The sequence below is a fragment of the Quercus robur genome, chromosome 9 (genome assembly GCF_932294415.1).
Source record: "Quercus robur chromosome 9, dhQueRobu3.1, whole genome shotgun sequence".
NCBI classification, from domain to species: Eukaryota; Viridiplantae; Streptophyta; class Magnoliopsida; order Fagales; family Fagaceae; genus Quercus; species Quercus robur.
Genome location: NC_065542.1, coordinates 41,245,949 through 41,390,127, shown reverse-complemented (window position 1 = coordinate 41,390,127; position 144,179 = coordinate 41,245,949). Strand labels below are relative to the sequence as shown.

The 144,179-nt window shown below is 37.5% G+C and overlaps 10 protein-coding genes across 12 annotated transcripts in view; 4 read left to right on the top strand and 6 right to left on the bottom strand.

Moving 5' to 3' along the window:
- Positions 1 to 2,350, top strand: part of LOC126698407 (uncharacterized) — a 7,150-nt gene extending 4,800 nt beyond the window's left edge. Inside the window, exons 1-4 of one of the 2 annotated variants that reach the window (XM_050395606.1) lie at positions 1 to 382; positions 481 to 822; positions 923 to 1,547; positions 1,636 to 2,350. The exon at positions 1 to 382 is cut by the window's left edge and continues 4,800 nt beyond it. In XM_050395606.1, the coding sequence (XP_050251563.1) occupies positions 933 to 1,547; positions 1,636 to 1,950 (930 nt within the window). In that variant the 5' untranslated portion in view covers positions 1 to 382; positions 481 to 822; positions 923 to 932 and the 3' untranslated portion in view covers positions 1,951 to 2,350. The other variant, XM_050395605.1, reaches the window with a different exon arrangement.
- Positions 2,351 to 42,365: 40,015 nt separating this feature from the next.
- LOC126701050 (uncharacterized) lies at positions 42,366 to 44,393 on the bottom strand. The gene is made up of 2 exons (XM_050399193.1): positions 43,618 to 44,393; positions 42,366 to 43,266 (listed from the first exon to the last, which is right to left on the bottom strand). Exons 1-2 carry the CDS (start codon positions 44,391 to 44,393, stop codon positions 42,366 to 42,368), a joined length of 1,677 nt encoding a protein of 558 aa, XP_050255150.1.
- Positions 44,394 to 46,564: 2,171 nt separating this feature from the next.
- LOC126701049 (disease resistance protein At4g27190-like) lies at positions 46,565 to 47,767 on the bottom strand. Its single transcript, XM_050399192.1, has one exon. The coding sequence runs from the start codon at positions 47,765 to 47,767 to the stop codon at positions 46,565 to 46,567; it is 1,203 nt and encodes a 400-aa protein (XP_050255149.1).
- Positions 47,768 to 74,906: 27,139 nt separating this feature from the next.
- Positions 74,907 to 75,317, top strand: LOC126701048 (uncharacterized). Its single transcript, XM_050399191.1, has one exon. It carries the CDS (start codon positions 74,907 to 74,909, stop codon positions 75,315 to 75,317), a length of 411 nt encoding a protein of 136 aa, XP_050255148.1.
- Positions 75,318 to 88,136: 12,819 nt separating this feature from the next.
- LOC126698403 (protein KINESIN LIGHT CHAIN-RELATED 1) lies at positions 88,137 to 92,221 on the top strand. Its single transcript, XM_050395590.1, has 2 exons — positions 88,137 to 89,883; positions 91,722 to 92,221. The coding sequence occupies exons 1-2, from the start codon at positions 88,190 to 88,192 to the stop codon at positions 91,960 to 91,962; spliced, it is 1,935 nt and encodes a 644-aa protein (XP_050251547.1). The 5' UTR covers positions 88,137 to 88,189; the 3' UTR covers positions 91,963 to 92,221.
- A 1,661-nt stretch (positions 92,222 to 93,882) lies between these two features.
- On the bottom strand, positions 93,883 to 95,178 carry LOC126698402 (RING-H2 finger protein ATL16-like). Its single transcript, XM_050395589.1, has one exon. It carries the CDS (start codon positions 95,015 to 95,017, stop codon positions 93,917 to 93,919), a length of 1,101 nt encoding a protein of 366 aa, XP_050251546.1. The 5' UTR covers positions 95,018 to 95,178; the 3' UTR covers positions 93,883 to 93,916.
- Positions 95,179 to 102,565: 7,387 nt separating this feature from the next.
- LOC126701047 (uncharacterized) lies at positions 102,566 to 104,651 on the top strand. Its single transcript, XM_050399190.1, has 3 exons — positions 102,566 to 103,378; positions 103,471 to 104,163; positions 104,532 to 104,651. The coding sequence occupies exons 1-3, from the start codon at positions 102,566 to 102,568 to the stop codon at positions 104,649 to 104,651; spliced, it is 1,626 nt and encodes a 541-aa protein (XP_050255147.1).
- Positions 104,652 to 105,537: 886 nt separating this feature from the next.
- LOC126698401 (uncharacterized) lies at positions 105,538 to 106,436 on the bottom strand. Its single transcript, XM_050395588.1, has 2 exons — positions 106,305 to 106,436; positions 105,538 to 106,195 (listed from the first exon to the last, which is right to left on the bottom strand). The coding sequence occupies exon 2, from the start codon at positions 106,175 to 106,177 to the stop codon at positions 105,650 to 105,652; it is 528 nt and encodes a 175-aa protein (XP_050251545.1). The 5' UTR covers positions 106,178 to 106,195; positions 106,305 to 106,436; the 3' UTR covers positions 105,538 to 105,649.
- Positions 106,437 to 108,732: 2,296 nt separating this feature from the next.
- Positions 108,733 to 120,760, bottom strand: LOC126698400 (autophagy-related protein 9). 2 transcript variants are annotated; one of them, XM_050395586.1, is made up of 11 exons: positions 120,430 to 120,760; positions 119,904 to 119,975; positions 116,876 to 117,552; positions 116,411 to 116,731; positions 115,833 to 116,055; positions 114,023 to 114,205; positions 113,696 to 113,902; positions 110,780 to 110,857; positions 110,624 to 110,694; positions 110,387 to 110,497; positions 108,733 to 109,847 (listed from the first exon to the last, which is right to left on the bottom strand). In XM_050395586.1, the coding sequence occupies exons 3-11, from the start codon at positions 117,454 to 117,456 to the stop codon at positions 109,037 to 109,039; spliced, it is 2,586 nt and encodes an 861-aa protein (XP_050251543.1). In that variant the 5' UTR covers positions 117,457 to 117,552; positions 119,904 to 119,975; positions 120,430 to 120,760; the 3' UTR covers positions 108,733 to 109,036. The 2 variants fall into 2 exon arrangements, with proteins under 2 accessions (XP_050251543.1, XP_050251544.1); XM_050395587.1 differs by lacking the exon at positions 119,904 to 119,975.
- An 18,137-nt stretch (positions 120,761 to 138,897) lies between these two features.
- LOC126698399 (eukaryotic translation initiation factor 2 subunit alpha homolog) lies at positions 138,898 to 143,101 on the bottom strand. Its single transcript, XM_050395585.1, has 7 exons — positions 142,511 to 143,101; positions 140,348 to 140,404; positions 140,182 to 140,268; positions 139,957 to 140,103; positions 139,728 to 139,832; positions 139,386 to 139,484; positions 138,898 to 139,258 (listed from the first exon to the last, which is right to left on the bottom strand). The coding sequence occupies exons 1-7, from the start codon at positions 142,892 to 142,894 to the stop codon at positions 139,109 to 139,111; spliced, it is 1,029 nt and encodes a 342-aa protein (XP_050251542.1). The 5' UTR covers positions 142,895 to 143,101; the 3' UTR covers positions 138,898 to 139,108.
- Positions 143,102 to 144,179: the final 1,078 nt, after the last annotated feature.

Below are 144,179 nucleotides of genomic sequence, written 5' to 3'. Positions count from 1 at the left end.
GTGCAGAACTAAGGAGATCTAGTCCTGGTAGTACAGTTCTGATGTAGACTCACACTTATAATGAGGGAGACTTGGCAGCTGAAATGGATTTACAGATAGGAGTGCCATACTTTGAGAGATTGTACATTTGCTGGGCTGGGTATAAGAAGGGATTCTTGGCAGGCTGCAGGCCAATAATTGAATTGGATGTTTGCCATTTAAAACCAAGGTGGGGGGGCAGTTGATTATTGCAATTCCAAGGGACCCTATTGAAGAACATTTCCCTTTGGTTGTGGCAGTAGTGGAAGCTAAAACCAAGGACTCATGGACTTAGTTTATAAACCTATTGCTAGCTGACATTGGTAATAGCAAGAGGTGGACATTCATATCAGACCAACAGAAGGTATTTCCATATTTTATGTTTGTTTATAACATGAGAAATATGAACAACAATTGTATGTGATGTATATATACTTACTTCTTGTTGTTTGCATTTGGCAGGGATTAGTGCAGTCATTTGCAGATAATTGGCCTCTTTATGAACATAGGTGCGGTTGTAGACATTTGTACAACAATTTGAGGAAGCAACATCCTGGTTTCCTAATTAGAGAATTGTTTTGGAGAGCAGCAAAAGCAACTTATGCACAGGAATTTGAGAGGGCAATGAATGAGATGAAAGATATTGATGAGGGTGCATACTTTTGGCTGAAAGGACACACCACAACAATATGGGCTAAACACATGTTCAGGGGTGATGGGCTAAGTGATACTATCCTTAACAATATGTGTGAAAGCTTCAACAGTAAGATCATAAAATTCAGAGGGAAGCCCATTATTAGCATGGTATGCAAATTTCCTATACTTTATGTATGTTGGTCTGAGTTATATTTTTTAGCATGCACTAATACATGGGTTGTTTATGTATGCAACTTGGAGACATTAGGTTGTATTTGATGAATAGATCCCAACAAAATAGACTGAGTATTTTGAAGATAGAGACTGAGTTGTGCCCTAAAGTATGTAAAAGATTGCATACGAAGAAGATGAGTAGTAGTAAATGGTTGGCTTGTTGGTCTTCTGACACAAAATTTGAGATTAAGAATGCGCTACAAAGTTTCATTGTGGACTTGGAAAAGAGGACATGTACTTGTAGGAAATGGGACATCACTAGTATTCCATGCTGCCATGCAATTTCATGCATATTCTTCAACAGGGAGGCAATTGAGAAATACACCAATGACTGCTACAAAGTCAGCACATACAAGGCATGCTATGAGCCCATCATTGATCCCATTAATGGTCAGAATATGTGGACTCCAACTGGACTCCCACTTGTGCAGCCTCCAATAAAGAGAAGGCCACCTGACAGGCCTAAGAAGAAGAGAGCAAGGGAACCCAATGAGCCAAGAAGGGGTCATAGCAAGGGGTTGGGTATTGCCAAGAGGTGCAAGTCATGTGAGAAGATAGGTCACAATAAAAGAAGTTGCAAATGTGAGGTTGGAGGGAATTCTTCATTGCCTACAGTTGCTGGTGGTGGTCCAAACAACAGGAGTTCTAGGAAAAAACAGGTATAATACTTGTTTGTGCAGTAATTTTTTTTTGTTTGCACTTGTTTCAATTTTTTAATGTTAACTTGAGTGTATGTGTTGTTTGTAGACAACTAATGGGGCTCATACTGGTGGAGTTGGTGGAGCAAGTGGAGGAGTGGCCATCAATGAGCCAAATCCACCAAGGGTACCACCTACCACACAAGTTGGAAGCAGTGCAGCAACTACCAGACAAGCTATAAGCAATGCACCCCCCAATAGTACAACATCCAATCCAAGCAAGAACACACATGGAAATCCAAAGAAGAGAAAGAAGGGGAGTGTCGCAAGTGAGACTTTGAATGCATCAAGAAATGCATCTAGGTACAAAGAAGCATTGAGGTTTGCTAAAAGCCAGTCATCTGTGCTTGGGCCAATGGGATAAGCTGCTGGAGACTGAGCAATATCCATTTCTTTGTTTTTTGTATCTTTGAACTTTTTTGTGGTAGTCAATGTGAAAGGTTGTAATTATGGCTGAATTATGTACATTTTGGTAGTGTTAAACTATGGTAGCTAAGTACTGCACAATGGCCTTGTGAAAGTTTGTCAGTGGTAGGAAAAGTCCTTTTTGTTGGTTGTAATTATGGCTAAATTATGTACATTTTGGTAGTGTTGAACTATGGCAGCTAAGTACTGCACAATGGCCTTTTTGTTTTTTGTTGCCTAAATAATGGCTAAATTATGCAAAAGAAGTTTTTGTGTATGGCAGTTAAGGTTTTTGTGTATTGTGATTTGTGTATAGTAGCTAAGGTTTTTGGGTATTGTGATTTGTGTAATATGGAAGGGATTGCTTGGGTTTTGTCAATGAATTGTGTATTGTGATCTGTGTATTATGGTAGGGGATTGCTTATATGGTTTGTGTATTGTGATTTGTGTAATATGGCAGGGAATTATCTATATGGTTTTGTGTATTATGATTTGTATATTTTGGATAGATTCATGTCTGTCATGTATATAGTGCAGTCTGGTTTGTGTATTGTGTTTGCACACAATGGTGCAGTCTGTTTGCACACAATGGTGCAGTCTGTGCACACAATTACCAATTCCTTGTGCATGTGAAACTAGTAACATCATGGTTGCAGGAAGCATGACTATGCATCATTATCATGCTTTCAACATGATGTTACTAGTAATGAATCCTTCAAATTGGTAACTTCAATTCAGTATTTTCCAGATAAGTATCAAGTATTTTCCAGATAACTTTAGTTCAAAGGTGCAGCTCATGCTAGATTAGTGCAGTCATTTTCTAGTGGGCAGTTTGCACACAATGATTGAATTGGTAACTTCAGTTCAGTAAGTTACACATAGTGACCATTAAGTTCATTCATTCATTACAAAACCAGATAACATTGAACAAAATTACATTTTATTTCATTGAACCAGATAACATTGAACAAAACCATGATAATTTCATTTCATTCAAATAGAAATTACAAAGGTAATTGGGATATAGTTTTCCACAAAATTCTTCACAAAATGCTCCACAAAATGCTTCATCAGTAATGCCACAATCAGCACAACTAAAATCACCATCTAACCCACTCATCTAAACCACCAAAACTAAAATTACACAAAGTTAGATCCCACACCTTAGCAATGCCACAAACAGCACAACTAAAATCACCATCTAACCCACCTATCTAAACCACCAAAACTAAAATTACACAAAGGCAGATCCCACACATCAGCAATGCCAAAATCAGAGACACTGTCAAACACTTCTCCCTCTTTTTGCAAGTTGAAACTTCAGCCTGGAGTCCGAGAATGGTCTGCCTCTGTTCTGGGACAAGGACCTTACCATGCAGACAAATCTCATCATCAACCCATTGAAAATATTTGCATTTTCGTCCAACCTAAAATTCAAACCAAATCAATCAACCCATTAAAAAAACAAACTAAAGAAAAAAAATTGAAATTACTCAGACCTTACCAAATAATTAGGACACCCATAGAACCTTCTTCCTGGATTGTTCTTTGTCTAGGAAACCATTAGAACTGGTTTACTAGGGCTAGGGCAATAACACGTGCGTGATGCTCTCCTCTTCAGTCTTGTCGAGGATGATGAGCTTGATTCCATCTCTTCAATGTGGTTTTGATGAGTGGGTGATGCAGAGTTTTTGTCTGTGAGTGATTTAGGGTTCTTCGTGTGTGTGGTTTTGATGAGTGGGTGAGGCAGAGTTTTTGTCTGTGAGTGATTTAGGGTTCGTGTGTGTTTGTGAGTGATTTTCTCAGGGAATGTTACGGTTTTGGTCTGTGAGTGATCTACCCAGTTTTTGTCTGTGAGTGATTTAGATTTTTTCTCAGGGGAATGTTACGGTTTTAGGGAAATGGCTGAAGAACATGAGGATGAAATGTTACTATTTCAAGTTCCAAGGAAATGGTTTTCTCAGGGGATGCTATGGTTTTCAAGTTGGATTTTGGGGAAGAACACGAGGATGAAGACGATTTGGGATTGTTAGGGTTTCGTTTTCAGGTGAAGGTGAAATTTAGGGATTTTCGGTGAAGGAGTGAAGAGTGAAGATTGAAGGTAGTTTATGAGTTCAATCACGAGAGGGTTATGTGTGGGCTAAGTGGGTGGGAAAATGACGTGGCAGGAACACGTGAGGGTCATGTAAGGGGTAAATCCGCGGGAGATGGGTGGCAGTGTCACATGAGGGGTCACATGGGTGTAAGTGGGACACGCTGGCTTTTTAATTATTATTTTAATAAATGAATTTGACAACTAGGACCTCCGTTTGCCACCTCAGCATTTTCTATCACTGAGTTGATAGTAGAGACTATTTTAAAAACGATTTTTGAAAATCAGGGACTGACCTAGGAGCTAAATCAATTTTAGGGACCAAATTGAGAATAGGCCCAAAATGTAGGGACCAAAAGTGCATTTTCGCCTTATTATTTTGAGCCATTTACTTTCTATAATTAATAAAAGAGTATTTAATAAGCATATTATTATATAACGCCATTGAATAAAAGTTGTAAAGATTATAAATAATTGAATGGCTAATTGTATCATGAATATATACTAAGTATGTACAAAACTATATTAAGTGATTGAGACGTTGTTTGGTTTATACCTCACCCATATCTCATAATTCATATCTTAATTCTCAAAACTCACAACTCACAATTCATAACTCATTCTCATAACTCATAATTCCTCATTTTTCTTAACTCAATTCCAAGTCCTATTGGGCACCTGATATCTCATTAGTTTTTGGTTTGTAAAAAGAAAAAAATAACTTAGTTGGTGGGGCCCTTGGTACAGTACCCATCCTCTCTAGTACTCCAAATAATTTTGTCTTTGGTTCTTTTCATTTGGGTTTTTATAGGAATTTATATTAGATCAATACCCATATGCACAATCATCATGTTGGTCTACGATAAGGACGGAGAGGGGGCGGGGGGGCGAGGGAGGGCAGGTGCCCCCCTTGAACTTTCAAAATTTTTTACATATAATATGGAGTGGATGAAGTGGTAGTCTAGTAGAGGAGAAAAGTAAAAAGAAAAGTCAAAAGTGAAGATAGAGATCAGAGAGAAGGGAAATAATGTGTGTGGAGGAGAAAAAAAAGAGGAAAAAATAATAAAGAAATGTGTGGATGAAGAAAAAAGAGATAAGGGAAAAATAAAATAAAGAATAAGAAATTAAAATTAAGAAATGCTACCACAATATTTTCACAATACTTTTACAATAAATCTTAAGTATAGGGTTGTTACTAGCTAATACTAGTGAAAAAAAAAAAATTAAGTGGTGTGTTCAAATTAAAATCAATAACAACTTACCACACATGATTTGTTGTGAAAGTATTGTACAAATGTTGGGAATGTGGCACTTCATATTAACATTAGATGATTCTACAAGTCATTATATTATTGCCACAAGTGTTCCACTAGATTTATTAAAAAAATATCATTGGAAAATTAAAACTATTACTGTTAGGTTTTGTTATTTTTATTCCTAAATTTAATACGTGAAAACTAAACTCACATTATTTTTAAAAATTTTATAAATATGTTTAATTTGAATATTCTTAGTTAAAAAAACTTAAAATGTATTTTTTTTTAATTTTTATTATTTTAAAAAAATAATTATATTATTAATGATTTCATCAGTTTGACCACCGGTCCGACCAAAAAACTTGTAACCAATCTCTTTTCCGGTTCTTTTACCGTACCGATTTTTAAAACCATGATTTTATGTTAGATTCTATATGGTAATTACATTAGCATATGGTTGTTTATTTATTTTGTTATTAATATTGATAAATTTTTTTAGATTCATTTTTTTACTTTTAATCTCACCCCCTGATCTAAATTCCTAGCTCCACCACTGGTCTACGATTTCCTTTGAATTTGAAGTTGTTCCCTTCGCCTTGAAAATGAAAAGTACTTAAGTCAAAGGTGATCAAGTGCAAAGAGGGCTCCAATTTTTACGGACCAAGAAAACTGGAGGTGTAACCATAAAATAAAACAAAAAAACTGGAGGTGTCAACATTGATCAAGTGCAACCACGAAAAAAAAAACTGAAGGTATTCAATGTTGACAGACCCAAAGATGAAGGACCAAGAGGGGAGAGAGATGTAAACATAAAACCCAAACAACTTCACATCAAGAACCTAGCAACAAAGAGGTTTGAATCAAAAAAATAAAAGGAAGAAAGGTTCAACTGATAATCACCTGAGATGGAGGCAAATCCGGTGAAGATCAAGAGGAATGAGATTGTGTTTTTGCTTTTACTGTTAAGTTGTTTAGTAAATGAGGCTTAAAAAGGAGCAAATAGTCATTTGGGCAATAAATGCCGTTTGACTTGAGTTAGACAATTCATCACATGTGGGTCCCATTTAGTGTGTGTTATTACGGTATTGCCACTTAACTCAATTTCCTGAAATTCGAAAACTCTCAAGACTTGTTTTAATAACTCATCACTTATTCTCACTTTTTTGAGTAATGGGTGATGAGAATTAAAAACAAAAATTAAGCCAAACAAGAGAACCACTGGTGGGGCCCACAAATTTTGAGTGATGAAAATTGATAAACCAAACATGGCCTAAGTTATTAGATACATAGTTGTTGGTGTTTAATTAAGTATTTAAGGTAAGAGCATTTTAGTAACTTCCTACACACATGACAAATAGAATCAAGATACTTGGGCCAACCATATGTGGACATTTGTCCTCCTTGCCATGTATGTGAGACATGTGACAAGCCACTAAGTCAAAAAGCAAGTCTCCTAGCCGGCCAAACAATCAAAAACTTCCACCACTTTTACTCTCATTTTCTCTTAGGGTGTGTTTGTTTGGAGGTGAAATAGGGTGGATAGAAAACTTTAGAAAGAAAATGAAAATGAGGAAGGAAGACTTTTTAGAGAGTGTTTGGTTGAAAGGGGGAGAGGTGAAAATGATGGTGGGGCCAACTTGAGCCCACCAAAAAGTTTTCTCTCCAAAATGGAAAAAAAACTTGGTAGGAGAAAATCTTATAGGTGAAGGACAAAAATGCCCATGTACAAGTTACACATGGGCTTCTTCAATACCCTTTTTTTTTTTTTTTTTTAATAAGTTGTTAAGTGTTTCTTTTGTTCAGTGTCTCATTCCAATTTTTTTTAGACGTGATTTAAAAAAAAAAAAATTTGTGTGATTGTATTTTTTTTTGTCACTTTTTTGTTTTAATTAGGCATCATTTTTTAATAAGGGTATATGAGTGAATTTATATAAACTCAGTTTTTTCATCCCTACACTTTTTCACCCCCAACCAAACAAAAATGAAGGAAATTAAAATCTTTTTTATTCTCCCACTTTTCCATCCTCCCACCATTTTCTATCTACCCACTTTTCCACTCCTCCAACCAAACGGACCCTAAGGAAAAAGCTAGAAACACAAAACTCTTTTAAGCTCTCTACCTCTTATACTTTTGGGTCCAGCAACTAGAAACGAAAATTATTTCATTTCCTTACAGGGTTTCAACCACTATTTCATGCAAGAGTGATTCTATTTCTACTTCCCTTCAAGAACCAAAAGCTAGGTAAAGGTTCTAGCTATCTCACCTTAGATTCCATGATTTCTTCATGGAATTTTTAGTAATGGTATTTGTCGTTTGTAAAATTAGGAAACCGTGAACTTGTAAGTCTCTCTCTCTCTCTCTCTCTCTCTCTCTCTCTCTCTCTCTCTATATATATATATATATATATATATATATAGTGTTTTAAGAAGCTTTGAAACTATGTTGGTGATTTGTTGATGCTAGATTACGATTTTCTCTAATTAATGATTGTATATGATTAAGAAAGTAATAAAAATTTAGGGTGAGTACAAATTGATGTTACTATTGGGATTTTTGTTGTATTTCATTTTTCTATAAATGGTTAAATGACTGCATACAAGTGTTTTCTAACATGTCTAATGAGTGTATAAAAATCCTCATATGATAATAAGACCATTTGCAATCATTTTATGATTTTACAAGAAAATGTTGCAAAGTTGTCACTTTGACAGATTCTATGGTCAAACATGATAAATTATGCAATAAATTGTATACTATGAATTTGGATGCTAGGGATATTTCCTATGAATGCTAAGATACTTGTGGTTGTTATTGAATTGGTCTCACAACAATTGGATCAATACAAAAATAATAGTGCAATTTGTTATTTAATTTAAATTCTAATATGACAGATTTGAGTATGTTGCCTTGTATAATTTTTAGTAAATCATGATTTGATTTTTGGTTCTAAAAATAATATGAAATCTACTAGACATCCATAGTAGTGGCTTTATAAATTGGCCTGGAAATTGGATGTGAATTGATAGCCCATTTATATTTTATATGTGAAGTATATGTTAATGGAATAAATAGTGAACAATAAGTGACATACCTAATTTTGAGGATTTAATTCTAAAGTTAGGGTGAATGACTTGAGCTGTAAATTAATATGCTCATCATTTGGTATGTTTGGATCAAAGATAAATTTATTATGCCTTGGTTCAAGATTTAATACTCAAAGGAGGGGTTCTAAACCATTCTACTGCTTTTTCATATTGCTATTTTGTTTAATGTGTTGTATGTTGCCATATGGGTGTATACGATTATATGACTATGCTTAAAGGATTTTATGTTTATGCATGCATTATTGCCCTAATCTCAAGCATATTTTGAAATGAAGTTGGCTCCTCTGGAGATATGATATAAATATGAGAATGATGGTTTCTCTATGGTTTGCTACATCATGTTGTTTGATGAATGTATCTTGTGTTTGGGGAACCTAGTTGAGGTGGGATTAGGATTTCCTTGATTTTAAGAGATAGACTTTGAGATGAATGTGTAAGTTTTTGCTAGGGTATAATTGATAGTAATAAGCTTTGATATTTGGTTTAGGTGTTACTAGCACCCAAGTTTGAGCTCCTTTGACTGTAAGCTCTCGATTCCTCTGCTTTTAGGTAAGGGATAAGTTATATGGGCATTTGGTAAGTCATGAGGTTATTTTAACGTGTATTATGCATTAAAAGATTTTTTATTAGAGATACATCATATAATCATGTTTTAGACAAAGACATGTTTGTGAGTTTTCGAAACCTTATGTACATGATTTAGGCATATTGATGCTGTTACTAATTCCACGAACATGATGTTTAAAGAAAATAATGGAAATGCTATTATTATGAAATGTTATGCAAATTATGAATTTCAGTATGATGTGTAAGTATGAAATTATTTCGGGTTATGTTCTCTGGTAATTTGAACTTGGCCAGTAGGGGTTAAATTACTGTCTTTCCATGGAAAATGTTATCTGATTGGTCATTAAACATCAGAAAAAATGTGGGTGCCCGTAACTCTAATGTCCTAGAGCGGACAATATCTAAAAGTTAGAGGAAATGGGGGTGCTCGTAACTCTGATCTTTGTGACATCCTTGTGAGAGACCGCATTTATAATTGGGGTACTCTCAAAAAAGAGATTCGGGTGCTTGTAAGGGCAACTCTCTTCTTGGGTAAGTGGTGTGGAGTCACCACTTATTTTTTTATACAAAAAAATAAGAAAAAATAATTCAAAACATGTGATCAAAATACTTCATTGTCATTGATTGAATAAAGACAAGTACTTTTGGTAAATTAAACCTTACATGGCTTTGAGTCCTAGTTACAATCTATGCAAGAGAATACAAAGCTTTTGATCCTAGTTACAATCTACCAAAAATTAAAAAGACAAAACACTAATCTACCTATCCAAAAATCCTAAACTCGAGGGCTAGGTTATGGAATGGGAAGGTGTTAAGCACCCATTCCGCCTAGACAAAGTCTAGTCTTCTAGACTCTAATGACCAATATATCATTTTTTTCATGATATGAATAATATGTTGAACATACATGACAGACACTTGACCAAAATTACTTCAAATAAATTTGCCTTATGGATGTGTCCACTTTTTTAAGAAAATTCAGATCTATTTTTTGTGAATAAAAAAATTGATTTTGTAAAGAAAAATCAGACCTGTTTTTGTGTAAAAGAAAGAGTAATATTTTGTTAAAAAGTATTAGATTTGTTTTTGTGTGTAAAGTTAAAAAAAGGTGATTTTATCAAGAAAATCAGATCTGTTTTTTTATGAATATAAAATAGGAAAAAGGCTTTTTTGAAAGAGGATCCACATTCATAAGATGAATTCATTATGCATGCATCACATATAAAAAAACTACAACCTAACTTTCAATCCCTTCTTTTAAATTTCAAAATCTGCAATTTTGTAATAAAGAAATTTTTTTCTAAAAAAATCAAATCTGTATTTAATGAAAATACAAATCAGTTTTTATTTTTAGAAAATCAGATTTGAAAAATTCAGATACACACTCCTCAGCGAGTTATTCTCCCTAGTGGATTTTACACCAAAGACTTCCTCATTAGTCAAAAATACCAAGGCCACTTGTGCACATATCCTGAGGGAATTGAATATGCAGGCACAAACCCTATACAAGTTAGAAAAGAAGAATATAGAACTTATGCACATATCCCAAGGGAATTGAATATGCAGGCATAAGCCCTATACAAATCAAAATAGAAGAGATAGAGATAGAGATAAAGACAAAAGTCACTCAAGAGGCAAGAGCCTCACCAAAATAGAAGATATAGAGATGGAGACAGAAGACAAGTATTACCCAAAGGCGCAAGCCACTTGGAGAAGTTTAAGGCAAGAGTCCCAAATGGACACCACAGATATATATATCCTTTTGAGCTCGTAAGAGCACCTTATTTGTTTGGTTGATGGTCGAGGTTGTTGGCCACGTTTTTTTTTTTTTTTTTTTATAACTTTTTTAATGACTCTAAGATAATGAGTCACTCGCCTTTTGCTTGCAATTGGCAAAACAAGTTATGGGATAGTAAACCTGTCGTTGCTCATTTCCCTAGTAACAAAGGTGGGCCATCAAACATATGAATCCCACCCAACTCTACAAAGTTGCACCTTGCCCCACGTATGCGTGTTGTTTGCAATGTGCGTAGGTTGGGCTTGAGCTGTATGTCAAAACAAAATGTTTTGTTTCTTATTTTTTTAGATTCTATTAGCAAAGCTCATGAATCAAAAGAGGTGCATTTGTAGATAAATTTTGTACCTCTTACGACTCGGGCCCCCATTCCCCAATGATGTAGGAATTCTAAAGTCCAAGGTTGGTTTAGGGCTCAATTAGATTGAAATTGACTTGAGGAAAGTGTTTTAGAAAATATAACTGTTTTATGAATCAAATAAGCCATTTTGGAAAAACGAAAGGCCACAGAAACCCTAGGACATGTGTACGCATACATGCGTATGTGCACGTATGCTTAAGCTTTACGTGTGCATGCTTCATGCATGCGTATGCATACACAGGCATGCGTGCGCATGCTAGCGCATGCTAGGGTTTTAGAAACTTTGAAAGACAAGTTTTTGCATTTAGAACTTGGTTTGGAATGAATCCAACATTGTCTGAAAGCCATTCCAAACCCCTATTTTCTAACTATAAAAAGCCATACATAGTTCCTTTTCAAAAGACACATAAAATCCAAAGGAAAAACACAAGATTCACAAGAAATAGTGAATCAAAGAGAGAGTTTTCACAAAACATTCTCAAATCAATATTTTTTTGATTGAGACCCTTTCTAGTCTTGATCTTCGAGTTTCAAACTTTACTAATCGCTTTTTGTTTGATTGTGACTAGACTGACGAAAAGGAATTGTCAAAGTCAAGCTAAGAAGCCTTTGTTTTGGAGGTAAAGGTTCTAGCTTTTCTTGCCTCATTTTCTTGTTTTAATTCTGTTTTTCTTTTGTTTCTATTTATTTTTATGAGTTATAATATGTCTGCTTAGTTTAGGTTTACATAGCTTTTCTATATATATATATATATATATATTAATGTAAGTATGTTAGGTTGTTAGTTTTAAGTTTTTGTTTTGCTGTGTTATTCTTTTCTGGATTAGGGTTTAAGGCATGTATGCGTATGCATGCTTACTGCATGCACACGCATACTCGAAGTATGCGTATGCTTACAACATGGTTGCGTACGCAAGCCCTATGTATGTGCATGCATACATGTGCCCAAAAACCCTAATCCAAACTTTTTGCTTTCTACTTCTTTATTTTATTTTAGTATGCCTCTTCTCTATCCTAGTTTTTATATGCATATGTCTATGCCTCCATGTTTTTTTTGTTGTTTGTTCTTTACATGCTAGATTAGGGTTTATCTTTAACTCTTTCTTTGATATGCCATCAACACGTATATGATATGACCATGCATTGATGCATAGGTGTTGTGGTGTAGTGAGTTAAGTGAGGTAAATCATGCATTCATATGAACATGCATTTGTTTGGAATATGCTTTTATTGATGAGTATGAACATGCTTGGTTGGATAATGTGCCTTATGCCCATGCATGCTATGCTCAAAAAGAAAAAAATATGCAAAAAAAAAAAAAAAAAAAAAAAAGCAAAAAGAATCAAAATGCTTTTAAATATGGTTGCAAGCTTTATAGGAGATATGGAAGTTATAAGGTGATAGTCCCCATCAAGCAGTTATGATTGTGTTAGAGTGCATTTGATTTTCTCAAATCTCAAATCGTCCTAATATGAGACACTTATGCACTCTTGCTATGTTTTCACACACAACACGGAAATTCTTTGCTACTTTTGATACATGTGCAGGTACAATGTGATTTAGCCATCACAAGAAATACATGTGTTAATATATGCTCACTAAGCTATCTTAACTTGTTTTTAAAATATAAAATTGGTTAGAGTTGTTTAGTGTGTGTGTGTTTTGGATCTATGAATGCTCTGCATATTTATTGAGAGATCTTTTGAGAGCTTAATGTGTTGATTAGATCTATGTTTGAGTAGCTTGCTTGTTGCATTCATCTCTATGTGTTTTTCCCATCTTTGAAAAACTCCTTCTCTTCAAGCATGACAACTTCTCGATAGATCCTCAACAGATTCCCTTCTATCGAAGATCCTCTTCAAGGTTTCAGTTCTTCTTCTTCTTCTGATCCTATCCCCCCTTTTCACGTTTGGTTTCGTGATGAGAAGGCCCGAAAGGACTTCTTGGAGAACTTTTAGAAACATGGCGTTCATTCGTAGCGTCACATCATTCTGTCAGATTTTGTCGACACTCCTCTCCTTGAAGTCATTCGGACTCAGGGTTGGGCATCTCCACTTGAGAGACCCGTGAGGTGTCCCATCGTGTATATATAGCAGTTTTGCTCCAATATACACGGTATCAATACCTTTGTACCTTAGTTTGCCACGACATTCCGAGGTATAGTATCGTAGTTACCTCGGATTTTATATCCGAGGTACTACATGTTCCACAGGTAGCACATCCTAACTACCCCGGCTGTGAGCATCTTAGGATTGTGTCCAGAGACGAGCTTCTGTCTCACTTTTGTGAGACACCTTCCATATGGGGTGGTAAGCGAAACACCTCATTCTCTGGTTTTGTAAAAGGTCCGAGGTTCCTTTATGTGGTGATGACATTTACTCTTACTCCACTATCTCACTATAACTCTATCACTGAGCCTCATGCTCGCTTTCTTTTGTCTCTTCTTGAGGATCTCTCTATTGACTTCCCCTCTTACTTCATCATTTCTATCCTTGACGTCTATCAGGATATGGTGACCCATGATAAGCTCATCTTTCCTTTGGCTATCACGCGAATCCTACGCCACTTCTCCATTTCTATTCTTATTCTCCTTACTTCACCACTATCGGTGCCACTGATGCTAGTTCTGTTTGGCAGAGCGAAGCCCAGCTTTGATTGAAACGGCCAAGGATGGAGAAGGTTGATCCTGTTACTTCCGCTGTTCCTCCCACTTCTTTAGCTCCTTCCACCTCTACTTCTTCTTCTTTGGCAGCTGTTGTGACCTTGGAGGCCATCATAAAGCAACTTCAGTTCATGGATGCTCGCCTTAACTCTTTCACTAATGAGTTGTGTCAGGTGAACACCCATGTCGGTCATATAGCATGACAACAGGCTCACCTTGGTGGTTTCACTGCTTGTCCATCTCCTTTTCCAGAGGCGTCGGCAGATGAGGATGGTGATGATATGGACGATGCTAGCTCTTCCAGTGATGATGAGATGACAACCACTCAGTGACTTACCCTTTGTCATTTGTGACAAAAAGGGGAAGTAGTTTTGGGATGAGAGTAGTCTTGTACTTAGGGGGAGAGTTAGTATAGGACATTTTTGTTAGGGGGAGTATTAACAGATCTTGAGGGATGTTGTGAGATTCTTATGTATTTTCTTTTCTTTCTTTTACTTTAGCCTCATGTATACTAGTCTTGTGACCATTTGTTGACATACATTATACTTATCTTTTCATTTATATATTGATGATGATGTATGTTTCTTCACCTATCTCTACATGTGTTGTTTCTTTTCTATCTTTATACACATATTTCTTTATGTATGTAATCTTTATTTCTGTTTCACACATGTTGTCTTGATGAGTTTTGTTTAAAGTGTTTTAGAAAGACAAGTTGTTAAAGTCTACCATGCCATGAACTCTCTTCTTGCAAAGTTTTTCAAGAGTTTATGTTAGGGTTAGATTTATTTTGTAATTCAACAAGTGGTTATGAGTTTAGTGATTTATGTCTTCTCTCATGATTCTTTTGTTTTATTGTGGTTTTGTCACGGATTGCCAAAGGGGGATATTGTTAGGGACATATTGATGTAATTGGCTAATCCTTTGACAAAATGCACTTTACTTGTAATTGAGTAGTTCTAGGATGAGCTTAGTACTTCAAGAAACAAGTGTTCAAGTTTAGTATTGAAGTCATGCAAATCTGACCAAGAAACAAGTGAAGAAGTGTTGTTCATTAAAGCTCCACAGCAATCTCAACAGAAAGACATCTATCGAGATTTAATGTTAAAGCTCAACAGAAGCTCGACACAAGCTGTATCTGTCGAGAATTATGAAATCAAGTTTTTCAGAATTGATTACACGCATATCCTTGAGTATTTGTGTAGGGTTTCTTTTCTCACAACCCTAAACATATATAAGGATTATTTTAAGAGCCGTCATAAGGTGGTTGCCATTGCTGTTACATACATTGTATGACTGGAGACAGAAATTGCCCTAGTTCATCTTTCTCTCTTAAGAAGTTACTGTGCTTATACGTCAAGGGTTTTATGACCAAGGAGCTCCCCGATCCTCATGTTGATGAACTGAAGAACTTTGTAGCCAACATCTTCCTCCAGTTGGAGTGTTAGTCATGTACTGAGATCCGTGCATCACTAGTTCGTCACGTATTGGGATTTATGCATTGAATGAAGAGATTGCCACTACAATACAAGTCCAATTAGATATTGGGGTAAGGGTTCAACTGTAGGTTGGTATAAGATATAGAGATTCCTTTTACTTGTAACCGCTTGTTTGTGCTACCACGCTATTGCATGTTAAATTGACTTAATTAATTAACATGGGTAATTAATTAATTAATTTGCCAAAGGGGTCAAATCCATTTTTGCCCTATCACTTCTATCCCCTACATTGATGCTAATGCCTTTCCGGAGGCAACTTTCCATAGTTTCAAGCTAGTCTCCATGATTTCCAGAGTTTCGAAACTCGAGTAAGCTTGGCCCTTTGCTACTTTATTGGCTGCCAAGGAGATGCTCAAATTTGGCTATCAGCTAGACCAAGGCCTCGGTGCCGTAGGACAAGGGTATGCTTCTCTAATTGAACTCCCAAACAACAAAGGAGGTTTCGGTCTAGGGTACAACCCCTCCGATAAAGAACTTTTCCAGGCTTCCAGAGGGAAGAAAAGGAAGTGCATTGGCCAAGGTATGTCCATTCCCCACATCAGGGTCACCTTTCCTGCTCTGGGTGAGGCCATCAGATCAAAAATGGCACAGAAATCATGCGAGGAATCAGATCTAGCTTGTCTCATCCATCTTTGCCTCGAAGAATTCTCAGTGAATGCCATCATATCCCCCGGGATGATCTGACTTCTACTATCCGGCCCTATGTTCCAGGTGAGACAGTAGGCCATTGGATCATCAAGCCTTGCTTTGTAGTTGCACTAACTGAGTAAGGAGTATTCCATCATCGTGTGGTTGGGTCCTCCAATTGCTTGAAAGGGTTGGAATATAATATCTAGTTTGTTTTACATGTTTATTTCCAATTTTCTGTATTCCTTGTTTGCATTTCCCTAGTTTATTTCCAAAAAAAAAAAAGAAAAAAAATTCCTTTTAATCGTTATCAGGCATGAACTTTGTTCTCCCTTACATATAATCCATTAATGAAACCATGCAGTGTACTATTCAGAAAATCCTTGCATTTATCTCTTTATTTTCTTTCCTATGAATATGTGTGTGCAAATTGTCTTATGTTTCCTTGTATATATTCCGTTCTATAAGATCTATTCTAATTCCCAAGCGGGTACATCTTCCTGTTGCCATAACGAGGATATTGATGACGTGAATGAGACAATAGAGTTGGATCATGATATTGAAGGATTAGAGGAAATTCTGAGTTTGCCTCATGATATTTTGGAAGCTCTAAACAAAGAGAGCTAAGGGTCCAAGCCCAACATAGAAGAGACAGAAGTGGTTATCCTTGCCAACGAAGGCAAGAATGAAAAACCTATCAAGATTGGGGTGAACTTTCCTAAAGACATGAAGCCTGGGCTTATAGCACTACTCAAAGAGTTCAGAGAGATATTTGCTTGGTCCTACCAAGATATGCCAGGGTTAGATACTGAGATTGTTGTGCATAGAATTCCAGTTAAGCCAAAATTCCCTCTAGTGCAGCAAGTCCTTTGAAGGATGAAATCTAAGATCATTTTGAAGATTAAAGAAGAAGTAGAAAAACAGTTGAAAGCTGGTTTCCTTATTGCGATAGCCTATTCAGATTGGGTCACCAACATTGTTCCCGTGCCTAAGAAAGACTGGAAAGTACACATGTGCATTGATTACAGAGATTTGAACCAGGCCAGCCCCAAGGATAATTTCCTATTGCCGCATATTGATACACTGATCGATAATACTGCTACCAACATATTCTTCCCCTTTATGGATGGGTTCTCGAGTTAAAATAAGATCAAGATGGACGAGGTAGACAAAGTTAAGACAGCATTCACCACTCATTGGGAAACCTATGCATATGATGTCATGTCGTTCGGCTTAAAGAACGCCAGTGCTACTTATCAACGAGCCATGGTAACCTTGTTCCATGATATGATGCATAAAGAGATTGAAGTCTATGTAGATGATGTGATTGCCAAATCCCGCACTTACAGGGATCATTTGATAAATTTGAGAAAGTTGTTCAAGCGCCTTATCAAGTACAAATTGAGACTAAACCCTAACAAAGGCGTCTTCTGAGCTAGTTCTGGGAAATTGCTTAGCAAAAGTCCAAGCCATCTGAGACATGCCGACACCGCAAAGCGAGAAACAGATTCACAGCTTCTTAGGAAAGGTTAATTACATAGCTCACTTCATAGCGCAGTTGACCACCACATGTGATCCACTGTTCAAGCTCTTGAAGAAAGACACAAACATAGAATGGACAAAGGAGTGCCAAGCGGCCTTTGACAAGATCAAGCAGTATTTGTTGAACCCTCCTGTTTTGGTTCCCCTGACGCCGGGATATCCTTTGATCCTCTACCTAGCGGTACAAGAAACCTCCATGGGCTGCATGTTAGGCCAATTGGCTGAGCCCGACCAAAAAGAAAGGGTGATTTACTACTTAAGCAAGAAGTTCACCCGTTGTGAGATCAACTACATCGCCATTGAAAAGATGTGTTATGCCCTAGCATGGGCATCACGCAAGTTGCGGCAGCATATGCTCTACTACACCACGCGGCTCATTTCCCGCATGGATCCCATTAGGTACATCTTTGAAAATCTAGCTCTTACAGGGAAGATCTCTCATTGGCAAATGTTGCTCTCCGAGTTCGACATTGTGTTTGCAATGACTAAAGCTATCAAGGGCTAGGCCATAGCCGACCACCTAGCGGACCAACCGCTGAATGATCCAGAACTTTCAAATTCCCTGTTCTCTGATAAGTATGTCATGGTGCTAGGGCCAGAACTAGATAATGTGGAACTATGGCATTGGAAGATTTATTTTGATGGAGCCACCAATTCTACCGAAAATTAAGTGGGAGCAGTCTTAGTTTCCCCCAAGGGCCAACAAATCCTTGTTTCAGTCAAGCTGAATTTTGATTGCACCAACAGCATCATAGAATATGATGCGTGACAAAAGAGAGATCACTAAGTCAGGGGATATGCTGGATACCCTTGAACTACCACATGGCCATGCCCGGAAAGTACCCTGTGCATCCCCAGATGCCTAGCAGGGGAATGCCAAGTAAACTGACACAATGAGTCCGCCCTTGCCATCTAGTGATACCCCATTTAACTCTCGAGGTCCAGTCAGTGGGACTCAGGCTGCACAAGTATCTCAAACAACCCACAGTATCCCTAGAAAAAGGAAGATCGAGAACTACAGTAGCCTGAAATCTACTCCTAATGGCAAAACCCTCAGGCTGATCCCTGATAATAACACTCAGGTGGCTACAAAACCACAGCTGTAGCAAATGAACACAGCAACCTAGCCTACCTCTACCAGTCTCCCGACACAAAGATAAGGACCTAATGATCTTAGAAAGTAGAGCAAGAATGAAATAGATACCATGAGGTAAGGCTCTCACCAAAGGGAGAATTGCAAAGTTGACATCTCCTGACGATGAAGAAAATAGCACCGTACCAAAGAAGGTCTCCAGGAAGGCCTGAAGCCGGTAGGATGTCCATTGCTCCTCTAAGTCCACGAAGTCGTCTCGATAACCAACAGGACACTCCAATGAGTGGAACCGATCATACAAGAAATTAAAGGACATGTTTCCCCCTTTCCCATTGTCATACCAAGTCAGCGCCTCCACAATAGGCCTCTTGAAGCCCAACAGATCAGTGAGTCTCTTGCAGTAGCATGGCCGCACTGGTGGAACAAAAATAGTACTCAGAGGGGTAGAAATAGAAAGAAAATGATTATACTCCTCCAAGATGAGCACCAGATCAACATCTCCAATGGTGACACATCTCAAGATGAGGTCTCAACAAGAGGTAATGACCTCTAACAAATGCCAATCTAGTGTGGTGTGAAGAAGAACAGTAGCATCTCCAAGCAGTCACCAGATTAATGCCCGATCACCAAGAGAAAAAGAGCTCAACCACCTCCTAAGCTTCTTCTCATAGTGAGGCTCCCTCTCAAGCTCGACCAAAGTGTCGTAGGAATGGGCACCAAGAGCATCCATGAACAGATCCTACTGAATCTAATGATCTAATGAGAATCTACGAGAAAAATGATGAAAAGTAGTGTTTTCTACATGTTTTGGGAGAAGAAAAGGGTAGAAGAAGACCCTAGAAAGTCGTTGACCAAAATGAGTTGAAACTGGGCTGAACCTAGCTTTTTATGCACCAAACCCCCATGTATTTTGAGCACTACCCTCCTATTTCGAATGTTTTTGACTACGTTGAAGCAAAGATTCCCTCGTTTTAGCACCTGCCGTAGTGCGCGGTCAACTTGGTAGTGAACTAGATCGTTAGGACTTCTCTCGTGCATCTGAGACTGCACAAATCCTACACTGGGCAGTTTATCTTTCTGCATCTCGTTCAGCACTTCCAGACGTCTTGAACCTCATTTTTCTAAGCCCAGTTCACCCAGTTCTGGGGTCAATTCAGCCCCAGTAATCCGGGCTCACAGCAGAAGGACACTAGAACTTGTTCTCAGCCATCCTGTAGCTTTTTTAGCTTATTTAGAGGACAGAGGGAGTCGTTTCTCATGATGTTGCCCAAGAAGCATGTATTTGAATCATTAAGCCCGCCCGGGCAATAACAGGAGAAATCAGTGCATGCCGCCTCATGGCGTGTTTGAGGAGATTTTGTTTAGAATGTCCACATTCATTACCAGCATTTGGTATGGACTATGAAGCCGAGGCCATTTATAGCCAGTCTGCAGGCTTGGAACCCCGCAAAACCATAAACTGGGGCAATTTATTTTGCACGGTTCCCTCCACCTTGTCCAATATACAAGAATGGGTCCGTCCCGCTGAGGATGTGTCCTTCATGTCAAGAATTTCATGAAACCCTAAACTGGGGCGGTTTATTTCACGCGATCTCTCCATTCTCTCTCCCCCTAGTGGGACGATCATTGTCAAAATCCACTAATAAACCAGTGAAACTACGGTGCAACACAAATGAGTGTGACCCAAGCTAGTTCAAAACCACCATCTATGATGAAAATGCGATAATGCATACATACAGCCGTAGCCCTTTAAAATGCAACTTCCAGAATTATACATGTAAGTCCTACCTAGAGGCATTGTTTCTTGCACACATCAGCAGTACTTTTAAAGGTGATTTACAGAAAGATACATGTAAGTCCTACCTAGAGGCATTGTTTCTCACACACGTCGGCAGCCCTCTCAAAGGCAATTTTTCTACAGTTGTACGTATAAGTCCTAATCAGAGGCATTATCTTTCATTTACATCAGCAGCCCTCTCAAAGGTGATTTCCTAGAACTATACATATAAGTCCTAATTAGAGGCACTGTTTTTCACATATATCGACAGCCCTCTCAAAGACACTTTCCCTAAAGTCATACATTAGCCCTCTCAAGGGCAGTTTCTAGAATCATACATGTAAGTCCTAACAATAGGCATTGTTTCATACATACACCATGAAGCTACAAAGAGATAATATCATACATCAAGGCCATTGTGGGGCAATATAATACACACATGTCCAGTCCTATCAAGAGACGATACATAATATACATACATAATTGACCCACCAGGGGGCAATGTCTACAAGATACATGAAGAATACATACACGCCCACGCAGGAGCTACATCATGCTACAACAAAAGGCTAACCCTACTGAGAATCATCATCCCTAAAAAACTGGTTGGCATCATCGTCGTCATCATCATCATCATCGCCATCGCCTGCAAGAGAATTGGTGGAAGGACTTGCTCCACCTGAAGTGCCTGGAGTGTACCCTGGGTCTTGAGGAGGCCATGGAGCCTAAACAAAAGAACCGCAACCGCCTAGCTGACCTGGTGGAGTTGGCATGTACTCTGTCTTGCTTGGTGGAATAATGGGCCCTCAGCCCAGCATGTGAGGTGAAGGTAGAACATAGGCCTAAAGTGCCCGTAGTTCCCCTATCAAGACCCTGGCATAACCATGAAGCTTGGCCAGCTCACTTTGAAGCTGGCTCCGCTCTCTGCGATAGTAGCACGAGCCTCTCTATCCCTCTGCCAAAGCTCCCTCTCCTGAGCTAATGCCCGAGCAGTCTCCTCCTGCATGTGCACCTCCCTAACGGCAGCAGTAGTCCCAAGCTCTATCACCCTGTCCTGTAAAGACTCTACACACAATCTCCACTCAGCTCCGGAGGCCACCTGAGCATGAAGAATGCCTCCCATCACCTTACCTCTACTCATAGGAACATATCCAATGATAGGCCCCGTGGAGGACTCTACAAACCAAGTGGCGTAATCCTTGCTAGTATCCATGTAGGCATCAAAAGAACCCATCGCGTAAGCTGGGTTATCCATGACAATGGACTCGAATGACAAGCATATAGGAGGTGGATCCCTAGATACCCCAAAAACCAGCATGACCTGATGAAAGGTCCTCTTAACCAAGAAAAACTCCTAACTCAACAGGGCCTAGAACCAATGTCGTATCCTCGACTGGCCCATGGCAACAGTAAGCTCCGACCTCCCTAGCAATGAGCCATCATAAGGACGAACCACTATCTCACCCCAGGTGACACAATCTAAGGCCACAGAGATAGTAACCGGCTACACCAGGACAACCCTGGTGATCATGCAAAGAGACCAAGCATATGCTCGAGGATACATTGTTGTTAACAAACAAGAGAACCGTGGTCGCAAGGCTGGGATGTACTTATATGCCCACCATGTCAAAATCTGCCAACACCCTTCCAAACTCTTGAAATCTTGATGTGAAGCTCGCCTCATGAAAGAGATGAAGAACCTGTATGTGACGAACCCCTAGCTATATCTCCCGACGTCGGAAACTACTCTCATGACCCATAATAGCTGGCAGGATAATATCGATCGGTTGTTGCCAAAGAAGCAACTACTGAGAAAATACATGAAGAAACATCGAAGATGAATGTCAGTAGGCACCACACCCCAAGGGATGCTACCCTGCAACCACTCAGTGTGGATCTAATGCGACACTGTAGGCCTGAAATATCCTCTCGTGTCCGTAGTCAATGGGAGAGGGATACCCAAGAGCTCACAGGCCATCTTAAAGCTCATATTATTAATCAAAATTGCTTATCCACCGAATCTAATACCCAGGATGGCTGTCTAGTCAGGAGGGAGAATCACATACCCCTCACAACTTAAGTGAAAGGTGCCTGTCTCGGCATGAAACCACCGCACCAAAGCTTCCCCAATCCCATGCCTCATGGTATATAGAGGGATCCTCAGAAAATCCTCGAATCTCTACTCTCTCAAGAAATTCGAATAGCGCCAGTGGGTCCCAAGATCAGACAGTAGCCGAGGAAAGGTGGACCAAGCACCTCGATAACGCCATCTACCGCTCCAGTATAAGCATCGGTCTCAGCCTGACGTGGCGAGAATCTCAACCTTAAACCACGCCTCCGGGCAACTGAATAGTTCTCCTCCTCCCCAGACAAATCAGCCTCTATATCAAAAAGGAGATCCTCAGCTGGCGTCTCTCCTCCAGAGGTCCCTCTCCTTGTAGTCGGCACACGCCGTGAGGAAACCCCACTAGAAATAGTGTGAGACTCAAAGGAGGCACTAACTGTCGCGGCTGAACGCCACCTCCTGGATCAAGTCTCCATAAGGATCCCGCCGGTGGGCCTGATGTAATCACCCATGTGGTCAACATAGCTATGCAGAACTCAAGCTGCCTGCTCACCAACAAAAATAGTCTCATCATTAGAAGAAAAGTCCCAATGAGATGTAGCATAAATGGGGGCCTTCCCCCGGTTTCCTTTGGAACTCGCCCTCCGAGACATAATCTACAAAACAACTAGAAATTCAGACACAAGTGGTAAGCCCATGAAACAAATGGCAATACAGATGAACTAACACTCTTTCTTTAAAATGTTATGCAGGTTCAAGTCAAGCATATGTTCTCATAAGAAAGCAGATTCTTACAAGAGTCCTACAGTGGGTGATAGCGGCCGTGCCATATGCTCACACTCTACAGTGGGTGATAACGACTATGCCGTATGCTCACATTCTATAATGGGTGATAGTCGTTGTGTTGTATGCTCACGTCCCATTTTAAGGTTATAGTGAATGTGTCGTACGCCTCGCCATCACAGTTATCAACTTCTTGAAGAACTTTCGAGTTCCTGATCAACAGTGGGTGATAGCGGTTGTATCGTATGCTTACATTCCATCTTGAGGTTATAGTGACCGTGTCATATGCCTTGCCATCATAGTTATCAAGTTCCTAAATAAGTTCCGAGTTCCTGATCTACAATGGGTGATAGCAGTCGTGCCGTATGCTCACATCCCATTTTGAGGTTATAGTGACCGTGTCATATACCTCGCCATCACAATTATCAAGTTCCTAAAGAAGTTTCGAGTTCCTGATCTAGAGTGGGTGATAGTGGCCGGGCTGTATGCTCACATCCCATCTTGAGGTTATAGCAACCGTGTCCTATGCCTCGCCATCACAGTCATCAAGTTCCTAAAGAAGTTCTGAGTTCCTGATCCGTATGCTCACATCCCATCTTGAGGTTATAGCGACCGTGTCGTACGCCTCGCCATCACAGTCATCAAGTTCCCTAAAGAAGTTCCGAGTTCCCGATCTACAGTGGGTGATAGCGGCCTTGCCTTATGCTCACATCCCATCTTGAGGTTATAGCGACCATGTCGTATGCCTCGCACCATCATAGTCATCATGTTCCTGAAGAAGTTCCAAGTTCCTAATCTATAGTGTGTGATAGCGCCTGTAACGTTTGCTCACATCCTATCTCAAGGTTATAGCAACTGTGTCGTACGCCTTGTGCCATTACAGTTATCAAGTTCCTAAAGAAGTTTTGAGTTCCTGATCTATAGTGGGTTATAGCGGCCATGCTGTATGCTCATATCCCATCTTGAGCTTATAGCAACCGTGTTGTACGCCTCGCCATCACACAATTATCATGTTCTTAAAGAAGTTTCGAGTTCTTGATCTATAGTGGGTGATAGCGGCCATGCCGTATGCTCACATCCCATCTTGAGGTTAATTAGCGGCCGTGTCATATGCCTCGCCACCACACAGCTATCAAGTTCCCAAAAAAGTTTTCAAGTTCCTGATCTACAATGGGTTATAGCAGTCATACCGTGTGCTCACATCCTATTACCAGGTAAGTGCCCTTACCTATATCCCGCATTTTATTTTCAGCATTTAAATTCCCGCATATTTGCACACTCATATAAACTAGACAAAAAGCAAAAAAATATTTGCATTTTTCTAGGATAGAATGGCATAAATCATGGCAAAAAATAATATGCTTATGAAAATTCCAAAAATAAAATAAGCACTAGCATGCATCCCTAGTAGCATTGCTACTAACATTTTACAGAAAAAAAAAGGACCTACTAAGTTCGTAGTTGCTCTAGAGAATTTTTCAGAGGTGAGAAGTCAAAGGAAAGAGTGAAATGAGGTCAAAATGAGCCAAAAGGGGGCTTATATAGGCTTAGGACGGCTTGGCTACCTAGCACACCCTAGAGGGCCTCCAGTCAGCATTGACCAAGACAACATTGACCAGTTAACCCAGTCAAACTTCTAAAAAAAAAAAAAAAAACCTTTTCCTCTCCCAGAGCTCAGAGGCAGGTCTAGGAAATATTTTAGAAGCAGTTGTGGCAGATCGGTCCAGTCAGGTAAAATCTGGTCTTGATTCGTGAATAGTCTCCGCACGCAATTTAGGGGCGACAAAATTCGAAATCACGTTTTGTATTCGACACCTCTCATTGCACTCGAGATGTCAGATAAAGAAGGGGGCAGCTATTGATACCGTATTTTGTCCACCCTCGATTTGCGTGCCAAACCATAAAAAATCCAAAAATATTATTTTCTCTCCATGGGGCCGCGAGAACATCCAGAATGATGTGGTGCAACTTGTTTGGACACTGGAGCACCCAAAGTGCTTTCTCAGCCAAAATGACCAAAATGCCCTTAGTCAACCCTAGGTTGACCGAAGGTCAAACAAGGTCATAATCCCTTCAAAATATCACTTTTCACAGTTTTACATCAAATCCGAGCTTCTCTGAGATTTTTGGCCATTTTGACCAAGTTTGGCCTGGAGTTGACTCTAAGTGGGCCCTAGAAACCCTAATTTTGATCCGACCGCCAGAGCGGATTGAAACCAATGCTACTGCAAATATTATCAAATCCTTAATCCAATGACTATTCATGAGTCAAAATTGGAGTTTGAACGGCCGAAATATCATGAAAATCGAGATAACGCACCGATCAATCCACCGCTAACCTCCAGGAGCCAATACTTTTGATCCAACTATTGGATTTTCAATTTCCATACCTTTTTAGAAATAAGAAGTCGATATCTTTCCAGGGGTGTCAAGATTAACCCAATCCGAGACAATTTGAAGATGGCCGTCGCCTCGAAAAGCATGTCGGGGCTATAAAAGGCCCCAGGCACCTTCAAACCAAAAGATGAGACCACTTTTCTAGGTTTTTCTCTTTGCCTAGACATTTTCTACACATTTTCCCTCTCTTCCAAACACAAAAAACACATCAAAGCCTCTTGATTCATCCTTCTTCACCAAAAATACAAGGTATTGTTCTTATATCCAATCTACCTTTCCTTGGTTCTACACCTTGGATTTGGGGTTTTGGGGTGTAGATGTAGCTTTTTAGCTACTATCCACACCCCTAATCTTCTAAATCTTTTTTTTTCTATTTTTGCTTTAATAACATGATTTGTTGCTTTCCTTAGCATGTTTCTTGCTTTATCTTGCTCTTAGCATGTTCTTAGTTTAGATCCATGTTCTTCCATGCTTGTTTATATGTTATTCGTCTTGATCTACATGCTTCATGCTTTATGCCATGCTTTCTATATTTAGATCTTCTCTTTCCAATGTTTTTGATGTCAGATCCACATGCTTCCATGTCTCATACCAGTGTTTGCGCCTAGATCTATCTTTTTCGTGTGTTCTTTGTCTAGATCCACATGTTTCTATGCTTGTTTACATGTCTATTTTTCTTTCCTACATGCTTTATGCCTTATACCATGTTTAGATCCTTCTTTCTTCGGTGTTGATTGTTAGGACATATGTGATTCACTTGTTAGAAACATATGTCACTATTTTATGTAATTGGCTAATCCTTTGATAAAACACACTTTACTTTTATTTGGGTAGACCTAAGATGTGTTTAATACTTCAAGAAACTTTGTTTCAAGATCAAGTGTTAAAGCCACGCAAGTCTGTCCAAGATTCAAGCCAAGAAAGTGCCTGTCATTAAAGCTCGATAGCTAGCCATCTGTCGAGGTTTAAGGAGCTATTCAGCCCCATGGCTCGACAGCAGCTTGATAGATAGGTATTTGTCAAGGTTTAAGAATTTCAGAATTTTAGATATGATTTTCTTGTAATCCATGATTATATGTTTGGGCTTTTTTTTTTCTCACAATCCTAGACATCTAAAAGGATTATTTTAAGGGCCGTCAAAGGTGGGAGCAAGTTGCATAAGTGTTGAGTAAAGTTTGTTCAAGAAAATTGTGACTGGAGATAGAATTTGCCCTAGTCCATCATTCTTTTAAAGAAGTTGCTGTGTTTGTGCACCGTAGGATTTTGTAACCAAGCATCTTCTGGATCTTCATCGTGTGGATGAATTGAAGAACTTTACAACCAACAACTCTCTCTAGTTGGTGATTGAAGTCGCGTACTGGGATCCGCGCAATTGGTTAGTCACGTACTGGGAGCCGCGCAGTACAATGAGAGATTGTCACTACAGAACAAGTCCAATTAGGTATTGGGGTAAAGGTTCAACTGTAGGTTGGTATATGATACTGGGATTCCTTTATTTGTAACCGCTTGTTGTGATAATAGTGGATTCTCGGGAGTGGTGACCTAAAATCACTCGATGGGGTTTTTACCGTGTAGGTTCTTTCTCATTCATAAACAAATCACCGTGTCAATTTATTTTCCGCTGCATACTTTAGTTATTGGTGATTTGTTTGTGCTACCACGTGTTTTGCATGTTAATTTGATTAATTAATAAACTTGGCTAATTAATCGATTAATCCATCACAAGGGGTCAATACATTTTTAGCCTATCAAGTGGTATCAGAGTAGGCACACTTTGATTAGGTTTAATCTTTGTTGTGTTGATCCATTGACCCCTGTTTGTCATGGATAGAGGACAGTCTTTGATTATACCTCCTTTATTTGATGGCACTAACTATGCATACTGGAAAGTACGCATGAGAGCTTTCTTACAATCTTTAGATGAGAAAGTGTGGCAAGCTATTGAGATAGGTTGAACCAAGCCGAAGGAAGCGTCATCTGATTAGGATGATGCCAAGATCAAGGCGGAAAACTTCAACAGCAGGGCATTGAATGCTTTATTCAGTGTGGTCAATGAGGAGTTCAAGAAAACATCCTCTATAGAAACTGTTACGGAGGCATGGACCATTCTCCAGACAACCTATGAGGGAACCAAGGCTGTCAAAGATTTTCAAAGTTTCAGAGGCTCACTACAAGCTTTGAAGAAATCAAGATGGAGAAGGATGAGTCGTTTGATAAGTTCTATGCCAAGCTCAAGGACATAGTGAACTCAGTTTTGAATCTTGGGGAAACCATTCCTGAACCCAAGATTGTGAGAAAGGTGCTCAATTCTCTACCCGAGAGATTCCATACAAAGATTACTGCTATTGGGGAATCAAACGAAATTGACAAGATTCCTCTAACAAAGCTAGTTGGTAATCTACAGACCTATGAGTTAGGTTTAACAAGAATTGGCAAGTCGGGTAAGGGCAAAAGCATGGCATTGAAGGCCAAGAGTAGTGATATTAATGACTCTTCAAATGATGAGGATTCTAAGATGAAGTCCTACATTATGAGGCAATTCAAGAAGTTTATGAAGAATGCTGATGGGAAGGTTTCGACAAGGACTGTAGGCAATCTAGTTCTTCTCAATCCAAGAGCCAAGACAAAGGGAAGAAGGATGCTAAAGATGGCGGTTAGTATACTGTTCCTTCCGGACCAAAGTGCTTTGGGTGTCAGGGCTTCGGTCATATGAAACAAGAGTGCCCTACATATCTCAAGACCATTGGGAATAGCAAGGCACTTGCTGCTACATTGAGCGACACTGAGCCTGAAGATGATTCTAACAATAAGGATGACGGAATCTTAAATGCCTTTACTACCACTATCAATCCCACTGAGGAGATTGTTGAAGATGTGGATGAAGAAAAGGAATTGGTGGAGTCCAAGTTTGAGAAGATGGACGAACAAGATGACATCCATACAGCCTATGCAAAGTTATACAAGCTCTCAGAAAACCACGAGAAACTATATAGGTTGACCACCAAGAAGCTTGGTGATGTGGAGCTTGAGCGTGAAGAGCTTTCCACAAATTTTGATGAGTCCAATCAGACTATTGGAGCACTGAGGTTTGAAAATAACTTCTTGGTAAAGAAGATCAAGAAGCTTGAGGCAGAATTGTTCCAAGTCAGAGCTCAACTGGAAAGGACTTCAAGCGCTAAGCTAGATGAAATGCTTAGTCTTTTGAGAACACTATTGTTAAAAATGATTTAGCTAGTGAAAACATAGACAAGTGAAAGTCTATCTTAGGAGCACCCCTTAAGCAAGATAAAAAAGAAGCTAAAAACCCTAAGGGTAAGAAGTCTAACTCCTAAAAGCCTAAACAGAAGAAGTGGCATCTCTGTCATCACTGTAAAGCAGCCGGTCATACTCGACCTAATTGCTATAAGTGGCTAGCCACTCAACAGAGAAACGACATGATCGCATCAGGAAACTAGAATCAGTTTCCATCCTCTTTTGCTCCTCTTGGAGATCTTCTAAAAGCTCTCATGTTCCTTTCGAACTTGAACAGTTTCAATTCTTCTCCCTCATCGCCGGATCAAGGATTTGCTAGATGGAAAGGTCTTCCAAGGTGTGGAAGGAAAAGGGCTTTAAGTGATTTTGTCACTTTTTCTCTCTCCTCTTCTTGTTTTTGGTTGCATTGCTTGTGTTTTTTGCTTTACTGTTTTGAGTCAGTCTAGTTTTTATGCTTTGCTTTGTTTAACATGTTTTTGTTTTTTTTTAGTTTTGTTTATTTTGTTTTTGATATAAAAATAAAAAAAATTGAAAAATCAGAAAAGTACAAAAACAGTGTGTGTTTTGTTTACATTGGTACTTGTGTACCTTGGATGGCTATTGAAACAAAGTTTTCTAAACTTTGTATCTTTTGTAGCTTAGATGAGCATCTCTATGCACAACTAAGCAAGTGAGCTTTGTAGCTCGAGTTTGTGATGAGTAAGATTAAGTCATCTCTTGTACTTAACACTCGTATCACTCTTTTTGACGGGAAGGACTAGAAAATCCTAAGAGAAAGGCATAAAAAACCATCTCACCACTATTGCCCACCAATCATGAAATGACATCTGTATGCTTCGGCATAGCAAAAGTGCAATGTCAATGACATTTGTGTGCTTCGGCATAGCAAAATTGGAATGTCAAATGCTTAACATCATTGGGTATTTCTTTTCTCTCTCTTATATGCCCATGTATAATTTGCTTAAAAAGAAAAATATGCAAAGAAAAATAAAAATCAAAAAGATCAAAATGCTTTCAATTATGAATGTAAGTGTGTATTCTAGAAGATGTGAGAGTTATAAGATATACCTCGAAAGTGATAGCCCCCATCAAACAGTTATGATTGTGTGTTGAGTTAAAAGTGATTTTCTCATATCTCAAATCATCATAACATGTATACACTTATGTAATTTTGTGATATTTTTCACACACAACACGCAATATTCTTTACTACTCTTGATTCATGTGTAGGTACAATGTAATTTGGCAATTACAAGGTTTTACATGTGTTAATGTATGCTCACTAAATTGTTTTAACTTGTTTTTGAAATATAAAATTGGTTAGAATTGTTTTTTGTGTGTGTGTGTGTGTGTGTGTATGTGTGTTTTTGGAATCCATGTGCTTAAAATTGTTGTTGAGAGATGATTTTAAGAGTCTAAAATGTTGATTGGATCATTGGTAGAGTTTCATGCTTGATTGCATTCATATCTGTGTTTTTCCCTTCTTGAAAAACTGTTTTTAAGCAATCTCGACAGCTGCTCGACACCTCCTCGACATCTAGCTTATCTGTTGAGCTCTTAAGTTATTTCTTATTGTAATCTCGACACCTCTCGACAACTAGGTGGATCGATCGAGAAAACTCCTGACCTCTCGATAGCTTCTTGACAGCTGGTGGATCGATTGAGCTTCTTTAATCGTGTCTGTTGAATTGTTCCTCGACACCTTCTTGATAGTTGTATCTGTCGAAGTCTTTTTGCTCGACACCTTGCTCGACACCTGTCTCAACACCTCTCGACACCTCTATTTGTCAAGCTTTACTGACCTTCTATATTAAGGTTCAACGCGATCTGATTCTTGCTTTTCTCGATCTCTCTCTCGACAGATTTTTCTTTTCACCTCCTAAAACCTCTCTCACTCACTCCAAACTTCTCCCTTAAGGTTTCTTCAAGGTTTTTCCAAGTTTTTCTTCTCTTGGGAAGTTTCTAATCTCTCATTTTCATGCATTTCATGTTTTGAAACCTAGGTCTTGGGGTTTTTGAAAAATTTTGGGGTTTTTCAAAATTGTTGAGTTTTTGTTGAAATTTTTGGGATGAGTTTTTGTTTAAATGATCTTTAAACCTCATGCATTGCATCACATTTGCATTATAACAATATTATCATGCATTTTAGATGTGTGCAATTGATTATGTGCTGGTAAGATTGGATTGGGCTGAGCCCATGATGCTTTTTATATTGCATGTCACATATTTATGCACTCCCATGCATACATACTCTCTTTTCAATACACTTGCTATATTTGAACTGTGATGGGGCTTTTCTGATTGTCTCTCTCTCTCTCTCTCTCTCTCTCTCTCTCTCTCTCTCTCTCTCTTTTGTTTGCGTTAGTCTGTGTCTATAGCACCCAAACGCAATTCTACTCCGTCCCAGAACCCTCTTCATTCTGGGGCATCCACTTCATCTAATCCTACTCCTTCATCTATTTGGTTCTGTGATGAGAATGCCCGAAAAGCCTTCTCGGAGAAATTTTCTCAACGAGGCATTCATTCTGAACGCCAAGTCATCCTGGTGGACTTCGTCGACACTAACCTTCCCGATGTCATTCACAATAGGGAATGGGAGTCACTGTGTGACGTCTCGGTCACTTGTCCATCCGTGCTGACCCAGGAGTTTTACTCCAACATGCATGGATTTGATTTTTTAGTACCTCTCTTTCATACTCGTGCTTGAGGTACGCGCATTGCTGTCACATCGTAGATTGTTGCAGATGTGCTTCGTGTTCCTAGGGTAGAGTTCCCTGACTACCCTGGTTGTGAGCGTCTGAGGACTATGTCCAAGGATGAGCTCAAGTCTGCCTTTTGTGCGCGTCCTTCTGAGTGGGGTAAGCGTTAGTTCACTTACTGCACGGACCTTGCTAAAGGTCCTCGGTTTTTGAACATGCTCATGACTTTTGTTCTTCACCCTCTTCTCACTATAACTCTATCACAGAGTCTCGTGCTCGCTTTTTGTTGTCCCTTCTTGAGCATCTTACTATAGATTTTCCTTCTCATTTCCTTCTTTCTATCATAGATGTCCATAGGGATTCGACGTCCCATGATAAGCTCATCTTCCCTTTAGCTATCATGAGGATCTTATGCCACTTTTCTGTTCCCTTTCCAGCGTCCGACCACTTTACCTATATGTGTGTCATAGATGCTGCTATCATTAAATGGAGCAAGGCGCAGTTTAGGTTGAGGTAGTTTGGGTCAGCAGCTCCTCCCTCCCATTTTGATCCATCCACACCTGCTCCTTCCTCTTCTACGAGTGATGTGACTCTTGCGGACATCATGGCGCAGCTACAGCGCATGGATGCTCGCCTCGGCACTCTCAGTGATGAGTTGTGTCAGGTGAACACCCATGTGGGTCGTATTGCATGACGGCAGGCGGTCATGGGTGGCTTTGTCTCTTCTTCACCACCTACTCCAAAGGCTTTTGATGCTGAGGATGGTGATGATGATGATGATGCTTCCGAGGATGATGACGATGGAGGTGCTAGCTCTTCCAGTACTGATGAGATGTCTACTTGACATTCTTACCCATTGTCACTCATGACAAAAAGAAGTAGTTTTGGTGTATGAGAGTAGTCATCCTTAGGGGGAGAGTTAGTATAGGACCTTTTTGTTAGGGGGAGTGTTGATATTTTGAGGGATATAGTGAGGATTACTTGTATCTTGTTCTTTTCTCTACTTTAGATACATTTATTCTTGTACCTTAGGTCTTGTGACCATTTTTGACATAAATTGTACTTATTTTGTTTATATGTTGATGTATGTTTCTTTCACCTACCCTTACATGTGTTGTTTCTTTTCTCTCTTTATGCACATACTTCTTATTACTTGTATGCAATCTATTATTTTTGTTTCACACAAAGATGTCTTGATGAGTTTTGTTTAAAGTGTTTCAGAAATACAGGTTATCAAAGTCTTCTTGCAAAGTTTTTCAAGAGTTTATGTTAGGATAGATTTTATTGTATTCAACAAGTGAGTATGAGTTGAGTGACTTATGACTTCCCTCATATGGTCATTTGTTTGTTGTGGTTTTGTCACAGATTGCTAAAGGGAGAGATTGTTAGGACATATGTGATTCACTTGTTAGGAACATATGTCACTATTTTATGTAATTGTCTAACCCTTTGACAAAACACACTTTACTTGTATTTTGGTAGATCTAGGATGTGTTTAACACTTCAAGAAACTTTGTTTCCTGATCTAATGTAAAAGTCATGCAAATTTGTCCAAGATTCAAGCCAAGAAAGTGCCTGTCATTAAAGCTCGACAGCTAACTCGATAGCTAGCCAACTGTTGAGGTTTAAAGAGCTGTTCAGCCTCGTGGCTCGACAGCAGCTCGATAGATAGGTATTTGTTGAGGTTTAAGAATTTCTGAATTTCTAATTTGATTTTCTTGTAATTCATGATTATGTGTTTGGGCTCTCTTTTCTCACAACACTAGACATATAAAAGGATTATTTTAAGGGCCGTCAAAGGTGGGAACAAGTTGCACAAGTGTTGAGCAAAGTTTGTTCAAGAAAATTGTGACCGGAGATAGAATTTTCCCTAGTTCATCATTCTTCTGAAGAAGTTGATGTGTTTGTGCACCATAGGGTTTTGTAACCAAGAATCTTCTGGATCTTCATTGTGTGGATGAATTGAAGAACTTTGCAGCCAACAACTCTCTCTAGTTGGTGATTGAAGTCGAGTACTGGGATCTGCGCAATTGATTAGTCACGAATTGGGAGCCGTGCATTACAAGGAGAGATTGTCACTACAGAATAAGTTCAATTGGGTATTGGGGTAAATGTTCAACTATAGGTTGGTATAAGGTACTGGGATTCCTTTACTTGTAACCGCTTATTGTGATAATAGTGAATTCTCGGGAGTGGTGACCTTAAAATCACCCGATGGGATTTTTGCCGTGTAGGTTTTTCCCTATTCGTAAACAAATCACTGTGTCAATTTATTTTCCGCTGCATACTTTAGTTATTGGTGATTTGTTTGTGCTACCATGCGCTTTGCATGTTAATTTGATTAATTAATAAACTTGGCTAATTAATCAATTAATCCATCACAAGGGGTCAATACGTTTTTGGCCTATCATTGATGTTTGGATCTATATGCTCATATGCTTGATATTATGTCCTCGACCATGCCTTGCTTAGATCTACATGTTTGTATGCATTTCTATGCTCCTATGCCTTCACATGCTTGGATGCTTGGATATGTGTTCATCCATTCTTTTATGCTTACATCCACATGCTTAGATGTACATTTACATGCCTACATGCATATCTTCATGCTTATATGTGTAGATCGGTGTGTTTACATGCTTAGATCGATGTTCTCTACATGCTTTATGTCATCATCTATGTGCTTGCATGCTTCATGCCATGTTTATGTGCTTAGGCCTAGACCTTGTTTGTCATGGCATGTGCTATTGTAGCCCTTTTGTTCCTTTTATCGCATTTTCTTGTGTTTTGGCCTATTGGTCCAGACCCGATCTAGACCCTATGGTCTTTGTCATCGTCCATGTACCATGGCCCATATTAAAAGGGTTTGGATCATTCCTATTTGCATGTCTATTCTTGCTTGCTTCTATACTTTATGCTTGTGTTAGCCTCTCTAGTTCTAGGCTTTGCCATGCTTGACGCCCTTAACGAGTTTGTGGTTGTGTGGTTACATCCGACGCCCGTGAAGCCTTGTTTGGATGTAACCATTTGGTACACATCGCCATGATGCCAGTTGCTTCATGCATACCTTTCCCCTTTTCTGCTCTGTGCGATGATGTACTTACCATGCTTGTTTGTGCCACCCGTTGGCTTTCTATGCATCTTTGCACGCTTGTTCACATGTTCATGCATGAGTCTTGCTTGCTAGTGAGTCGTCCATACTTCAACAGAATGAAGTTATGGATATTCGATCCAAACCTACATTTCTCCCTCGTAAACACCACCTTTTGTTTGCTTCCTTGTTTGTTTGCCTTCTAGTTCGCTTGCTTATCTTGTTGCTTGTCATGTCTCCTGCCACATCCCATGCTTGCTTCGCTTGTATGCTTGTCTGCTTTATACCCATTGCGCATTATTTACACATCTCTTTCTTTCCATTGCTTGTCTGCTGGTTTCTTGTCTTTGCCTTCGCATATACACATACGGAGCAAGGACACATAGAGCTAGGGCACGATCTCCCAAGCGCAAGCAAAAGGGGCAAGGATGCGAGCATGTGGATATAAGCCAAGCGGCTGGTTTAGTAGGTTTAGGGGTCTAGCCTCTCCTATTTGGTTACGTACTCTTTTAAACCCCCTTTCTTCCTCCCTTCTTTCCCACTTAGATGGGTTGTATTAGGTATAACCTGTTGTGTACCATTCATCCTCATCTCCAGAGTATGGCAACCCCTGTTTACTTTCCTGCATCTATATTTTGGGCCACGCTGTAGGGATGTAGGCATTTACTTTCCTGCTCTATATGCTTGCATTGTGCATGATGTATGTATATATATATACCTGCTCGCCCCTTCCAATATGATTGTCACAGTCCATGTTACCTAAGGCAAAGTGATGCCTAATTTCCACTATGAAAGTAAGGTGACATGTCGTCGGATTTTCGCCGTAGAAATCTAGTACTTTGCTCGAATGCCTTAGGAAAGCATGGATTGGGACCACACCTATTCAAAAGCCAAACCTCAAAGCCCCTATGCATGCAAAAGCCCCGAAAGCCAATGCCAAAATCATGTTTTTTACTACCAATCTCTAAAAATTAAGGTTTTATCAAACAAAGAACTGTCCTTGGACAGGTGTTGTGGGGTGCCTAACACCTTCCCCACACGTAACCAAACTTTCAGACTCAAGAATCAAGATTTTTCGTCATCCACATTAGATTTGAAAAAATGCCCTTTTTCTTAGCCTAGGATTGGTAAGAAAAAACAGGTGACCAATCACACCTTAGAAAAAACCAATGATTAGTGGCGACTTCACTTACCTTTGGTAATCACCTAAAATTTGGCCAAGATTCCTACCACACCTCTAAAGGTAGATAAATACCTTCCTCCACCAAGAGAGAGAGCACTCGAAGCTCCGCTCAAGCCAAACCGATCATCGAGAGGGGCCTCCAACGGGCCCTGCGCTCGCGAGAGCGTTGCCACGGCGGGTGGTAGAACAAAGGTCCAAGGTTCTTCGTTTTAGGCCGGGTGTCGACAATTATTATGGTTTAAAATTGTTTGAATACCATGAACATGCATATGAATATGATCGTGTATTGATGCATAGGTGTTGTGATGCAATGAGGTAAGTCATGCATAATAATATGAACATGCATTGGGATTGGTTGATGAGCATGATATGGTTGATGAACATTAATGGGCTTGGTTGAATCCCATGATTTTGAGGTTTAGATATCATGACATGCTTATTTGAATCTGTCTTATGATATTTCTACCCTTGGTAATATATGCTTAATGCCATGATAGATGAACACTAGGCTTTGAATGATTATGCCATGATTGTTTGCTTTTAGATAAATGTTATAGTGTGTGTGTGTGTGTGAGTGAGTTAGAATAACATATTAAATATGCCTTTAATGAGTTTAAGACTTGGAGCACAATGAGTGGAAGCTGACTCATAGGTTGGTTGGAATTGGGTGTCTAACACCTTCCCATCCCCATACCTAAACTCCGAATACGTGCTACAGTAAATATCAGTCCTTCCACGAAGGGCGCTATATTTATGGTTCCTATACCTAAACTAGACAACAACTCAATTTACACCCTCTGCCATGGTCCACCCTAGGCTAAGGCACACTTCCCAAAACTAGTCATGGGCACTTACATAAACATATTAAAGCATATAAATCATATACGCAAACAACAACAAAAAAAGAAAAAGTGAAGAGCCAAAGTTAGAACCTTTACCTCAACACAAGAACTCTTTAGAGCTTGATTTGACCAAAACTTGACTTAAGGATGTTTTGTAAAAGACTTCCTCTTTGATTCACTATTTTCTAGTGAATCTTGCAGATACCCCCCCTCCCCTTTGAAAAAGTGCCTTTTATGGCTTTATAGAATGGTAAAATAGAGTTGTAGGGCGGCTCCCAGATGATTTTGGATTTGTTCCACACATATTTATGTACAAAAGCTTTCCTTTCATAGTTTCTGGAACTCTAGATGCGTGCGCAAACTCAAGGTATGCGTGCGCATGCCCTAGGTATGCGTACGCATGGTTTAAGTATGCGTGCACATAAACATGTATGCGTACGCACACTTAGGGTTTCCAGCAGCCTTTCTTTTCCAAAAATAGGTTTATTCTTCCAAAATAAGTTTATTTTTTCATAAATAATTCCTCAAGTTAAGATTTCACAAAATTGGGCCTGAAATCAACCTTGTGCCTTAAAGTAATTTCGTCATTAGGGAACAGGGGCCCAAGTTGTAAGAGGTACAAAATGGGTTGTCTACACTAGCCTAGTCGTAAGATGATGTGATCCATTTCTCAATTTGTCTAAAATTCCGGCAGTGTATATCGCGACTCAGCTACGACTATATCGCGACTTGGACCTGACCTGGGAAATTTCCCCTGTGAAATTTCCAGGCTTTGTATATTTCGCAAGTGGGCTTGTGACTACGTCCCAAGTCAACCTTCGGCATCAGAGTAATGTCGTCGTTAAGGAACGGGGGCCCGAGTCGAAAGGAGTACAAAATGAGGTGTCTACACCAGCCTAGTTGTGAGATGATGTGATCCATTTCTCAAATTTTTTTTTTTAAATTCAGGTAGTGTATATCGCGACTCAACGGTGACTATATTGCGACTTGGACCTAACTTGAGAAATTTCCCCACTAAAATTTCCAGGCTTTATATGTTTCGTGAGTAGGCTTGCGACTAGGTCGCAAGTCACTGACTCAAGAAATGTGCGAAAATATAGTTTTTAAGGGCAATATAGTGTCAGTTTTTCAAAAACCTATCTTCTTCTCTCTTGCGACTCCCTCTCCGAAAAAAAAGATTTTCCTTCAAAACTCAACCACAAACTCTTGGATTTCACTTCTTGGACTACTCTAAGATAATTCCTAACACTTTTTCTCTTTCAATTCCTTAAATTATGTTCTAGATTTCTTAAAACCTAGGGTTGGGTCCATTTTTTCAATGGAGGCTGGGAAAACTTAAATTTTTATCAAATTATTGATTGGGTTTTGTCCCATTTGTGCTGTTGTTGCAAATTTTGGCTCCTTGTGGCATTTAGAACATGTATTAAGGGTAGATTTCACAATGTATAGGGTTTTAGTTTGCATGATAAATGTTTGATAAAATGTCCCTAAGGCATTTTTTCACTCGTTTGGACTCCGTTGAGTACCAAACTTTAGGGTTTATCATGTTTACATATTTGTAACATGTTTGCATCATTAGTTGTATAATCTACACACTTTGCCTAACATGTGCTTGTTCATACCTTGTTCATACATTGCACATTTGCTCTTTCTGCACAAACCCTATCACCCTTGTCATGTCATGTTCCAATTGATGCGTTCGCATCTTTTTGGTCATCTAGCATCCATAACATGTCATTTAACTTAGTTTATGCTCTTTAAACTTGTTTTTTAGGGATTTTTTCTTTGTTTTGTACTAACTTGCATTTAATCATGTTTGTTGCCATTTTGTGTATGGTTTTTTGCTTGTATGTTTTTCTTTGATAGGCCAAAAATGAATTGACCCCTTGTGATAAATTAATTAATTAATTAACCAAGTTTATTAATTAATCAAATTAACATGCAAAGCGTGTGGTAGCACAAACAAATCACCAAACAACTAAAAATGCAGCGGAAATTAAATAACATGGTGATTTGTTTACGAATGGGAAAAACCTACACGGCAAAAACCCCATCGGGTGATTTTCAGGTCACCACTCCCGAAACTCCACTATTATCACAACAAACGGTTACAAATAAAGGAATCCCAAGTACCTTACCAAGCTACAGTTGAACCCTTACCCTAATACCCAACTGAACTTATTCTGTAGTGATAGTTTCCCTTTCGATGCACGGCTCCCAAGTACATGACTAACCAATTGTGCAAATCCCAGTACGCAACTTCAATCACCAAGTAAGAAGGTTGTTGGATGCAAAGTTCTTCAGTTCATCCATACGATGAAGATCAAGAAGATGCTTGGTCACAAAACCCTACGATGCACATACACAGCAACTTCTTCAAGAGAAAGAGATGAACTCAGGCAAGAACTTCGTCTCCGGTCACAATTTGCTTGAACAGAGTTTGCTCAATGCTTGTGCAACTTGTGAATTGTTTGACGGCCCTTAAAACAATCCTTTTATATGTCTAGGGTTAGGAGAAAAGAAGCCCAAAGACACATTCACGAATCTCAAGAAAATCATATCAGAATTCTGAAATTCTTAAGCCTCGACAGTTTGGAGGTGTCAAGCACACGGGTTGAAAAGCTTCCCTAAACCTCGACACATGCTAGGTGTCGAGCTTTAGTAATTCTGCACTTTCAGCTTGTTTTCTTGGACAGACTTGAAGGCTTCAACACTTGATCTTGAAACATGGTTTCTTGAAGTATTTAAACACATCCTAAATCTACCTAATTACAAGTAAAGTGTGTTTTGTCAAAGGATAAGCCAATTACATAAAATCATGACATATGTTCTTAATATGTGAAACACATATGTCCTAACAGTCTTGTAGATGTCTCAAAGGTCATCTCATGGGAGAAAACCAATGGTTGAATTCCCCACTTCTCCCATATCCAAAAGAACAAGACAAGTGCCCGCCAACTTTGATCGCAAAAAGTTTAGGACAATTACAAACTTCCAACTTTCACTTCTCACTTCAAAATGCTCCGGCTATGGTGGAAAGAATAGTGAAATTTGAAACACTTGGATCAACAATAATCCCAAGCATCTTCGCCAACAAGGATTGGTCTCATCTCTTTGGAATGTTTCAAGCCCAATTGAAGATTTGATCAAAGAATTCTTTGCAAATGCTTGGTTTACCAAAGATGAATTGAAGTGTTGGGTCTGCAAGAAGAACTTCATCATAACCCCTGACTACTTGGCATCAATTCTTCAAATTGGTCGCCTTGAGGATGCTAATACAACTCCATAAGATGATAGATTCAGACCTCTTGATCCCATTCTTGCTTTGCTAGGGACTGATCTTATTGTTTCCTCCATGGAAACGTCAATTGGAACTAGAATGTTCACTCTTCAGGTCAAAATTCTTGCTTTGATCATGTACTCAAATGTGTATCCTTTGATCAACACCATATCCATCAATATTGGTCGAGCAAGGTTTCTTTATGATCTTATAACTAGAGCTCTAATAGAGATTTGTGCTCATATCTTCCAAACTTTGGGGAAGACTGCTAGCAAATCAGCTACAAGGACATGCCTTCCATTTTGCAACCTTATAATGAAGATTTTGTTACTTAAAGGGGTTCATACTCCTTCGATTGGTATTGTTCTTACTCATCCTGGTCCAATCACTTTTCATTCCTTGAAGAGTAGCAAGAATCAATCCTTTGTGGAAACAACAAAGAAGAGTTCAACTCGAACTCCCAAAAATGAAGTGAAAAGTCTAGTTCTCGCTACTATTGGTGGACAATCTACTACTGCTCCTGGCTCGTCTCATCAGGCTGAAACTGAAGTTTCTAATCCTCAGAATTCAGAGCCTCATACCCCACATCCTCAGCTACCATCTTAGTCATTCATTCCTCAGTGGGACTGGATTGTAACTATGATAGGAGACATGAATGACCATAACTCTCGATTGTCCAATGTGATGTATGCTAACAACAATCAAGTTCTAGATTGCCTCACAGCAATTGAGATTCAGTTGGATGCTATTCAACTCAAGCTTGACTGACTACTCTTTTTTGCCATTCGTGACAAAAAGGGGGAGAATTTTTTATTTATTTATTTTTTTTTATAGCATATAGTAAAGGGGAGAGCATAGAGAAAGGGGAAACACAGTGAGTATATAGATATAAAGATAACTCAAAGCCACACAAGATAGAAGATTCTAACTGCTTCTAACCTGTCTTTTGTAGTTATTTAGTCTTTATGTTTTCAATACTTTGGTTTAACTTTGCTTACTTTAGTACGCTATTTATTGTTTATGTACTTGGTTTTTTATAACCTTTTTACGATGCATTCAGTTTTTCTATGCTTTCTTGCTTTAGTTTTCTTTATTGCATCATACACTTGTTGGACATGCACTTAGTTTTGCTTTGTGCTTCATTGTTTGCATGTCTAGACGTTCATTTACTAGTTAAATGTTCATTGTAGTCATTTCTTAATGACTTTTCCTATTTGATCAAGTTATGTTTTAATTGCACTGATTTGGTATCTACTTGATCACAATTTACTTGTTCTATATACTTGCCTTGATTTCTACTTGTCTCAATCTTATGAATTTAATTGTTATGTGCAAATGTTTCAGGTCACAGGTATATATGTGTGAATGATTTTTTCCTTTGTTCCCTAACTCACATTTAAGTCTAGAGTCTGTTTAGGGATTTTGTCACAGAATAGCCAAAGGGGGAGATTGTAATGTTGTGATTTTCAATTTTTTTTGTTGGCATTAATTCCATGTCAAATTTGATTGTAATTCCTCAATCATTTCCTTGTATTTTTGTGGGATTAAATGTAAAGGATTCAATGTGAAAATTGGTGAAGAACTGTGAAGACAGAGCATCTCACAACTTGGCTCGCAACTAGCTCACGAGTGATGCAACCCGCAAAAGGCCACGTGAGGAGCACATGTTGGAAGTTCAAAAGACTCAAGTGTTAGAGGCAACTTGCAAGTAGCTCACAACTTGGCCAACTTGCAAGATACACTGCCAACAATGCACTCCATCTGCCACGTAGTCCATTTCTGTTAGTGAGATAATAGCAGGGATCAAAATGATAATGGTTTTCGATTTTCAAGGACTAAAATAGGTTATTTAAAGAACTAAGCACTAAAACAGGAATCAACCCAAAATGTAGGGACCAAAATTTTATTTTTGCAAAATAAATAGTGTTGTAATGTGACTTTTTTTTTACCATTAAATTTTGTAAATACCATGTGTCCTAAAAAACAGGGACCCATTTAATTCAAGGGCAAGGATTTATTACAAACTTTTTTTTTTTGAGAAAGAAAACCATGTCATTGCTTTATATTAAGAAAACCCAAGGTCATGCAAAAAGAAAGAAACAATGTCCTGTGGAACATGCTCCACCCAGACAGATAAAGGAAAAGAATGTCTAGGTCTCTGGGCAAAGGCATGTGCAACTGCATTGCCTTGCTGTACAACATAAGAGAAAGAAATACTCTGAAAAGAGTTTTTTAACGTAGAGATGTTGTGGATGAGGTGACCCCCCTGTGCGAACTCCCAGCCACCGAGCTGAATTGCTTTGATCACTGAAGCAGAATCTCCTTCGAGCACAACTCTAGAAGTTTCTGTTTCAAAGGAAAAAGTCATCGCTCTCTTAGCAGCCATCAGTTCCAGTACATCCACGATTAGAGGCTTTTTATCTTCTCGGACAAAGCAGCCTTAACTTCACCCTTGCAATCTTGAATAACCACGCCAATTCCAGCTTCATCCGACTCACCAAATATTGCGCCATCGAAGTTTATCTTCCACACATCATCTGCAGGTGGACACCATCTTCGAGGAGCAGTGCGAACTGATGCAAAAGGCATACTGGTCAGATTTTTAAAATCACGGATGTAATTACGAGCGAATCTCCTAATCTGTCCCAACGAGATGGAAGCTTCACCCAACCGGAGCTTGTTTCTATGATACCAAGCGGACCATGCTGTAGCTGCAAAAAGAGCAACGGAGTGTGGCCTTGTCTGAACGAACTTCCAAATCTCAGAGAAATAGGTCCATTGAACTCCTGCATTGTACACCCACCCAAACTCCCCGTTCCAAACCTCCCTTAAATCATCACAGCTCCACAGCAAATGTACCACATCCTCTGAGCCATTTGAGCAACGTTGACACACTGAATCTTGTACAATTTTCCGCTTCAACAGATTTTCCTTCGTCGGTAGTGAATTAGAGCATGCTTTCCAGATAAAATGCTTTATCTTTCTTGGGACTTTTATCTTCCAAATACTACTCCAAAAGTTCCTATCAATATCAAAAATTCGAGGTTGACTCAGCTCCTCATTTTGCCACTCACACAGAAGCTTATAACCTGATTTAACTGAATAAGTCCCTATCTTCTCCTTCAGCCAAATCAGCAAATCAGACTGAGGGATTGAACACAGAGGAAGGGATTTAATGAGTTTTGCATCCAGTGGGTAGAAGTGGCGATCAATGAGATGGGTATTCCACCACCCGGTGACCAGGTTTATGAGCATTACTACATTTGCATTCGAACCAACATCGGATGGAGGAGAGGAAACCTTGCCACTGTCAGATGGTAACCAAGCATCTTGGAAAATCCTAATTGACTACCCATCACCCACTCTCCAACACGCCCCTTTCTGAACCAACTTTCTTGCCCATAGAATGCTCTTCCATGCGAAGGAGCCCGAGGAAGATTTGGCTTCAAACAGAGAATAGTTTGGGAAGTACTTCGTTTTGAAAACCTTAAAAAATAAGGATTCTGTATCATGCAGCAACCTCCACACGTGCTTAGCTAGCATTGCTTCGTTGAACTTGCATAGGTCCTTAAAACCTAACCCTCCTTCTATTTTTGGTTTGCACAACACCTCCCACTTTTTCCAATGAATTTTCCTCCTATCACCCTTTTGACCCCACCAAAACTTACGAATGAGCATTTCAATATCTTGACAAAGGCCAACCGGTAATCGAAAGCAACTCATAGCAAAAGTCGGAATGGCTTGTACTACCACTTTCAACAAAACTTCCTTACTGGCTTGTGATAGCAATTTCTCCTTCCAACCTTGTAACTTGCCCCACACTCGGTCTTTGATATAATTTAGGCTAGCCCTTTTATTACGCCCCACAACTGCCAGCAAACCTAGATATTTTTCATATTCTTTGATTTCTGGAACCCTCAACAAATTTTGCACTTGTTCCTTGGTAGACATAGGAACGTTCTTGCTAAAAAAGATGGTAGTTTTATCAAAGTTTATTTTTTGACCCGATGCAACTTCATACTTTCCCAAAATCTCTTGAATTTTTATCACATCTTCCACCCTTGCTCGACAAAACAGGAGGCTGTCATCTGCAAAGAAAAGGTGAGAGATCTTTGGCCCATGCTTACAAAGAGAGAAACCCTCAATATGTCTTTCATTCACCGCTTGCTCAATGAGACTAGTCAACCCTTCCGAGCATAAAAGAAAGAGGTAGGGGGATAAGGGATCCCCTTGGCGAATACCTCTAGTCGGAATAATGTGGCCCTTAGGCTCACCATTTATCAACACCGAGTAGGTAACTGACTTAATGCACTCCATAATCCACCCAACCCATTTTGGGTGAAACCCCATTTTCTCCATAGTCCGTTGAAGGAAATTCCATTCCAACCTATCATATGCCTTGCTCATATCCAACTTTAGAGCCATATGTCCCATTTTTCCTGATTTCTTCCTTGTCATGTGATGAAGTAATTCAAAGGCCACAAGGATATTATCAGATATTGTCTTCTTTGATTGAAAGGCTCTTTGAAAGTCTGATATGATATTACAAACTTAGTTACAGTGCTTGCTGCATATTGGCATACGTGTCAACATATTAGAGCAACACCTGTGAAGTGCCAATTTAATGAAACCTTCTGTTAACACTTAGCCTTAACGTTTCTCTCTCTCTCTCTCTCTCTCTCTCTCTCTCTCTCTCTCTCATTAGAAACCCAGCCCCTTAACTCACCATTAAACTCATCAAACCACCACCACCACCACATGCTTAGGCCACCAATCCCACCTAACCATGTCTCCGTCGACCCACCCATCAAGACAAATATTCAAACTTAAAAAATAATCACAATCAAAATCACAAACAAAAACAAACTTGGAAAAATTTGCGAGTTGTTGTCTTTGTCATTGTCAAGGACAATGTCGTTAAAAGAAGAGGTAGTGAGAGTGATGGTCCTTGGCGGTGAAGAGGGGGGTGGGGGATGGGAATGGCAAGGAGTGATAAAGGGGTTAAGGGTGGCATCAATGGAGAGAGAGGGAAGGGGGTGGAACAGGCAAAAAGGGAGAGGGGTGAAGCAGTGGAACGAAGGAGACATGGCATGGATAGGTAGGGTTGACAGAGATACGTTCAGGTGAGATCAAAGGCCAAAACATGTGGCGGTGGTAGTTTTTTATGGGTTCAAAGGTGGATAATCTGAGAGAGAGAGAAAGAGAGAGAGAGAGGCGTTGATGAGGTTCTAATGAGAGAGAGATTTTTCTTTTTCTTTTGGTTTTGTCTGTGTGTGATAAAGAGAGAGTGTGAGAAACGTTAAGGGTTAACCAAAGTTTTCATTAAATTGGCACTTGTTAGGTGTCACTCTAATATGTTGACACATGCCAGTATGCAGCAACTAGGGTTCTTACTTCTTACAGAAAAAGAATTTTCCTACCTTTAATAATTTATTCTTAATAGTATTATTATCATCGGATCAACCATTTTCTCTCTTCTTCCACCCATGGACAACTAAACACATGGAGAAAGAAAGTAGCATTCGATTATTGCTTTTTTCTCAACTTTTTCATTTCTCCCTTATATCCTTTCCCTCCATTTAAGTTTTAAGTGGAGTAAAACAGAGAAGCCCCACAAAACCTGGGCTGACTCTGCGTGAGAGAGATAGAGAGACATTGTACTGAGCCACGACCTCAGCAGGAGAGGATGAGCAACGAACCCTCAAATAAGTCCTAAGTTTTCAAATTTAGGCATCCTGTAAAACTGTTTTATGAGAAAGGCAAAAGTTTGGCCAAAATTAAGAGTAACTTTGACATAGCCCATATGAAAAGTTCAGATCATGTTGATAAAGACACTGGTTCTTGTTATAGTCCATTTATCAAACTAAAAAAGTTAATCTATTAGCATAAAGTTCCTTGCATACCTAAATCTACAATATAAAGCAAAATTATATCATCAGACAATAGCAAACTGTTTGAAAAATTACACTTTGTTTATGTTGCTTACAATTTTGCATCAGCGTCCACAAAACTCAGGCGAAAAGACATGACAAATCCAAAAAGTATCATGCTGCACAAAGTTTACAGCCATAATGCCATTCAATAAAAACACAACAGATATGGCAGCATAGCCTGGAGTAACCAGGCATGGACTTCAAGAATTGTAGCAACCTAAAAAGAAGAAAGCCAGATATAGAATGCTAGGTTTTGGATCAAATCCTGAACATAGATTTGAGGTTTTGAAATAGATTATAGAACGCGAAAATGTAGCAAAACTAAAGAGAACAACTCTACAAGAGCATACAAAATATGCACTAGTTTAATATAGGTCCACCAGAGCTGGGGCAAGTAAATCACAAAAACATGTTGACACTCCTGTCACCAGAACTTACGATTTTCCAGGATATCTACACCTTTTCTGACATATGTCACTGGTGCAATCAACTACAACAGAATATTCATAAACTTATTCTTGTTGGATCTTTTTGGAATGGCCTCTTTTTGTTCCTGATAACCATGCGAGCAGAGCAACTGATGGTACCAAAAAGGGATAAATCCTTGTTTATGCTTGCAAATTTTTATTATAAATCATTGTCAGAAACAGATGTGAAATAAGCTTGAAGACGTTAGTGTAATGAAGCATCTTGCCACTCTAATTTTTCCCACCAATCATTTTCTGCTTTAATCTCTTTTATGGTATGACTTGAATTGGAGTCAATGCCAAGCTTCTTCAATACAGGGCAATTGTAGAAGCTAATGTTTTCTAATGGGGGCCATGCACCTTGCATAATGTTAACCAATTCAGGTAGATAGTGAAGTTTTAATGTTTTCAATCTAGGGAGTGTGCCACTACCAGAATCAACCATATAGTCCTGAAATATAATCTCCGTAATGGCTGGACAATGTTCGACTATCAGCTCCTCTAAGTTGGAGAAAAACTGGAGCATGGAGCTTGCAAAAACAAATTGCAATTTGGGGCAAGTATGCACTGTCAATATTCTTAGATTATTAAAGCTTCCCTGTGGTATCGTTCCTTCCCAAATCTTCCCAAGGTTAGACAGATAATAAATGCTCAGGTGCTCCAGAACTGGAAATACAGCTTCATATGGGTTCTTGCTAGCAATAACCGTTTCAATCTTGGGACAATCCCTCACAACACATAATCTCAGTCCATTGAGATTACTGATCCCGAACTCTGTTAGGCTGCAGACTTTGATATGATGATCCAGATAGAATGCAGTAGAACAAGTTAATATTTTCAGAACCGCATCTGGAATCATCTCACCATTTACAAATCTCATGCACTGACCCCATTGTACATATTCAAACTCCAGATTGTCCCCAACCAGATAGGAGAAGCGTTTAACATCATGGCCAACTACAAATTTGAAATCAGTTAAACCTCGAATTTTCCATGATAGGCTTTTTTCAAGAAAGCGTTCAAGAAACTGTACTTCTGGGAAACAACAACAAAAGGCAATTAACTTTTTCAAGTTACCCACCTCATTTATGACAGAATTCACATTCCTATCCCACCTTTCATCTCCTGGGTACACATCAATACTGAGAGCTTCCAATTCATGGAGACGATATATTATTCCGTCTGGGACCAATTCATGAGGCAGGCTATCATGTTCACTCTGGTCGACAGATCCGTAAAATGATACTTTTAAGTGCCTCAGTGAAACCAGGTCAGAAATCTCATAAGGTAATTTTTCAATCTCTGTTCCTTGGACATCAAGCACCTCTAGTCGTCTCAGAGATCCAATCTCAGATGGAAGCTGAGCCAGGCGTTCACAATTGCGTAGAATAAGTACTTCAAGGCTCATAAGCGTAAAAGGTGACTTTGGCAAGGATTGTTGAAGTGGGCCGTGTGTGTGGCTTGAATTGCCACAAGCCCACGTCCACCTAAGTCGATCACTATTGACCGAATTTAACTAGGAATAACAATTCCGAGTAACAGCCGACTTTGACAAATATATATATTATGTTTGAGATTAAGTGCAACCGTGAGATTAGAGTGAAATTCCAATTAACCTAGTGAGCAGCCGCATGAGAGAAAAATAGAAAAAAAGAGACAGCCACTTCTATTCTTATTTTTTTATGTGAGAGAGTGCTAGGGTGTAATTGGGAATTGGGTTTCTTGAGAATGTTCTTCTGCACTATTGTATTTTCCCTGATAATAGTGAAATCCCTGCAACTCCGTGAACGTAGGCAAATTGCCGAACCACGTAAATATTGTCTTGTGCATGTGATTATTTTCTTTGGCGTGTGTTTTCTCTATTTGTTTTGTTTCTCACAGGTTGGGATTTTGGTTAAATTCCCTACAACTGGTATCAGAGCCAAGTTTAGGTTTGAGTGGGAGCAATGGCAGAGGAAGCAGGAAAGGCGTCTGGAATAGAAAAGTTCGATGGCACAGACTTTGGATTTTGGAGGATGCAAATCGAGGATTACCTTTATGGGAGGAAGTTGCATCTACCGCTTCTAGGGGAAAAACCTGAGGCTATGAAGGCTGAGGAATGGGCTCTTCTTGACAGACAAGTATTGGGAGTTATTAGGTTAACTCTGTCTAGGTCTGTTGCACACAATGTTGTAAAAGAGAAGACCACAGCAGATTTAATGAAGGCTTTGTCCGGTATGTATGAAAAGCCGTCCGCAAACAACAAGGTGCATCTGATGAAGAAATTGTTCAATTTGAAGATGGCAGAGAATGCATCAGTAGCACAACATCTGAATGAATTTAATACTATCACAAATCAATTGTCGTCTGTAGAAATTGATTTTGATGATGAGATTCGTGCTCTGATCGTCTTGGCTTCTTTGCCAAACAGTTGGGAGGCAATGAAGATGGCAGTAAGCAATTCTACAGGAAAAGAAAAGCTAAAGTACAATGACATACGAGATTTAATTTTGGCTGAGAAGATTCGCAGAAGAGATGCAGGCGAAACCTCAGGATCTGGTTTTGTCCTAAACCTTGAGACAAGAGGCAGAATTAATGACAGAAATTCAAACCGAGGTAGATCAAAATCCAAAAATTCTAATCGGAACAGAAGCAAATCTAGATCAGGCCAACAAGTACAATGCTGGAACTGTGGGAAAACAGGCACTTTAGGAATCAATGCAAAAGTCCTAAGAAGAAGAATGAAGATGATTCTGCTAATGCTGTAACAGAAGAGGTACATGATGCATTACTTCTTGCAGTAGACAGTCCACTTGATGATTGGGTTTTGGATTCAGGAGCTTCATTTCATACCATTCCACACTGAGAAATCATACAGAATTATGTTACAGGTGATTTTGGTAAGGTGTATTTGGCTGATGGTTCAGCTTTGGATGTTGTAGGTATGGGAAATGTCCAGATATTGTTGCCCAATGGATCTGTTTGGTTACTGGAGAAGGTTCAACATATTCCTGACCTAAGGAGGAATCTGATTTCTGTTGGACAACTTGATGATGAAGGGCATGCAATACTATTTATTGGTGGTACTTGGAAGGTTACAAAGGGAGATAGGGTACTGGTTCATGGAAAGAAAACTGGTACTCTGTATATGACCTCAAGTCCAAGAGACACAATTGCAGTTGCTGATGCAAGTACTGATACAAGCCTATGGCACCGCAGACTTGGCCACATGAGTGAGAAAGGGATGAAGATGCTGCTGTCAAAAGGAAAACTACCAGAATTGAAATCCATTGATTTTAACATGTGTGAAAGTTGCATCTTAGGAAATCAGAAAAAGGTGAGCTTCTTGCAGGACACCGAAGGCTGAAAAATTGGAATTAGTACATACTGATTTGTGGGGGGCCTTCTCCGGTTGCATCCCTTGGAGGTTCAAGGTACTACATCACTTTCATTGATGACTCAAGCAAAAAGGTATGGGTTTATTTTCTGAAAAATAAATCTGATGTGTTTGAAACTTTTAAGAAGTGGAATGCCATGGTTGAGACAGAAACAGGTTTGAAAGTAAAATATTTGAAGTCAGATAATGGAGGAGAGTACATAGATGGAGGGTTCAGTAAGTATTGTGCTGCACAGGGAATTAGGATGGAGAAGACCATTCCTGGGACACTACAGCAGAATGGTGTGGCTGAGCGCATGAACAGAACTCTCAATGAGCGTGCTAGGAGTATGAGGTTGCATGCTGGACTACCAAAAACCTTTTGGGCTGATGCTGTTAGCACTGCAGCTTACCTGATAAACCAAGGACCTTCAGTTCCCATGAAGTTCAAACTTCCTGAAGAGGTTTGGAGCGGTAAAGAGGTAAAGTTTTCACACTTAAAAGTTTTTGGTTGTGTTTCTTATGTTCATATTGATTCTGATGCACGTAGTAAACTTAATGCAAAGTCTAAAATATGTTTTTTTCATTGACTATGGTGATGAGAAATTTGGCTATAGGTTTTGGGATGAACAAAACAGGAAAATCATCAGAAGTAGAAATGTGATATTTAATGAACAGGTTATGTATAAGGACAGGTCAACTGTAGTGTCAGATGTTACAGAGATAGATCAGAAGAAATCTGAGTTTGTCAATTTAGATGAATTGACAGAAGGTACTGTCCAGAAAAGGGGTGAAGAAGATAAGAAGAATGTAAATTCACAGGTAGATCTGAGTACACCTGTAGCTGAAGTCCGCAGATCTTCCAGGAACATTAAACCTCCATAGCGTTATTCACCCACTCTAAATTATCTCCTGTTGACTGATGGTGGTGAGCCAGAGTGTTATGATGAAGTCTTGCAAGATGAGAATTCAAGCAAGTGGGAGTTAGCCATGAAGGATGAGATGGATTCCTTGTTGGGGAATCAGACATGAGAACTGACTGAATTGCCAGTAGGAAAGAAGGCTTTGCACAACAAGTGGGTATACAGAATAAAGAATGAGCATGATGGTAGCAAACGTTACAAGACCAGATTAGTTGTTAAAGGGTTCCAGCAGAAGGAAGGCATTGACTACACAGAGATATTTTCTCCAGTTGTGAAGATGTCAACAATCAGACTGGTACTGGGAATAGTAGTTGCAGAAAATTTACATCTTGAGCAGTTAGATGTGAAGACAGCATTCCTTCATGGTGACTTGGAGGAAGACCTTTACATGATTCAGTCAGAATGGTTCATTGTTTAGGGACAAGAGAATCTAGTCTGCAAACTGAGAAAGAGCTTGTATGGCCTAAAACAAACTCCTAGGCAGTGATACAAGAAATTTGACAGTTTTATGCATAGAATTGGGTTCAAGAGATGTGAAGCTGATCACTGTTGCTATGTTAAGTCTTTTGACAATTCTTACATTATGTTACTATTGTATGTGGATGATATGTTTATTGCAGGGTCTAGCATTGAGGAGATTAATAATCTGAAGAAGCAATTGTCCAAACAGTTTGCAATGAAAGATTTGGGAGTTGCAAAGCAAATCCTTGGTATAAGGATCATTAGAGACAAGGCTAATGATACATTGAAGCTTTCACAGTCAGAGTATGTGAAGAAAGTTCTTAGCAGGTTCAACATGAATGAAGCTAAACCAGTGAGCACACCCTTGGGTAGTCATTTCAAACTAAGCAAAGAACAGTCACCGAAGACAGAAGAAGAAAGGGACCACATGAGCAAGGTGCCCTATGCCTCAACTATTGGCAGCTTAATGTATGCTATGGTGTGTACAAGGCCAGACATTGCACATGCAATGGGAGTTGTGAGCAGATTCATGAGTAGGCCTGGAAAGCAGCATTGGGAGGCAGTTAAGTGGATTCTGAGATATCTGAAGGGTTCATCAGATACATGTCTTTACTTCACAAGTGCAAGTTTGAAACTGCAGGGTTATGTAGATGCTGATTTTGCTGGTGATATTGATAGTAGAAATAGTACTACTGGATTTGTATTTACTCTAGGTGGTACAGCTATATCATGGGGTTCAAATCTGCAAAAGATTGTCACTTTGTCTACTACAAAAGTTGAGTATGTTGCAGCAACTGAAGCTGGAAATGAGATGATTTGGCTACATGGTTTCTTAGATGAATTGGGTAAGAAGCAGGAGATGGGCATTCTACACAGTGACAGTCAGAGTGCAATCTTTCTTGCCAAAAATTCGGCTTTTCATTCAAAGTCGAAGCACATACAGACAAAATACCACTTTATCCGTTATCTTGTTGAAGATAAGCTGGTAATACTTAAGAAGATTTGTGGATCTAAGAACCTGGCAGACATGTTGACTAAGGGTGTCACTATTGAGAAGTTGAAGCTGTGCGCAGCTTCAATTGGTCTTCTAGCTTGAGGACAGGAGGATGAGTTGCAGGGATGAGGGATTGTGTTATGGAGGATTATGGTTGATGTTTGCAGCTTGTGAGCCCTTAAGGGCTAAGGTGGAGCTGATGGAGGAGTTTGCTAGTGTAGCTTGATCAATTCAAGCCAAGGTGGAGATTTGTTGAAGTGGGCCGTGTGTGTGGCTTGAATTGCCACAAGCCCACGTCCACCTAAGTCGATCACTATTGACCGAATTTAACTAGGAATAACAATTCCTAGTAACAGCCGACTTTGACAAATATATATATATTATGTTTGAGATTAAGTGCAGCCGTGAGATTAGAGTGAAATTCCAATTAACCTAGTGAGCAGCCGCATGAGAGAAAAATAGAAAAAAAGAGGCAGCCACTTCTATTCTTATTTTTTTATGTGAGAGAGTGCTAGGGTGTAATTGGGAATTGGGTTTCTTGAGAGTGTTCTTCCGCACTATTGTATTTTCCCTGATAATAGTGAAATCCCTGCAACTCCGTGGACGTAGGCAAATTGCCGAACCACGTAAATATTGTCTTGTGCATGTGATTATTTTCTTTGGCGTGTGTTTTTTCTATTTGTTTTGTTTCTCACAGGTTGGGATTTTGGTTAAATTCCCTACAAGGATTTGATCCTTGTCTTGGATAAGTTCAAAACTGTAAGGCAAGGCATTGAATCAAAAAACAGCGAAGGTATCACTCTTAGGTGATGATTTCTTTGGAGGAACAATGCCAAAAGTTTGAGGCAACTTGGTCTCTAAGGTAGCTTGGATAACTTATTGTCCATCAAAAACATCATCTTGGCTTCTTCCCATTCATCCTTTACAGGTGGTTCAGTTAGACCTACACCAGCCCTTAATAAGAACTGACGACCATGAAGAATTGACTGTCTATTGCTTCGAAAACTTTCAAGTAATCTGTATGATGAACTATTTCCCATGTCTGAATGCTGTGCCATTTTGGAATAACTTCTAAACAGAAATTGATAACCCTCCCCTTCCAATGACAAGATACCAACTGCTAAATCCCTAATCAGATCATGCATTTTGATGGAACGACCACATTCTGAGCTTTGTAAAAGAGAGGCTCCTACAAGAGCACCAACTATATCACATCCCCTCATATATATATCAGTACAATTTCCACTAATCAAACCTTCTTCAATCCAGTATTCTACCAATTCAAATATGCTGACCTGCCAATCTTCTGGAAATAAGGCACAATAAAGGAAGCAACTCTTCAATTCAGGACCCTCCAATCTGTCATAACTGAATTTCAATTGTAAGACCAGAGATTCAAAACCATACATTCCATGTGCACTGCACTGTGAAAATTCCCTCGATGCATCCAGGATAAAGCATCATTCACCTTTAGATAGCGCCCTTCCAGTAACAATAATCAGCAATGGCAAACCACCACACTTCTGAACTATATCTTGAGCATATGGCTGGATATCTGGAGAGTCCACATTGATGCTACTCCACATTGATGCTACTCACTTGTTCCTGAGTCAAGTATAACACATAACACACTTCCTTTTCTAAAAAATTATTTCTAAAGAATAATCCATTATAACAATAGTAAAAACTAAAGAAAAAAGAATTATATTTCATAGATGACAAACACAATATGGATTTCTAACTCTTGACCACAAAATTTGTAATTTTCTTTTAAGCTAATTATTTTTTTTTAATAAAAGTTTGTTTATGCTAAATAAAAAAGGCTTAAATTAAAAAAAAAAATCACTTATCTATTTCTAGTAATATATATCTTGAATATGTTTTCACTTAGTGAACTACGTAACGTATGGTATGACCGCACTAAGGGGAAAAAAATAATGCATTAATTATTTATATAAACTGATTTATTTTAAGGAAATATAAATTGGAAATATTTTATTTTATTTCCAATTTAAAATTTCTATTTTATTTTCTCAATATTTTTTTCCCTTGCAATTTCTTGGTAACCAAATATGCTCTCTCTTTCTCTACAACTTTATTCTTTACATAAACAACAATTGATTGGGAAAGGACCTTTGATTATTTTATTAGTGCTACTACTATCAGATATCAACAATGATCCAAAGATTCTTTCTTTTCCTAAAATGAATGGGAATTCTTTAATGAGGTTCTGAGGGCATACGTGAAATCCCTAAGATTTTTTTTTTTTTTTTTTTAATAAAAATTCATCATTTTGCTTCCCACAGTGGTTTATTAGAACTAAAAAGTAGATCTCTGTTTCTTGTGGTGCTTTCAAAAATTAGAAGATTCAAAACTCAAAAAGGGTAGAAAAACCAAAAAACAAAAAGGAAAGACCTCATATGTAATCAAACCCAGATTATTCTTGGTAACCCCTTCTCATTCTTCTCCAAGACCATCCATTATGGATCTCATTCTTGAAGAAACCTATCCAACTGTTGTGGCAGAGGGACGACGATCTTCTTGGGTGAATTGAAAAATGGTTGTTTAGAAAGCTTTTGGGACGAAGTCAATGGTGGCTTCATGAACACTGTGTATGGTCCGATTTGCCAATCATTGGTGGAAGCGTTGAGTCTTTGTTGATAGCATTTGATGACCGAAGAGCAGAAGAGTGAAGTGGAGAGTGAGACAAAAGAGAGAGAAGCTAAGGAGTAAAGAAATTGCACAGAGAGAGAGAGAGAGAGTGTCTGTGGTAACCCAGAAATTACAATAAAGAAATAAAAATAAAAAAGAAATTTTTTTCGGTTAAAAAAAATTGTAAGAAAATTAAAAGAAAAAATTGGTAAAGAAAAGAAAAGTAATTTTAAATGCTAATGTGGCTTTTTTTTTCTATCTAAATGCTGATGTGACCACTAAAATTTAGACATGTCATTATATCATATAATAATTTAATAAAGGCATGATAATATTGCAAACCGTTTGTCACATATGCATTTTTCATTAATAAGTTAACGGTAAGGACTAAATTGGTTGCAAGCTGAAAATAATAAAAACTAAATTGATTACTACCAAAATATAGAGACTAAATTAACTGTGACCTCAAAATGTAAAAACCAAAATGGTGTTTTCACCATATATATATATAAATGTAGTAATTTTTTCAATAAAAGTTAAACGGGATCCAATAGTAAAATTTTATCACATAATTTTTATTTTTATTTTTATAGTTAATATAGGAGTAAGGGTGAAATTTTAAAAAGCTAGGGGGCCTAACATAGCAACTAGACATGGCAAAACGGGTCAGAATTTTCTGACCCGACCCAACCCGACCCGAAAAATACCCGACCCGAACCCGATTTTTTTGACCCGAAGCAAAAACGGGTTGACCCGTGACCCGACCCGTGTTTTGTGCGGGTCAACCCGACCCGACCCACGACCCGACCCGAACCCGAACCATTTTTTTAAAACTTTTTTTTTTGGTAAAAAAAAATAGTGAAATTAAGACAATATTGGTTTAATTGTTTATTGTGAGTTTTAAGGAAACAATTGATACATTTACATAACTGCATGCAAATTAATTGAAAAATAAATGATTGAGCATTCTGTAATGAGTAAAGATTTTTAGATATCAAATAACAAAGTACATGTCAAGATAATCTGGTTACAATAAAGTTAAAAACAGATTTAAAATTGTAAATATGTGTGAGACACATTCACAAGTGTGAAAATAGTAAAGCCAAAGTATCAAATTAGCATAAATTATGAATGCTTAGATCTATTTTTTAACAATTTATGTTCAAAATAAATGGCTTTTCAAAATAAATTATGATATTTCCTAGAGTGTGTGCTGCTTAACAATGATATGACCTTCATAAAAGAGACTAGGTATAAGTAAGTAAGCAATCAAACTTTAATGTATATCTCAAATTGAAATAGAGTGTCAACCACAATTGATAATAGATTATAAAATTAAATTTTAAAATTGTAACTTTCTTATATGTTTTTATTCTTTATCAAATGAGTTATCTAATAAGTCATTTGTAATTTTTTTTTTTTGGGAATGTTGATATTATGTAAAAATAAAACTTGTATATTTGTTTTACTTATCTTTGTGTTGTTTTGTTTTAGATAGCAATGTTAGGATTTGTATAATTTTAAAATTATTGAATAAGTATTAATAAGTTTAACTGAGTTTATTCATGATATAAGTAGTGAATTCAAAATAATGCATTTTACATCAAATAATATGTTGCATAACTATCCAAATGGCAAATACATATTGTTTTCTTTATAATAAAAATAAAAAAATAAAAAATTTCATGTGAAAAATACGGGTCAACCCGACCCAACCCGACCCGACCCGCAACCCGATTGACCCGAACCCGTTTTCAACCCGCTTAAAATGACCCGTTTTTGACCCGTGACCCGTTTGACCCGTGACCCGATTGACCCGACCCGACCCGCCCGTTTTGCCATGTCTAATAGCAACACTCCCTCCTCATGGGGAAGGAATCTGATGTATTGGGAGTCTGTAATGTCTCTCTCACGTAAAGATGGATCTCATGCTCCATCCATATGAGAGGGTGTCACATATGCCCGATAGATACTATGTTTTTTTTTCTCCCCAAGGGGCTCAATTGGTTCCTCAACATGCTTTTTCAATAGGAAATTCATCTGACCTTTTGTAGGTTGAGAAGGCACATCTTCAATTTCTGTTTCAGGAACGGACATCTTTCCTTTTTTCTCCATAAGATCTGTTCCATGCGCAGATAACAACTCTTGCTTTACAAGAGAAATAGGTGTAGTCTTAGGTTCAGGTAGTTCGACTAATTTTGAGCATTCCAAAAGAAAATCCACTGTAGTTCCTTTATTTGTGCCTGATGTCGAGACCGCCAGTAGAGTAGGGAGCTCAATTGGCTCCTTAACATGCATTGTCACTTTAGACATGACCTCCTTCAGTTTGGGAAAACACACTCTCAGTTTCTGCTTCAGGATCCGATATCTTTTTAAAAATCTGTTGGATAAATTCTGACTCATGTCTGCAAGGAGAATGAGCAATAATCATGTGATGAGTCTAAACTAGCCATAGTGGCCAAAAAAAAATTATTATTATGTTGATACTTAAATTTTTAGTTATACTCCTTAGAACTGAAATGCAATCAAAAAGATTATACAAACAGACTCAGGCCAAATGCTGAGACAGAGAAAAAGGGCAAAAGAAATAAAAACATGTTGAAAAGCTAATTTAGATCTCTGTGTCAATTTTATTAAATTAACCAATTATGACGTTCAATTCAAATTTCAGTTAATTAGCCACAACAAACAAATAACCAAATAAAAGCAGTAAAGCAAAACTTAAATAACACATGCAAGCCGCTTACAAAATGAAAAACCAATAGACGAATCCAAAAGAGAAAACACTCCTAGGATTACCGCCAACCCCAAAGAAAAATTTACTATTAGAATCGCAGTTTTCCCATTTAAATAAACCCTTATTTCTAATTGCTACGTAAAGTAGAACTTGTAGATTTGACCTCACGTTGCTCACTTGGACCCTTTAAGACTGGAATTCTCTGCACCAACTTACGTTTGTGACTTTAAGGACCACCTTGAAGATTTTTTCATAGCAGCTAATCTATGATGGCTACGTGGCTTCAGCTTTCAATCACCAATCTCCAATAATACCGTCTTCAAATTTACTTCTTGATCTTTGGTATGGTGGTGATATAGAGAGATTTAGGTTTCAAACTCTTAGATGCATGGAAATAAATTTCTCAACTCTTGATCAATCGAGAATCCGTCAAGAGTCAATCAACAGAAAATTCTCGATCTAGATGCAGACAAGATATTCGAGACTGCCTTAGCTTGAGCTGAATCTTGGACTTGGTCTTACACTTGAGTATTAACATTACAACTCAATCAACCAAACTTTACATTGTTTAAAAAATTTCCAACACCATACCTGATACATGTACGTGTAGGGAAAGCTGTAATAAAGAATTACAATAAGAAAGAAAGGGAATCGACATAATTCACAAAGATATAACAGTGTTGTCCAGTGCACCAGATCACTCAGAAAAACAATCTCAAAAACAGTGACAGAACTTAAGACAACTCCACACCACTAAACATACAATTATTGTATTACAGTGACTAATCCATGTTAAGTTTTATTTCTTAATGTGGCACAACATCAAGGTTGGGGCTCCTATCCTCCAAAAAAAAAAAGGTTGTACCCAGTGCAAAAAATTTTCACTTTTGCAAGGTTTGGGAGAGGTAGGCTGGAGCTCCTATCTTTGCTTAGTTAATAATTCCAATTCATTAATTTTCAAAGATCCCACTAAATTTTATCAATTTTATATAACCATCTCTTCAATTTACTTATATTAAAAATTTCTCAATCTACCGCTGAAGGTGTGAATTCTATTGTGGGTTTCTTTATTCTAATTGTTTTCTTAATACAAAACCAAATATTTGTTTTTGGACTGACCAATAGATGTCTGTTAGGAATCCTAAATTCTGCTACAGACATATAGATATAACTCTTGTAATCTCTTAATAATTTTTGTGATTCCATCTTTTTACTTAGTTTGTTAGTTAGGGATTTAATCATTTAACACCTAACTTAACTCTTAGAGCAAGTGTTGAAATTATTAACCAATTATCTTCAACCATATGGGCCAATGAGTTTAAAGGTAGTCTCCTATAGATACATGATTGTAATTCGAGAGTGTGAATTGAATAAAGAATAACGCAATTGTTGTTGTTTAGTGCATTTCTTTCTCTCTTTTAATCTTTCTATTCCTTTCTCTCTTAATACTTCTTTAGAGGATGACTACCTCAAATATAGTCAAATCTCATGCAATTCCCATCCATTTCCATACAATTCCCACCCCATCCACTATAGGAACCACCGGATTCCTACTATTAGAGCTATCAATCTTGTGAGATGACCGAATACGTGCATCAAACTTCTATGCAGTTACTAAAATTCAAATGTTGAGATCCTTTTTGATTGCTTCTCAAAATCTACAAATTCTTTGCTCTTGACAACAATCCACAATATCTCATGATTTCCATTACCTCTTATTACAGGGAAGCATAGGTGTGGGATGGTTTCCAGAAGTGGAAGGATGCACAAATTGGATGGAGTTTGTATGTAGCCTACAAAATCAGTTTTGAACCCCAGTCCTTGAAGCACCAATGGAGGCTACCATTCAAGAACACGCTGCTCTTGTGAGTGATCCAATGTTCATTGACAATAGCCAAACTCATGCCTCACCAAATGGCGTTGCTCATGTAATCAAGGATGAAGAAGAGGACTTAATAGCCATGCATGATAGTGGCACCTTGTTTCCAAGAGGCAATGAAAATTTTGGTGGCCAAGGCCTTCCTAAGTTTTTGAAATTAAAAGTTCCAAAGTTTGCTATAATTGATGATGGATAGCAATTAGTTAGCAAGGTCATTAATATTGTTGGTGAGATAAAGGACCCGCATGCTCTAAATACTTTACCAAAGGTGAAGTAATGTTGGCGCCATGCATATTGCCATGCAAAGCTATCAAGTGCATTCACAACTGGTCAGGATAATATCCCACATACACTTAACATTTTTACCTTTAAATGCTTTTAATGATGGCAAACATGTGCAAAAACCGCATGATATCCATTTGTGCCATTTTCGTCTCATAAAAGGTCTCATATGGCACACACATCATTAATTGATTCAGGCTATGAAATTTGTATATGTTAAAGATAATGAAGTCAAAAACATTCCCTAGAAATGTTATGGCCATTCATTATGTGATTTAGGAGAAAAATCAAACCCTAGGTTTGTCGGTCGAAACTTTATGCCATGTTTTTTGGGGAAATAAATTATTTCCTATAAGCTTTCCAACGGCAAATGACTCTCTTTAAACAAACCCTAGGTTTGAAGGTGGAGATGGTTTGTGTGTGTCACATTTGTTATTTGCAGACAACACAATATTGTTTTTTTTATGCCAACCCTGAGCAGATTCTTCATATTCATTGGTAATTGATTTGCTTTGAGGCGGTACTAAGTTTAGAGTTAATGTCAACAAGAGTGAGATGGTTCTTGTTGGGAAGGTAGAGAATATTAATGCCTTGGCAAATATTTTGGGATGTAAGGTGGGAAGCTTACCAATGTCTTATCTTGGTATGCCTCTTGGAGCTCCTTATGTCGACTGCCATTTGGAATCACATCCTAGAGAAGATTGAATGATGGTTCGTGAGGTGGAAGAAATTAGAAATTATATCTTTCAAAGGGTGGTCGGTTGGTTGACTTTATTGAAGAGTATGTTTTCGAGTTTGCCCACCGATTACTTATCTTTATTCACTATTCCAACTAGTGTGGCAAATAGAATAGAGAAGCTTCAATGAAACTTTTTGGGGGGAGGATTAGGAGAAGAGCCTATGCACCATTTGGTGGGATGGGATATGGTTTGTACTCCTAATGCTAATGGAGGATTGGGAATAAGAAAGATTACCACTTTTAACAAAGCCCTTTTGGGTAAGTGGTTGTGGAGGTTTGGGGTTGTAAATACACATTTATGGAGGCGTGTGATCGCTTCCAAATTTGGGGAGGAATTGGAAGGGGGTGGGGGGGGGGGGGGGGGGGAGGGGGGGTGAAAATCGTTGCTTGGTAGGGGTTCCCATGGTTTTGATCTTCAGAGTATAAGGATGGGGTAAGAGAGATTTGGTCAACATATTTGGTTTGAGGCTGCTTTTCTTCATCTTTTGGATTCTCATCTACCTCGGTCTAGGGGTGGAGACCAGGTGCAAAAGCCCAATAACCCTAAACCCATGACAATTGACAAGGAGTAAGTCTTTATAAGTTTCTCTTATATATTAATAATGAAAAATTATGAAACAGAGAAAATTTTGGCTTACAAGCTAAGAAGTTTAATATCCTAGATGTTAATAATATTTATTATTTATAATGTGCCAATCTGCCTATCAGTCAAATCCTGGATCGACTACAAGATTAGAAATCACTCACTTTTCCAGTTCTTTGTCTAGTCCATTGGCCAAACCTTGGTTCAACTATAAAATAAGGTATCACTCTCTTTTACAAGTCTTTGTCTAGTCTAGTTTAGTAGTTTTTAAAACCATGGGTGGGATGATGGCTTAATTAAGTTGAAGGTTGATGACATGGGCAGAGTTAGGAAAACTTGTCTATGTGTGCTTATGATGGGCATAGGGCTACAAAAATTTGTGGATTTAGGATTTAGTATCTTCAAGAAAGGGTTAGGATTTGTAAGAGTTGGAAATTTTTTAATTTTGTGGCTGTTTGGTAGGGAAATATGATTTGATAAGGGAAGGGCATGGATTTTTAGTTTTAGAAAATCAGATCTGAGAAATTCAGATCAGTTTTTGGTTTTAGAAAAATCAAATCTGAAAAATTCAGATCCATTTTTAGTTTGAGTTTTGAAGAAATCTTTAATAGACATTAGCAAATTTTGAAATTTAAATAAGAGAATCACAATAAATAATCATCTAAGAACATGCTAAAGAAAAATTCCAGCAAAACATGGTAATCATATATCAAGAACAAGAAATAATAAAACATGTTAGACATATTCATGCATCATCCACAAAAATTAATGGAGAAGAAAAGAAAAAAATAGAATACCTCTTGCATGAGCGTGTTCTTCTAGTGAACGAATATTTTAGGATTCAAAGAAATTTATTCAACTCTTTGAAACCTAAAATACTTTACTCACAGAAAAGAAATTCCTAAGGCAAGAGCATCTAGAACGTCTTTAATGTAAGGGGAATTGAAAAGAAGAGAAGAGCCAGAAAGAGGGGGGGGTCAAAAAGTGTAGAAAAGTGTGCTAAATTTTGAGAAGCATCCTCTATTTATAGAGGTTGGAATGCTTCGAAAAATCAGCTGAATGATTAGATACGAATTGGGATGCGTCCTTATCTCTAAAAAAACGAAAAGGGTAAGGTTTATCTCAATCCAATAGTCTTTAGGCCAGGCCTTGAGTTTGTGCCAATTGGCACTCCAAGAGTGTCGAATGGCCCTCTTGGGTGCCAAACCCATGTTTGAATTGTGGTCCAATTTGGACTCCTTTTTTAAGGGTTTTTGAGCTAGGAATTGCACTTAGATACATTTTAATCCGTATTCTAAAAATTAAACCCCTTTTCTGGATATTCAGGTCTCTAAAGTAATAATTATCTTGTAAATAAACACTCCAAAAAAGTCTTGATTATCCACAATTTCATTGTTATCTAATTATCCACTTTATTCCCATGCAAGCAAGTCTATTTTTAACACTAACTAACAACCAATCACAAAATTATTTAATTAATTTTAATTGTCTAACAAATCAAAATTAATTTAAATTAATCATGCGTGGTTGGTTCCACCCAAACAAAATGCATGCAGACCATGGAAACTTGATCATGCGATATCTTTTAATCCAAAGGTCCGATTTGAAAATCGGACCTACTGTCGCGACCGTTAGAACCTCAAGATCATTTTTATGATATTCAATGAATGAATTAATCCATGTAATGCAATTACGAATTTTGGGTATATGAATAGTCATTCTAGCCATCTTCCTTGATTAAATTATGAGTGCAAAATCAAGTGTCTACAGTCCCAGAGCGGACAATATTGTGCACGTGCACCACAAATCTATACAAACTTATCAGATATGGACTAACCAATACGTTAATTACGAATAGCTATGTTATTTTATGATCATAAGAGAATGATTATGTTGAAATGCATTATGAGCATAATGAAAAGATAAAAGCTCTTATAAAATGAAAAAGTTTCTGAAGAAAAGAAAAACTGTTTTTTAAAGATAAAAATTTTTGAAGTTCTATTGTTCTTTAAAGACAAGTTTCTGATGAAAGGTTTTAGTGTTTTTTAAAGATAAAGCTTCTGATGAAAGCTTATGTTAAAAGGATATCAAATATCTGTTCTTTACGAAATGTTAAGTTTTGTGACTATGAAAGTTATAATATTTTATGAGAAGAAGTTTATGAAGAAAAGTTTTGCTATTCTATAAGATGATATTTCTGATTTAAGTCAAAGTTACAATTATCTGATCTTAGTAATTTATGAAATTGTTAAGTTTTAGGGCTATGAAGGAAATGATTATTTTGTAATAAGAATATATATGATGTTAAGGAGTTAATATTAAGTTTGGAGACTTTTAAGAATTGAAAGAAATTCAATCTAAAAGATTTGTAATATTATTTTGATAAGAAAAAAGAGAACAATTATTTTTCTATGGGAAGTGTATAAGTTATCATTATGAATAGTATAAAGTACTATGCATGAAAAGATGTTCTCCTATCTAAATCTCCATAAAATGAAATGTTTTGATTTACATGTGTAAGGACTTGATTTAAGCTCCTAGCCCAACGGGTATATGGAATTAAGCTAAAAAAAAGCCCAAAACAATAAATTTGTAGAGAATAGGTTGAAAAACTAGGCTTTAGTGAATCAGATAACAGACCAATAGCTTTTAATGACAATGAGAGAAAGATAACAGAAGTTTATTAAGGAAAAACATCCTCGAATTAGTCCGAGGAGACTAATTCTTAAATATTGCTCTTAAGGCTTTGTTACAGGTCTGGTCCCCCTGTTGCTATGGTGTTTCTTCCTTTTTATTCTTCCATCCCCCACTATCAAGGTTTCTCCTCTATTTTATACTATCCTCCTTCTTTCATTTCCACCATCCACGTGTAGATTTAGATTAATAGTGCTGATACTTGTCACTTCAGTCCCTTCCTAAAGTCTTTGGGAGTAGCTATAAGGCTAAAAGGCACAGTTCAGTTAGCTGCAGAGCATTCAATGCGATGGTGTAGCTTTCTCTTAGATATTTGAAGGCCTTCCTTTGTCCTGTTCCTTCTTAATACCTATCATCTTCCACAGAATGGTCTGGAATGTTGCTCTTGATGACAGACCATACCCTTTCTCCTCGGCCTTGCCTAGCCGAGAAGGGGTTCTTCCTCGGACCACCCCCGGGGTGGCTCTGATCGGAGTTCATTTCTTCACTTACTAACACAGACCCTTTTGAGAGTGTTTAACCGTTCTCAGGTTGTTTAACGTCCTCGGATTGGGTCCCTAGCCCAATATATACATAGATATGGGCTCCCTGGCCTTTCACTCCCATAACATGCATTCTTATTAAATTCTTATGTAACTTACCCTTACTGAGCTGTGTAGCTCACCCCTTCCACTATTTCAGTCAATAGGTTTTATTCTGGAGCAGAGAGAGCCTTAATCGAGTTTTGGGAGAAACTGGTTTAGTTTAAAAAGTATAGACCCTAATTTGGTAATTTGATGATTAGTTCTATAATATTGTGTGTTTTAGGTACTAATGAAAGTTGTGTATCTTAAAGTATTAAGAGATGTATTATGTAAATTCAGAATTTGAATAACTGGTAGATTATGTTATCCCTTAAAGTACAATTTAGATGCTCTGAATATCAAGTGAAAAGTTATATCAAGAAGTAAAAAAACAAGAATGAATAGAAAGAAGGAAGATTTTGTAAAAAGTTTAGTTGGTTCTTGTTAATATTAGGTTTAAGCTTGATATTAGCATGCCCGTCATGGTCACAAATCTAGGTATCGGGTTTGGGACGTGATAATGTAGGTGTTCTGTTTTGCACCCAACATCCTCACAAAACACACAAGAAGTCATTTTGCACTTGGTTAGAATTAAGATACAATTGGGTTAGAACTTTTAAGTTGAAACTCATTTCCATTTCCATTGAACATTTGCAACAAATCACAGCCCCAAAAAGCACACTGTTTACATGTGAAACCATATCATCGACAGTGATGACCTTCATCTACTCATGTTAAAGATTAGCTAGCTTCATCATTTCACAGCATAGAGAAAGCATGAACATGAAGGCATGTCAAACAAAAACGCATTTTTCCCTATACAATTGAGGTACCTTTTGATATTGCAAGATTTTATTTCAATCGCATATTCAAAGAGAAAGAGAGAACCCAATTGACACTAAGTAATGAATCAAAGCGTATCTGCAAAAACAGAGAGAGTTGGTTTCATGGGGATGGGTTTTTTTGGTTTTTTGGGGGGGGGGGGGGGGGAGAGGGGGGGAAGAGAAAAAATGGGAGGGACCGGGACCACTTTGGCAGGTAGAGGAAAAATAATAATTATTAGCGGGTTCTGTTTTGGAGCGGGTTCAATTCATGGGACAAGTGAGACTCACTCTTCTACAATTCAATTTATTTATTTAATTTTCGTCTATTTTAATAGGAGATTTTTTTTTTTATATATATATATAACCACTTTTTAAAATTATCTATATCATATTATCTATTTTACGTTACTTTTTGTTAATATATTATTTTTTTATCAATTTTTTATTTCTCTCTCAAATCATCTCTCTCGCTCTCTCTATGTATATGAGTAAAGAAAATATTAGAAAATAGCTTTGCATGTAAACGGTTACATTGTATATTTACATAATTACTTTAATAATAAAATAACTTTACACAAATTTTTTTTTTTTTTTTTTTTTGAGAAAGAAATTTATACAATTTTAGCTTAACTGATGTGAGTGATTTTAAAGTTAGATGTGCTAAATTTAACCTTTATGCTAGTATTATACATGTGAATGCTCATGAAAGGATAATAAAGTATGCCCAATACACTAAATAATCTTGCGTAATATTGAATGAAACTTGAAAAGAAATTTTATAGATAAGCTTTGTTTTTGGGGTTTTTTTTCCCCCTTAAAAAATCATTCTTTTATATCTAATATCAGAGAGAAAGAGAGAGGGGGGTGTTCATGTAGGGATTAAGATCTGGTGCAATAGCTAGGGCTATTGCACCATGCAATAGTAAATCAACAGTTGAGATTAAAAGTTGCAAAAGTCACTCATAATCTCAACCCTTAAATAAATTTTTTTTAAACCTTCAATTTTTTACCATTTCACTTTTATACTTTTCTTTTTTTTTACCTCTCTCTCACATCACATGGTTAATTGCACGATTGCGCCGGATCTTAATCCATTTATGTAAAGCCCAATGGGGAAGTAAATTAAGTGCACTATATAGTTTCATCTTTTTTAGGAAATTATAGTAAGATTCAATACAATGCGTAAGATTATATCTTAATTAAGACTTGATTAATCTCTAATATTCAAGGGAAATTATTGTATACTCCCGGAGTACCATAAATGCGTACTCCCTCCTCTCGCATGAATGGTGGGCTCCACTAATTAAATTCATGGTGGGACCCACTATTCATGTGAGAGGAGGGAATACGAATTTATGGTACTCCGGAAGTACCTAATAATTTTCCAATATTCGAATGGTAAATTAGAAGATTACTCAAGATATATGCAGTATACTTTGTCTGTGTACAAATTAAGAGTGATTCATGAAGTTTGAGTTATCATGCACTAACTTAGAGTCTTTCAAAAGAATCTAGAAAAGTTGAATGAGAATTACATATCATCATGTTACCGCAATACCATTCATAACTACTGGCCACTCTCACGTTTTAAAAATTTTAATTATCTTTCTATTAATTCATTAGCTCTTTTTTTTTTTTTTCCATTTTTATAATACTTATTTGACCTCATTTTTAAAAGACTAACGTCAAAGACATATTAAGGGTATTTTGGAGAGTACTAAAAAAGTGGACACTAAAGAATCCCATTCTAATTATATATACTAGCCTCATCACATATGCTTCGCACGTGCTATGAAGTTTTTTTTAGTGGTCCTATTTTGTAGAAAAAAAATTGTGTTTTTATTTTATATATATAATTTTTATTTTAAGAATTTAATTTATAAGTGGATAAAGAAATTTGAAAATCTGCAGGAGAGTGGCCCTATTTTTTAGGCAAAGTTTTAGTGGGAGTTGGAATTGTATTTTTACCAGATTGTCCTTTAGTTTTATCTCTACTTAAACATAGGGATGTAGGGGCATTTTTTACCCAAAAAATGAGGAATCCAAATAGGAGAAGCTCCTTAAATAGTAGTATAGATATTCAAGATAAATACGCTTGTACAATGGAAAGAAAAATGATGGTTTTCTCAACAACAAAAAAGAAATAAAAGAAAAATGATGGACACTCTAAAACTTTATTTGTTTACCCAACAGCCAATCAACAAGTTATCTAATTGTAGGGATAAGGGCCCAAAATTGTATATTAGGCCTTAGGCTTCGGTTGAGGACGTTGATTGGTCCGAGGACTAATAAACAATAGTAAGGATGACAAGTTCAGAGTTCTATAAGTAACATGTAAGTGGAGAGGTCGGGAAAGGTGGCTCGAGGAGGATTATTTCCTCGGATGAACGAAGCACAGATAAAATGCCTATTCTACCGCCCAAAGTGACCCTACAGGAGACTTTGCGGAGAGGGGTGTGCACGGTAAAACGAACTGGAAGGATGAGAGCTAGGAAATATCTAAGAAAAAGCTGCTGCCACCGCATTAAATGCCCTGCTGCTAACTTTTTGGCCGCATTTATGTGGAGAAGACCCCTTGAACAGTGCTGCCTTGGCTACCACAACTCACAAAAGGCCTGAAAGGGTGTCTGATGAGACAAGCACTCGAGTAGCAGCTTGGATATTAACAAGTGTAGGATCAAGATTGTCCGAAGGGAACTATATAATGTAAGAGATCCTCCATGGATGTGGATCAAAAAAATGACAAGAGAAACACTATAGCAATTAAGAACCAACTCTGTAATCAAACTTGAAAGGAATATATAAGAATTGATCTTCTCGGACTGTGCCGAGGACGATTTTCTCTAATTCAATTGAACCTGTTTCCCTATTACGGTCAACTGGGCCCACTTTATTTGCGATCCAACTCATTCTAACCCAGTTTTCCAACCCACTCTCTACAAATTCATTGTCTTGGGTTTTTTGGGCCTAGGTGCATCCATCGTTCAAGCCAGTGTTCAAAGCTTGGCCCTTACATTAATTATTTGGATATTCTTCATTTGAATTAGGGTGGGTTGAATATTTAAGATGTAGCAAAAAAGCATCACTAATTTGTCAAAAAAAAAAAAAGAAGGATATTTAGTGTTCAACATGGATATATAAGATTTTGAAAATTAAAGTTATCAATAATTAGCGTTCAACATGGATATATAAGATTTTCTCCAAAAAAAAAAATGGATATATAAGATTTTAAAATTTCATAGTAAAGTTATCATAAAAATCAAGAGAATCTAAATCATGGAGTCTTTTGGCTGAATATTGTTAAAAACTGAGTTTATTGGTGATATAAGTACAGTTCAAAGTTATTTGGAAAAATAAGGAAAGGGAGTGAATTTCGGCAACACCGTTGCCGAAATTGTAAGAAAAAGTATGAGAAAGAGGGAAGATAAGTGATGTGATGGGGGAGGGAGAAAAAATTGAATTTCAGTAATGAGATTACCGAAATTCTTACTGCCCCAAGCTCTGCCCGTGAAGTGCCCTAGGTGCTATGCTAGGTGAAGTGCTCGAAAGGGATTATAAATTGTGGCAACCAAGTTGCCGAAATTGTAGGGAAGAGGAGAGAGAAAATATGAATTGTGGCAACCAAGTTGCTGAAAATGGGAGGAAAAAAAAATGTGGCAATGGCATTGTCAAAATGGAGGGGGAAAAATTTTGTGGCAATGGCATTTCCGAAATAGAGGGGAAAAAAATTGTGGCAATTGATTTGTTGAAATAGAAGGAAAAAAAGGAAAAAAAAGGTCGCAATGTTGTTGCCGAAATGAAAGGAAAAGAAAAAGAAAAAGAAAAATTGTGGCAATGAAGTTGCTGAAAATTAGAGGAGAGAGAGAGAGAGAGAGAGAGAATTGTTTGAAATAAAAAAATATTTTAAATTCTTATTCTAAAAAGTACACATATTCTTATTCTTTCCATAGCTTTTTTTTACCGAAACAATTTGGTTTGTGTGTATATCATGTTCTTTCATTTTGTATTGTAAAAGTACCCTATGAAACAAATAATGATAGATTCAAGTACATTGATTCTTATTCTAAAAAAAAGTACATAGATTCTTATTAGATTCCTATCCATGCATGAAAGAAAATTATGGAAGAAAAAAGTGATTGATGTGCACACTATAAATAAAAACAAAGAAACTGAGATTTTTACAAAGATTCTTTGCGGAAGAAAATTATGGAAGAAAAAAATTATTGATATGCACACTGTAAACAGGAAAAAAAAAAAAGAAACAAAGATTCTTTGCAATGAATATATGTTTATAGTTAAGTAATTTATTTGTATCAAAGTGTCCCATCTTGGTCTGTGTTATGTTGTATTTGGTCAATTGACGTATCTAATTATACAGTTTAAAATCTAAGAATTTAACATATATGAAACTTGCATCTGATTTAAACAGCACTAATGTTACCGAAGTTTTCACGGATCTTATTTTCTACTCTTTTTCCCCTAAAAATTCCATCAACCTTCTTGTCCACTCTTATTCCCCTCATAATTCTACCAACCATTTTCAATTCATGTGTACCATACATTCTACAAACAACTATAAGAAACAACACTTGCAAGTATCTATCCGTTCTTTATCTCTTACAAGGTGAGTTACATCTCTTAAGTAGTTACTTTTCTTTTTATAACATTCATGTTGATATGTTTTAGGGGCATAGCTAAGCATGGAAATATTTTTTTGTTAAATTATTTGTTCATGCAAATCTGATTTTTGTATTATGTGTTTTGCAACATAAACTGATTTGTATAATATGTTTTAAATTATTTGTCCATGAATTCTTGCCTAAAATTTCTTATAGCAAAAATATATTTCAAAATTAACATAAAGTTTCCTTAAAGAAATACTTATTTTGTTAACCTATAATATACACGTATGATATAAGAAAACCCAAAAAAAAAAAAAAAGGTTTAGTATATGCTCATAAACCTTAAAATCTAAGTTTTAGGTATAATAATAATAAAGAAAATTGTACGATATTAGAAATATTTATCTATTATCGTATGGATGCATAAGAACATTATATAATTTGTCTTGTTTTAAAAGAAGCAAAATGAAGAGCTACATAAAATAATTAACGTAACCATAACAGATCCTTCTAAATGTTAATGTTATGCTAAGTTACTTAAAAAAAGGGAAACAAAAAATAATTTTAACTACTATGACGGACAGTAATATATTATTAGTGAATCAATCCTCTTTAATAGAATTTTCTCTGCTTTAGCTATTTAAACATTGAATATTTTTAATGGATTACCTTATTGTATTGCATTTTAATGGATGTGTAGTGTTAATATATTAATACTATTGTTATGTTTTAGTGTAGATGGCAGAAAAGTTGTTCATTTTTCTCATCCATTCCGGTGGAATAATTAAACATGGTGAAAATGGGATTTATTACGAAAGGCCACCTCCTTCTATGCTTCCATTAAACCAGGGTGTTATATTTGAAAATCTATGTGATAGAATAGCATACATGCTTCATATAAACAGAGAAGATTCAAAACTTACTGTTTGGTATAGATTTCCTTTTCAATGTCATCCACATCTTGTGATTTACCAGCAAGTTTTGGTAGAAGATGATAATGGTGTCGATGCAATATTCGATATGTTAGGCTGCCAATATAGATTTGTAGGTGCAAAGTTGTACGTGGGTGTAGAGCCTATAAGAAGCCACCGAGATGTTTTTCCCATTCGATAAGCCAACGAAGGACCAAGTGCATCATTTATTTATTCACATGGCGGGCACTTTCATGATCCATATGCCACTCATACTGGTCATTATTCTGAAAATGCAGCTCATTAACTTACATTAACCCAAAACTTACAATCCTTAGTTGTGCACACTAAAGCAAAGTAAAAGAGTAATTGAACAATTGGAGGATGTAACTTTGTGAGGAGATGCAATCCTTTCGTGAGGGTACTTGCCTTTTATTACGAAGAGGAGAAATGAAAAGACAAAAAAGAATCCATGACATAGATTTTACGCGTGATATCAGTAGGTTAGGTTTTATTGGGAATGATCAATAAATATATTCCAAGTACTTTGGAGAATAAGAATCAGAGGAAGAGGTAAGGTGATTGGCTAATTGACTCCTCCAATTTTCGGTGCCGCAAATTGTTTTTTTTTTTTTTCCTCCTATTTCGGCAATTCCATTACCACAATTTTTTTCCCTCTATTTCAGCAATACCATTGTTACAATTTTTTTTTTCCCTTTATTTCGGCAATGCCATTGCCACAAATCAATTGCCACAATTTTTTTGGTTGCCATAATTCATATTTTCTCTCTCCTCCCTTCCCTACAATTTCGGCAACTTGATTGCCACAATTGGTTTCCCTTTGGGCACTCCACCTAGCACTAGCACTTCGAGCACTTCACACTCACTTGGGCAGTAGCTTTGGGCAGCAAGAATTTCGATAATCTCATTACCAAAATTCAATTTTTTCTCCCTCCCCTTCAGATCACTTATCTTCCCTGTCTCTCATACTTTTTCTTGCAAATAACTTTGAATAGTACCTATATCACCAATAAACTCAGTTTTTAGCAATATTCAGCCAAAAGACTCCTAAATCATGCCTGACACCTTTTTTGGAATAATTATTTAATTTCTTGCTTTTTGCTCAAAAAATAGAATCAAATTGGGTAAATATCATGCAAATACACCCTTGTGGATGAAGTAAATTTCTTACTCCAATCTACAAAAGACAGGATGCAAAAGAAAGGGGGGGGGGGGGAGAGACTGAAAACTGAAAACACTGTAACAAAATAATTTTTAAATATGTGAATAGTACCGTAGGACCCATTTTTAATGAAAAAGTTACTAAAAAGTGAAATTTGTGGGTCCCGTGAACAGTGCACGGACCCACTGGTGTGCTGAAAAGTGGCTGAAAGGTCAAATATTACAACTACTATTCACTCTTTTTTACTGTTCATTTGCCTTGGTGCACTATTCATGTCCCATGAACAGTGCACCAAGCACTGGTCTTAAAAAAAAAAAAAAAAAAAAAAAAAAAAAAAAAAGAGAGAGAGAGAGAGAGAGAGAAAACGCGTAAAACGTGAAAACTCTAAATCCAAACCGCACCTAAATATCATTAAATTATATTTTCATGTAATGTCATTATTTCAACTTTTCGCTCCTGTTGTGTGTGTTTGCTAAATTAGAGTCTGCCGTTTTAGCTCAAGGTGCTTCACTCCAAATTTTTTAAGAGCACTGAAAATGCCTCATATATTCTTCCTACATTCCTATTACAATTGTGCTAGGTTAGTGATTTTTTATATATTTTATTTTAGTTAATATTCTTAGTTTCCAATTTAATTTCCAAGCAAAAATGTAATTTATATCCGCTAGTTTTGCCCAAAAATTATTTTAGTCTTTTAAATTTGAAGTTTTTCATTTTAGTCAAGTAATTTTGTCCAGAAAATTATTTTAATCTTTTAAGTTTAAAGTTTGTCATTTTAGTCCCGTAATTTACCCAAAATTCTTAAGGACTAAGGGAATAAAATGAATTTTGTAGGAGCAAGGGCTCAGGATCGTATATTAAGCCTTGGGCTTTATCCGAGAACACAAATGGATCTGAGAAGAAGCAAATAATTATGAGATATTCCCGAACCAGGTCCCATTAGCATAGAGCAAATGAAGGGTCGTCCAAGGAGTACATCCTCCTTGGACTTAATGAATAGGGTTCAAAATATATAATCCAGCAATTAAAGAGACCTTCCAGGAAGCTTCAATGACGTAGATGTACTTCGTGGACACATGAGAAGGAAGAAAACCTGAAAATATCTAAGAGAAAGTTGTCACCACCACATTAAATGCACTGTAGCTACTTTTCTGTACGCATTTATGTGGAGAAGACCTCTGAACAGTGTTACATTGGCTATCGCAACTCACAGAAAGCTAGAGAGGGTATCTGATGGGACAAGCACTCAAGTAGGGCTTCAGATGATCAACAAGTGGAGGGTGAAGATTATTCAAATGAGGATATATAAGGTGAAGAACCCTTTCATGGGGAGGGATCAAAAAGGGGAGAGAGAAAAGAGAGAAAAGCAACCTAAACCATTCTCATATTCGAGAGTGATCATTATATACACATTTAACCTCCTCAGACTGAAAGTTTATTAATATCAGCATCCTTGATTCATGTTTGAACGTCATGCAATTCAACACTAGCCATTGTCCAATTTATTAGGGCCTAGTTCTTTGACCATTCTCTACAAATTCATTGTATTGGGCCCCTTGGACCAAGATCCCATAAACTTAAGGCTTGGGCCTTAAATTGTGACCCTACAATTGGCGCCGTCTGTGGGGAGAACTTGTGCCTTAGTAAGTGCAACAGTTAAACATGATGGGATCAGGTCCATACTAAGCAGGTCCACACTAGATAGAGCCTGCAAGTTCTCAACGGTAGGACAACTTTCTTAACCTTGAGCGGGAAAAAGATCAGGACAAACGTCGAGAAGGTAGTGTACGTACTACCCATACTAGTAGAAGCCATTCTAGAGTGAGAAGTCACGTATCCCAAAAGCAAGACGATAACAAAGCCCTATAGCAGGAGATTGACGACTTAAAAAAGAAACTACGTCGCGCGCCACGGAAGCTCTCCCCCTCCAGTTCAGATACTAGTGACGAAGGGGACGACAATTATAGGCAAAGGTCAAGAACTCCATCAAGTGAGACCTTTTCTTATAAGGAAGAGCACCACCATGAACGCAGTCACAAAAGTCCGTCCCGTAAAGGCCTAGTGAACGACACCATGAGCAAGGCCCTGGATCGAATCTCTAAGTCACCCTTCCCACGCAGGATAGAAGGGGCTAAGCTTCCTCAACGATTCCATCAACCTACTTTCATTATGTACAATGGTCGAACGGACCCTGTAGAGCACATAAGCTAGTTTAACCAAAGAATGGTCATCCATTCCAAAGACGAGGCTTTGATGTGCAAAGTATTTGGCTTTGATGTGCAAAGTATTTGTGTCCAGCTTGGGACCAATGGCAATGAGATGGTTTGACGGCCTCAAACCAAATTCCGTAAGCTCCTTTAAGCATTTGACCCAAGCCTTTGGCTCTCGCTTCATCACAAGTAGCAGGGTTCCTCGGCCCTTGGATTCTCTACTATCTTTGTCCATGCTAGAAGGGGAGACCCTAAAAGCCTACTCGGACAAGTACTGGGAGATGTACAATGAGATAGAGGGTAACTATGACGACGTCGCCATCAGCACTTTCAAGAGTGGCCTCCCAACTGAGCATGGTTTAAGAAAATCCCTAACAGGAAACTTGTCACCAACTTGCACCAACTCGTGGACCGAATCGACAAGTACAAAAGGGTCGAAGAAGACCAGCAGTTAGGTAAAGGAAAAGCGAAGGTTCTCCCTCAGGAGAGGAGGGACTTCAAGTCGGACCGATTTAACAACAACAACAACCGGCCGAGGAAAGACTTTGCAGGGCAATCCAGATCTGCCAACATGTAAGCAATTAATGTTGTGTTCTGAGAACTGGTACATCAGGTTTTGGAGAAAATCAAGAACGAGCCATTCTTCAAATGGCCAAATAAGATGGTAGGAGACCCCATGAAGTGCAACCAAAACTTGTATTGCCAATACCACTAAGAATCGGGGCATACCATCGAGAACTGCAGAAACTTAAGAAACGACTTGGACCAACTGGTCCAAGAAGGAAAATTAAGGCACCTCCTACATCATTCCGATGGTCAACAAGGATAGGCGAATCCTAAATCCCGGAGAAACACCTCCTTAAGACCTCCTATAGGCACGATAAATGTCATTCTTGCGACTCCAGGAAGGACCGGCTCTTGCCCTTCCAGAGTAATGTCTGTGGCTCGGCTTTCCACCGAGGATGACGATCGAGAGTCCAAAAAGGCCAAGAAGAAGGCTTCACCAGTGCTAGGCTTTTCGGACGAAGATAAGATCGGGACCATCCAACCCCATAACGATGCTCTAGCAGTCACACTCAGGATTGGAGGATATGATGTGAAGAGAGTGCTAGTAGATCAGGGCAGTGCTGTTGAAGTAATGTACCACAACCTGTACAAGGGGCTAAACTTAAAACTCGAGGACCTATCGACGTACGATTCCCCTCTGGTAAGTTTCGAGGGAAAGACCGTTATTCCAAAGGGACAGATCAGATTGCCCATACAAACCAGTTCAGACGTGGTGGAGGTGGATTTCATCATAGTTAACGCTTATTCACCCTACACGGCTATTGTGGCTAGACCTTAGCTACATGCCCTAGGGGCTGTCTCTTCTACCCTGCACCAGAAGGTGAAGTACCCGTCAGAGGGCCAGGTTAAAAAGATTGTGAGGAATCAGACTATGGCCAGACAGTGCATGGTGGCCGCTATCTCACGCCAACCCAGTGCTGAGCCCTCGGCCTCTACTAGAAGGGGCTTTTAGCAATCAGCCACCCCGGCATTGTCCGGTAATGAATCAACAAAGGAGGCAAAATGTGAAGATCTAGAAAAGGTAGCCGTTGGCGTTAATCCAGAAAAGTTCTTTCAAGTCGGCTCGAAACTACCTCCCCAAGAGAAAGAAGAACTGATTGGGTTTCTCAAAAAAAAACGTGGACATGTTTTCGTGGGACACCTACGAGGCCCCAGGGGTTGATCCGAGTTTCATCTACCACCACCTGAACGTTAACCCATCTGCCACTCCCAAGAAGCAACCACCTCGGCTACATCGCTGTGGCCTCTCATGCAATAAGCCTAGTGCTAATACGAATAGACAATGGCGTACAACAATCAGTCTATTACATGAGCAAATCATTGCATGAAGCTGAGATCCGCTACCTACCACTAGAAAAAGCCATCCTAGCGGTGGTTCAAGCTACACGAAAGCTTCCCCATTACTTCCAGGCACACACAGTTATCGTTCTAACCCAGCTTCCACTTAGGTCCATACTTCGGAGTGCTAATTATACAGGAAGAGTTGCTAAATGGGGCACGATTCTAGGGGCTTTTGACATCAAGTACATGCCTCATACCTTTGTCAAAGGCCAAGTCCTCGCAAATTTAGTGGCTGAATTCCCTGAACCCTCGTTAGAAGAGGAAGCAAAGACGCAAGACATGGATGAAAAATCGGTTGGCGCAATCTCTCTACAGGGGCTGACATGCTGGAAAGTATATGTTGATGGCGTAGTGAACCAAAGGGGCTCTGGAGTGGGGCTAGTTCTAATTTCCCCTAAAAGGATCACCATCGAAAAATTGCTAAGACTGGGTTTCTTGGCCACGAATAATGAGGCTGAATATGAGGCCCTACTGGAGGGGATGTCCATGGTTCAGAAACTAGGCAAAAAAGCAGTAAATATGTTCTCGGACTCAAGACTGGTCATTAGCTAAGTGAATGGAGAATTAGAAGCAAGAGACGAAAGAATGCAGGGATACTTAGACCAAGTTAAACGCCTACAGTCACGTTTCGATTCTTTTAGCTTACTGCATATCCCTAGAAGTGGGAACACACATGCCGACTCCTTGTCCACGCTTGCCACCTCCTCGGCTCATGGTTTGCCCTAGGTCATCCTTGTGGAAGATTTATACAAACTCTCAGTGACGAAGAGAGAAGTGATCCATGTCCACAATGTCAGAGTGGGAGCTAGCTGGATGGACCCTCTAGTACTATTTCTAAAGGAAGTCATCTTGCCTGAAGAGAAGACCGAAGCTGACAATATACGGAGAAACGCTTCTCGATTCTGGCTATCCGAGGACCAGAAGCTGTATAAACATTCCTTTTCTGGACCATACTTACTCTGCGTACACCAAAAGGCCTTAGAAATAATCCTAGAGGAATTATACGAAGGGATTTGTGGAAGCCACACGAGAGGCAGGTCCTTATCTCATACGGCCATCACCCAAGGCTACTGGTGGCCAAACATGCAGAAAGAAGCACTTGAATACGTGAAGAAGTGTGACCAGTGTTAGAGGTTTGCGCCAAACATACATCAACCAGGAGGGATCCTTAATCCACTGTCCAGCCCTTGGCCATTCGCTCAGTGGGGCTTGGATATTGTCAGGCCCTTTCCCAAGGCAGCAAGGAACAAAAGGTATCTGCTCGTTGGCACTGATTACTTCACTAAATGGGTAGAAGCTAAACCTTTAGTGAATATCAGAAATGTGGACGTCAAAAAGTTCATTTGGAAAAACATTGTTACTCGATTCGAGGTCCCTCACTCCCTCATCTCAGACAATGGTCTTCAGTTCGATAGTAAAGCCTTCAGGAGGTACTGTTGTGAATTGGGAATTACGAATAAATATTCTACCCCTAGGGGAATGGACAAGCTGAGGCTGTTAACAAGGTCATAGTGAACGGACTTAAGAAGAGGTTAGATAACATGAAGGGAAGGTGGGTGGAAGAACTGCCACATGTCCTATGGATGTATCGAACCACACCCCGCAAGTCAACAGGAAAGACCCCCTTTTCGATGACTTACGGGGCCGAGGCTGTTATTCCCCTAGAAACGGGTTTTCCAACACTGAAAACCAGTTCATTCTATCCAAGCAGCAACAATGAGCTGCTAGAAAAAAGCTTAGACCTTATTGAAGAAAGAAGGGAAAGAGCAATGGTCCAACTGGCATACTACCAACACACACTTAAGCAAGGTTATGATGCCAAAGTAAAGCTGAGGCCACTAGTGCCTGAGGACTTAGTGTTGACGAAAGTTTTGGGCACTGCAAAATATCTAGCATGGGGAAAGCTAGGACCAAATTGGGAAGGACCATATCGCATCACCCCAGTGGCTGGTGTTGGTGCATATTTTCTAGAAGATTTAGATGAGAATGTAATACCATGCCCTTGGAATGTAAACAACCTAAAAAGGTACTATTATTAATGAAAATTTCCTTTCTATATAAGTTCTTTTATTGTATGAAGGCCTCGTGCCTCTCTATTTACTCAAGTATTTAAACAAAACCTAAGTCCTGCATGGATCCTCGGACAAAAGGCTTAGGGGAAATTAATTACTTCGGACATCTTTTCAAGTATTAAACAAAACCTAAGTCCTGCATGGCTCCTCGAACCACAAGTTTTGGGGAAATTAATAACTTTTGTCATCCATTCAAGTATTAAACAGAACCTAAGTCCTGCATGGCTCCTCGAACCACAAGTTTGGGAGAAATTAATTACTTTTGTCATCCTTTCAAGTATTAAACAGAACCTAAGTCCTCCATTCCAAATAATGAAATTTAATTTACATGGAATAAAAGAGATAATAAAGAAGTTGTAAGGGATTTATATAATCTTCCCAACTTATAGATGTCAAGTTATAATTAATGCAACATCACTTTTACATGATTCTACAATAATATATGATTTTTATTTATTCATTAATTACAATATGTTACTTATATTATCATTATGCTATAGAAAAAATCCAATTTTATGACTAGTGTTTGCAACGTAGATTACTAAATTTCATCCTCATTTCTTATTTAAATTTTATGGCTAGTGTTAAAGACATGTTTAGGGTACGTATTTTGGAGAGCACAAAAAGGTAAATATTGAAGATCATCATTCCAATAATATATGGGTTAGTTTTAGTTAAATTAGTTTAGGTGTAGCCTTGTAGTACACTAAGTCTTCTAACTAAATTTAAACACATAATTAATTATATCGACTAATAAAACACAAATATTACTATCTTTTTCAAGGATAGTAAAATTAAACTTAGGTAAAGCATAATTTGGAACCAAAGAAACTATCCATCCTAGTATTTTGGTTTTTACAGATACTAAACATCATTTTGAATGATGGGTAACCTTTCTATCAAATGCATTTCAAAAAAAAAAAAAAAACTTGGTACAACTTCTATCAATACTACACCAATTGATAATTTCTATTGGATATATATAAATATATCTATATATATATCTATATATATATATATATATATATATATATGTATTTTTATAATAAATCGAACGGATTACATTGACACCTTATTCCCTCTATGCTTATGATGATCATCATAATATTAATAACCATCTTATGTATTTTTTTTTATTTAAAATATTATCTATAAGATAAAAAATTTCAAATTAATTTGTTATACTTTAAAAACTATATACAAAATATGAGTTTACGAATTATATAGCAAGAAATTTAGAGTATGTGTTAAGAATATAAGAACATGTAATCCAAAGTTGGATTTAAAAAAAAAAAAAATATTAATCTACATAAAAATTTATGGACTAGACTTTTATTTATAAAGAGATACATCCTGTTTTATTAATAAAGATACAACATGAGTACCTTGATCTTATCCTCTCTCCCTAAATTTTTTTTTTCTCTATTCCATACATTCGAGGTTTTGTCATTTTGAACAATAATAATTGTCACCCAATGAAAAAAAAGAAAGAAATTATTGTCTTCATTTAAAAAAAGAAGAAGCAAATCAGAAGATCGAATATGTTTACTTAGTCACCTTAGTCCAGTATATTAGGTGGGTTCCAGTTAGCTTAATTGATAAAATCTCTGATGGTTGAATAAGAGATCTGGAGTTCAATCTTTGTTTACACCAATAATTTTTTTTTTTTTCCAAATTTTCTTTATTAGTTTAATAATTCCTCTCTTATGTCGTTTTGGAAATTATTGTACACATTGTTGTTTTGCATCTCCTTACTAAACAACAGTGTTCTGAGGGGTACACCTTCCAATATTGCTTCGCCTTTTAGACACCTCACCAAGTAAGAAAAAGACTGTTTCACCCTTAAAATTTTTCAAAGCCCGCTCACTGTTTATTCTTACCTGATGGGTCTGAGTTCATAATTTCATAAAATCAAATTTTTCTCTCTCCTACGCAACTGCCCTCCTCCTTGCTCTCTACCTCTCCTTCAACCCATTGTCATGGCAGCCCCAACTCACACCCATCAACAAAAGCAAAGAAAAAACTGAAACTTACCATTTGAAACCAAACCCCCAAACACTCACACTCTCCCTCTTTCTCTGTCTCCAAGTGTGTGAAGTTGTCTCAACTCTCATGGAGTAAAGGTCTCTCTGAAGCGACACAGCCACTGACTAGATTGGTGGTTCCGACGATACTTGGCCAATGTATCATTAGAAAATCCCCAAAATCCCATATGGCAAAATCACCGCGGGTCCATCTTTGATTCCTAGGTTGTTTCCGACATCAAACGAGTCAATGAGGTGAGTTCTCTCTTTTGTATACATTGAATCAAAATAAAAATTATTTTTTGGGTAAGCGGAGAGTTGGATCAAGGGTCAAGATAGTTGGGGTTTGATTTTAGTTCTACTAGTGATATATATTTATTGAATCATTATTTAGTTTTGTTTTGAGTAATATTTTTGGGTAGTTTTTTTTTTTTTTTTTTTGTTGCTGCAACTTTAATTTTGCACATTTTCAAATAGATATGTGAAATAAGGTCTAGCAAAATTAAAGAAATGGATGGTTAGTGATACAAGGGATATAGCTAAAATCCCTATTTTACTTAATTAGATGTTACATTGGTTGAATTCTATGCTTTTAGGTCCTGATTGTGTCTAAACTGTAGTATTTTTGTCTTTGCCTTTCAAGTTTGTAGTCAGAATTTAGTGATAAAAATTTATTGTCATAGGGATAGAAAATATCATTTTTTTTTTAGAAAAAAAAATTTTGATAATTGAATGTTTGTCTTTGTATAGGTATGATACACTTTAATAGTTTCTTAAAAAATTTTAGCTTGAAACTGTCCTTTATCAATTGGGTCATCATCTCTCATGATCATATATTGGTTTGTCATAATTCTTATGTATGATAAGCACAATATTGGGACACAAATTTTCAGCTTTTATTTTCAATGAAAAACATTCATTCTTCTATATTTATAGTAATATTTTTTACATTTTTTTTGTTAATTACAAGAGTATTTTTTAATTCATTGCATAGTGTGGCGATAGAATTCCCTCAAAACATGGATGCCAATGCAGATTTGAATCCTAGAGTTGGTATGGAATTCGATACATTAGAAGATGCATGAGAATTTTGGTTAAAATACAGAAGGCAAATGGGCTTTGATGTTAGAAAACATTAACTCCATCATAGTCTCAAGTAGGGGTGTTTGTGGTGCGGTTTTGGGCCATTTTTAGCACCGCACTTTGCGGTGCGGTTTAGCTAAAATCATAACTGTACTGCCCCTTGTTTTTGCGGTCACATGTGCGGTGTGATGCGGTTTAGAGTTTAGCCAAAACTATAACCGCACTGCACCTCATTTTTGTAGTCACATGTGCAATACTATGTATAAGATGCGGTTTGAAGTTGATATATTTTTCAAATTTTGGGCTTTTCCTACTCAGCCTAAAACTAATTTTTCTCTTTTTTTGGGCCAAGTTTTAAATTATTGAGTTAGTTTTTCTTTATTTAGGGTTGGCTTTTCTAGTCAACACTTGCTAGGGTTATTAAACCTTTTTTTTTTTTTTTTTGAAAACTAGGTTTATCAAACTATTAATAATATATTTAATATTAAAAATAAATAAATATATTAATATATAGAGAGGGTGCGGTGCGGTGCGGTTTGTGCGGTTTTCTTATTATAAAACTGCAAACCGCACTGCACCATGCGGTGTGGTGTGGTGCACTATTACTTGTGGTGTGGTGCGGTTATACTATTTGGTGCAGTTTTTACGGTTTGGTGAATACCCCTAGTCTCAAGTATCAAATGATGCAAATGTTTGTCAGGTAACATGTAAACATTTTCATACATGGAATTTTGAATAAACTTACCTGTTTATATGTTTTATGTCTTGTAGGCATAAGTAGCTAAGTTATTTCTTACACTTTTATAATCATTGTGATTACATTGGTAGCATTTGTTAGTACCACCACCATACCATCGTCGTCTCAAGTATCAAATCTTGTGAATATTGGTCAAGTAAAAAATAAATGTTATCATACATGTTTATCAAATAAACTTATTTGTTTATATATATACACAGGGAAATGAAGTTAGGTTCAATTATGCACTAACTCCATGTGTTGAAAATACAAATGCTTGCCTACAAATGCAACACTTTTTTGGTATGTAAAAAAGTAATAAATGGTAAGTTCAATTGTAGTAAAATTTTCTCATGTTTGTTTAAGTTAAAAATGTAACTTGATTTTTTTGACATTTTTTCAAGCTAATATTGATTTTGTAGTATGATGGACAACATTTTTTGGACAGTTTGTTTGATATATTGCACAATGGACAATATTTTTGGACAACTTTGCCTTGGAAATGACTGATTGCACATGTAGCAATTTTTTTGGATAATTTTATGTAACTAAAGAAGCTACTCAAACATGTTAAACATGTTAGATTGTACAAGTGCATGTTTGAGTAACCTCTAGTTAAACATTAATTATATATACAAGTGATTAATATATTTAAATGCAATGACATGTACCAAATCTTGTTCATTTTTAAAATGCAATGTCATGTACCAAATCTTGTTTATTTTTTGAATGCAAGAAATTAATATTTTTAGAGTAAGGATTTCTTGTAAACATAGTTACAAGAAATGCTGCATACAAGGCAAGGTGTTAGTTAATGAGAGTGACAAGTATCCTAAGTCATGTTGAAAACCTTTCTTTACCTTTCTTCATTGTGGTGATCTTATTGTTTGAAGGTTATAAAGGGGAAATTATAAGGTCCTTATGGTGGACAAGTGATATGGTCCACCATTCCAGTAAAAGATTACGACTTGTTTAAAATTGTGGAGTTTTAAATAAAAATTGAATATCGACTCAGCAATTTTAAATAGATGGGAGTCTTTTAAAGGAATGGTGGACAAATGACGTGGTCCAACTTGAGGACTGTATAATTTCTCATTATAAAGGGAGCTATCGTTCAATTTTAGTGAAGTTTCAAATTTAACATATGCTACCTCCTTTCTAGTTTAAATTAGGTAATAAGGCGAAAGACTTTGCAGAGTATGTATTGTATTGTTGTATTGTCCAATTTTGTCGCATGAGTGTTCTCATTCATTTATTAAAAAACCTTTATATACTGTACTAACCCAGAGAATGGAATAAAATGTAATTATTCTTTTCTAAATATTTTCATATCTATAATGATGCTTGTGGTTTATCTTCTGAAATGTTAGCAAGCCAACTATGGTAGTTTTGATTTCATAAAAAAAGATGGTAAGAGACTTTATCATCTTTAATTTGTATTTTTTTTCCCTCATCAAAATTGGTAAGACAACAAACCAATTTTAGTGACAAATGCAATCTTGCAATCTTAAAACTGAACACATAAAAAACAAAATAATTTAATCTAAAAATGTACAAATTCTATTGAAATATACACTTTGATTACAAAACCACAACAACAAGGGTTCTATTGAAATATAGACTTCGATACAAGTGTATGTTTCAAGATTCTAGCACCAAATTACATAATTCTAGCAAAAATTGTAGGGAAAAGGTGTATGTTTCAAGATTCTAGCAAAAAAAGGTAGAGATAAAGTGTATGTTTCAAGATCAAGTGCTGTGATGATCTCAAGCGGCGCAACTGTGGCAGCCCTTCCATTGCCATCACTACCAATTCAGAAAAAGAAAGTTGACTGCTCAATTGGATCCCAAAAAAACCTTGTTCCAAAAGACTCATGAAGGCACTCTTTAGCCTCTCTAATATTTCATTGTAAAGTGGAGTGCCACAAAATCGGTACTACTTATCTGGTATTGGCTTGAAACATCTGCAAAAAAATTGTGAAAGAAAACAAGATTAAACAAAACAAAGTTATTAAGCAAGGAATAAAGAATTTCTACGATACTTGTCAACAAAGACACGAAGGATTTTTTAAACAAAAAGGTAGACTAATATAGACGACAATTTAAAATTTTAGAAGCAAGATATCTTTAACAAAAATAAATTCAACTAGATAAAGAACTAGAGTAACAAGGACAGGAAACAAAAAAAGAAAAAATATGACTTAACACTAGGTATAGACATTATAACCAACTAGAGAAATCCATCGCAAAGATTCTGCAAGGTTCCTTAAAATAAAGTTGCATGTTATTGTGAGTTCTCACAATGCATTATTTTTCTATTGAATATCACTAGCAAATTTATTCAATGTTTTGCTTCAGTTCAAGATGCCAATGTTTCCCCAAGAAAAACTTATAAAACTCAAAATTTAATGTGAATGTACAAAAGCTTCAAAAGCTAAATTGCTTTTGTCAAAATTTGTAAATCATTTGCTCAGTATGCCCAAGTTCTTTGAGTAAGCCAATCAACAATAACAGAGATAATAAGAAGAGAACCCAAGTTAACAAACTATTAGCTTATGTTGGACACCAATAAAACAGCAGAACTTATAGTTATGTAACCATAACAAGAAATATGGGAGAGCTACAGAATTTATAGCTAGGTACAAAAATAATATCATTGTTTAGTCTATTTTTCTTTTATCCCACAAAATACAGAACAAATTTAGCAACAAAAGATCTCACAAGAAAAAGAATCAATGTAACCAATGTTGACAAAGTGGCATTAAAATTAGTACCATGCATTTTTAACCAGATTTCAGAAAAAATATAATCGCTGTTAAACATAGATATATAAATATAATAGTTATACACAGCTAAATTTCAGAGAAGAATAATGGTTGTTGATAGCCATTGACAACCAAGGTAACTAGAATAAAAGGTCTGTGTGCTCCATGATCCATCACACCCTTTCATTAAAGGAATTATGTATAACAAACTTCATGGCTAATGATCTGCATCTGTAGCAGTTTCTGAGGATGCCAGGACAATTAAAAATCTGAAAAGTTAAATTTTGTATAATTAAGAATTTGCTCATCTGTGCTACCCATTTAGTTTCTTCTAGGGATAATTACAGTAAACCCACCTAGGGTTTGGTCCGTTTTCACTTTGCTTACCCCTGGTTTAAAACTTTATACTTTGCCCACCTGAACTTCAATCCGTTACCCATTCGTTACCCACCTTTGGCTTTTCCGTTAGAAAACAACTTTTACAAACAAAACATAACATAACACGAATCAAAAAGTTAGGGTTTGAATTTTTTTGAAAGAGCTTGGAGGGTTTTGTGTCTCTATACAAGCACAAAGACAACAACACATGTTTCCAAAGTTGAGTTCAAGGGTATGGTTCTGTGTAATGATCTATTTCTTTAACAATTAACATTAATCTTTCTTGTAAAATATTTAGCATTGGAAAAAAACAAAATCATGCAATAAAATTATAAATAATAAAGATATTCTTTGAAGTTAGCATTGCACTAATTGAAAGCAAAAAAAAAAAAAAAAATACTAAATTTATTTTTCTGTTGTGAAGTAAATTCTAAATTTCTATTTTTTTTGCCAAACACCTCAATGGCCCCCATCAAAAAAAAAAAAAAAAAAAAAAAAAAAAAAAAAAAAAAACCTCAATGGCCAAACCAAAATAATAAAAATAGAGGTATGAACACTCTTCACTCTTCAAACAAGCAGTGGGAGCAGCAGACAAGGTACAGCCAAAGCCATGGCAGCCAATTAGATCTCTCAGGCCGTTCAGTCCTTGTTTTGTTTTGTGCACCACATGCTAGCAGAAGCGAGCAACGACTCAAACAGAGAAGGCTCAAACAGTAGTAGCGACCCAACACCAACGGCCAAATAGCAACGACCAAACACCAACGGCCAATTGGACCATCGTGTGATGGCAGTTGCGAGCAACGGCGAGAAGGCTCGAGATATATGGGTCTGGGGTTTGGGCGAAGAAATCCATGGCTAATCCACCTTTCTCTAGCCTTTGCTGGAACTCATTTGAAACCCTTTGATTCTCTCCTACTACTTTCAATCTGTGAATGAGATTGGGTTTTATGTTGGGTTTGGTTTTGGGGGTTTGTTAATGGTGGGTTTGGGTGAATTTTCTAGAGGGTTTTCTTGCGTTGGATTAAGTTTTGGTTTGATAAAGGGGTTTGATTGAAAGGTTGGGATATAAAAATCTGAAATGGGTACAAAACCCCCCTTCTTTGATCTTGTTTGTTTGAGTTTTTTATGTTATTTTTTGTTTTTAGAGGAGAGAGACATAACAGTGAAGATAAAATACATTTTTACCCCTGGTTTTAACAGAGGTGGGTAACGGATGGGTAACAGATTGAAGTTCAGTTGAGCAAAGTGTAAAGTTTTAAACCACAAGTAGGCAAAATGAAAACGGGCCAAACCCCAGGTGGGTTTGCTGTAATTATCCATTTCTTCTATATCTAAGAAGTGACACTCGATATGAATCATTCAACACAATAAAAGCATGCCTTTTTAACAACACATCTGCAAGAAGTCTTTAAAGTCAATATTATGTAATTACCTCCTAATGGAAATATATGCTGGCAAAATTTTTCTGTGAAAGCTTTTCAATGTATTGAACATTCATGTTTTGGTCAAATAGCTCATGAAGGTTCAAACTTTCATCATTACGAACCTAATAATAAGCCCATTGAATACAAATTAAATTGATTTAAGCATTTTTAAACAATTGACAAAAATGCAGGCAATATAAGACTTGATTTCAATTCCTAAGCTAAAAACCAAAACCATAAAAAATAAGAGAAAATAGAATTAAATTCAGCACCAATAAATCAATCAACAAAATTGTGACACCATTATTTACATTCCTTCCTTTCCTAGCAACCAAACAGAGTTTATTAAAAAAATAGAGATAAAAGAAAACCTTCCGAGTGGTGATCTCCCTCTGAACCAAATCGACAAGGCTAGCTCATCACAACCACCACCTTTGATGGTGGCTTATTCTCTCCTTTGACCAAAATCTCAATCTCTTTCTCTTTCTTTGTCTCTCAATCTCATTTCCCTCCATAGATCAAACCTGAAAAGGCATCAACTTCTCTCTTTCCCGATTTTCTCCAAACCCTAACCCTTAATTTCTCTAATCTGGGTTTGAAAAGCATTAACGTCTCTTTACACCCGATTCTCTCCAAACCCCATTCCTTACTCTCTCTCTGAACTGGTGCGAGTGTTCGGGGGTCGAGATCTCAGATGGTGAGTTACTATTTTTGCTAATGGGTCTGAGTTGGGTATGCTAGAAGTGGAGACGACAGGTTGACGGAGAGGCAGAGAGCGTGGAGGTTAAGAGAGAACCTAGTTGAAGTGAGAGAGAGAAAAGAAAGAGTTTCAATGAAATTCAAATTTTGGGAAGCTGAAATGTTAGAATTTTTTTTTCCAAATAACATTAAAATCAAAAAATTTAGTTAGTTTTCACGTTTCAAAACAATGCTAGAAACTAGCATTTCGAGTGTCTAAAACTCGAGTTTGTGTGAGCGGAAAAAAGTCCACATGGAACTCGAGTTTTTAAAACTCAATTTCCTGTGTGGAACTCGAGTTTTAAAGACTCGAGTTCCATAAAAAGGTTTCACCACATATTAGAACACCAAAACAGAAACACAAAGAACACCAGAATAGAAACACGAAGGAATAACCAACAAATCAGAAGAAACAAGAAGGAACAACAAATTTGAACAATAAATCAGAAATCCCAAATTAGAAACACCTACACGAACCCAGATCTCCCTAACCCAGGAGCAACGGAGGCAGTGGCAGCGAAGCTCCGTCGTGTTCTTTATCGTGTTCTTCTGTGGGTTCCCTAGGCATTGTGTTCTTCCATGGGTTCTTGTTCTTCCTCTGTTCTTCCTCGTCAAATCATTCCTCAGTTCTTCATCGTCAGATCGTTGGTTCTTCTTCAAGTCTGTTCTTCGTCGGGAGATTGTTGGTTCAAGTACCAAAATCGAGTCTAAGAGACTTGGTTTTGATTTTTAGAACTCAAGTCTTAAAAACTCGAGATCTACGTGGCATTTTCTGTCCAACTCATCCAGCCAAACACTCACTTTGTGAGTCTTTGAGAGTCGAGTTTTAATTTGGATCTCAAGTTTCTAAAACTCGAGATGCTAATTTGCTTATACGTTTCGAACGCATATTTACTTACTACATTGTGAGACACGGAATGCCAACCTAGACAGGTGAGGTGTCAAAATAATTAGCCATTGGATTAAATGGAAGGCTGGGATTTGTCCTATTGCACGGGAAAAAACCTCTGCGAGGGTTTAACTTAAGCAACGCAAATCCCAAACGATCACTCCCAAAGCAAATCCCAGAAAAACTTTTCCAACTACACCATGAGAAAAGCTCCAATCTCATATCTCTCACACATCTCTCGTCATAAGCCACAGTCCTTTGCCCCTTTTCTTTCCAGAAATTACATTTCTGACCCCTCTTCTCCTCCTCCTCCTTCTTCTTCTTCTTCTTCTTCTTCACCATTAGTCTCACACACCCATCTCAAGCCCTGCGCCAAAACCCATGTCTTATTCTTCAAACCCAACCAATTTAGAAAAAACCCATTTCGAAATATGGACACTCTTGTTGAGAGACCAACCCAATTGTCCTCTAGGCAGAGAAAAGTCAATCAAAAAGCTGAGCTTGAAGAGGCTTTTGAGTCTGCAAAAACCACTGAGGAAATGCTCAAGGCTTTTAAGGACATGGAGTCAGCTTTTGATGAGGGAGAGCTTGGGTTGGCTTCCTTGAAACTTGGCCTCAAATTTGACCAAGAAGGTGAGGACCCTGAAAAGACTCTATCTTTCGCTAGTAGAGCTTTGAAAGCTTTGGATAAAGATGATAAACCTTCTTTACTTGTAGCCATGACTTTGCAATTGATGGGTTCTGCTAATTATAACTTGAAAAGGTTTAATGATAGTTTGGGGTACCTTAATAGGGCTAATAGGTTGTTGGGTAGGCTGGAGGAAGAGGGTTTTAGTGGTGAGGATGTTATGCCGGTGCTTCATGCAGTGCAGCTTGAGTTGGCCAATGTGAAGACGGCAATGGGGAGGAGAGAGGAGGCTCTTGGGAATCTTAGGAAGTGTTTAGAGATTAAGGAGGCGACTTTTGAGAAAGATAGTAGGGAATTGGGTAAATCACACCGGGATTTGGCAGAAGCATACGTTGCAGTTTTGAACTTTAAGGAGGCTTTGCCATATTGCATGAAGGCGTTGGAGATACATAAGAAGCAATTGGGACAGAATTCGGTGGAGGTTGCACATGATAGGAGGCTTCTTGGGATTATTTATACTGGGTTGGAGGAGCATAAGATGGCTTTGGAGCAGAATCAGTTGTCACAAAAGGTTTTGAAGAATTGGGGTCTTAGTTCTGATTTACTCCGTGCCAAGATTGATGCTGCTAATATGGAGATTGCACTGGGGAAGTATGACTCTGCAATTGAGTCTTTGAAGGGCGTTGTTCAGGAGATGGATAAGGGTAGTGAAACTCGGGCAATGGTGTTTATCTCAATGGCAAAAGCGATGTGTCATCAGGAAAAGTTTGCAGACTCGAAAAGGTGTTTGGAGATTGCTTGTGGAATTCTTGACAAGAAAGAGACGACATCTCCAGTGGAAGTTGCTGAGGCATACTCGGAGATATCGATGCAATATGAAACTATGAATGAGTTTGAAACTGCAATTTCATTGTTAAAGAGAACATTGGCTATGCTTGAGAGGCTTCCACAAGAACAGCACTCTGAAGGAAGTGTTTCTGCAAGAATAGGATGGTTGCTTTTGCTGACAGGCAAGGTGCAACAGGCTATTCCTTACTTGGAGAGTGCAGCGGAAAGGTTGAAGGAAAGCTTTGGTTCCAAGCATTTTGGCGTGGGTTATATCTACAACAATTTGGGGGCAGCATATTTGGAGTTAGATAGACCTCAGTCAGCTGCACAGATGTTTGCCGTTGCAAAGGACATCATGGATGTATCACTTGGTCCTCATCATGCAGATTCGATTGAGGCATGTCAGAACCTTTCAAAAGCTTATGCTGCCACTGGAAGGTGAATTCTTTTCCTGGTGTCTGGTTTCATTTGTGTGTTTATATTAATTAATTGGTTATTGAAATCGCTTGCATTTCTGAATATATTAGATAATAGGATGACTTTTTTGATTCTGTGAAGTCTTATAACTTCCTTTCCTTGAGGCTGATATCAAAGGGAAACTTCATCTGTGCAATATAGAATGAGCAGTTTTGTAGGAATACACACACACACACATCCGTTTTAAATTAAACCCCAAAATTTAGTTTCATCAAGTGTCCACCCTATAATTTTAAATTTGTTGTAACTTGGACCCTTAGTGATCTCTATTAACTAATAGCAAAGGAAATGCACATAAGACCAATCTGGACACTAAAAAGCCTTTCACTTGAATGCCAATTGGTATTTTAGTGTTAGAAAATCCACAACAAAACAAAAACGTCTTGAAAAGATTGTTTTTAATTAATTAATTTCTTTACCCCTCTCCCTTCCAAAATATGCATTTGAGTAAGCCTTAATGCTATCTTTTGTGTTAAATTACCAAAAATTATTTTTTTTTCATTGATTGTTTACTTATCAAAAAAAGAAGAAAAAAGAGAAACCATATATGGTTCACATGGAGGAATGTTAGTATCTAGGTAGGTCCCAAATGCAATGTACGTCATTTTTGTTATTATAATTAATTGAGACTCACCAAGGTCCTGCATTTTAGAGAAAGAATGACCACTTATGCAGCCATCCAATAATACAGAGTGCTTGAAGCCCCAACCTTTATGTCATTGTTACCTTTTGTTTCCATCAATTTAGGTTTTGCTTAGTATTCTCAGATTCAAAATTTGAAAAATATTTACTCCCAATTAATATTTCTTTCTAATTAGTTTTCTAAATTTTTATTAAATTAAAGATCCTTGAATTTTCTTCCCTTGCTACTTTTCAATTTGTGCTAAATTACACCATGTCCTCAAATGTGCATGTCATGAACACCATGGCTTTAAGCTTTTTAGTTACAACAACCTGATGCTATGCCAATGAGCCCTAGCTTAAATGAAATGTGCTTCCTTTGACAGCTAAAAAATCCACTAAACTCACAGGGTGCCTATGTAACTTGCCAATAAAAACAATGTGGGGAAAAACCTGATGCTACAAGGATAGGAGTTGTATTGCCTGCATTGTTAGTATGTTATGCATATCTTCCTCATACATGTGGCCTGCGCTCTATGACTAATATTCAGTTTAGTGGATTTTTTAAGCTAGAAAGGTCTGATAATGTATTTCTCTCAGAGATTTGTGATATGTGAGTAACTTTCATTCGAATTAACAGATTTTATCCAGCATTCTTAATTTGATTGTTTTGCTTAACTTTCTTCTTTCATGGCTTATTCTTATCCCACCCACCCCCCCCCCCCCCCCACAAAAAAATAATAATAATAATAAAGAAAAAGGAAAAAAATCTATGGCTCATTTCTATATCCATTGATTTCTTCTATTTCTATTGCTAAATTTAATCTGCAATGTAATTAGGTTTGTTAAGCAATCCATATTCTTTTGACACCTTATCTTGGGTTATTCCTATCATTTGCTCATTGTGTATTTAAGTGAAGATTAGTACAAAAATGCATAGATGTTCAGAGCAAATGTCATGTCTGCATGCATGTATTCATCATGGGAGCGGTTAAATAACATGAAAAAGATTCACAATATCCTTATCCTTGAATTTACCTAACTCCCCACCCCCCCAGTAAAATAAAAATTATTAAAAAACCATGAAAAGAAGCTTTTAAGAGATTCCCCCCCGCCCCTTTTTATCTATGACATTAGGGTTGAAATTATGAAGATAATTTACCTCTTGTTTCGTGCAGCTATGCTTTTGCAATAGAATTCCAGCAGCAGGTTATTGATGCTTGGGAAAGCCATGGCTCCAGTGCAGAAGATGAATTCAAAGAAGCCCATCGACTTCTTGAACAACTAAAGAAAAAAGCCCGAGGTGCATCCCCGAACAATCATCCTGTAAAGGCCTTGCCCTTACCTCACACTATTGTCTCTTCTAGGAGCTCAGAAACTGATATTCCTGTTAGTCAAAATCTATCCAGCACAAATTAGAGACTCCTTTCCTAAACTGATCTTTTACGTAATCTAGCACATTGTTGCACGGTATTACCTTTTTTTTTTTTTTACTGAGCATTATCCCCTAATTTTTGAGGGGCCAGTTGTTGCTTTTTGATATACTCAAAAGTATGTATGTAGCTAGTGATTTAAGCCACACAATTTTGCTATTTTTGAAACCTGTTGTTGTGCCTATATGTAGCGTACTTAGTGATTTTTGTTACCTAAATTTGAAAGTATACTATTTTTTTTTTCATCTCTGCTCATTCCAACCTTGATGTTTACAAAAATGAATCCAATCTTAATGATACTGAAAATTATATAATAAGAGAGACTACTTCGTGTTATTACTGCCATTGTATGAACTTTTCGCATTACATATTGTGACTCTGCAAACGGATCTGACTGGTGACTGAAGTTTGAAAACTATATTAAGGGTTCTTTCACTACATGCAGTATCATAGGGCTATTTGTGGCATTGCAAAGACCGTTTGAGAAAGTTCATTGTTAATGTCAGGAGTCTAATCAGACTAATGTACTTCTCCTAGTGGAGTCTCACCTTTTATTTTATTTTTTTTGGTTACCCGAAAAAAAAGAAAATTTTCTGGGAAGGGGATGACTCTCTAAGGAACCAATACTTGAGGGAACTAAATGGGAAAGGGGGTTGTATCCTGTGGGTTAATTCATAGTCTGACCTTAGTCTTACCCAGTCCCAGAGCATGAGTGGTTTCGGGCGATAGGAGGAAATTCTGAAATAGTGCCAGTGGATTCTTACTTGGCACTACATAAATTTAAATTTAAATAAGACTCCTTAATGACTGCTCTGCGCCACATTGTCACTGTTTTGTGTGTCGGGTAGGACAGCAATGGATTGTATGCCAAGCGTGCTTCAGTCTGGTTTTGGTTGTGATTGTGACCCATCTGTTGGCTATGATTATTTTGAGAGGTAAAGAAACATCGTTGGTAATGATAATGAAACTCTGGATATCACTTGGAATATCTTAATGATGTTTCTAGTTATGATGTTGTCTAGTATACATCTGCTCTGTTACTTTCACTTCTCATTTGTTTCCTGGGGAAATATAGAAGGAAAAATTGATTATTAATCACTGTTTTTGAAAATTGAGATATGCTGACAACTTATTTTCTTTTTAGTATCGAAACGAAACATAATTATTAATACGTACGGATTAAGAAAATACTAGTGGATCTTTTTCCACAAAGATAAGCTTTGGGTATGACCTCAGCAGATTAGCTTGAGTATATTTGATGACCAATTCTTAAAAAGGCAACATGCAGGGATTTGGAGAATGAGCTCTTTTTTTTATTTTTTTTTCCTTAGAATGTTAAATTGAGATTAACACGCGCACGCACACACTGTTTCTCATTCTGTTTTTTCCCCCTCCATTCTTTTCAAGGAAAAAAAAAAAAAAAAAAAAAATCTGAGACACAGGAAATGTTATGCCATAATTAATTGAAACTCGACATATATTATAACTTGTGCACCTTACCAACGTTAATATAATTGCTAACAAGAAGGAAGATATTGGAGACCATTTCCAGGAAACCTTTCTAATGATTTCATTTATGGTTACTCATTGTATATAGGTCCCGTCTACTCTGACTTCCATTGCGTGTGTGTCCAACTATTGATAAAAGGAGAATAAAAGCAATCATTCTCATTCATGAAGGAAGTAGAACATGGACGATCTAATCAACCCTTAGATGTTTAAGCAATGATTCTCTAACCCATGCCTAAATTTCAGCAATCCATTTGTGTCTAACTTTTCTCACTATGTATGATTTCGGCCTAAAATCACTCTACACTCGTTTCTTCTATTTGTGTAACTATTCAATTGCCTGTTAAAATCTCCAACATGTCCACCCTAAAACCAAAAAATGAACAAAATAAATATGTGAAAATTGAAAAAGTAAATAAAATTAGGTCTTATTACAGCTCACACTCAATAGGAAGAATTGCATTTCTAGATCCTCGGCCATGCCTAAATGGGAAGAACGATCTTCGACCTCTGCTATCACAATCTTCACTTGTACTAACCTCGTTGTGATGCATTTTTTGTTGAATGATTGCTTGAACGGTTAAATAAAGATGTTGATCAGCTGCAGAATCCATTGAGAAAGATCTCCTGATGGGTTGAATAGAAAACTGATCATCTTTCTTTCTTACATCAATGCACTCATCTCCCATGATTGAAACATGGTGGAACTTTCTTGGTTTTAAGTTTTCATGCTTCTTTTCCAACTTCTTTGGTGAATGACTTCTAGGCTGCACTGAAACTTGAAGTGAATCATTTCTTTCTTGTTGCCTTTGTGGTAATGTAACTTCATCTTCTCCCCCCAATTCAATAACCAAAAAGTCTTCATCACTACTCATGTGGCTATGGGACAGGGGCTGAGAGTCTTGTGGTGAAGAGCTTGGTGCAATGATCTGATCAATCCGACACCGGCTTCTGCCTGAAATGCTTGATCTGCAAAGGGGACAATTGGCATTGCTTTGAAGCCATATATCAATGCAATCCAAGTGGAATGCATGGCTGCATTTGGGAAGAACTCTAAGCATATCTTGTTCTTGAAACTCATTCAAACAAACTGCACAACACACTCTTTTCTCCTCGTCTTCTCTTTGGAATTGACATGTTGGGATTTCACGAATGACCGATTCATCAAGTCCATGATTCCACATTGTTGGAGACAAGGCTATGAAGGGATCTTCACTTTCTTGGACTCGCAGTACAGAAAACCATCTCAGCAGATTAACTTCTTGCCAGTTTGAACAGCATTTGGTCACAAAAAGAAAGTAGCTAACTAGTAAGAAAGCTGTGGCCATGATGCATAGCACAGCAATGGCTAATATAGGAAAAGCAGACTCTGAAGTAGGCTGTGCTGGCTGATGAATTGGGTTTGCCTGGTTTTTTATGTGTGTGAGAACCTGAGATCCAAGTTTGTAGAAGCGCTTATGGTTTGGTGCCATTAGCAAATGGCTTGAATGAGAGATTGGAGATGTTTGAACAAAAAATGAAGAGGAATACATGGGGTTTGACTAATGGTTTTACTAAGATCTTGAATAGAAATACTCATACAAGTGAATCAGATACAGTAATATATATTCAGAGAGAGACTTGTGGAAAGAGACAAGAGCTTATTGGGAGACCCCAAGTGGAAGAAAATTGTGGGGCTGTAAACTTTAGTCAAAGATTTATTTGAATAAAAAAAAAAAGAACACATTGAATGAATGGGGGGGATCCTATAGAACATGCACATGTGCTTTCTATTTTTTGGTATGCATAGCCAATAGCCATAGACATACACGGAGATCACTTGGAGAGAGATGGCCAAGGGTTTGACTTGAAGGCATTAATGTTAGACACAGCCTGAGCTTGAAAATTTGGTGAAGTTTTCTTTCTGAAATATTTTATATGTAGTGTCGGTCTATTAACATGGAGATCTTGTGCAGTTATAATCTTCATAAATTAAATTGGGATATCTAGCAAATTCTTGGTGTGCTCGTCCCATGTGATATTTGACCTCTACAGGATCAGCAAGGGTGACAAAATGTGACTTCCTTTAGCCTTTCCCATTGATAATATTACTATTATTTATCTGGACAGGTTTAATACATTTGTAGTCCGATAACGTTGCCCATAAATCATTTTACTCTTTGAAGTTTGAAATTTGTGATTTTTGTCTGTTAACTTTATTTAAAATTTATTATAGTCCTTTAATTTTGAAGTTGGTCATAAAAAATTTGTAAGGTCATAATTTGAGACCCAAGTCTTAAGTGTATGGGGTCTTGGTCCAAGGGGCCCAATACAATGAATTTGTAAAGAATGGGTCAAAAAACTAGATTCTAATAAATTGGACAACGGCTAGTGTTGAATTGCATGGCGTTCAAACATGAACCAAGGATGCTGATATCAATAAATTTTTTTCCGAGGAGGTTAAATGTGGATATAATGATCACTCTCGAATATGAGAATGGTTTAGGTTTCTTTTCTCTCTACCTTTTCTGATCCCTCCCCATGAAAGGGTCCTTCACCTTATATATCCTCCTTTAAATAATCTTCACCCTCCACTTGTTGATCATCCGAAACCCTACTTGAGTGATTGTCCCATCAAACACCCTCTCTAGCTCTCTATGAGTTGCGGTAGTCAAGATAACACTGTTCAGAGGTCTTCTCCACATAAATGCGGCCAGAAAAGTAGCTGCAGTGCATTTAATGTGGTGGTGACAGCCTTCTCTTAGATATTTTTAGGTTTTCTTCCTTCTAATGTGTCCGCGAAGTACATCTACGTCATTGAAGCTTCTTGGAAGGTCACTTTAATTGCTGGATTATATATTTTGAACCCTATTCATTAAGTCCGAGAAGGATGTACTCCTCGGACGACCCTTCATTTTCTCTATGCTGATGGGACCTGGTCCGGGAATATCTCATAATTATTTGCTTCTCCTCAGACCCATTTGTGTCCTCGGATAAAGCCCAAGGCCCAATATACGATCCTGGGCCCTTGCCCCTACAATAGTCCTCAAAACTTTGATTTTTCTTCCGTCCGAAGAGAAAAGTGAGGTTTTGATTTTCTAAGAGCTAATATCATTTGAATTTGTTGACCGCACATGTGAAAGTTCTGTTTTTTGTGCATTATGATTACACCTGACGCTTCGCAGCCCACGAAGTGTCATTAATTGCTCCAAGCAGTGTGTTGTCCCCTAGATCCAACGGTGAAGCTTAGATCCAACGGTTGAGCCTCTTCTTGGAAATTTGAGCAGGATAACTCTCACTCATTTCCACTCCCTATATAAAGCCTTGAGGGAGCTTATCTTCCCTTTACTTTACCAATCTTTAAGCTCTCTAGTGATCTCCAGCACTCTAACTCACAGAATTCTCTAAACTGCAAAGCTTTTGAATCCTTTTTTTTTTTTTTTAGATCTCTTCGAAGGTCTTTTAAAAACAACAGAGATAAACACACTTATTCCCGTAAGTTCTTGTTCTTTTATATTCTCCCTTTTAATCTCAGCCATCCTCCTCGGCCTTCTTTCTGCGTCATTTCCGCTCGTTCAAATGGGTAGATTTAAGTATTTGGTAGATTCCCCGGCTAGCATGGAGAGCTTTAGGGCCAGGTACCATATCCCCCCAGGAGTAGGTCTACAGTACTGTCCCCCAGATAGTGTACTTATAGATAGAAAAGAGGGTGAAGTTGTTATTCCAATAATCGCCTTTATAGAGGGAGGAATGACACTTCCTATGGGTAGAATAACTAGGGGCTATCTGCTCAATCATAGGTTATGTCCACATCAATGTGCAGCCAATATGTTTAGGGTCTTAGGATGTGTAGATGCGTTAAACGACCAAATGAACCTTGGTCTTACATGGCACGATGTTGCCCATCTGTACGAGTGTCACTCCCTTTCAGAAGGATATTACCTCAAATCTCGGTCCGATGAGGTGAGGCTAATATCCTGCCTCCCAAAGTCCAACAAAGGCATAAAGGACGATTACCTAGTTGTTTTTGGGGGATGACATGATGGTCTTCACTACCTAGTTAGGGCTGGAATACCAGGTTGGGTACCCTAAGACTGGGTCTCTCGACTGAGACCTTAGTTTTCTGAGCTCTCTCTATTCATTTTTGATAGTTTGCCTCCTCGGATAATGTTCATTGTTGGTTTAACAATGTTTGCCTTCTCGGGTGTTTTTGCAAATAAAAAGCACGTTTCTCCGAAGCTTAGCTTTGTAAACGTCTCCGGGCTTAACTTTTTGCTGAGGTCAAAGATATTCGTGAGCGAGGATAATCAACTGCGAGCCGCTCACCTAATCCTAGGTTACAAGCCTTTGTCGCGCATCTACCAGGACGCAGGCCAAGCGCTAAGAGCAGGTAACCCCCGCCTTGCTAGGATAGACATTTCGAAATCGAGGTTCCTTGCCAGGCGGGATCTACCTCCCATGGTATTACCTGCTCAACAAAATCCTCCGCAATTTGCAATACTGCTCCAACAAGTTCCACTCGCAGCTATAGCAGCAACGGAAGGGATAGCCTCCTCCTTACACTTGTCACTTAAGAAGGAAATAGACAAATTCCATTTTGTTGAGGAGGAGAAAACTCCCAAGAGGCCTGTAAAGATTTTGGACTTCGAGACCAAGTCCGATAGGCTTTCTACAGCTCATTAGCCAGGACAGACCGCTGCTTTCGTTGAAACAAGCTTCGAGGAAGCAGAGGTCATGGATCTTAAGAAGAGGCCGAGCTTAAGGGGTTTGATCACTAACAAGGGTAAGGGAGCAACTCCACCTGAAGCTCCTAAGACCCAAACCTCTACCAACCTTCCTCTTCCCCCTCCTTCTCCTCCTATTGATCAAGGTCCGCGAGTCAATCCTGACCCGAAAAAGAAAAGACCACCTCAGGAGTTGGAAGAGGGGGAGATGCCTCTACAGAGGGGCACGAAGCAACAAAAAACGAAAGACCCTCAAGATAAGAGGTCGAAGTCTGTGGAGAGCTGAGACGACCTTGAGATACGCCGTCAACAGCGCATGTGGGCTCCCATGATAGAGATGGACGGGGCCCCTATTCCCTATGATTCCACTATAAGGGAATCCAGTAGGGGGCACTCCATGTACTTGGCCCAAGCCTTAGAGTAGCCCCTCCTCCTTCCAAAGGATATGGATGCCCTTAGGTGGATGAGGCAGCCTGACCTGTTTATGTCTCTAAAAAGAGACCTCGCGATGGTGAGTATAGTTTCGTCTGCATTTCAATTCATTTCCCTTTTCCATTCACATATATTCTTTAGGTGTAATCCTCTTGTTGTTTTATGCAGGTCACTCAACAAGTCTTTGTGGCCGAAGAATGCGTTAGAAACACCCATAATAAATTCAAGGCCGAGTCTAATTTCCGTCGCGAGGTGGAGAAGGCACTCGGGTCTGTCAAGGAGGAGAAGACCCAGCTGGCCAAGAAGCTCAAAACCTCCGAGCACGAATGTCTAAGCACCGTGGTAAGGCTTAAGACCGCCAAGACTCAGGCTGAGGACTAGCGCAAGCTTCTCTTCACCACGGAGCTGAATCTGGCCACGGAAAAGGCTACGGTTCTGAGCCCGAAGGCCGAGCTGGAAAAGGCTAAGGCAAAGGCCCAGGCGGTCAAGGAAGTTGCTAAGTCCGCAAAGATAGCCGCCTATGAGCCGGGGATGCTCCAGACAGAGCAGAGGTTGGCTGAAGAGGTGGCTGAAGTGTGTAAAGACTACTGCACTGTGACCTAGAACGAGGCCCTTAACAGTGCAGGGGTCCTGGTAGACTCTGAGCTGAGAAGGGCGAACAGAGTATATTTCCCAGAACACATCAGGTAGATCCCAATCGACCCTTCCTCAGCTGCTTTGCCCTTACCTTCTCTTGAGCAGGTCCCCAGCGCTCAGGATCCTCCCATTGACGTTGGGACCTCTACTGGAGCAAATATGGGTAAAAAGGGCCTTCCTCTAGCCAATGATGTTCCGTCCGAGGATACCCTCACTATTAGGGACGTGATCTCTTAGGTTAAGGTAGCCGAGAAGCCTACAGATGGGGATGCCCGGTCCAAGACTGCCACTACCAAGGAGGATCCCCACCCAAAAGAAAAAGTAGTTGTAGGATTTTACTTTTCTTGTTTTTTCTTCCCGAGATTTTGTAGCTTGTAATATATTTTGAAGTTAATGAATGAACCTTTCCTTTTATTCTCCGAATCTTTATTTTTGCGCTCTTAGAATTTATCATTATTATTGTAGACGAGTTTAAACTGTTGTTGCTTTATTTCCAAAATAGCTTATCAACAAGTTATTATTGACTTTCCTAGAAATCTATCTATGTATTAGCAATAGAGAGTTGCTAACCCAAGGCTTTCAACCTTCCGTGTGTTGTCACCTCCTGTTTTACTACCAGCAGACACAAAGGTTAGTACCTTCATAAGCTCGAAAACTGGTGAATGGGACGTTACTTTGCTTGACAAACTCTTCCTTCCAATTGATGTCAATTCCATCCATGGCATCCCCCTAAGCCACCACAAACCGAGAGATCATATAGTTTGGGCCTACACACCTAAAAGAAGCTTCACAGTTGCTTGCTCACTCCCAAGTGCAGGAGATCGTAGCAATATAATTCTCGAAGTACCGAAGTCAAATCACAAGGAGCGAGGTAAATTCAAAGACAATATAATTAAATAACAATTTGGGTGAAGAAAAAAAGTACTTTTGCTAAGTGATTGTTAACAAGAATAATAATAAAAACTAATTTAAATCAATAATGTAAATACAAGGGCATCGAGATGTTTCCTTATATCGATATGAAATTCTTTATGATCTAAGAAATTATATATTTCATAATTTATTTTTCTTATACAATTAAATACTTATGATTCAGTTGAACTGAGACAATTCAAAAACACATAATAACCTAGATTAATAATGCGGTTAGAAAAATTTTCAAAAAAACTCATTCACTTTAAAACCTGATTTCTATTTGAAACTATTAGAAATTCATCTAAACAATAAGAAAAACATGATTGAACTTATTGAAAGCATGAAAGGACTAATACATCAAAAGAAATCTAATTGAACAATCAAATATGTTGTTGATAAAATCCTAGAAAGAATCACATTGAATATTCATACTATATAGAAGAAACATAACCCCTAACCCTAACAAAGAGTTTAGGCTGCCATTAGAGAAAGGAAAATACAAGGTTTTCTCTCAAAAATTCGTCCTGTTCAGCCTCCATTCAAAACCCTAACGTATAAGTGTTCAAAGAAAATAAAACTTTTGATATTTTAAATTTCGTCCAGGTTTACAGCAGTAAATTGTGAGTTAATTTTGGCCTTCAAAAATTGAGAATTTCGAAAAACTCAAAACTGGAAAGTTGTAGATATTTAATTCATGACTCCAACCCATCTGGTCTTGTGTCAATTGGATTTTTGAGGAGAGAGATACGCCCAAAATACTGATAAGTACTCAAATCTGATTTTTCCTTTTCAGATTCTACTTCTTTGATTTCTTTTCCTATTAGGATAATTACACATAACCCACCTGTGGTTTGAGCGAAAATCACTTTGCCTACCCGTGGTTTTAAAAGTATCACTTAACCCACCTGAGGTGTGTTTCCGTTACTCTCCGTAACCCACCTCGGTCTCTGCCGTTACAAAAACACCTTTTAACCCCAAAACATAACATAATGCGAATCAAAACCCCCAAAACTCAAACACTTTTTGAGAGAGAGACCCAAGGTGCAATCAGGCTTGTTCTTCGTGGTTTGGAGCATGTGGAGAGGGAGAAAACACTTGTTTTGCATCATCGAACCTAGGCAAGGTATGTGTGATTGTTTTTCATCTGCATTTGGGTTCTTGATGTCATTTTTTTATGGTGACCCACCCACGTAGTTAGGTTTTGCTATTCATCTGCACAATAAAATTTTTTTTGTATGTTAAATGTGCATTTTGCTATTTATGTGTAGAATCACTTAGGATATGCATTTTGCTATGTTTGTTTCTATAATGCATATACCTGAAAGAATCAAGTTTATTTGTCAATGATTGCACTTGTTTGTGAAGTGTGGGTAGTGTGGTCCCTATGAATTTGTTGGGAATCTGGTTTTGCATGTGCTTTATATGGTCCTTTGTCCGTGTGTTGTTGTCAATTTGTTGGCTTGTTGTCTCTTTTGGCTTCTTGTCACTTTCTGCATGTCAGTGTGTAAACAAATGAACTTATTTTAATTGCAGATGGTTGACTTCACATTTGACCTTGAAATTCATGTTGGGGGATGTTTTGTGGAGGAGCCAACCAAACAATATGTGGGTGGGTCTGTACGTTTACTGACAGAGATTGATCCTGACAAGTTGAGTTACTTTGAAATTCGGACTTTATGCCATCTAGTTGGTGCTCCTAAGGAACACAGTAGATATAAGTATTTAATTCCTGATGGTGATCTACAGCATGATTTAAGAGACATAGAAACAGATACAGATGTCGTAAACATGACTAACCTTCATAAGGCATGGTATGCTGAAAAAATCATAATCTATACTGACATAGATGTGGAGCCATTGGCAGTTGAGTATCCTGATGCAGGGGGAGTGGCAAATGGTGGTGTAGGTGGTGATGGAGGGGGAGTGGCAGATGGTGTAGGTGGTCATGCAGGTGGTGATGTAAGTGGTGATGCAGCAAAGGTTGAAATAGAATTGGATAGTGATGATGATGAAGATGATGAGAATGATGATGAGAATAATGATGAGAGTGATGATGAAGAAGATGTTGAGGATGTTGACATTGATGCAAGAGATGAAGAACAAAATGTTGAAGGAGATAATGATGACGATGATAACGATTGGCTAAATGAAGGCCTAGAGGGGGATGGCTTTGGTGATGATGTATTTGCTGCTCAAAACTCAGCTCCACAAGGTTCTGCTCCCAATACAAACCCAGTATCAAGCAATGCACCCCACACAGCCCCAGAATCAAGCAATGCACCCCACACAGACCCTGAGTGGGCTGAGCCTGCCCTTGAGGATGACTTGGTAAGCATGGATGGGTCTAATGATGAGTAGGTACCTGAGCAAGTAGAGTTTAATGCTAAGAGTGACATGAGAAATGTTGTACTGAAGAAGGAGATGAAGTTCCCTAATGCAAAGGTGTTCAGAGCTGCTTTGAGGAAGTATGCAATCAAAAAACCTATTGACATCAAATTCAAGCTTAATGAGAAGACCAAGATATCAGTTCACTGCAAGAATGGGTGTGTGTGGAGATGTTATGCATCTCAAATAAGTGGAGAGCTAACATTTCAAATTACCTTGACTGATGACTGTACTTGTCCCAAGTCTTTCAAAAACAGCCAAGCAACATCAGCTTATGTTACTAAGAGGTTCATTGAGGATTTTAGCAAAAATCTAAATTGGGAGGTGAGTGGTGTACACAACCATGTGATGCAAAATTTATCTGTTGACCTAAGTGTAAACCAAGTGTATAGGTCAAAGAGAAAGGCAAAGGATTTGATAAATGGAGATGAGCAACTGCAATATGGTGTCCTTAGAGACTATGCACAAATGATAACCACTGTAGACAAGGGGAGTAGGGTTATACTGCAGACAGAAATGGCTGAGGAGACTTCCCAGCCAAAATTTAAGAGGATGTATGTTAGGTTCAATGCTCAGAAGGTAGGATTTTTAGGTGGATGCATGTCATTTATAGGTTTAGATGGTTGTCACATAAAGCACAGATTTGGTGGGCAAATCTTATCTGCCACTGTCAAGGATGCAAATGACAACATTTTTCCAGTAGCCATGGCTGTTGTGGAACAAGAAACCAGGGAGTCTTGGATATGGTTTTTGGAAATTTTTGCTGATGATATAAGAAGGCCAGAGGAGTTTCAGTTGGTCTTCATTTCTGATAGGCAAAAGGTATGCAAGTTTTGTTTTGTTCAGTTACACTTGAATAGTTGACTTTGTTTGCTGAACTAACTTGTTTTGTTTGTTTGTTTTCTTATTTACAGTGGCTTATACCTGCAATAGAGACACTATTCCCTACCGTGGAGCATAGATACTATGTGAAACACATCTACAACAATTTCAAAGTTGATCACAAGGGATTGGAGCTGAAGGATGCATTGTGGAGGTGTGTTGCTGCCACAACAGTAAGGGAGTTTGAGAGATGCATGCAGTACATAAGGGATTTGGATGAAAAGGCATATGAGTATCTTGCAAACATTGCACCTACACAGTGGACAAGGTCACACTTCACTCCTAGGGCCTTAACAGATTGTTTGGTAAATAATTTGAGTGAGTCTTTTAATGCAATGATATTGAAGTCTAGGGACAAGCCTATCTTGGCAATGTTGGAGTGGATTAGGGTTAGACTTATGACTAGGCTTTACACAAAAAGGGAAGGGATACAGAAGTATGCTGGAAAGTTGTGTCCAAGCATACAAGATAGGTTGGAGAAATTGAAGGTTGAAAGTAAGGCATTTAGTGCTACCCTAGCTGGTAGTTTCCTTTATGAGGTAGGCAGTCAGTATGAAAGGCATGTAGTTGATTTGGTGAAGAAGACATGTAGCTGTAGGTCTTGGGATTTAAATGGCATTCCCTGCAAACATGTCATAACAGCCATTTATACAAACATTGAGACACCAGAAGACTATACCCACCCATGCTACTTCAAAGAAACTTACATGGAGATATACAAGGAGGTACTTCCTCCCATGCCTGGCCAGTCAGAATGGGCTGAGACTGGATAGCCTGCTCCCCTGGCACCTCACATATACAAACCACCAGGCAGACCACCCAAGCAAAGAAAGAGGGCTTCTGATGAGCCTAGGAACCCTTACAAAGCAAGTAGACAGAACAGACCTGTAAGATGTGGGAAATGTAAAAAGGAAGGGCATAACTCAAGAGGGTGCAAGGCTGGCATCACTGGGGAGACACCATGGCAGAGGAGACAGAGACTTCAAAGAGAAAAAGCTGTAAGTAATTAGGATTTAAATGGTAAAAAAAAAAAAAAAAAAACTTGTTTTTAAACTTACAATAAACACTGTATTGAAACTGGGTTTTGTTGCAGGTAAGGGAAGGGGTGCCTGCACCTAGATCTGCACCTCAGCCTGCACCTCAGCCACCATCCCAACAGCCTACCCAGACCTACAACATGATGTCTGCCACTCAGCCTTCATCCTCACAGTAAGGAAATCAACCTAGGCCATCTCACAAGAGAGCAGGATGGTTCTCTTCCTCACAACCAGAGTTTCACACACCTAGGGAGACCTGGGATACCTTACCAAGTTCTTCACTGGTAACTTAGTCCTGGATGGTTGTGTAGCTTAGGATATTTTTTAACAAGTGGATCTATTTTTTATTTTGTAGCCTTCACATGCAAATGGGAGCACTGGTGGTATAAGGACTAGAGGACAGCTTGCTGCACAAAGGCCACCAAAAATGAATCCAGTGGGTGGAAAGAGGAAAGAGTAAAGGCAAGAAATGAATGAAGCTAGTGGGTACGCATGCCAGCATTGGAAGTAAAGCTAGTGGGAACATGTGGGCCTTTTGTTTTTTTTTTTTTTTTTTGTGAAGACCACTGTTGGCCTTTTGTAATTATCAATTAGTATAAAAAACAATCACTGCTAGCCTTGGAATGTGCTTTTTTGTAATTATTATTTAGTGTAAAAAACAATCACTGCTGGCCTTGGAATGTGCTTTTTTGTAATTAAGGTACAATACACTCCAGGTTGTTATATGGAAGTTGTGATATTACAGTTTGTATGGAACAATATTTGTCCAAACTAGATTATATGAAAGTTTATTTATTACTACTACAAATTGTGTCCAAGTATATTTTTCTAATAGAGTGTATGGAAATTTTTATTGTGGAATGGTTGTTATGGTATGCACAGCCAAATTATATGGAAGTTTATTTATTACTACTACAAATTGTGTCCAAGTATATTTTTCTAATATAGTGTATAGAAGTTTTTATTGTGGAATGGTTGTTATGGTATGCACAGCCAAATTGATAATTGACCATTACTTCTTCCATTGAATGGTTGTTATGATATGCACAAAATACTCAATAATTGACCAATTCTTCATTCATTGACACATCAAAACATTACATCAGTAGGCTAGTGCTATTACAATGCAAATTCATTAACACCATTGCCATAACTATTTCTACTAACCAATTAACTACTTCAGGGGCAACAATCTAGGTCTCTTCACTCCAAAGAACTCAATTGAGCCAAAACACAACAACATAACAATAACAAAAAAGATCCATGACAAAATGCATGCAGACTTCCACATTCTTTGCTTCTCTTCAGCAAGAATGGCTTTTTCCTTAGCTTTTGCACAGACAATTCGAGTCTTTCTCTCCCTCTCCTTGGCTTTGGCTTCCTCTTCAAGAGCCTTTTCTGCCATTTGCCTAGCTTCTTCTGCCGTTTCCAGAGCTGTCCTTTCCCTCTCATTTGCAAGTTGGAAAGCAGTCTGAAGCCTAGACATCTTCTCTAGAGCCAAAGGTGCAGTTTCATTCCCACGAGGACAGGTTGGGTTATCAATCCAAACAAAGAAAGGACACTTAAGACCAACCTTATAACGGCTACAACCCAAGAACCTCCTCCCAAAATTGTGCAAATTCAAACTTGTTCTCAAAACACAAGTCTGCTCATTGCACATATGTCCACATGAACCCGAGAAATTACCACTTGATGAAGACATCTCAACATAACACGATTCCTGGGAAGTACAAATTTAGACTTTCACACAATAAGTTCACACTTGAACAAAATCTGAAACCCTAAATCAGGAACAAACCCAAATGCAGATGAACAGCAGTCACACATACCTTGCCTAGGTTCGATGATGCAAAACAAGTGTTTTCTCCCTCTCCACACGCTCCAAACCACGAAGAACAAGCTGATCGCACCCCGGGTCTCTCTCTTGAAAAGTGTTTGAGTTTTGGGGGTTTTGATTCGCGTTATGTTCTGTTTTGGGGTTAAAAGGTGTTTTTGTAACGGCAGAGACCGAGGTGAGTTACGGAGAGTGACAGAAACACACCACAGGTGAGTTAAGTGATACTTTTCAAACCACGGGTAGGCAAAGTGATTTTCGCCCAAACTACAGGTGGGTTATGTGTAATTATCCCTTTCCTATTTGAAGCTTCCAAATATGGTAGACGACCCAAGCACTCCGGCTACACCTCTTTAGACATTTAAGCATGGTCTTTTAGCTCCTCTTTAATTCTAGTTTGGCCTCCATTCTCTTATAGACTCTTGTAAACTCATCTTTTTCATACGATTTCCTGAAAGTTGAAAATTACACGTAATGAATGATATCTTATTCAAGAAATTATGTAAAGATAAATAATAGGGACCAATGCAAATCATAACTTAATTATAAAAATTAAGCATATTAATAAGGAGATAACGCTCACATAAATATATAACAAGTATACATTTTAAGACATTATCAATAGTCAATAGCGCGTACAAGGTGGCACTATCTAGGACCCAAAGCTTGCCTACTACGGAGACTTCTCATGGGACAAACCAGAATAGCTTCTGAAGAAGGATCTGGAACCTTCATGTCCCAAACAAAATCAAGATTTTTACCTGGCGTGCTTGCCAGAATATCCTCCCTACAAGAGCCAACCTCTGCCACCGACATGTCCTGGATATATAGCCCTACCTGGTCTAGCCCCAGAGACCACTAGTCACCTTTTCTGGGATTGCACCGTAGCACAAGACACTTGGAAGGCCTCGGATATACCTTTCGATGGACACGGCGTCTACTACAGGGACTTCATGGATCTTCTTTGGCACTTGATCTTCACGCAACACATGGGGATTGAGCTACCAGAACTCACTGTTATGACTGCATGGGGTATCTGGTTTAACAGAAACAAAACAGGAATGGGTGCCACTTGCCAAACTTCTCACGAAATAATGGCAAAAGCTCGGTTCCTGCTCATGGAGTATCAAGAAGCCCATCTTCGGCCCACACAGTTCAAGGATGCCGAAGCCAAGGCTCTGGATGAAGCATCTATCTTTGCATGGGACGTAGGGGTCAAAGATGTCATCTTTGAAACTAACTCAAGCCTGTCTCACATGCTCTTGCCACCCCCACGGATGCCCAGACTTCTATCGCCCACATCGTCACTGGGACACGCTTTCGACTCCAAGATTTTTGTTCTTTTGAGTGCTCACATGTGAGTAGACAAGCCAACAAACCAGCACATATTTTGGCAGTCTATGCTAAAGATATTGATTTTTTTGTAACAGAGATGGAGGAATGTCCACCTTTCATTGAATCACTTGTAGTATGCTATGTTATTATCTTCTTTTGAATAAAATTCACGTATTTCTCATCAAAAAAAAAAAAAACTAGACCAAGGTTTCACCCAAGGGTTCCACCTTGTGTTAACCATAATCTTCGCCTCATTCTCCATCACCACCATCACCATAGCCGATTATCACCAAGTATCTAAACTAAACTCATAACACACTCATCTTTACTGTATTTGTCAAAACCCTGTTTATAAGCTCACAATCAAAACCATATCACCATAAAAATCTAGAAAATCAGAAATGGGATCAACCACCATCATGCCCACCTCTTGTAAAGTTATAATCCATCAAACCAAAACATTGCCATCTATTTCCAACACTTTAGCTATAGGGATTGATTGTAACAAAATCAAAGTCTCCCCCATCTCTTTCTTTGCTAATAACCTTTTCAATCAAGATTGTCCTTTACTTTTCTAAAGAAGGGTCGTGAATGAATAGCTCACTGTTGTAACAGAAGTAACAACTCGCAAGAAAGATCTATGAAAGCTATAAAAGTAAAAGAACAAAGTATATATTGGTTCAAAATTCAAATAAACTCACAGACTTCAAACACGGAACAAAGAGAGTAATTCAGCCTACCAAATCAACCTTGACAATGTGAAATTGAACTCACCATTTGAAAACTGCCATAGAACGCCAATATGTTTCAACAAAGAAGGAAAAACAGAAGGATTATATATATATAGAGACACACTAAGCATTTTCTATAAATACCATAATAAGCTAATTGCCCCTGGTATTCTCACTCTTAAATTCATTCTTAGGATTTTCCTACCATAGTTCGACTCCTAGGAACTCTACGTCTATAATTATAGAATACCAAATAATTTCTGAAAGCAAAGCTATCCTCAAACTTAATACTGCCCTCACAAATTACAATCAGGTAAAACACCCATTTTCTCGTGCACAAGGACAGACATCAATAGGTGCTCAAAATGCCCAGGAACCACACTATTAAATTCATATACGGGTTAAAATATAACCCAATGTAGTCTATTAGAATAATTTGTTTATAGTTTTTTACAATTTTGGAAGGATTCTGGTGACACTTTGGAACTAGTTAACCTTCCAGATCAACCTTGAGGCCTATTCAGAAACTAACCCCATAATGAATTTATATACAACAAAGAATACATAGTTTCCTTTACACAACCAAAAGAGATATCACCATCAGTGTAATGGAAACCCATGTGCATTCCAATTATTAGAACCTTAGGAGGGAACAAACAGATCACCCTATGCTTGTGTCTGGATTTATTCTTGGAGTTTCCGGAGGTCTACTATATATATCATCAAAATGAAGATTGAATTCTCCTGCCTCTAAGTCATCCATATAAGTGGTTCGGGATAATTTGTTATCATCCCTCCAGTGCAAGTTCTCATGATCGTTTGAGCTTCTTTCTGACAAATTATCATAATAATTAGCTGGAGTGTGCTGATTGAAATCTGGAGGCTCCAGAAAACTTGTTTGGGGCTGTGTTCCATGTGGACCACTTCTATCCCACCAATGGCTCCTTGTAGGGTTTACCAAATTGCTAGAATCATGATGCCGTAGTACACTATCCCGGAAGAAAGGAGATGATGTAGAAGCCCTCAGATGAGATTGAGTTCGATCCCCAAACTGGTCACCCCAGTATTCTGCGTACCTCGGTTCATTTGGAGTCAAGTTGGATGGCATCCAATAATCTCCAGGATGTTGCTCAGTAGCTTCAAAAGGTTCTAGTGGACCATCTCTGGAGCTACCAGTCACGTGGTTAGGTTGTGAGGTATAATACCAATCAAGAAGATACGGATGATTCTTTTGATCTGCATCAATTAGCCACAGCGGACTCAACCTATAGCCATTTCCGGGACTATTATGTGGAAAGTTGGGTCTGTCTCCATGGCCTCTAAAAATGGGGCTCCCTCGCCACATTCTTGAAGGAGAATATGCCTGTCTATTTCCCTGTCCTTGCAGCCTTTGCTCCCTGAAAGTTCTAAGATTTGACAGGAACTGGTTTCCCAGGGCATTTGGTTCCCACGAAGGGTAGCTACTCTGAAAGCTGCAACCAGGACAGGAAGAGTGAAAAATGAGCAGGAGTAGGAAATAATAACTTGAAAACATAACTTGAAAACTGCATTGTCACTCAACAATGCACCATGATAACCACAACTTCATAAATTACACATGGAAGTGACTGCTGCTATATTCCAACGTCTAGCTTACTATCATAACCATTCCCCCACTCATCATCTTCCTTCATGCTATGATTAATTGGGTTTCTGATTCTTTTTTTTCTTTTTTTTTTACTTACCAAAAAATAAATCATAAAACCCAATTAATCATAGACATGAAATTTTGGATTCTCTAGTTCAAAACCGAGGAAGAAAAGGAAATGGAGATAGAGATGAAAGAAGGAATCATAGTTACAGCAGTACTGGGGCTTGCAGCGTTGTTGAGGTTTAATCTCATTTGTCAAATTTATATTTAAAAGGGAACGGAGAAAGAGAGAGAGTTAAAAGACAGTGACAACTGCACAGAGAATATTCTTGGCTTTTTTATCAATCCAACAGAGAAACATAGATACGTATACGATCATACCTCAAAAATGATTTCTCCATCTTCCCTTGGGAACTCCTCTCAGTGCGAGGTGCATTGTATGGTGAACCATAATTGCTATTGCCATGCTTTTGAAAGTCAAAGACGCTGAAACTGTCAAAAGATCAGGAAAGAGAAAGAAAAGCGTATCTTGTCAATGTTGAGAACCAAAAAAATAAAAGATAAATAAAGCCTCAAGATCGTTAGTGCCAAAATGCCAAATCAAAACAGAGGAACAACCTGCAGACATGACCAACACCTTCAACATTCACTGTAAAATCTGCAATGAACTGCAATATGTCATCCACACGCTGCAACATATATATGCAGAACAAGTCAGTTCAAAAACTAACATTTATGGTGCAGAAGTAAAATGATATAAGGAACTGAGACAACCTTTGGGACCACAAACATTAGTAGATATGGAGTGAGGAAAATTGAGGCCATCTCCTCAAGTAGCATAATTATAGTGTACTGCATCAGAGAGAGGGAGGGAGTTTCATGAGTACAGAAATAGTTAAAAATCCTTTTTTCTAATAAACAATGAATATTATCTTTGGTTTGCCAACTTGAAGCTCATAAAATCTTATTCTTCTTTTTCTTTTTTCTTTTTTCTTTTTTCTTTTCTCAATCCATCCAGGAATCATAATTTCTGAGAAAGGCAATGATGGCTCCAACCAGAGGGCCCCTGGTTCTGTAAAAGGAAATAAGGAGTTGCAGAACTTAGTCTCTTCTGTTAGTTATGATGCTTGGTTGTTATTGGGTAGTCCGGGAGTATACTCCCTCCCTCTCACATAGAGGTGAGTCCCACCTAGCACGAAACTCACCCCTATGTGAGAGGGAGGGAGTATACTCCTGGACTACCCACTAATTTTCCTATAATGCTCAGATGGAGCAGGGCAGTGGTAGAGAGGAAAATAAAAAGATTTCTGGTTTGTTGCTTTGTCCAAAATGAAGCTGAAGATGATTCTACAAAATGTTAAAGGGGTACATAATACAGAACAAAGATTAGTGGTGAAAAATATGTTAAGGAATGGAAGGAGGACGTGGTTTGTCTTCAAGAAACCAATAGTGAGAAATTTCCATGGGACTCACCCCTATGTGAGAGGGAGGGAGTATACTCCCAGAGTATCCAATAATTTTCCTATAATGCTCAGATTATGCAGGGCAGCGGCAGAGGGGAAAATAAAAAGATTTCTGGTTTGTTGCTTTGTCCAAAATGAAGCTGAAGATGATTCTACAAAATGTTAAAGGGGTACATAATACAGAACAAAGATTAGTGGTGAAAAATATGTTAAGGAATGGAAGGAGGACGTGGTTTGTCTTCAAGAAACCAATAGTGAGAAATTTCCATGGGACTCACCCCTATGTGAGAGGGAGGGAGTATACTCCCGGAGTATCCAATAATTTTCCTATATTGCTCAGATTATGCAGGGCAGCGGCAGAGGGGAAAATAAAAAGATTTCTGGTTTGTTGCTTTGTCCAAAATGAAGCTGAAGATGATTCTACAAAATGTTAAAAGGGGTAAATAATACAGAACAAAGATTAGTGGTGAAAAATATGTTAAGGAATGGAAGGAGGATGTGGTTTGTCTTCAAGAAACCAATAGTGAGAAATTTCCAAGAATATGGTTAGAAGTTTGTGGAGGGGTCCTTATATGGATTGGGTAAATTGTGAAGCCAATGTGACTGCAGGCAGCACTCCTTTAATGTGGGATCAAAAGGTTGTGGAGAAGATAAAGTTCTGATAGGGAATTTTTCAGTGCTTTGCTTGTTCAAAATGTTGACAATTATTTAGTTTGGGTATTAGGTGGGGTGCATTGCCCAAATAATGATTAAGTGAGAACTGGTTTGTGGGAAGAAATGCAAAAAAGGTAAAGATAGATGGAGGGTGCAGTGGTGCCGAACAAGGGACTTTAAAGTGATGCAGTTTCTTGGTGAGAGATTTGCTGTGACAAATTTAAAGTAGCTATGGTAGAATTTTCAGATTTTTCACTTGAAGGTGACTCATATACTTGGTCAAATAACCAAGATCAGCCTTCATGTCTCACGTAAACAGATTCTTAGCTTCTGTTGGATGGGAAGAACAATTTTCAGATGATGTACAACTTCTTCCTACACCTGTTTCTAATCATTCCCTGATCCTCCTTTGATTGTGGAGGACTGAAAAGGGGTAAGAGCAAATTTAGGTTCAAAAATATGTGGCCCAAGGAGGGTTTCATGGAAAATGTTCAAAAATGATGGAATAACTATGAAGTTCAAGGACAGCCAAGCTTTGTGTCGGCCAAGAAGTTGAAAGCCCCTCAAAGAGGATTTGAAGATTTGGAACGAAGAAATGCTTAGGGATCAGAATATAAAGGGCTTTTGACCAATTAGCTTGATTGTGGAGGACTTTTGATCGATTCTAGATTTGGTATTTATCATTAATGAGAGTCTAGATGGCAGATTATAGTGGTGGCATTTGCAAGCTTGACAGAGAAGAAATATGATCAGGTAAACTGGTATTGCCACATTTATTTGGTAGGTTGATAGATTCAGATTTGGTAAGACTTTTTGCCAGGACGTGGTAGCTGATTCGCCCTAGCATCCCAAGGAATGGAGTCGTACGCCTTGCAAATATCTAACTTGGCACAAAACTTAGGAGCTCCTTTGTCTCTCTGTGAAAGTTACGGACCAGTTCGTGAGCCAGAAGAATGTTTTCGCTGATACTCCTCTGCCTTTAACGAGGTATCTTTACCGCCTCCTGTGAAGAGTGAAAACCCCCCTCTTTTGGAGAGATGGAAGAAATGGGTTTTCTTGCACATCTAAGACTCTAAGTTAGACTTCCCATATCAGTGAAAGTCACTCCATCTGTTTTAATTATTTCAAAAGTTTTAATGGCAGAGGCCACGGGATCTATCATCACCTATGTTCTTTTTTTGGGGGGGGGAAGGGGGGGGGGGGGGGGGGGGGGGGGGGGTGATTACTTTAAGTTTTTTAGAAGAGCTGTTGACTGTTGAGGGCAAGCTCCTAGCAGGAATTTAGGTTGGTGACGGAACCAAAGGTAAAATGATGATATCACACATATTGTTTGAGGACAACACTATCCTTTTTTGTGATGATTATGCTGGACAACTTCTTAACATTATATCAATTATCCTTTAGAATGTAATTCTTTTGAGGAATTCTATACATATTGCTTAAATGTATTGCCTTCTTCTTCATCTAATAAATTATTATTTACCACCGCTGGGGGATTTTTTTTTTTTTTTTTGGTGGGGGGGTGGGGGGGTTGGTTGAGGAAGAAGTATAAGAAAGAGATAAGCATGACTACCTTGAATAGGGTTTCAAACTCCATGCGGACCTTCTCAGTATTTTCTTTGCTACGCCATCTCCTTGGCATATAATGTGTATGTTGGACCACCATAGACATTTCTCCCTCAGGATCATGGACTAGAAGCTCATCTGTAACAGCAGACCGGCTTATAGCTGTAATAGCTCCAAAAACAGCAGCATACCAAATCAAGTTGCGACCAAATATCTGCATGTTTAAAAGAGAGACAAAAATGAACAAATAAATAAATAATAACAGCTATGATTATCAAAATTTTAACATAAGGTCTATTACACCATCAAAGTAAAAGATGTAAGAATTTAGTACATGGCCCTCTAGCAGTGACTCCTCCAGAAATGCAATGATTATCAAAATTGCAGCAAAGCCGCCAGATACAAAGGAGATGAACTTTGCAATAATAGAAATAATAGGAGAAGGAAATTGCTTGAGATAATTAGACGCATGCTCTACACTGCTGCTATTGATTCGGTGTTTGAACAAATGGTCCACCTGTTACATGTACAAAAAAGAAAAAAAAGATAGTAATCACTTAAATAGTGCAAAAACAAAAAGTGATACACATTAAATACGATAATCATATGTTAGCAATGACAACCAGGGCAACAAGAAGAACGTGTTGCAAAACCTAAACATCAGAATATCTCAAACACGTGCAGTGAACTTAATATCGACTGCTGGAGAGCCAAGTATATCGCTTATCATTAAGAAGGAAGATTCCCACTACGTGATAAAGAGAAATTTCAACAACAAAGAAAAGAATTAGAGAGTATACATATTGTGGAAAGTTTAAGTGTGTTGATGCATCTGCCACTGATCAACCCTCCATGATGCATGAAGTGGAAAGCTTGTTACAATGATGCTCTCCATGGATTAAGACAGTGATATTGTTTGCAAAACTTTTTCACCCATTGATTTATCATTCTAGACAAATTTTATGATATGGAGGAACACAAAACTTCTCTGTTCATAGTATTAACAAAGGTTCTTCTAGCATTGGTACAAGTGCAAGAGTTTTAAATTCTTATCCATATACACTTCAAAAGCAAGGTAAAGTTTCTCCAACCAAGAGAGAATGATGCAAGAAGCATAAAGACTTTTTTTTTTTTAATTTAGTTTCACTTAAATTTAGTAGTCAACTTTTTTTTTCTTCTATTGGTCCATTGAATTTTATTTGTTAATTAGGTTATTATTATTATATTTTATGTTTTAATTAATTTCTTAAAATCAAGGTTATTTTCGTAAATCAATGATTTGAATTTGACCCAAGTAAATAGGATTAAAGTTTAGTCGTAGTAGTCAATATAAGCATGCAATTGTACCCTAATACAGAGAATTTTGCTTGAGTAACAAATATGTTTGTTGGAAATTTTTGCTTCAATAGCTTAATACTGATTCCAAGCAACCCAAAGCAAAAAATTCACAATTTTTGTTTCTCTCACTTGATAATAATTCAAAGCAAGCCTAAGTGTTGATTCTTAAGTGTATTTTTATTTTTCTATTCTTGTGTTTATTCTCGAATTCCTTGAGAATTGAGAATTGAGAATTTTTTCCTGCATCACCTTTGGTAAATTTTGGTATAAGAGCTTGATGTTTCAACATTACAAGTCAGTCAAGTGAGCCTGCATATATCCTATAAATTATCTTCATAATTCCCATTGTGACCTCTGTTTTTAATTTAACTGTCATCCCTGACCCTGTGCCACCTGGTCAGACTAATGGAACCCACATGATAGGCATCCGAACTTCCTATACAGAAAATTTTGCCTAAGAATTCTCTTTGAAAGCTTTGCAGCATGATACATTCAGTACAAGTCACAATTTATAGCAAAAAAAATCACACAGATTCTCTAAGCAAATAATAATAAATAAATAAAACAACAAAGCTGTGGTAATGATTAGAGTTTTATTATTTGAATCACTATTCATTCCCATCATTATAGCATTCTTTTCTTTGGTTAAAGGACAAGATTCTAATGTCATTCACATAAAAAAGTTGCTGTCAATAAAAGATGTAATAGACAGACAAAGATAACAAGCATACTGAATCATACCCATATTTTAAGCACAGGTAAAATTTTGGATGATCTTGATAAAAGAGCAATAAAATAATAATTACCTCATTGTATTGCCTAAAAAGCCACTTTGACAAAGTAGACCACCTTCGAGATAATGCAATGCTTGGATGATGATAGAACTGTTCAGCATGCCGCAGGAAGAGAAACACTAACATGAATATGGCAATAAATGGAGAAAGAAGAAGCATTGCAAGCCCAACAACCTTCAGCCTTCTCTTTAATGTCATAGGATTAGATATAAAGTCCCTTTTCACACAGAAGTTTCTGCAGAAAGAGAACATTCAAATTATGGAATCATCATAGATCATGGAAAGCATAGAGGATCATCAGCATTCTGTCATGCACCTTTTCAAATGAAGCCACCAGATAAATTTAGCAACTTTTACAATTAATGCATGATGCATCAGACTGGTTGAATAATTTAAAAAAATATATTGTAATATGTTTCCAAAAAAGAGAGGGAAAACTGTTTTCCTTGCACTCATTGCAGAAGTTAACAAGGTAGATCATGCTGAATATGTAAGTATGAAATTGAATATACACATCTCATGTGAATATATGTTCAAGACTTTTATCAAAGTCAGTTATTCATGCTTTATATGCAACATATGTTACATACCGATCAAACATGCTCTGCAGGATGCACCAATTTAAGGCCCACTCAAGGGTCTTTGTCAGTATCAAACGATGTTGTCTTCCATCTGAGCCAATTTTGACCATTGGCCCAACACCAGGAACCCACTGGGAGACTGGGAATGCAAGCACCCCCTTGTTGAGCATTCCAATCAAGTAGTTCTCCTTGCGCATCAATCGCATCACAATATCATGAGCAGAGAGATCCTTAACCACACAAAGCTGCTGTGAACTTTGCAGTCGAACAACCTTTTCAAGAATTGTTGCCCATGGCATTGTTTTGATTTCATCGTCCGTAACATGGAGACTGCAAGAAGAGAATTACCTTGCTTATTGTAATGTAATGATGAAGTTAACAAAAAACCAAAAACAAAGACACTTTAGGCAAAAGACAAAAGAATGCTTTTAAGCCATTCAATGTTTATATAGATAAAATTATTCTCAGTCTTACTTGTTGCAATAAAAGTGACGAATCCCCAGAGTGTCCTTCAATTGAGCAAAAAACCTCAAAAAACAAAAGATCCAATAAATGGATAATAACCCTAAATATCCAACAATGATAGCTCTGGTGAGTGTTAGAGGGGTTAATGGGTGTTGATGAAGAGCTTCCTTAACAAGATCACAGGGCTTATTTTTAGATTCAATGGCATCCATCCCACACTTCGCATTCCAAAGAAAATTCCAATCAACTACTAATAAGAAGAATCCAGAGTAAACAATGACAAAGGCTAGCATTAGAAGCTCAAATATCCATTTTATAATGATTGACCGAAGCCCTTTCTGAGAATAGTAGCTGTAAAGCCTTTCAAAGAACAGGTCCAAATCAGCAATCGGTTCCACATTCAAACTCTCACCATAAAGAAGCCCCGAAGGGCTCTCACTTCCAGGACTTGGTGGTACCCTTCCATAGTCAGACAATTCAATTTCAGGAGGCACATCCTTAAGCAAGCTTTCTGCCAAAGATGATTCACCACGCCGTTTCCATTTGAATATACTGAGAGGATTTGCACCGTTTGGCCCACTGAACATCATTCACAAAGACTGACAGTAGGCAAATACAGCCTGTCCATTCCCCGAACCAATTAAAACTATTAAGGAAATTTTCTGTAAAGAATGCCAAATTAGCCCCTGTGATCATGAATTAAAATCATTTACATGTCAGCAAAAACTAAGAAAACTAGTAACAACAATACCAGGAAGATCCACAATAAACATGCACTAAAATCAGTTGATAAAATCAGTCAAATGATGGTAATCCATAATAATTAGATGACAAATTCATCCCAAATTATGTCTAAATCGTGAAGAATTTAGTTACTTTGGATAACAACCAAAATTTATAAACTTCACAAGACATAGGAAGAAAAATCTAAGCCATTGAACTTGTATATATATGTTACATAGAACTCAGGAAAGTCAATGGTATTAACCTGGCACTTGTAATAAGAATTAGAATATTGCATTTCTTTTTCTTTTGCATAAGAATCATAAGATGTAATTTTAATCATAAGATATAATTTTAACACCTTTAAGATAGAGGAAGGGAGAGATGGTAGGGAAGAACTTAAAGGAGATGTAGCTCAGATGGTAGAGTGCTCACTTAGCATGCAAGAGGTACGGGGATCAATACCCCACATCTCCATTTATAATGACAAGTTATCTTTTACTTATCCAAATATATATATAGACACACACCAAGGCCTGCCTGTAATTATGATGGATATATGACCCTAACTTATCAAATTTAATAACAAAAGGAAAGGAAGCGACACATGGCTGTTTTTTCTTATTTGTGAGTCACAAGATATATTTCTTTCTTTTTTTTCTTTTGAGCTGTGTTAGAAATCCTAATCTACCCCCTATCTACCCTATAATGCTTCCCCTTAGATTGAAACTGTAATCCCCCACTCCCCTGAGCCAATGAGCTCTTACTCAATTGACACCAAATAAGGTGGAGGGTGAGGCCATGGATTCAAGACCCACTTAGATGTTTGTGTAAGATACCAATAAAATTAAATTTTAAAAAGAAAGGAAAAAAAAAGTCACAATATAACATAAGAGAGGCCATCTTTTCACCATAAAGAGCAATAAAAGGATTCAGGATACAACAAGGCAACATATAAGCAATCTAGAATATAGCATGCATTTTAGATACCTAATCTCACAAAGTATCTCACAACCTTTAGAAACTGATAAAGACTTGTATTATAATAAAAAGGATAAGGAGACACATTGAAGCATAAGCCATTGAACTACCAGTAATTAATAGTATGTATGACTAACACAAAAGCAAAGAATGCAAGTGTCAGAAAAAAAAATATATAAAGAGGGGAAAATCATATATATCTGGCTGCATCGTATCAAAAGGTTCATATTCTAAAAAAATGCAATGCTGAGGAACATTTGTAGTAGATCTTTAGTATAATAGACCTTTTTTCCTTTTTATAGGAAAATGTAATTCAGTGGATACCTTTTCATTAAGTGTAGTTCTTTATCAAAGATCATATCCCAAATTGGTACTAATCTTGGACAAAAATAAGCATCCAAAATTCAACAAAACCTTATTTAGTGCCACTAACAAATTGGATTTCCTCTACCAATCCGGCAAACGTAGCAATACAAAGATGTAAATTAAGGGTAAGTTTGTTCATCAAGAGAACAGGAAATATACTAAAATTAAAGTTAAGTAATACGAAAGAGTGATGCCTTCTAATTTATTCTATGAGACAATACACAGCATCTTTCCGAGTTAGATTTGGTTTACCACAAAGGAGCAAATACAATATCTCCATGAAGAGAGAAAGAGAGGCAAGAAACTGCTATAATGTCATGCCCAAAAAGGATGAGGATCTGGAGATAGATGAATTCCAAAATAGAATCGCAATGTATACTTCCCAAAACATGCAGCCAGTCAAATTAAAAAATTTTTAAATAAAATAAAAAAATAAAAAGATGCTTTCACACGAGTTCCCATTCAGCTCTATATCATTAGTAGCCCTTAGGCTCACTGGAACAATTTATCAATGCAGAAGGGATTTCTTCATTGGAAGTTGGAACACAGGTTCACAGCTAGTACATCATATTACCATTACAAGCACTTCAATCCGCAGCCCAAATAGAAACATATATGATTTTATTATGCTTGAAGAATGCTAGTCTTAACTTCTTAATTTAAAATATCAGTATATGAAACACATAACCTTACATCATTACCTAACTGTCCCTAAACCGACCCCCACTAACTGAAAAAAAAAAAATCCTTTTGAGACTATGACTGCACAGGACGTAACAAGGCAAAGTGAAAATATGGCTTCCTTATGAAACAGAATGAAGTCCAAATACTAAGAACAAGCTAATATTTGAACAGGCACATTAACATGATGAATTGAAACACACTACATTTCACCAAACTTTTGTGTGGAAGAAATTTATAAGAACTAAGAAGCATATTAAAAAAATAATAATAATAATTCACTAACCAGTAGATATAAACTAGACAATGCAATGACTCAAATTTGAGTTTCGCAGAAAAGCCAATTCAATCAGAACCTCTACAAAAAATAAAATCAGTTATAGAGTTAGAACCCAAGCGAAATATAGAAATAAAACAGAACCCAGATAATCTTTTAGCATATAAATAAACATATATACCAATTCCCAATTGGGTAATCACAGGAAAGTACAAAAATTACAACTTTTCTACAACAACATACCAACATAATCCAAAAACTAGACCAATCTTACTCTATGATTGTTTCCTTGACACTTTTTAAGCGCAATTAGCTAGAAAGGAGCTGGGTTTTGTAACTAGGAGCCAAACAGAAATACACATATAAATGCAAAATTACAAAAAGCACTTCAAAGTTCAAACCCATAAAAAATAAAAATAACCACGAATTTTCAGAGATAAAGTTAACAGTTATAATATTAGATTGCACAACATGATAGGTTAAAAGAACCGTACAACAAGTATAACTAAATTTGCTGCAGAAAACAAAAAATTACCTGAGACCCACGAAAGAATAAGAGTAACCAGACCAAGAGAGCAACAAATAAAGGAGATTAAGTGAATTTAAACGGTACCCAGAAAAGAATTTGGTGCAAAAACAACGAAAATCAATGAATTTCAAAGGTTGATTTGAGAAAGACGAAGCAACAAGGTATTGATTCAAGCAGAGAAGAAACCGAAGAGAGACAGAGAAGAGGAGAGGTTTGTTTGGTTGCGTGGAAGAAAGAGGAATTTTGTTGAATTTTTTTTTTTTTTTTTAAATGATGAGAAACATGGAGTCCCGGTGTGCGTGTGTGTTTTGTCTTTTTTTATGTGCTTTCGTTTGGGTCTCTCTTTCGGTGTTTGTGTTGAGAAAAGGAGACGTGAAGTTGGGGTAAATACTAACACATTTTACATGGTACATTCTCCCAAGACACTCTTTCAAATAAAAATAAAACACAACAAAATAAGAACTCTTTAAAGTTCTTATCAAAAAAGAAAAGAACTCTTTAAAGTTTAAACTACCTCAATCTTTTCTTTTCTTTATCTCCTTTTAGCTTTTATTAAGGTTTCTCCAAAACCAAAAATAAAATAGCTTTTATTAAGGAAATAAAACTATAAAAAAAATAAATAAATTTCTGATTTACATTCCATATAAGTGTCTAATTTGGCCATCTGTCTATATGGTCTTTCATCCTACATTCTTTTCCTATTATTTGTGAGTTTCACGAGTCTTTTATTTATTTTATTTAGTTTTTATCTTTTAAATTTAAAAATGTTCGAGATGTAAGCTTGGTAACATATCATAATTATTTTTTAAAAAACAGTTTGAGAACTGTTACATCTACAACATTTTCACAACAAATATGAAATGATAAGTTATTATTAATTATAAGTTAAACTTACAATTAAAATTACTTTTTTTACCTACCAATATCTGCTAGTAAAAATATGTCATTTAGTATTTGATGTGAAAATATTGTGAACATAACATTTTTCTTTAAGTTTTATCTACCGTATTTTCAATAAATAAAAAATTCAATAAAAAGCTAAATAAATTGTTTCAAAACAAACACTAAAATGAAAGCTTTTCCCAAGAAAAAATTAAATGTTGTACTTGTGTTTGGACGAATTTTTAATCTTTTTCCATAATGAAATATTTTTAAAAATATTTGTATTAAGATTTATTTTCATCAATTTATTTTATTTAACAAACAAGATGGATAAAAATATAATGTCCTAAAATGATGGAATTTTATTTTTAAAACTTGTTGTGGGGGCCCAAGGACCAAGGAATGGATCATTGAGCTGTTATCATTATTATTAAGGCATCATAAGCCCGAAGAGGGAATCCACTCGAGGAGGAGTAGAGACAAAGGACTTTTGGGAGATTCAATTGGGAAGGACAAGGTGTGGAGAGAGAATCATGGAGGGTAAGGGAAGTTTTCAATGAGAAGTAGCTTACTGCCTCTGCATTAAATGGCTGGCAACAGCTTTATCAGCTGCATTGATAAGGAAATGACCTGAACAGTGGAGTTCACAGCTAAGTAGCTCCTTTTACTACCTTCATCAGAAGTTTAAGAGGGCAGGTGTCATGATGAGAATTTGGGTAGGTGGAGATGAGGGGCCAAGATGTGAAATGCTGAGAAGTATACAAGGGAAGGGAAATTCCAGATGAGAGGGATCCAAAAAAGAAGTATCGGAGAGGGAGGAATTAGAACAAGAACATTAAGAGAAGAACATGAACAGAGTATCATTCTGTGTAAGAATTGCCTCCTCGGGCAAGCTTGTGATAAGCCTTATATACACATCAACTTTGATTCGTAGCTATTCTCCCCTATTTTTGTCCTCGAGCTAAGCCCCCTCCTTTTTTGTTTAACCCACTCTCTTACAAATATCTATTGATTTGAGCCTAGTTAAACTGCACCATCCTCACTATTCTAAGTGGGCTTGGGCTGTTTGATGTTTGTATCCTTACACTTGTATATGGTTGTAAATGTATATATATCAACTAATTGTGGTGATTTATTATAAGTTGTGACAATAATTTTCTTTTTTTGTAATCTTTTTTAAAATTGTAAATTAATTAATTCAAGGTCAAATTAAATAAGTTCCCAAAAAGAAAAAGAAAAAAAGTCCAGCTAATTAGCAATTTAGCCTCATTGTTTATTAAAATCTGAATAATGTTATAGATACAAACTATTTTACAAACTGCTGATGTGGTGAGTGATTATTGATAAATAAAAAAGCGATATTAATAGTGAATCTATATGAAAACCAATAAAAAGTTGATCACATCAATATTTTGTAAAAATATTGTATCTTAATACAATATTGTCATATGTGTTCATAAAAAGTTTAAAGTTTTTAGGTAAATAATAATAATAATTAATGAGATTAAAAATGGGCCCTGTCGGCTCCTCATGTCCATATTTATCTCCTTCTCAAAAACAAAAAAGAGTCCATAGTTATCCGGAATTTGGGTCAGTTGGGCCGTAGTGATATTTTCTGCTAACCGCACTCGAATACATTTTTCTGGACCTCAAGTTGTTATAACTTCTTTCTCAAAAAAAAAAAAAAAAAAAAAAAAAAAGTTTGTTATAACTTCATTTGGGTCCGTATATTTTTAAACTTGTTGTCATCTTAGATTTTTTTTTTTTTCATCCTGTTACAAATCCCAGTCAAACCTACTCTACTCATAAACTTGATCATCGGATTAAAATATTGTAACACCCTTGTAATAAGTTAATCACAATTTTCACCTATATAGTTTGTTACTTTCTTCTCCTATAATACAACAACAATAAAAGTATAGTCCCAAAATTTATGGAGTCCGCTGTAAAACCTCAACTGATTGGTTAGAGATGGTCATATTTTTTTGAGAAGTGCTACGTCCACAATATTTTCACAACAAATCACATATGGTAAGTTGTTATTGAGTCAAATTTAAATTCACAATTTAAATTACTTTTTTGCCAATCCATAACAGCCTATCACTTAAATTACTTTTTTCTTCTATTTTATTTTATCTGAAATTTTACTCTCTGTTATTTCCTTAATTGACATATCTTTTTTGTACTACTTTTACCAATATTATTTTGTGTTATCCTCTACTTTTTTTCTTTTCTTCTCCCATAATAATTGGTTAAAAGGTGATGTAGTGGTTTAAAGACTGTTTAGATGTGTATGTAACTTATCAACAAATAGAAAAGTTAAAATTTAAATGGGTACAAAACCTTAGGTAACCTAAGTGCACTTTGACATAACTTAGAAATTAAATATTATTTTAAGAAGCATGTTGACCATTTACTTAAGTAAAACTTGGATCCAAGGAATTTAAGTAGGTATAATTAGCATTCTGAGTTAAATATATATATATATATATATATATTTTGGATAAATTCGATAGTTACAATAAAGGAGAGGATGGAGGCTGGAATCTTAGATTTTTTCATTGGAAACATTAAGGTGTGTCAATCAATTAAGCTATAAGGCTCTTGGCGAGTCAAATAAATAAGTGAAATTACTAATTGAGTAGGCTATTTTTTTTATAGACCAAAAAACCTAACTCTTACTCTTTTAAACATAACATTTTGTGTGGGTTCCAGTTAACTTAACTGGTAAAGTCTCTAATGGTTGAATAAGAAATTCGGGGTTCAATCCCCGCCTATACCAAAAATCAATTGATGTCTTAGTTTGATGGTAAAAAGTTATTATCAAGAGTGAACGTCATAGGTTGAAATTCTCTCAAAAAAAAGCATGACACTTTTTCTAATCTCCTCCTTTTCATTAAGCGACCACTCCACCCAACCTCCTTCTCTTTCTTCCTCCTCTCCCAAGAGTTGTCTTCTTAATTTCTAGTTTTGGGTCCAATTCCCCAAGTTTGCTACACCTAGTGGTGATTAATAAAAATTTAGGAGGAAAGAGCTCCTAATATTTGATCAAGCAAGGTTGAAGTCTAATTCAATATTTGACATGTATCTTTATTTATTTATTGGAAGACATGTGTCCAGCATTCTTCAAACACTTTTTCATTCATTTGGTTTGGGTGTGTGTAATTCTAGTATTCCACACACAAGATAATTACAGAAAGGAATAACTAAGAAACTTTTGGTCCTTGATGTGGATGGCAATATCTTTAGACTGGGAATCACGAAGGTAGAGATTTGACTATGTAGAGAGAGAAATTTTGGTAAGTATTAATCACACCAAACCAAAGTAATTGTAAACTATAAGGGTACATTTGGTAAACTGTAATAGGCACTGTAATATAATAGTTATTTCAAGGTTTAGCTATTCGGTAATTTGGTTATGTTTTTATTATAGGGAATAGTCATTCCTTATGAATAGCTATGGGTGGCAATTTGTGTTCGCTAGTTGGGTTTGTACTGTGTCGAGCCATGAGTACTCGACTATATGGATTGACCCAAACCCAACTTGTTTAGTAAACGTGTCAAGAGTCCTTAACCCTAACCCTAACCCAACCCGACATGTTTAACCTATTTAATTAACAAGTCATGTAAAATTTAATACAAATGACCTATTTAATAACCTATTTGATTAATAGGTCATACTTGACCTGAATAACCTATTATCAATTTCTATATATCTAAAATTAAAATACAATTACAATCATAAATATAATAATAAACATATAATTACAACAAAAAATTAAACAATAATAACAAAATTTAATACCTTTATAACCTAAACGAGTCAAACGGGTTTACATGTTGAACACAAACACGACACATTTATTAAACGGGTTAGCCATGCCAACTAGAATATGACCCGAACCCATTTAACCTCAACTCATGACCTATTTATAAATGGTTTAGTCGTGTCGGGTTTGCGAGTCGTGTCGAATTTTGTCATCCTTCAGAATAGCTATTCTTTAAAATGAGGAATAACTAAAATGGTTGTAATAGTTATTCCTTAGTAGATGTAATAGTTTCTTAAATTAATATATTTCCAAATAAACAAACTTTCCATATGTATATAACAACTATGAAAATAAAAAATATCCAAAAAATAACCAATATCTCTCTCAAGTTTAAAAAAATATTGTTTTTTAGAAAATATAATTGTATGAGTAAGATATTTCCTAAAATATATCTTAAGTTTGATTCTAATGTTACAACTCACAAGTCACAACCAAACTTATGAATAAGTTTAGTTATTTCATTACAACACATTTTATTCTTGGTAATAAAGACTGTTGATACCTACTTTGGCAAGGAGACCCAATAATAGGACGAAGTCCAACAAGATGGGAGGGAATAAAAAAGAAGAATTAGTAAAATGAGAAGAAAATCATTAAGCCCGAATGGCAAAAATAATGGTTCATAGGCCTATAAAATAGTGAAAGGGCCTCAAAGAAAGCAAGCGGGCCCAAAGGAGGCCGAAGAAAGAAGTAGTAAACCCATGAGCATTATAAGAAATTGAAAGCAAGCAATTCTTGGTAATAAAGACTGTTGATACCCACTTTAGCAAAGAGGCCCAATAATAGGACGAAGCCCAACAATATGGGAGGGAATAAGAAAGAAGAATTAACAAAGTGAGAAGAAAATCATTAAGCCCGAATGGCAGAAATAATGGTCCATAGGCCTGTAAAATAGTAAAAAGGGTCTCAAAGAAAGCAAGCGGGCCCAAAGGAGACCGAAGAAAGAAGTAGTAAACCCATGGACCTTATAAGAAATTGAAAGCAAGTAAAAATGGGCCGAAAGAGCCCTGAAGAAGAAACTAAGTAAATGGGGTTAGTGGAAAAGCTTATAAACCTCGAAAGTAAAGAATATGGTAATTTGGGCTGAGGAAGCCCAAAAGACTTAGCAAAAGCTCATGGGAATGAAGGATTGGAATGGGTTAGGGAAACTTGAGGAAATGAAACAGGTCGAGCATGCCCAAAGGAATAAAATGGGCCAAGGAAGCCCAAAACAGTGTGAGTACAAGCCCAATGATAGTACTGGGCTACTGGAACTAAGCAAAAGGAAAGTGTACAGCAGGCCCAAAAGAGGCCCATCAAGCACAAGTCAAATGATAACATGGCAAAAACAACGAGACGACATGGCAAAGGTGTCGGCCGACCCACAAAGAGATATGGGTTGGATTAAAGAAGGAAAGGCCTATGCCCAAGCAAGACCCAGCCCAGGGAGGAGGCAAGATATAAAGAATGAAAATCCAGTGACTCATCCACTCCACAAGAGGTCAAGAGTGAGTAGCAAAACGTGCAGCAAAGGCCAGACAAGGCCCTAGGTCATGGCAAACGCATGAACAACAGACAAGCTATGGACACACATGGAAGTGGAGCATGCACAAGGATCAGGCACTACCCATTTTTACCCAGCCAATACAGTAGTGGTGGGCCATAGGTCAAAGGTAAAAGAGGGTATGTTTTGGCGGTGGGGAGAAGGGAAAAGCCTATTCTAGGATTCCCGCTCAAGCTCTTTTGGGGGAAATATTCTGCTGGGATGACATACCACCCAAAAGATGGAAAGATGAACTTAATCACTAGGTGCATGCCATAGGGGTTAGTAAGAGAGAATGTCTACCCTTATTCAGATGGGAATGCCACGGAAAGCAAGAAAGAAAAATAAAACTCTTTTGTCAATAAATGGAATGTAGCACGGCCAGCACAGGTAAGTGGTGATAGCTAGGTAGCCGACATATCAGTGGGTGGTCTGGGAATGACACCTATATCAAGACAAAAGCAGTCAAAGGGTAAAATAGTAAAAACTCATCATGGGAGGTAGTATAAAAAGGACCTTAGCCGTGCATAGTGGGGACAACGGAGGAGAACAAAAGAAGGGGGAAGGAAAACACAAGAGATAAAACAAGAGAAAAATAAGTAAGAAAAGGAGTGAAAGATAAGAGAGAAAATAGGAAACTTAGAAAGGAAAAAGGAATCAAAAAGGAAAAATAGAGAGTGAGCAAGAGTATGATGGTGGGCATGGACCAATAGATTATTCCCTTCTCTCCCTCTAATAGCCTGTTTTCTAGTAAGGATTAAGGAATTCGAGGATAAGCCATTTAGGCCCATTTTCTCAAAGTGAGCAATTTCTGTGGTGAGACTTCCCTGTGAAATTGCCCGCATTGAAAAATGGTTCTCTTCCTAGACTTGGCCCCGTTGAGCAATCAAGCATAGGAGACTAATCTTTCTTCCTGTTATTGATCAAGCATTAATATTATTTCCTTTTCTTTTTATTGTTGTTATTATCTCATTTCTGCCACATTTATATCACTGTATTATTTCCACCTTTACTAAGAAAATGATTTAGTTTTCTTGTTTTTTGGCTGGTAGTAAACATATTCTTCTTATTTTTGTCATATTACACCTGTCTGCCATAAATTTTTTGTAACAGCATCCTATGTCGTGGGCATGTGTCCAAGATCCCAACAAAGGGGTTCTAGATTATGCACAAGCTGTCTTGGGGTGTGTTGCAATCAAGCTAGTCCCGACTCTTCTACCCCAGAACCATTCAGCCGTAACATGGCAGGAGACAGTCTAGCCTAGAGTTGCAAAAAAAGGCCCACCACAAAGACTACTATTCCTAAGTAATATAAGCTCTTATAGAACCTTCTTGGTTTGGGAGGGCTTGAGGATAATTTTCTCTAGGAAACATACATGGACTCCCTAATAATGGCTATGGCCACCCTCGATATTATTCAACTCGTCCGTTGGACGTTTGCCTCTTACACTCCTCCTTATTGAGATTTTAGCTTCAATACAATTAGGTACAAGTTGAATCGTATCAAATGTGGCCATGGCCATTATTGGGGAGTCCAAATACAGTTCCTAGAGAAAATTATCCTATAAGTTCTCCCAATCCAAGAAGGTTCTATTGGAAGGGCACCTTGAACGATTATAGAAGTAGGTGGCTTCCATATTGTTAAATATATTATTAGCAACACGATGTGTTATACTATGTTGTATATACTAGAGTGGATGCGGAAGGAGAAGCATAGAATAGGATTCTGAGAACACGAGGGTTACGTGGTTCAGCCTTGTCAGCCTACATCCACGAAAGAATCCCTTAAGGGCTACATCTTTATTATGTAAAAGTGTAGTACAATAACTTGTGTTACAATGAACTCTAACATGAGTATATATAGGCAACTAAACCCTAGACTACTAGTATAAGCAAGAGTGGGCTTGGGCCTATTACATTGGGCTAATATGTCTAATATATCTCTAACACCCTCCCTCAAACCAAAGGCTTCGATAAAGGCTTGAGGTTGGATAAGCATGAGAAGATCCCTTAGAGATGCCTTGAGAAATGCCTTTGAAGAAACCATAATGAAGAATATGCCAATTGACCCATTTTGGTGCTTCAAATGAAGAAACGGAGTCCAAAATTGAAATTTACGTGAAAAACTGAGCAAGATAGGCCCTTTCGAAAATTTTGACGTTTGGTCAATAGTCAACGCAAAAGCCAAAGTCAACCGAATATCAAAGTCAACGGTCAGTGCTCACGGGTCAAATCCGAGTGGTCCTGTTCGGGTCGGTCCGGGTCAATAGTCAACTAGGTGACGTGGTGCTAACGTGGTGACACTGCTGACGTGGCAAGCTACGTGGCTAAGGACGTAGCTAGGGCTAACGTGGATCAAGCTGACGTGGGCGTGCTTGCATGGCTGTTGACGTGGAGTGATGACGTTAGATGAGATCAGCAAGTATTTTCAGCGCGTGGCTAGAACGTGAGATGTCCTCTGGCACGTAAAGGAGAAACAGAAAACCGGGCAGTGCGTGAAGGCGCATGTAACATCGTATGAGTCCCAGATTCTCAAGCTATGTAGATCATCTAACTGCAAGGCTTTCATGGCAGCTCGTGTAGCCAAATTTTGATCTAGTAGTGGAGAACCTTCGGCGGTGCGTGGGATTGTGTCCGAATGTTCAAGTAGTGCATGTGGGCACATGAGGTGGCTTAAGGTGACCGGAGTTTTGGGTTTTCCACACGGAAGGCCGAGAAGCATGGTTATATAGTTGGTTTCTCGAAAGGAAGGCTTGTTTTGCACAAATCTGAGATTGATGTCACGAGTCTGCTTGAGTTTGTGGATCTTGGACACAGCATTGAGCCATGGTGGCTATAAGATGCTATGGAGTCTAGATTTAGCAAGCAAGTATGTGTGACTTCAGATGGTGGTGTGCACGTGATAATCTTCTTTGCTTGCTAGAGCGTTTGTTTGATGCCAAGAACAAAGTTTGGCTCTAATATCATGTTAAATATATTATTAGCAACGCAATGTGTTATACTACGTTATATATGCTAGAGTGGATGCAGAAGGGGAAGCATAGAATAGGACATCGAGAACACGAGGGTTACGTGGTTCAGCCTTGTTGGCCTACATCCACGGAGGAATGCCTTAAGGGCTACATCTTTATTATGTAAAAGTGTAGTACAATAACCTCTGTTAAAATGAACTCTAACATGACTATATATAGGCGACTAAACCCTAGACTACTAGTACAAGCAGGAGTGGGCTTGGGCCTATTACATTGGGCTAATATGTCTAATATATCTCTAACACATATTAATACTTACACAGTTTCTCTTTCTCTACAGACTCAAATCTACGTATGTGATTCCTAGTCTAACGACATTGCCATCCACATCAAGGACCAACAAAAACAACTCGAAGATAATAGCTAGAAGTTAGATGTATATTAACTCTAGACAATGAATTAAGTAGAACTTGCATATACTTGTGTGCTACCTAAAAGCAAACATGCGTTTATTGTTTTACTATGAAAATGGATGAATGATTATTGGAATTTATCATGCTTCTCGAGTTAAATGAATTTTCAAATTATAGAAATTTTAAGTACCACTCCTTGAACCTAATGCTGGATTGAAATTCTTGGATTTGATGTTTGGCATAACTAGTATATGTATACCAAAATTTTGGATCACAATGGTATTATTTGGCCCTATTTAACTATTTTATAAAATTACAGTACAATGTTACCAATCGGGTAAGTTATGCACATGTTGTAGTTAAAACTTTATAATAAATAGTACTCCATGAACTAATTCTGGAAGTTGGAGATTATTTGAATGCATCAGTGGATTTAATATGAATCAGTGCTAACTACAAAATGACTACTACAAAAATTAGAATAATTTCTCTCTTTGGATCTTATTTTTTTCACAAATAGATTTGAGTTTGTTAGCTTATGAGAATCTTAAAAAATTATAGATTAACAATTTGAGGTGAAAATTTATGATAACTAAGACACTTTTCTATTTAAAAAAAATGGATAATTATAGTAAACTCACCTGTGGTATGACCCATTTTTACTTTGCCTACCCGTAGTTTAATCATTTACACTTTGCCCATTTGAACTTCAATCTGTTTGCTCTCCATTACCCACCTCACCCTTAGACGTTAGAAAAACACATTTTTAATACAAATCAGAACATATCGTGGATCAAAAACACAAACTATTGAAACTTTTCCTCACGAGCCCTAGAAATTCTGAGACAACCCCAATATCACAATCGGTTCAAAGTAATTATAATCGTTTTTCATATGCAAACATTCTAATGTTCCACCGATCAAACTACCATAAATGCTATTATTTTTTGAATAATTAAGCTTAAGAACAACATCTGGGTATTTTGAACTAAACGAACCAACATAACTCTTCCTTAATCTGACCCTACAGAGCTTCCCAGAAGATTTTGACCAATACCCATTAACTGAAAACATCGAATCGTTTTTCCAATAACTAATACTTCCTAAATGTCGTCGACCAAAAATAGAGTACTTCCATGGGTCTCAAATGTACAGGGTGGCTTTGACCTTGTGAACGTCGTGGAAGGTGGTGTTTTTTATATATGAGAGGTCGAAGGAGAGAGATATCTCGAACTCAGTGGTTCGGTTGAAGAATCCGACGCTGCTGGAGAAAAATGCGACTTGGAAGCTGAGAAAATCGTTGGGGTAGGATACAAGGACATTGCCAGAGAATAAAGGGGGCTCGGAAACGACGTTATTGTAATGCTGGGAGATATCTAGAGGGCCTCATCTATGATCTATCTAACCCAGTCCACATAGTAGAAGAAATACAAAGCTTGTTCTAGCTATTTCGAAGAATTGATCTCCAATGGACATGCAGACAAGCAAATAGTGCAGTACATTAGCAAATAGTCCAAAGTTGTCTTCTGTTGAACTAGTGTGGCGGTGGGAAGTTGAGGAATAAGAATAAGATGCAGATAAGGGGACTGAGTGTGAATTTCAATTTCTTAGGATTTGGAGAAGAAGAAGAAGGTGGGTTTTCATGTTTCTAGGGCTTGTGAGGAAAAGTTTCAATAGTTTGTGTTTTTGATTCATGTTATGTTCTGATTTATATTAAAAATAGGAAATTGCAATTTACCCACCTGTGGTTTGGCCCGTTTTAACAATGTCCACCCGTGGTTTAAAAGTTGTCACTTAACCCACCTGAGGTGGGCTCCGTTAGACCCCCGTTACCCACCTCTGCCCTTTCCGTTAGAAAATCTCATTTACTATATAAGCCAAAATTAGAACACAATTAGAACCCTAAAAAAGGACTGAGCTCTCTCCCTCTCTCTACCTTCAAACCCTAAAAAATCCCCAAACCCATAATCCCTTTCTCTCTTTACTTTGATTGCCAAAGATTAATCCCCGAACACTTGCAAGCAAGGAGGAGTTGTGTTGAAGATGAAACTTGGTTTTTCCTCTATATCAGGTACGAAATGAGTTTCTAGGGTTTACCATTATTGTGTTTATTCTTTTTTAATGTGTAACGATTGATGAAGGTGATTTGGATTAAAAATTTTCTGTCATAAAATTAGTGGTTTACCATTGTTGGATTTTGTTCTTTTATAGTTGACATTGATGACTGTAGTCCCTAGGAATATTTTGGTTAGACGCATCTTTAGGTTGTCTATGGTCCCATGGAGACAAATCGTTTAGTTGGTTGTGTTTCTTGTCTCTGACCCCACGTTACTTGGTGTTTGTTGTGCAACTGAAATTATTTTGCTTCTGTCATTGTTGCTCTCTATGCGTGTGTTGGTTATGTATTTAATTACTGTTGTTTGTGCATGTGTTTTAACTCCTACAAATGGCTGCTGAAATTCGTTTTGATTTTACCATTCACCATAATGGGAATTTTGAGTGGAACCCTGGTTTAGAGTATGTAGGTGGTAAGGTATCTACAATGGCTAATGTTGATCCAGATTTACTAAGTCATTTTGAGATACAAGACATTTGTGCTGAGGCTGGGGAACCCATTAACAATAGGATTTATTATTTAATACCTGGTGGTGACTTAAAGCAAGGGTTAAGTTTAATTAATTCAGATGATGATGTGACCTACATGTGTGAACTACATGCTGAATGGCCAACAAATGAAATTACACTTTATGTAAAACCTGAAGTGGAACCAATTGCTATTGAGGAACCTATAGTTGAACCAGATCAACTAGTTGCAGTAGACCAATCATGGAAAATGAATGATGAAGATGATGATACTGATTGTGAGGAGGTGACCAATACTGTTAGATCATCTGTGGTTGACCAAAATGATTAGTGCAGAACCTGTTGAGGGTTTAAGGGATGGCAGTTGTGGTGGAGCTATGCATGTGGATGACCATGCTACCCATGGACAAACTGTTGGTAGTGATCAAGCTGTTCATGTGAATGAACCTGATTGGCTAGATGAAGGGTATGAAGGATCAGATTATCCTGATGACATATTTGGTGCTCTAAACAATGAGGTGCCCAATATGAGAAAACATGAAAAAGATACTAAAAATGTAAATGAGGGAGATGGTGTGAGAGAGTCAGTTACAGATAATGGGGAGAGACCAGAAGCTGCTGCCAGTGATCAAGCTGCTGCAAATGATCAAGCTGGTGATAATAATGATTGGGCTGAAAAAGCTCTTGATGATGATGACACTAGGAGCATAAATAGTTCAGAGAATAAAGATGAAAGGGTGAGATGTCTAGAGTTTAATGAGAAGACTGGCATGAGTAACCCAGAGTTATGCAAGGGTTTGAAGTTCCCAAATGGGAAGGTGTTTAGGACTGCCCTAAGGGAATATGCAGTAAGGAAGCCTGTGGACATTAAGTTCAAGCTTAATGAGAAGACCAAAGTTTCTGTCCACTGTAAGTATGAATGTGGTTGGAGGGTACATGCATCACAGATTGCAGGGGAGTTAACCTTCCAGATAAAGACCATGGTTCCAACTTGTACATGTGGAGGACATTCAAGCATAGTTAGGTCACTTCTACATATGTGGCTAGGAAATACTTGGATGATTTCAACAAAAACCCTGATTGGGCAGTTTCTGGTGTGAAGTATCGAGTTATGTAGGATGTGTATGTGGACTTGAGCATAAATCAAATGTACAGAGCTAAGAGGAAAGCTAGAGAGTTCATACTAGGTGATGAGAGGTTGCAGTATGGGAAGCTTAGGGACTATGCAGAGATGATAAGAGTAACTGACGTGGGGAGTAAGATAATTTTGCAAACTGAGATTATTGAGCCTAACACACAACCCAAGTTCAAGAGGATGTATGTGAGATACAATGCACAGAAAGTTGGATTCTTGGAGGGGTGCAAGCCACTTGTAGGATTAAATGGTTGCCACTTGAAGGGCAAGTTTGGTAGACATATATTATCAGCAACTGTAAGGGATAAGAATGACAATATTTTCCCTGTTGCACTAGGTGTAGTTGAGTAAGAAAACAAGGATTCTTGGGTGTGGCTTTTACAGACATTTACAGATGATATTAGGAGGCCAGATGACCTGAATCTGGTGTTCATTTCAAATAGGCAGAAGGTAATACAACAATTCACTTGTTTTTTGATACTGCTGTTTGTTCTTAATCATTACATTTATACTTTTTGAAAACTTTTTTTTTTCTTAGGCAGATGGTGTTCATTTTTGTTCTTTGGATGTTTTTTAATTGTATTTATGATAACCAGGGATTGATACCTGCCATGGAGATGTTGTTTCCAACAGTTGTACATAGATTTTGTGTGAAACATATTTACAACAACTTTAAGTTAAACTTCAAGGGTTTAGAATTGAAGGCTGCATTATGGAGGTGTGCTGCAGCAACAACAGTTAGGGAGTTTGAGAAGAGAATGCAAGATATGAAAGAATTGGACAAAGAAGCATGGGAGTATCTAGCAGATATCCAACCAACCCAATGGACCAAGTCATATTTCACTCCAAGGGTCATCTCTGGTTGTTATGCGAACAATCTTAGTGAGCCATTTAATTCTATGATACTAGAAGCTAGGGATAAGCCTATCATTGCCATGCTAGAGTGGATTAGGGTTAGGTTGATGACTAGAATGTACAGTAAGAAGTCTGGGATTGAAAAATTCACTAGTGACATATGTCCAAACATAGTGCAAAAGCTTGAGCAGTTGAAAGTTGATTCTAAGTCATTTTTTGCTATTCCATCAGGATGATATATATATGAGGTTGATAATGAGTATAAGAGGCATGTGGTTAACCTTATAAGAAAGTGTTGTACTTGTAGAGTTTGAGATTTGACAGGAATCCCATGTAAGCATAGTGTTGCAGCAATCTATAAGAACCTGGAGAGGCCTGAGAATTATGTGCATGCATGCTTTAGAAAGGATGCCTATGTGGCTGCATATAAAGAGATGATTACCCCACTGCCTAGCCAAGATGAATGGGTTGAAACCAACCTTCCTGCCCCTATTGCTCCAATTGTGTACAAGCCTGCAGGCAGGCCACCAATGAAAAGGAAGAAAGATGCAGATGAGTCAAACAACCCATACAAAGTTTCTAGGTCATATAGACTTGTAAAATGTGGGTTTTGCCATTAGGAGGGACATAATTCAAGGAGGTGTAAGACTGGAATAACTGGTGAGACACCATAGCAAAGGAGGCAGAGACTTAAAAGGCAAAAAAAATTTGTAAGTAAAGCAAGAATGTGTTCACTATGACAATTATATTACAAATCTATTTCTGATGCAAGGCAATTCTATTTGTAGGGATAAGGAACAAGTAGCTAGCCAGCCAGCCAACCAACCAGCCAGTCAGCCACCTAGGCAACCACCAAGGAGGTTTGCAAGGCCTGGTTTGCCAACCAGGCAAGCAGCCAACCAGCCAGCCAACCAGCCACCTAGGCAATCACCAATGAGGTTTACAAGGCAGCTAACCAGGCAACAAATGTGCAAGCAAGGCAGTCAGCAAGATTAGCAAACAAGAAGGCTAACTAGGCAACCACCATTCAAGCAAGGCAGCCACCCAAATCTGCAAACATGGCAGCTAACCAGCAAGCAAGGTACCTACCTGGACCAGTAAACAAGAAAGCCAAGCAGACAATCAATCAACCAATAAGTGGGGTAGCTAGCCATTCAACAAGAAAGCCAACCACCCATCAAGCAAGTCAACCAGTCAACCAGCCACAAAAGTAGCCACTGAGGTAGCCATCTGAAACATTTGCTTCAGCTTCAAGCAGACCACCACCTTCTGCAGCAAATTCAAGCAGACCACCAGCAAGTAAAGCACCCACAGCTCAATGGTTCCAGCCCATCTCTCGTACTCCTAAGGAAACATAAGACACAAGAAAACCTCTATCTCAGGTATATACATAAACACAAACACCACCCTTTATACTTATATAAAACAATGGATTAGATCTTGATATGGAGTTTCTATGTATTTTGCAGCCTCGAAGGGAGTTGGTACCACCAAGGGTAGTTGAGAGCAGTCATCTGTTCTCATATGGGAGAGGAGGTGGAATAAGAGCTGAGACATCTGGTGCAATGTTCTCAACAGGCAGGGGCAAAGGCAAGGACAAGGTCGTTGGGAAATGAAGATTGGAGAATGTGGAAGCAGAAATTTTACTTTACTTTACTTTTTTTTGTTATTGTGCTTGTCTGATAGTGGCATGTCACCACTTTTTTTTTTTTTTTTTTGTTATTATGCAGAACTTTATACTGTAAAGTTATTTTGTTATTGTCTTAGTGGGGACAGAACCACCTATTATGTAGATGTAATTTGGCAATGTTTAGCCATTAATGTTAGGTGGAGACTTGGAGTCCACTTGTTTTTGAACAATGCTTATTATATATAGTATTGAATGGTACTCTTGGTTAGATGAAATTTGGCTGTGTTTAGCCATTAATGTTAGATGAAATTTGGTCGTTTTTGAACAATGCTTATTAATATATATGTATGGAATTGTCTTACTTGAAAACATACTTCTTTATGCTTCTTCAATTGATGTAAATAGAATCTTGTGGGGTGCATGTCCTTGCCTACCCAATTGATGTACAACATACACAATCTTTATAAAGAACAGGTTGCATACCCTATTCAAATTACAAGAACACATTACATAAATAACACATTACAAGGCAGCATGCTTTATTCAAATTACAAGATCACATTACATAAAGAACACATTACGAGGCAGTATTATACATTACATAAACAAGGCAGCATGCTCTATTCAAATTACAAGATCACATTACATAAAGAACACATTACACAAATAAGGTAGCATTACATAAACAAGAACAAATTACATAAAGAACACATCACATAAAGAAGAACACATCACATAAAGAACAAATTGCATACTCTATTCAAATAAACAACAACATTACATAATGCCAAATACATGGAATACACTTGTCAAAAGTGGTAGTACCTAAAACTATACAATAACTACAACAACTTGCCTTTAAGGTAGACACAATGCATTTGTCCAAATTCTCTCATCCTACTAGAAAACACATAAAAAATAGCAAAAAACCCCCATGACACAACAAGTGCAAATTTGTACTTTTGTAACTTCTCTTTAGCTATCCTTTCTCTCACCCTAGTTTTTTCTTCCCTTCGCTTGGCTTTGTTTTCCCTCTTAATAGCTGCTGTTTTCCTATCAATAGCCTCATTTTCCTTTTTCTCTGCAACTCTTGCTTGATTCTTGTACATGCTGAATCTTGCAAGGACAATGGGTACAACTTCGGATCCACGCTTACATGTTTTGCCATCCAACCACCTAAAGTATTTATAAGTAGGTTCATCATCCTACAAATAAAATCAAATTAGGGTTATTCATAAAGCCAACAAAACCAGAAAACCAAAAAAACCAGAAAAAAAGAAAAGGAAAAAAATATGAAAACCAACTATTACTCACCATATCATAGTAGCTGCATCCATAAAACCTTCTCCCAAAATTGTTCAAGGTCAGAGCAGTCTGTAGCCGACAATTGTCAACAGAGCATGAATGGTGACTGGAACCCGAGTAATAACTTGAAGAAGACATGTTCGGGGATTAAACTTAGGCAATTGGAGTACAGAGGGAAATGGGTTTGGGGTTTTCTAGGGATCTTGATATAACGGAAATGGGTTTGGGGATTTTTGAGGGTTCGAAGGTAGAGAGAGGGAGAGAGCTTAGTCATATTTTAGGGTTCTAATTGTGTTCTAATTTTAGCTTATATAGTAAATGAAATTTTCTAACGGAAAGGACAGAGGTGGGTAACGGGGGTCTAACGGAGCCCACCTCAGGTAGGTTAAGTGACAACTTTTAAACCACGGGTGGACATTGTTAAAACGGGTCAAATCACAAGTGGGTAAATTGCAATTTCCCCTATTAAAAATGTGTTTTTCTAACGTCTAAGGGTGAGGTGGGTAACAGAGAGTAAACAGATTGAAGTTCAGGTGGGCAAAGTGTAAATAATTAAAGCACAGGTAGGTAAAGTGAAAACGGATCATACCACAGGTGGATTTACTGTAATTATCCAAAAAAAAAAAAAAAAAATTGCACATCGACCAAAGCTAATTTGATAAATATAGGTGGATGAAAAGAATTTTACAAATGGTATAGCAAGCAATTCCTTTAGTTTGGAAGTAGAATTAAAAGACTAAGATTTTGTAAAATTTTTGTGATTATTTTGTTTAATGAATTGGGTTGTAATTTTATTTAAACATTTTTTACATGCGTTATATGGTGATGATGTTTAGGGAGTGTTTGGTTGTATTGTTTAAACAATAGTTTTCGTTGTTTAAACAACACAACATATATTTCTACAACACTTTTTCACTTACATGTATTTTCACAACACTTAAACAATGTTACAAGAAAAACATTACTAAATGAACCCTTAGTATCCCAATGATCAGAGGTGTTTTTGTTTTGGAGAAAGATTTTAAAATAAATTTTAATTTCCCTTTTGCTATTTGGAGAAAGAATTTTTCATCAACTTAACATAATGATCAAGTGTTCATTATGAAAACCGAATAATTAAGTGCTTTCATAAACTCAGAAAAAATAAAGAACCAAAAAATTAAAAATGTTTTCATAAAGTGTTCATTATGAAGAGTTATGGGCAACATTACTAGGGTTTAAATAATATATTTTCCTAATAACTTAAAACGGGGAAAAGTGTAGTCATTTTGAGCACAAGACTCGAGATGGGAATAGACTACGTACAAAGTAGAGTACTCGTACACAGCCCCCAGGCGAAAGCACACGGAACAGAAGCAGGTTTTTTCACGTAAGAACATACAGTATTTCTGTTGAATAAATAGGTACAATGTTTCCTACTCAAAAAAACTGCTTAATCATTGGTACGTTGGCAAAATACCTCAACAGTACAGAGTCTGAAATTGGTTGTGTAAAAGAGCCAGTTAAAAAACACAAGAACAAAAATATTTTAAGAAAAAAAAAATCCCTCTATGCTATTTCACTCTGTTATGCCGGCATTCTCCACATCAACTTCTCCCATTCCTGTGTCTTCCTCCTCTTCACTATCCTCATCACCACTCAACTCTTCATTAGCTTCGCGTAGCTTGGCCATGTGCTCAGCAAGTAGTTTGTCATCCCGTTCACTCACCTAAAATTGATGCACAATATCAGAAACAAAAAGAAAAATAGCAAGTTGTTATGCTAAGTAGAAATCTATTTCGACAAAAACATTGTCATCCCGTTCATCAAGTGTTAAAAGTAAGAGTGACACTCACCGCTCTGGGTGCCTCCTTCACACCAAGTTTTCCCTTGTGCTGTTCTATTGCTTCAGTGCAAGCTATAATTGCTCTGTTGAGAACCGCTATTCCTTGCTCCTGTCCAATCCAAGAAAGAAGTCAATTTCATTTTTAAAAAATTAAAAAACAGCTACAGACTAATAGATTCTACAATTGCCTCCAAAAATGTTAAAGATAAGTTTGCTAAGTTTCCCTAATCTTAGTAAATTGTATTTGATTAGCTAACTAGTTTAGATAAAAATGAATTTCCCTAATTGTGTATATTTAGGGGGCTAAATATAAATAATCGCATGAACACTCAACAAAGGGTTTGCACAAAACCTTGTCAAGAGTCTGAGTGGTTAGAACATAAAGTGGAGGAGCAACCAATTTTATTTTAACAGGACAGTCATCATTGCCAGCAGCTTCAGCTTTTCGCATGGCATCCTGCAACACCAAAGATAAAAAAAAGTATAAACAGGACAGCAATTTCCAACTCAATGGCTTAAAAAAAATCACACACAGATGTTTAAAAATGAAGGCCTATCATAGAAAGAACAAAGAATAAGACCTTGATGTGAAGAACGCCATCAAATTGAAAGCATTTCATTTCAATGTCAGCCCGAATCTTCAAAGGTTGGGGTGTCATTCTTCTCCTAATGTTTTTTACTAGAGAATCTTTCACTTCCTCCGATAATGCAGGAACCACCTTAGTTACCTTTAAAACAATTTTAAACACAGCTTTAGTCATCAACAAGAAGAATGTGCAATAAAACATTTCACAGAAAAAATTTACCTCCTGTCCATCAGGACCAATTTCTTTGACTTCACGGGTAAGAGTATTCAGAACAGTATCAGGATCAGTCACAATAATTTTGAATGCCTGCACATAATACAGATTAGGTCCCCTACTGCAAATTTAGAAGATAAAAACTGCCTCCCAAAGTAATGAACATTCTCACCTCAAAAGCATGACCATATTTCCGGTATAAAGGCCAGCCAACATGGATATACAGATCCTGAAATAAGTAACTTCCATTTAGTAATAACCAATGCAAAGAATGAGAACAAAATGTTAAAATCACCATCAGTCAGTAGTTTGGACAAGCATGCAACATTAAAAGGACTTGCATACCAAAAGAAACATAACTAAGGTTTTTGTACAGCTGAAAGCCTGAAAGAAAGTTGCCAACAACTATAATTATAAGAAAAAATTACAATATGTGGTTGAAAAAAAAAAGTAAAAAGAACAGACCAAGATCTCATGCTTTTCTAAAAAACATATGCTGTTTTTTATACCCCAAATAAACCCAGTCTTACACGCACTTAATGGCAGGTCGAATCTAATGAGTTCAACCAGCAATTTTAGTGCAATATGCATATACACACACATGCAACCAGCAAGTTTAGGCTCTACTATTAAACGAGAAAAAAAATATTATATTTTTTTATGATTTATAAAAAAATTATATATACTTATATAGACATGAGATTGGATTGTATAAGTTGGTAAATAGATTCAAATGACATAAAATTATTATTTGTACTTTATTGATTAATAAATTGTCCATTTGTAGTAAAAATTCATAGATTTGTGAAGAGGTAAAACATTTTGGTCATGGATTTCCTTTAATAAAGTAGCTTGTGAACAATATCTAGCTTGTTTGACAAGAAAACGAACCAAAATTGAACATGTAATCTTATTTGGTGATGAACTCAAACTCAATTGGAGTTCACAATAAAATTAAATGAACAATGCTGAAATTTTCATACTTGTCTTGGTTCAGCCATTTACAGCCCTAATTAGAAGAAATTGCAAGTTGCCAACAGAGAACTGCCTAATACAGGATCTAAGTGTCAACACAGAGGGAAACCTTAATCAAATTAACAGCTTAAACCCAAACTGGAGAGTTTGTATCTCTCTCTCTCCCTATCTCTCTCTCGTGCATGCACACACCCATTCATAATTGCATATGCTACTGCTATATGGCAATGCATCATAGGAAGAAATTGCAAGTAGCCAACAGAGAACTGCCTAAAACAGGAACTACAATGGTTTTCCTAATATGCTAACAGAGAACTGCCTAAAATAAGCACTAGAATGGTTCTAATCCCTACTAAGTGTCAACAGAGAACTGCCTGATATTACTTGCTTACAATTTGCAATCTACCAAGTAAGCAAGTAATTTTAAAATATGAAACTGCTTCATCCAGCAGCAACAATGGTAATTTAACCAGAACGTCATCTCAACATTAATGCCAGTTTCATAATTACAGCAACATGTGACATGATCATATTCACAATTTTGCTTCTTGGCCTTAATTAAACATACCCTAAAGGCCAGTAATCCCCAATTATTGCTACTATACACATTTAAACCAGAAACAACCATTTTTGCTTAGTTGAAGCAAACTTTCTCATTTTTTGAAACTCATACTCAAATTCTATTCATCACCTCTCCCCAGTTTTGTTAGTGCCCAAACAATCAAACGAGGAAAACTAATCAATGAAGAATTAGCAAATAAAATAGAAAAACCCCCCCAGAACAAAGAACCCCAACATCATAAACCTAATACGCATCATTCTTCTAAAACCCTAAAATCCATCAATTTTGAGACAAACGCAAACCACCCACCCAACACAATCACATAAGCCAAACAACTCATACTCTAAAACCCAAAGAATCAAAATTCTACACAAAACAAACAAACAACAAGAACAAGATCAAAAGACAGGGAAATGAAAAACGAAACCTATCAAACTAAATCAAATATTCCCACTCAAAGTCACTTTCTCCAGTTTTTTCTCAGCTCCCAAACACTCAAACAAGAAAAACCTCAATCATATTCGCTAAAAAATAAAAACCCTAAAATCATACATACACCTAAATATCTTTCTCCTAAAACCCTAAAAAATAAACTCCTCAATCCTAGAATCAAAAAACGAAGCCCATCAAACTAAATCAAATATTCCCACTCAAAGTCACTTTTCTCCTGTTTTCTCAGCTCCCAAACACTCAAGCGTGGTAATAAAGAACCCTAAAATCAAACATATGCACGGTAAAACCTAAAACCCTAAAAACACAAAGCTCCTCAATCTAGATTTGAGTAAAAGCAGCTTGTACCTCCAAATCGATAGACATAGTCTCAGCGACGTGACGCATAATGGAGTGAACAAGCTTGCTCTTATTGTACCTCTCCTCGCAAGCCTGGATATCTTCTTCGGAGACTCTCCTCTTGCTAAGGTCGATGTAGCCCTTCTCTTTGTCGACACGGAGCACCATCACGGGCTCGATCCGACCCACCTTGATGAGACTGCTGACGCTCCGAATCCGACGCCGTGAGAGCTCGGAGAACAAGATCATGCCCTCGATGTTGTTGTACTCGAGGAGTGAGACGTAGGCGCCCATGTCGGCGATGTTCTTCACCTGAATCATCACCGCCATGTCAACCTCAGGGTACTTCGCCTCGTACATTCGGCACTCCAGGTTTGGAGTTTGCGAAGCCATGGCTGTGTCTGTGTCTGTGTTTTTGAGAATTTTTTTTCCCCTTCGAGGAGGATTAGGGTTTTTGAGTGATAGAAGATAAGAGCTTTTTGGGGTTTGGACTCTCACACAGCACAATATTTGAGATGCGTTGCAGCGTGAGAGAGTGAGAGAGAGAGCGAGAGAGCGTTGTATTAATGAGAAGAGAATAATTGTGATTGTACAAGGCCAAAGCTTGGGCTTGGGACTCGAGGAATTTGGGCTTTAATAAGAAACCCACCGTCGATAGATACAACCGTCACCGTGATAGATACAAGTTTGTTTTTACTTCCAAAACTTTAAGATGACCATTTTTTATCCCTAAATTATTGGAAATTTCATTTTTTGACCTTAAGACATTGAAATTTTTTTTATGTCCATCAATTTTACTAAAAATTTATTTTTCATCCTTAAATTATTGAAAAATGTTCTTTTTTTATCTTTATTTTTTGTCTCTAAACTATTGAAAAAACTTTTTAAAAATTTAGATATGAAATGAAATAACTAAAAAAAGGAGTCCAATTTGGCTGTTTTTATTGTATTGATTTAGGGTTTGGTTTCTGATTGAACGACCAATCGGTCAAATCCAATTTTCAAAACTATGATATGAAGCCAAATTTTATTTACAACTACTTTTTCTTTTCTTTTCTATTCGATTCTATGCTTAGTGAAAATTAAAAATAAATAAATAAAACTAGATAGATAGATTGAAATTATTGCATTTTTGTGATGTGGGTAGGTATTAATTCTTTTTTGTTCTTTTTTCCATGATTTGGGTTTTGATTATTTGTGATTGGTGAGCATTCAGAATTTGACTTATTGAAACTACATTAATTTAATAACAGTTCCGAGCTAAGGTAGTTATTTGGGCTTGTGTGGCCCATAGGATCTCTTTGGGCCATTAACTGGTATGGGATTTTTAAGGCTTGGTAGATGTGAGTGGGAATTCAAAGTTTAAATAATATTTAAGATAAGATGCCTCAAAGAAGGTAGGCGATGCTAAAACATGAATGTTAGGGTTTATCATTTTTACATCTTTCTTTTACCATTATTGATATGATTTATTGTGATTGGAATAATATCACTTTTACCCAAGTCAATTTTGACACTGCTTTTATCATTACTAATGATACCAAGTCATGTCATCAACCATAAAAATTGTTGTGCTCCTAAACTTATTGGCATTAGAGCATTAGCATTGATAGTGCTAAAAGGCCAAATTGCTAATTTTAGCAACTAATATAACAAAAAATGAGGCTGCAATGGTGGT

Coding starts and splice junctions, on each gene's coding strand:
- LOC126701050 (XM_050399193.1), bottom strand. CDS start 44,393: ATGGGACATATGGCTCTAAAGTTGGATATGAGCAAGGCATATGATAGG. Junction 43,267..43,617: donor ATGCTCATTCGTAAGTTTTG/GTGGGGTCAAAA, acceptor ACCATCTGACAG/TGGCAAGGTTTCCTCTCCTC.
- LOC126701049 (XM_050399192.1), bottom strand. CDS start 47,767: ATGAGCCTTGAAGTACTTATTCTACGCAATTGTGAACGCCTGGCTCAG.
- LOC126701048 (XM_050399191.1), top strand. CDS start 74,907: ATGTCTGTGGCTCGGCTTTCCACCGAGGATGACGATCGAGAGTCCAAA.
- LOC126698403 (XM_050395590.1), top strand. CDS start 88,190: ATGAGAAAAGCTCCAATCTCATATCTCTCACACATCTCTCGTCATAAG. Junction 89,884..91,721: donor GCTTATGCTGCCACTGGAAG/GTGAATTCTTTT, acceptor TGTTTCGTGCAG/CTATGCTTTTGCAATAGAAT.
- LOC126698402 (XM_050395589.1), bottom strand. CDS start 95,017: ATGTATTCCTCTTCATTTTTTGTTCAAACATCTCCAATCTCTCATTCA.
- LOC126701047 (XM_050399190.1), top strand. CDS start 102,566: ATGAGAAATGTTGTACTGAAGAAGGAGATGAAGTTCCCTAATGCAAAG. Junction 103,379..103,470: donor TCATTTCTGATAGGCAAAAG/GTATGCAAGTTT, acceptor TCTTATTTACAG/TGGCTTATACCTGCAATAGA. Junction 104,164..104,531: donor ACATGGAGATATACAAGGAG/GTACTTCCTCCC, acceptor GTTTTGTTGCAG/GTAAGGGAAGGGGTGCCTGC.
- LOC126698401 (XM_050395588.1), bottom strand. CDS start 106,177: ATGTCTTCATCAAGTGGTAATTTCTCGGGTTCATGTGGACATATGTGC.
- LOC126698400 (XM_050395586.1), bottom strand. CDS start 117,456: ATGATGTTCAGTGGGCCAAACGGTGCAAATCCTCTCAGTATATTCAAA. Junction 110,695..110,779: donor TAATGTTTGTGGTCCCAAAG/GTTGTCTCAGTT, acceptor TATATGTTGCAG/CGTGTGGATGACATATTGCA. Junction 109,848..110,386: donor ATGGAGAAATCATTTTTGAG/GTATGATCGTAT, acceptor TCCTGGTTGCAG/CTTTCAGAGTAGCTACCCTT.
- LOC126698399 (XM_050395585.1), bottom strand. CDS start 142,894: ATGGCTTCGCAAACTCCAAACCTGGAGTGCCGAATGTACGAGGCGAAG. Junction 140,405..142,510: donor CTATGTCTATCGATTTGGAG/GTACAAGCTGCT, acceptor TACTTATTTCAG/GATCTGTATATCCATGTTGG. Junction 139,259..139,385: donor TGAAGGAGGCACCCAGAGCG/GTGAGTGTCACT, acceptor CATCAATTTTAG/GTGAGTGAACGGGATGACAA.